General features: G+C 46.2%; 14 protein-coding genes and 2 long non-coding RNA genes across 25 annotated transcripts in view; 11 read left to right on the forward strand and 5 right to left on the reverse strand.

The window, feature by feature from the left end:
* Positions 1-3,380: 3,380 nt before the first annotated feature.
* Positions 3,381-12,566, reverse strand: LOC112875191 (endonuclease MutS2). Of its 6 annotated transcripts, none has more exons than XR_003225134.1 (20): positions 12,235-12,564; positions 11,993-12,124; positions 11,386-11,553; positions 11,200-11,283; positions 10,671-10,721; positions 10,300-10,356; positions 10,141-10,223; positions 9,834-9,957; positions 9,694-9,753; positions 8,652-8,894; positions 8,395-8,475; positions 8,177-8,324; positions 7,794-7,921; positions 7,587-7,634; positions 6,680-6,810; positions 5,709-5,791; positions 5,099-5,202; positions 4,702-4,772; positions 4,058-4,349; positions 3,381-3,956 (listed from the first exon to the last, which is right to left on the reverse strand). XR_003225134.1 is itself a non-coding variant. In XM_025938942.1 (20 exons), exons 1-20 carry the CDS (start codon positions 12,463-12,465, stop codon positions 3,778-3,780), a joined length of 2,508 nt encoding a protein of 835 aa, XP_025794727.1. In that variant the 5' UTR covers positions 12,466-12,556; the 3' UTR covers positions 3,381-3,777. The 6 variants fall into 6 exon arrangements, 4 of the variants coding, with proteins under 4 accessions (XP_025794727.1, XP_025794728.1, XP_025794730.1 ...); XR_003225133.1 differs by having other exon boundaries at positions 4,052-4,349; XM_025938942.1 differs by having other exon boundaries at positions 4,052-4,353; positions 12,235-12,556.
* Positions 12,567-12,765: 199 nt separating this feature from the next.
* Positions 12,766-13,990, forward strand: LOC112872789. Its single transcript, XM_025935836.1, has one exon. It carries the CDS (start codon positions 12,827-12,829, stop codon positions 13,988-13,990), a length of 1,164 nt encoding a protein of 387 aa, XP_025791621.1. The 5' UTR covers positions 12,766-12,826.
* A 1,492-nt stretch (positions 13,991-15,482) lies between these two features.
* On the forward strand, positions 15,483-29,136 carry LOC112875194 (protein Rf1, mitochondrial-like). Of its 5 annotated transcripts, none has more exons than XM_025938947.1 (2): positions 15,483-18,086; positions 28,684-29,136. In XM_025938947.1, the coding sequence occupies exon 1, from the start codon at positions 15,690-15,692 to the stop codon at positions 18,036-18,038; it is 2,349 nt and encodes a 782-aa protein (XP_025794732.1). In that variant the 5' UTR covers positions 15,483-15,689; the 3' UTR covers positions 18,039-18,086; positions 28,684-29,136. The 5 variants fall into 5 exon arrangements, with proteins under 5 accessions (XP_025794732.1, XP_025794736.1, XP_025794733.1 ...); XM_025938951.1 differs by having other exon boundaries at positions 15,483-17,973; XM_025938948.1 differs by lacking the exon at positions 28,684-29,136 and adding an exon at positions 19,254-19,506.
* Positions 29,137-29,559: 423 nt separating this feature from the next.
* Positions 29,560-30,083, forward strand: LOC112875199. The gene has a single exon (XM_025938959.1). It carries the CDS (start codon positions 29,562-29,564, stop codon positions 29,952-29,954), a length of 393 nt encoding a protein of 130 aa, XP_025794744.1. The 5' UTR covers positions 29,560-29,561; the 3' UTR covers positions 29,955-30,083.
* A 1,473-nt stretch (positions 30,084-31,556) lies between these two features.
* Positions 31,557-33,333, forward strand: LOC112875548 (21 kDa protein-like). Its single transcript, XM_025939430.1, has one exon. The coding sequence runs from the start codon at positions 32,433-32,435 to the stop codon at positions 33,081-33,083; it is 651 nt and encodes a 216-aa protein (XP_025795215.1). The 5' UTR covers positions 31,557-32,432; the 3' UTR covers positions 33,084-33,333.
* A 790-nt stretch (positions 33,334-34,123) lies between these two features.
* Positions 34,124-40,277, reverse strand: LOC112875549. Its single transcript, XM_025939431.1, has 7 exons — positions 40,137-40,277; positions 39,904-40,061; positions 39,757-39,812; positions 39,541-39,664; positions 35,934-36,040; positions 34,518-34,584; positions 34,124-34,433 (listed from the first exon to the last, which is right to left on the reverse strand). Exons 2-7 carry the CDS (start codon positions 39,980-39,982, stop codon positions 34,354-34,356), a joined length of 513 nt encoding a protein of 170 aa, XP_025795216.1. The 5' UTR covers positions 39,983-40,061; positions 40,137-40,277; the 3' UTR covers positions 34,124-34,353.
* LOC112875546 (tubulin-folding cofactor D) lies at positions 40,131-50,185 on the forward strand. The gene is made up of 17 exons (XM_025939428.1): positions 40,131-40,801; positions 41,621-42,168; positions 42,392-42,494; positions 42,722-42,898; positions 43,990-44,169; positions 45,316-45,432; positions 45,573-45,677; positions 45,843-46,013; positions 46,134-46,349; positions 46,752-46,950; positions 47,067-47,272; positions 47,504-47,728; positions 47,835-48,386; positions 48,768-49,037; positions 49,355-49,399; positions 49,482-49,664; positions 49,747-50,185. Exons 1-17 carry the CDS (start codon positions 40,535-40,537, stop codon positions 50,035-50,037), a joined length of 3,855 nt encoding a protein of 1,284 aa, XP_025795213.1. The 5' UTR covers positions 40,131-40,534; the 3' UTR covers positions 50,038-50,185.
* A 130-nt stretch (positions 50,186-50,315) lies between these two features.
* On the reverse strand, positions 50,316-55,389 carry LOC112875547 (methionine aminopeptidase 1A). The gene is made up of 17 exons (XM_025939429.1): positions 55,227-55,389; positions 55,052-55,125; positions 54,704-54,754; positions 54,120-54,266; positions 53,466-53,541; positions 53,257-53,304; positions 53,135-53,179; positions 52,945-53,044; positions 52,759-52,810; positions 52,630-52,671; positions 51,931-51,992; positions 51,749-51,847; positions 51,503-51,576; positions 51,347-51,416; positions 51,145-51,210; positions 50,958-51,046; positions 50,316-50,658 (listed from the first exon to the last, which is right to left on the reverse strand). The coding sequence occupies exons 2-17, from the start codon at positions 55,114-55,116 to the stop codon at positions 50,581-50,583; spliced, it is 1,164 nt and encodes a 387-aa protein (XP_025795214.1). The 5' UTR covers positions 55,117-55,125; positions 55,227-55,389; the 3' UTR covers positions 50,316-50,580.
* A 16,495-nt stretch (positions 55,390-71,884) lies between these two features.
* LOC112876945 (protein YABBY 3-like) lies at positions 71,885-75,911 on the forward strand. Its single transcript, XM_025941129.1, has 7 exons — positions 71,885-72,280; positions 72,392-72,667; positions 72,764-72,935; positions 73,538-73,586; positions 74,038-74,113; positions 74,361-74,438; positions 75,683-75,911. Exons 1-7 carry the CDS (start codon positions 72,098-72,100, stop codon positions 75,782-75,784), a joined length of 936 nt encoding a protein of 311 aa, XP_025796914.1. The 5' UTR covers positions 71,885-72,097; the 3' UTR covers positions 75,785-75,911.
* Positions 75,912-79,909: 3,998 nt separating this feature from the next.
* LOC112872828 (protein GRAVITROPIC IN THE LIGHT 1) lies at positions 79,910-81,998 on the reverse strand. Its single transcript, XM_025935866.1, has one exon. It carries the CDS (start codon positions 81,717-81,719, stop codon positions 80,310-80,312), a length of 1,410 nt encoding a protein of 469 aa, XP_025791651.1. The 5' UTR covers positions 81,720-81,998; the 3' UTR covers positions 79,910-80,309.
* Positions 81,999-84,978: 2,980 nt separating this feature from the next.
* Positions 84,979-89,622, reverse strand: LOC112876510 (monocopper oxidase-like protein SKU5). The gene is made up of 7 exons (XM_025940638.1): positions 89,276-89,622; positions 89,043-89,152; positions 88,680-88,950; positions 88,432-88,570; positions 86,013-86,751; positions 85,606-85,887; positions 84,979-85,493 (listed from the first exon to the last, which is right to left on the reverse strand). The coding sequence occupies exons 1-7, from the start codon at positions 89,402-89,404 to the stop codon at positions 85,373-85,375; spliced, it is 1,791 nt and encodes a 596-aa protein (XP_025796423.1). The 5' UTR covers positions 89,405-89,622; the 3' UTR covers positions 84,979-85,372.
* Positions 89,623-98,109: 8,487 nt separating this feature from the next.
* Positions 98,110-105,214, forward strand: LOC112877410 (chaperone protein dnaJ 13). The gene is made up of 14 exons (XM_025941709.1): positions 98,110-98,182; positions 98,245-98,418; positions 99,393-99,679; positions 100,355-100,552; positions 100,638-100,752; positions 101,414-101,500; positions 102,361-102,449; positions 102,533-102,617; positions 103,002-103,055; positions 103,278-103,358; positions 103,493-103,570; positions 103,902-104,141; positions 104,448-104,555; positions 104,710-105,214. Exons 2-14 carry the CDS (start codon positions 98,275-98,277, stop codon positions 104,764-104,766), a joined length of 1,623 nt encoding a protein of 540 aa, XP_025797494.1. The 5' UTR covers positions 98,110-98,182; positions 98,245-98,274; the 3' UTR covers positions 104,767-105,214.
* Positions 105,215-106,606: 1,392 nt separating this feature from the next.
* Positions 106,607-107,170, forward strand: LOC112873606. Its single transcript, XM_025936617.1, has one exon. The coding sequence runs from the start codon at positions 106,607-106,609 to the stop codon at positions 106,940-106,942; it is 336 nt and encodes a 111-aa protein (XP_025792402.1). The 3' UTR covers positions 106,943-107,170.
* Positions 107,171-119,442: 12,272 nt separating this feature from the next.
* On the forward strand, positions 119,443-120,140 carry LOC112873621. Its single transcript, XR_003224787.1, has 3 exons — positions 119,443-119,643; positions 119,744-119,934; positions 120,062-120,140. It is a non-coding gene; the product is annotated as an uncharacterized LOC112873621 (long non-coding RNA).
* A 1,149-nt stretch (positions 120,141-121,289) lies between these two features.
* Positions 121,290-122,410, forward strand: LOC112872597. The gene is made up of 4 exons (XR_003224705.1): positions 121,290-121,470; positions 121,557-121,597; positions 121,699-121,801; positions 122,183-122,410. It is a non-coding gene; the product is annotated as an uncharacterized LOC112872597 (long non-coding RNA).
* A 14,259-nt stretch (positions 122,411-136,669) lies between these two features.
* The window catches only part of LOC112872790, a 2,909-nt gene continuing 61 nt past the window's right edge, over positions 136,670-139,517 (forward strand). The window contains exons 1-3 of the mRNA XM_025935838.1: positions 136,670-137,669; positions 137,783-138,163; positions 139,434-139,517. The exon at positions 139,434-139,517 is cut by the window's right edge and continues 61 nt beyond it. Of these exons, the coding sequence (XP_025791623.1) occupies positions 136,948-137,669; positions 137,783-138,163; positions 139,434-139,517 (1,187 nt within the window). The 5' untranslated portion in view covers positions 136,670-136,947. The remainder of the gene's footprint in view (positions 137,670-137,782; positions 138,164-139,433) is intronic.

Below are 139,517 nucleotides of genomic sequence, written 5' to 3' on the forward strand. Positions count from 1 at the left end.
ACTAATTTGCACTAGAGATGTTGGAATTTTTTTTACAAATAGTCAAAGTTAGACTAGTTTGATCTAGGATAGAACCAAATTGAACAAAAATTTGCAATGGAGGGAGTGTAGCTCAATGGTGCACAATCTGTTTTTTCACAAATGGATTAATTTTTAATTAGTCTGTAGCAACTAGAGCACAAACTATCTGTATTTCGCTTTAACTTTGTTTATTTGAATTTGAAAGGCCTCGAAATATGCAAGTTCACCCTATCCGCATACGCAACATTTATGCAACATATAATGCCCAAAAGGATTAGAAGCTAAAGGCATACATCCTCCACCCACAAATGGAAGCATTTTAGAATTTTTTAGGATAGGTTAATGAGAGAGAAATGGCTACGGGTCCTCTTAATCAATCACAAATATTTTAGAGATGCATTTCACATCTGACTTTTTTAGCTAACCAATCATCAAGATTAAATTAATGATGAGTGTGGATTATGCTAGAAATGCTGCCATTATTCATGGATAAATTTTAAATATTAGAAATGCTTATATTTATAGATGAATGGAGTACATAATTTTTATGTATATAAGTTAAATAAAAATATTCTCGAAGTGGTGGATTTCCTTTTTGTAATGCATTATCTATCAAGATACACTAGGCTTTTAGATACTGATAAAAGTAGAAATGATAGTGTCAACCCAATCATCAGCCATATTTATTGCTAGCTGTGCTCTTTGTTTAGTTGATTTATCTTTAAATTTTAAATGTTCCTTGATTATATATGAATTTGATCACTAGAGTTCATAACTTTATGTTAGAATATCATAATAAAATATAGTGTTTATGGACTAATTTGTAATAAAAAATAATACAATTTTCACTAAAAAATCTATGTAGTTTCAGTTATAATATTTGAAAGATAGAAGTGGTCAAACTTTAGAAATAATATAGGGAGGACACATGTAATATTTAATTGTGTGTATAGAGGGAGGAAGGAGTGGAGTGGATTGTATCATACATGTTCTTCTCATATAATTTGTTTTTTCCTTTCGCATAAACTGGCATCGATGAGATGAACTAGTTAATTGCTCTACTAAATACTCAATCCGTTAGGTCATTTTGACAAATATAGATATATAAATTTTGCTATATATCTGGATACAATTGTATATCTAGGTGCATAGATGTATCTAGATTTTTCAAAACGATTTACAATTTGGAACAGAGGGCGTATTTGCTAAGACCACACAAAAGCTCACTCTATCATATCTCAATCAGACAAAAGGGACGGTTACTAAATCCAAAAGTCAGCTGACTCAGCTTTTTCCTAGTGCTGCATATACAGATATACTACGCCCTCGATGCTCACCCGTCTTCACGGATCAAAAGGACGCGGCCGTATGTCTTCCAATCGAGAGTTAGCTCACCTAACGGCTCCACTTGAGCAGCACCGTTGGCCAAGTTCTAGAAGATCTAAAAAATCCCCAGCCTGGCCCACAAAAAGAAAAGGGGGAAGGTTGCTGAAGAACGCGTCATTATCCAGAGTCACTGTTTGATCCAATCCAATACTCCTATGCGCGGTGGTGCGCTGTAGAGCCCAAGCCGAGCCGAGCCGGATACCAAGCCGGTCTAAGCCACGAAACGAGACCCAGCAGCTTGACCCAGCCACGAATGGGGGCCGTACGCGTGTGCACGGGCCTTGCGACCGGCCACGTGACGGATTCAACCGGCAGCAAGTAACGTTAATTATTCCCCGCGAATTCCGTGGATAATACCTTTTTTCAAAAAAAAAATCCGTGGATAATAAACATCATCGTCATCCCGTCCTGTGCCCTGTGAAAGAGGTGTGGGGCCGTCGAGGTGTGGGGCCGTCGCCGTTGGGTGAAGGGGCGGCCCCACCTGCCATAGAGAGGGCAGGAGGTACCAAGGCACGCGGATGGGTTAGGTTAGGTAGAGTAGCAGCTCAACCTCGAAATTCCCAGCCGCCGCAGCGAAAGCGACAAGTGGGGAAACGGCGTGGGCCCGGTGGGGCCCAAATGCAGAGAGCACGTGCTGCACATCGGATGCGGAACCGCGAGAGAATCGCTTATCAGTCAGTCCCAAGTCCACGCTGCATCTCCGTCGTTCATGTGCCTTGTCGCCATCCCTGATCACGCGGCAAAGGCGCATAGCCATCCGACAGGAATCTAGCCGCTCCTGTAAGACCTCGTGACCGACTAATTTTAAGTTCCGGTCAAATCTGATATTTGGAGGTTAATTAGAAGGATTAAATATAAGATAACTATAAAACTAATTGTATAAATATATACTAATTTATAAGATGAATCTATTAAGCCTAATTAATCAATCATTAGCACATGTTTATTGCAGCATAACATTGCCAAATCATAGATTAATTAGATTTAATGAATTTATCTCGCACATTAATCTTCATTTATGCAATTAGTTTTGTAATTAATCTATATTTAATACTTCTAATTAGTATTAAACATCCGATGTGATGGCACTAAAAATTAGTTCGAGGGATCCAAACAGCCCCTTAGTACTACCTTACCACAGATTTTTTTCTTTCTTACCACAAAATAAGAGGGGAGAACACTGCATGCTCATGAAAAAAAATGATTTTGTAACTTAGACAATATTGTCTATAGCAAAAAAATAATATTTTGAGCATATTTTGGAGAAATTCTCATACCTTATTACATGCATATTTTCACATATGTATGTAATGGAATTTTTTTTAAGAAGTTGACCACACACGTACCACGACATCATCTATTCATGAAAGAAGTGATACTAAAACCATTCTGCATTTGAGGGCCCAGGCATGGTTGGTACAGAGCTATAATTTGGGCAACTTGATTACGAGATCAACAGTTCAAATCAAGGGCCATATCAGAAGCAAGATGGTTAAACCCATTGCTAGTAAGTCCTAATCTCTTACCGGTGAGTGTCTATGCGTACATGTCAGTAACTGAGTATCTGTGCATATTATATATTTCGCAAGTACCAAGCCCTTACCTTTTTAAATCTAGTGTCCTCAAGCACGACACCATCAGCATGTGTTGTGGGTGAATCAGGTTCAAAACTCGAAAGTGTTGAAATAACGCCGACAACAGCGGCCACCCGCTACTGACCACGTTACTCGTTGAGAATGCACATGGCTTGCGACACGACCGCAGCGAAAACATGTTATCCAGCTTACCTTGGGATTCTTTGAGATTATCCACGAGCTCAGAAGAGAAACTAAAGAGGCAGTGCTGAGGTCCGTGATCGGATAGAGAAGTTGCTTCGAAGGATCGTCCAAGCAAACCATCCTTCCTTTGGACAATGAGCACAGATGCATTGTGCTGGAAGTTCTTGCAACAAATGAGTGGACTGGACAGAGCAATTTCTACAAATGATTGAACATAACTACATAAGGCACAAGTTCACGTGCTGATCAGAAAGGCCATCTCTACAATGGGGCCGATTCAGCAATTTCCATGCCCCACAAACCATTTGAGACTTGAGTGCCGTGTGAAGCATTGTAATGACCCTACAATTATAACTTAATGATAAAATATTGCATACACATCTGATAATCATAACTCAGAAGCTGTTCGGCAGCTGTGTTGATGTTTCTTTGACAACTGCTAGTTTGCCAAGAATTAGAACTACATGCAGATAGTGGTCAACATTTTCACTTGAAAGGTTGTAGCAAATGAAATGTTACGAATTGAATTGAGAAAGCATATGCACACTTATGACTTATCTAAATCTCGCTAGCACAGGACAGTGTAGCTGTGCTATCTTGATACTTTTCGCTTCTGAACCTTAACATCTTGCAGCTTTAGTTTGAGCTTCATCATACCGGCTTGAACATGCACTTCATTTTTGGAAGAATCTATTTTGACTACAGTAGCTTGGTTCTTGAGCTTAGGAACATAAACTGAATCTCCAACTTCCGGAATTCCATCTTCTTCATCTAAGGATAAAAAGTAAGGAAAAGTTGCCAGTTTAACTTGTCTTCAGAATGCGAAGGTTAATACTAATACAAAAGCAAAGGAGTTTCCATATAACCTTTACCGTCGGCTGCTGTGGCCAAGTTGGTATCAGTTTTCTGTGCCTTTCCCATGGCAGTAGTACTTGTTGGCATGGGATCCTTCACACTCTCAGATTTGGCGTCCACAGCCTTCTCTTCTTCTTTCACTCTTTCAGCTATTGCGGATTCCTGGAACTGCTGAAACTTCTTACGAATGATAGAACGGGCCATAACTGCGTACTCTGAAATTACTCTCGCCTTCCGTTTTCTCTGAGCAGAAGTGTGATCTACAATGTTCCTTTGTGCCAGTTCCAAGTTATTATGAAGCTCCTTGGACTGCCTGAGATAACATCAATAATGGGCAGAAGATATCATTTGACTTAAGAAGTTCCACCTTTGAAGAAGACACAACACTACATAAGACAAGCAGTTTACACTTCACACAATAAGACATGAGAAAAGATATGGAATAAAAGTTCAGTCAGAAGGCATAAATATAATGTCAAAGCAGGGATTGAACAATACATGCCTCAAAATCAGCTCTACTTGTTTTCATCAAAAGAAGGTGTAGGTTGAGCGAAACATTACAGAAAGAAAAAGGCAAAGGATGTGTGTCATGGAAAGAGAAGAAAGCATACTCAACGTAGAACTGCCAAATACACAAATCTATGTATAGATAAGTTCTCACATAAGAAGGTGTTGTGCCTTCTGAAGATCTTGTTGATAATCTTGTTTGAATCTTTCCATGTCCATTATCAACTGCAAAAGATGAACTTATAGTACTCAACCATTTTTGGATAATAATTCAATTACATGCAAGTTATGAGCGCTAAGATCAATAAAGCTTCCTTTATAAAAAATGCAAGTTCTGAGTTCAGAAAAGAACCCAAGAAAACATACACAGGAACCCCAAAACATGAGAAAAATGCAGCAATGACGATTCATGGGAAAGCATTATTGGGCCTCCCATTCTTTCAGTTAGCAACTCATAATGAACAAAACCGAATTGTTAATGCAAATACAACTCTACAAGAGGACAAAAAAAAATCATACAACGAATAGAGGATGACCCAGTCTTAACTTACAGCATTTATCTCTGCACCAGCTGTTCCAAGTAAACGCCTAGAGCTTTCCACTATATCCGAGGGCAAACCCAGCCTTTCAGCAATATTTATCGCATTTGAGCGGCCTACATGTGTAACAAGGCATGAGCACAAAAGAAGAATAATGAACTAAGAGCAGGTGCTACGTATTAGTGCAGACAACAGTCAAAAACATTATTTACCCCTGTATAAAACATAAAGCCATTCAGCTAGTGTCAAAATGCATATGTGGTGTCCCATTAGTTCATTAGTAAAGAACTGAAGAATGAAGGTAAGATTGTCAAACTAATATAACATCATGAGCACAGTGCTTTTTCATAAGGCTTAAACTTTTTCCATGCTAGAACAAATAAGAAACACAGGATTAAACAATGCAGATCTCCTTGGTCTTGTAAAAAAGCGCATAACACGAGCTTTGGAATTCCAGCGTCGGTGATATGATTGGCTAGAGGAGTCACACTGTTTGAAAAAGGGGGGTTTCCATGCAGACACTCAACTTAAAGACGAAAGCCTTCTAAGGATCTACTAAGGGCAGTGGCCCAAGCAAATATGAATATAATGACTGGAAAGGGAAAGGAAAACATAAGGCAACCTGGTATTCCCCATAGTATCTTGAATGTGGGCTTTAGATTCTCTTCATCAAATTCCACGCATGCATTCTCAAATGAGTTATTGCTGAAAGTATTTACAACAATGAGTCATGTTTTCCAAAACATCAATATTGTTCAATGTTCAGTATTTGCTAGGCAACAACTAGTTTGCATTTACTATTATGTTTAAGAATCATTTAAGTGAAATATTCCATAAAATTATGCGAAAAGATTTCTGTCGTTACTCATTATGTAAGTTGGGGAGAAGTAAGAAACTATGAAGTGGTATCGGCAATTCAGCATCAAGGGATACATAAGCAATCTATATCGCCTCACAAACAATAACTTGCACTAAAATTGTTGGTTTTCACAGCAATGTTCTTTTAGTTATGAAAGTCATATTTGGAAATAGGAATGACAAGACAGCTGACAAAATAAATGTCAGCTTTTAAAGCAAGACAGGAATAGGTATAGGTCAACAACAGCTTAGCAGTAAAAAATGTGATCCTTAGCCAGTATCATTCAACCTGCATCCAAGTCTTGTTTTGTAACCATTTTCATTTTCGCACTTGCACCAGCCAGATGTAGTTCAGACATTGTTAGCAGCATTGCATTATAGATAATGCTATAAATGGTGCAAATTTTGGTGGATGAATTGTTCTGTGGGCGAATGATTTCTCAAAGAAACAGTGAAAGAAGAAACCATTTATAGGTCAAATATATGATTTTTCAAAAATAGTCTTAGTTGGCGTTGAAAGCATAAAGAACTCACAATCTATACCCTGAACCATCATTTCATTTGGTGCATAATATATAAGTATTCCCAATCCTGAGAAATTAATTCAATCCACACACACACCCAAAAAAACAAAACTCCAGGAACAAGAGATCAACTTAATTCAAGTATAAGGTCATTGTTAGAATTTTATTCTACTGTAATACAAGAGAATTTCGAGCTTGGAATGGTGGAAACCTGTATTTCAGTGTTTTAAGTTCTCCATGATGAGTTGTTGCTAGTGTCAGAAAGGAGCCAACTTCAGCAAAAGATTCCAAAAGAGACATTCCCAAAGCTGCTCCTTCGAGTGGGTTTGTCCCAGCACCTACCTAGTACATGTCGCCACAAATTTAGAAGACTTAAAGTTCAGAAGGTGCTTGAATTATGAAACAGTCCTTCGTCAGCAAGGACATTCTAGTCATGACTTCAGCACAAGGTATCATTGAACAGCAATGCATTTTGAGAGTCTTAGAATACAAACAATTACCACATCTAACTAATGTTTCAAAAAGCACTAGGCACTAGTGCCTCAGGCGCTCCTAAGCCATTGCACTTTTTCTGCTCAGCAAGAGTCATGCCTTGTTAATTAGATGAAATATGTTATCTTGAAACAAAGAATTTGGCATTATCATGCATCCATGTGTTCCACGACCATAATTCATCTTTCTTCATCTCTAATTTTTTCCAACTCTCGTATATAGATCAAGTTATAAACCATCCAATGCAGAGAAACTTTTTTTTTTGAGGAAGTCCGGAGGAGAGACCCCTACCTAGATTTTATTGATCATGCAGAATGCTGTACAAGTGCATATGGTTATGACATGATCATAACGTAAACACCAATGCATTTTGGGAATCTTACAACATAAACAATCTCTATTGAAAATTTGCAAGGGTATTTGTCCAGAATTCAGAAACATGCATTCTTTAATCTGAACTTTCTGCAGCATGAATAATATGGGGGATATGACTGTTAGAGAAAAGAGACAAGAATCACACACAAAGCATAATGAAAAACATAATCAGCAACGAACCATGCCTACGAACATAGCCAAGGAATCAAGATGCATCTAATATTTATCAAGATAGTGGATAAACTGCTTACCTCATCCAGAAGGACCAAAGACTCTGAAGTTGACTCTGCGCGAATGGCCTAATAAAGAAGAAGGCTTGAATTTCATATTGACAACTATAGATTCAGACAGGTAGAAATGAACCTTAACCTTTTTGTGTAAAGATGCATACATTCAGTAACACAATCATTTCAGAGGGTTAGGACTTAGAAATTAGAAAATGTAATACTAAAACATACACCAATCTGCTTCAGATGCCCAGAAAATGTAGAGAGTGACTGGGTCAAAGATTGCTCATCTCCAATGTCAGCATAAACAGCGTTGAACCATGGGATTTTTACTGGTTCAGAAGCTAGAATGTACAGACCTGCAACAAAATGGACAATATCATGCAAGATATTCCAGCGTGTACTCACTGAGAAGTGAGAACACTTAAAATGTAGGTGGAAAATACTTAATATCTTTGGTTTCCTTTTCAAGAAAATGTGTAGTTGGTGAACTACATCAATCATTCCAAAATAACATAACATTAAAATATTCCGCAATTACAAAATATACAGAATCCTATTTAAGTAGATAACGTTCATAATCATAACAGTGAAACAATATGCATGTTGTTTACCTATCTTAGCCATCAATGATGCCAGGCCAACCGTCTTTAAGCTGATTGTTTTACCCCCTGTATTTGGGCCAGTTATGACCAAGACCGTAGTTTCTTCAGCAATCATAAAATCTACTGGTACTGGCTGGTCTTTCTCCAGCTGGGAAACCTGCAAATGGGCGCATAAATTATCCAATGAAACTGATAGCAATCATCATTCATATAAAACAGAAACTAACCCTAAGTTTCATAGAATCGAGGTCTGATGGCAGTTGATCTTCTGCAATATCTTGCCCATATATCCTCCTCCTCCGAATCTCCTACAACATGGAAGTAAAATGATAATCACATAACTATAAATTGACAAACAGCAAATGAAACGGTTTATATACTCAAAGCCTATTCAGGAAAGTAAACAAATGTATCATCACCTTCAACCAATATTCTTTTTTTAAGGAAAGAATAAGTGAAATAACTTGGAGCAAGATAAACTCACCGCTGCGGCACTAGCAACATCCCTTTTGGCACGATCGAGATTTTCCTGGTATTTCTGGAGAAGTAGTGGATGGTATGCATTTGGCATGTACAGTTTCCATGCCTTCTTAGTGGGGTGAGCTGAGGAAGTTTCCTTGGCAGACCCACCTGTAGCACTAGTAACAGTTTCGTTCTCAAAGTTCGGCAAGTACAGGTCAGGAAATGTGCCATCATATGCTATACTGTATTTTGCACGAGCTGTGACCTGAAAAGCAAACAGTGAACATGTTCAGTCAAGTCGAAGAAACTGAGGAACTGAGGAAAACATGTGCCAGAAATGCCATTCCACAGTTTCCAAGCTAATAGTAACATCATTGCATGTAGTGAAAAATCCATGAATTTTGACATTTCTAGTTTTCATTGTGGTATTTTCAAGAAAAGTATAGTAAACTTGGCCCTGAAGATCCAGGTCTAAGTAGATCAGATTTTTAGACTCTTATCATTTGACAGCGTGTAATGTCAACTCTATCGTTTTGGTGAACTGTGAACCACAAGACAGCAGATAATGGTACACAACTTTCTGCCAGACATCTTATCAAGAAATCGAGTACATACTGAAAATGTATGGTACCATGTATTTTCACTTAAATTCCAGCATGGATCAGTCTACATCGTGCTTCCTGGCTGTGAATTATTGGATTGGTAAGTTTGATGAGGATATTTTCACGATAGGAAGTAAGAAATATAGTCATTAGTTGAGAATTAAGAATCAAGAAAAACTTTTCGTTGGGTGCCTGTAAACCAATGCACAACTAATGGTGCACCAACCAGAACCAAAACAAATCAGTAATGTCCCATGGTATAAATGGGTTGATGCTATCTCAATAATACACAATTAACGTAGTGAAACAAGTAAAGAACTGCAGAAAATTATAACCTGTAAGCATTTAATAACTGCAATTTAAGCAAATAAACTTTTATGTTCATAGATATGTTGTCCATAGTTCCTAGACGAGTTTTCATACACCAGAAAATGAAGTAAAGATCCGTAGAAAAAACTGCACCTTATCGAGTTTAATTGTTTCCAGCAGAAAACTTTGAATGCTATCAAGCTCAAGAAGTATCTGCAAATAAAAGATAGAAAGCAGACTGCAGACATAAGATAATAGCACATCACAAAATCAAATTGGCCATCTTCTACAACCTTATCTGTAAGTTTTGATAAGACATCCAGTTCAGCTTTAGCCACTAGAGCTCTTGATTCCTGCAACTCATCGTTCAACGGAACAGCAGCAATTGGTTCCATCATACTTCCAGCATCTGAGCCGCTACAGCACATATGGATCTTTATCAAAATATAACCTTGAATTACCAAATCAAATTACAGTTATAGAGATGTTTCTTTTACACACTGGTCATAAATTGTTAAATAAATTGTTGAAGAAACAGAAAATGGTTCAAGGAAATAGTCATTACTCTAGAACATACAAATGTAAAAATGTTTGACTCACCTGGAGAGCAGTAACCCGTCAAAAGTCAAAGACTTATCCCCGGTTGTTCTAATACAACATCTTCCATTTACAATGCATACTTCCTAGAGAAAATTAAAAGTTTTTAGTTCATTGAATATGATGTTTTCTTAGCAATAAGTGAGTTTAATGAAACAATACCGACAAGGAAGCTTCATTATCAGCATTGCGCATCAACTTGTCCATAAGCTGATATAACTGCAAAAGTTAACAAGATGCAACTTTTAAAAATTAATCGACGTCAACAGCTTAGCTTGTAAAATGTGCCTTTTAAATGCAACTAAGGCAGAAATATGGACACTAAGCTAGGATGCGTTATTTAGTCCAGTAGTATACAAAATAAATCAAGCTTTTAGTTGGTGGTGAAGAAAAATAGCTTTTAGGCAATTCAGTCAGGGAAAAAATAGGTGAGGAAAGATAGCTTATACTTCATGGCACATAGCTGGCACCTGGCAAATGAGTATGGCATTGCCGAAATAATAAAAACGAAAAGGATGTCCAGAACCACCTACCCTGCTCTCTAGGAGCTGCACTCGCTCTCTATGCCGCCTTAGTTCAGGGCTCTGGAAAAGAAATAATTTCTTCGAGTTAGGAAAGCATAGTCCAGAGGAGATCAATCAAGGCCTTAAAATGGGACGTAAAAAGTAACAGTTAAGATAATTTATAAGGAATTAAAAGAAAAGAAAAGTACAAAAGACAATCTATATAAGTTACGATGAACAAAAATACTTAGCAGACACTAGACCAACTACTGGTAATAATGAACTAAATAAAGTCACTTCAGTTCAAACATCTGTATAGTTATACTGTATCTTTTATACAGTGATGAAGGGTGAGTAAGCATGTATGAATGGCCTCTGGATTAATGATAGGATGCCACATCACTTGATCACAAAGAATTTCAAACATGGATGGCTGTCATTTTCATGTTTACCCCTCTGTTGATTTAATCATTCATGAGTTTGTGAATGAAATGCTTATTGAACTAGTATAGCATTACTAGAAGGAAACAGAAGTAAAAATAGGATGCAAGAACCAAACCGCGGTATCTTTTACAGAACCATCATCGTCAACGATATCTTGTATGGATTTCACAAGTGACTTGTTAATGACAGCATCTAAAATCTGCAGTTCAGAACAAGAGTATTCAGCATACTGCACTGCCATAAATGGTTGAATAATAGTTTATGGATAGATGCAAGATAGCAAAAGCAGAGATGTGCTTACTGTTTCTGTAAGAGTTGTTAATAGACTATGCGAGCCTTCATCCAGCTTCATGGCAGCTTTAATATTTACTTGCAAGGATTCAACAAACAGCATGAGGCTAGCAACTGCCACTGCTTCCAGGCCTTTTATCACGGCACCTCCAGAGACACAATGTATTGCTGACTCTATCTTCATTTCAACAGAAAAAAACAAGATTAAATAGTGTACTCACACACTTACATAACTGGGCTTTTGTCACTTACATAACTGGGCTTTTGTGCCAAAGAATGTAAAGAAAAATGAAGTGCGAAGAACAGTGGTACTGAAATCCCATCATCAGCAATTAAGATCAAGACCACAAACAGATTCAGAAACCTGTGCATATATTATCCATGCATCGTTTGGTACTAAAATTTTACTTCATGTAGGCACATCACGGTTACATTACTATGCTTTTTTTTTCTAAAAGTTAAACATGAAGTGCATTATCTAATATAGTCATAAGACAGCAGGGAATGAACTTATGTTTGAACACATTAGGCTAAGCTTCACACAATTTGCAGAATTAACGAATTCCGTGAGAATAAATTGTCAAACCGCAGTTATTTCAATCATCCTGAGTCCTCACCGCAACGGTATCCAGCCCAGAGAAATCCATCGCCCCACCGGCGTTGTCAAGCAGCCACACGGCCGCCTCCGTCTCCTGGAGCAGCCTCTGGCTCTGCTCATAGCTCACGTCCTCCACCTCCCACAGTTGTTTCTGCACCCACAAAGCAAACCACACCACACCTGGCGTCAGAGCCAATCCCTCCGGCAGTACGCCGGCAACGAGACACGACATCCTAGTACTAGGGGATCGGAGCGCGATACCTTGGTGGCGTCGCGGCCGTGGCCGGTGCCGGCGAAGGAGGCGACGGCGTCGCAGACCTTGCCCCACTCGAGGAGGCGGAGGCTGCGGGCGGACGGCGAGAGCGATGAGGCAGCGCCGGCGGCGAGGGCGCGGAGGCGGAGGCGGGTGAGGGGGCGCGGGCGTAGCCGGACGGCGGGGGCGGGCGTGGGGAGGAGAGGTGAGGTGAGGCCGGTGATGGAGAGGCGAAGCATCAGGAGGACGAGGGCAGGAGGCTGCCGGTGATGAACTGCTGGTGAATGGTGTGATCTGGGGGAGGGAGGCGAAGCGGGAGGAGGAAGTTGCCCGCCGTTTTTGGATAGGGCCGGGCGGATGAACAAGGCGTTTCCGCCTTCGGAGTAGTAGTCACGAATTCGCGATCAAAGCCCGCGAATCGAATGATAATGGGCCAAATTGAGCCGTGATACGAATATGGCCCAAACTGGATCTGGCTGGCACTACTTAACGGGCCCCACCTGGCATCGGCCCTCCAGTCGTCCCCTCTCAATCTCTTTCCGTCTTTCCCTTCTCCCAACTGCCGTGGCGACGCCGAGCGGCGAGAGCATCAGAGCAACCATGGCCACGCCTCCACCGCGGCGACACCGAGCGGCGAGAGCAACCATGGCCACGCCTCCGCCGCCGGAAATCCTCCACTGCCGCTCGCTGCTGGATCTGGCCGCCGACCTCATTCCTGAGATCCTCCTCCGCCTCCCGCCGCACGACCCCGGGCAACTCGTCCGCTGCACGACCGTCTGCAAGCCCTGGCGCCGCCTCCTCACCGACCCCGCCTTCCTCCGCCGCTACCGCGAGTTCCACGGCCCGCCTCCGATGCTGGGCTTCCTGTTCTACCTCGAGCTCCCCCGCGATCGATTTGTCGCGCGGTTCGTCCGCACCACCCCCTTCCGCCCTCGCGCCCTCGACCACCGCGGCTGCTACGTCCGCGACGCCCGCCACGGCCGCGTCCTATTCTCCAACGTCACCAACGAGGAGACTAAACATGATCTCCTCGTGTGGAACCCCATCACGGGTGAGCGGTGGGGGCTGCCCCTGCCGGTGATATCGGGCATGGAGTGGAACGTCACGGTGCTCTGCGCCGCGGCCGCGCGCGAGGGGGGCGGCGAGTGCGACCACCTCGACTGCCACAGAGGGCCTTCCCTCGTGGCATTCGTAGGAAGCGACGAAGATGGGACCACGTGCGCCTACGTCTATTCGTCGGAGGCCGCCACCTGGAGCGACGCGGCCTACGCCGAGCACAACAATGACCTCGCCATCATGGACATGGAGCCCTGCACGCTCGTTGGGAACAGGACCTACTGCCTCGCGGCAGAGAGCAAGACCATCGTGGAGTACGACTTGGGTCGCCGGAAACTAGCGTTCATCGACCGGCCATTATCGTACCAGGGTCGCGCTGTCCTCATGCCGGCAATGGGTGGTGGTCTGGGGTTCGCCGGCGTGCGGGGGTCCTGCCTCTACCTGTGGTCGAGAGAGACCGGTCCTGACAGGACCGCGACATGGACGCAGAGCAGGGTCTTGGAACTCAGCACACTGCCCGGCCGTGCCCCCTTGAACGAACCAGCTACGGTTGGCTTCGCGGAGGGCCTCGGCGTCATCTTCGTCCGGACAGATGCTGGCGTCTTTGCGATTAACCTCAAGTCAGGTCGAGTCAAGAAGATGTCCAACCGAGAGGGCATCTACCATGTCATTCCTTACACGAGCTTCCATACTCCAGGTAATTTCTAGTAGCTCTGTACAGCTTTCTTGCTTAGTTGTCATTTTCAGCAGTTCGTCGCATAAAAATGTGTATGGCTGGATGCTCAAGGGAAGCGAGATTATGAAATTAGAGGGATAATGCTGTCTAATATACTCGAGAATGTTAATTCTTGAAAGTGGCTAGATACAGTAGCTTGTTATTGCATTTTTTTCCCAATAACTTCTCTATGTCCGAGACGAAGCACACGGCTAAAGAACCCAGGGATATCAACTTTTGAAATGTCATGTGCCATATGTCTGAATCTTGAGCTATGGCATGATTACAAGGTTTATCAATTGTATTTGTATCTTTTCAGATCATACTACGGGCTGATCACCAGCGCCATGAGAAATGTTATTTTCATGCCCTGGCCTGGCAACCTGGAACTGAGAGACGAGTCTGTCCTTTTTTCCTGATAACTGATCATCTGTGGTTTAGCTTCAGTACGCAGCTTCAGGAATGACGTTTTGTGGGCACACAGACACAGCTTGTATCTGCATCTGTCAATTTGTCATGTACATGTGACATGTTGACATGTCTGCTCTTGTTTTGAGTAAATGTTCGTTTGTTGCTTGGCAATGCAATCTGGAATTGAGAGAGGAATCTGTTGTTCTTTTTCCTGAAATGAACCTCAGTGGCTTGGCTTTCCTGAAAATGCATGAGTATCTTGCTGGGTCATGTCCTGTACCTTTGGACTTGTTTTCTGATGCTGAATCTTGCAGTCTTCTTTTTGGTTCATCTGCTGGAACATAGTACACAACATGTCAACATGCACGCAAATGTCGTTGGAAATGCTCTTTGCCATTGGTTAGGAAAACCAGCAAAATGATTCATACATTCTGGAGCAATGGAGCATGCACGTTGCTGGAACATACGTGCTTCTGGAATAAGAACAGTTTGTTTCACATCGCCACTGAAATAAGGACAGGGCATTACCGCTGAATGAAAACAAATTCACATACACGAAGGATATGATCGGACAGGGATCCTCTGCAGTGCCGTCCTTTGCAGTTGAGTCACCAACATCTGAGCCCGGCCCCACACGTCCGTGACTTGATTGGAGGGGCATCTACTGCAGACGTCGAGCTCAACCGAGCAATGCCTTGGCAAGCGAGCTTTCTTATTTGGTTTCTAGGCGTAACTGCATGCAAGGCCACTTTCTCTACAGGAACCACCAGCTTGCCGTCGAGGGAGAGCTATTTCAGCTCGTCTAGCTGGGCAAGAATTTTCTTGCTGCTGCAGGCGAGCTTGCCTCCAGAAGCTAGGTTCTTTTGGCGTTACCAAATGCCCGCACTTGCTATGCAAGGCTAGGATATAGTAGATTTTGCTCGCTCAGAAGACCGTTGTTTAACTGGCCACCGCCGTTTTGGCCCATCCAAATTCGGATCGCGGGGATGGATGGTACTAGTGGGCCGTCAAACGCCGTGGTCCTATGGCCCAGCTGATTACTAGACACCTTTTTTAGAGATGAAGCAAGCGGCGGCGGCGCGACTGCTGCGGCTGTGTCGTCTCTCCCATAGTCCCATGAGGCCATGACCCATCTGGCCATCTGGGCGTGGACAGGGAGACACCGGCCGCCGGTCGCTGGAGGTGAAGAAGAAGAGGCGCAGTTCATAACACACCACCCACCACTTCGATCTTCGACCCAGTGAATCTAGATATGCGTTCCTATTCGGCTATTCCAAAGCCATGAAGCAGTCTCTTATTGCCTCCCTGGAGCGCACCATCTGCTGCCGCGCGCGGTCGAGGAGCCTGGGCCCGGGCGACGCGCTCCGCCTGTTCGACAAACTTCTTCGTCAACCGCCGCCCAGGCCCGGCTCAGCCACCGCCTTCAATCACCTCCTCGCCGCCGTCGCCCGCGGCAGCAACGATGGCGCAGCGCGCGCCGTCTACCTCTTCGGCCGCATGGCCGGAGCGGGCGCTGCTGTGCCCGACGCGTGCACCTACAGCAACCTCATCGCCAGCTGCTGCCACGCGGGCCGGGTGGACCTCGCGTTCTCCCCGCTCGCCACCGCTCTCAAGGCGGGCCTGAGGTTGGCGGCCAACTCCTTCACCCCGCTCCTCAGGGGGCTATGCCGCGAGCGGCGGGTGGCGGAGGCTGTGGACGTAGCGCGCCGCATGATGCCCGAGTTGGGATGCGCGCCCGACGCCTTCTCCCACTCCGCCGTCCTCAAGGTGCTGTGCGACGACGGGCGGAGCTTAGAGGCGCTCCAGCTGCTCCGCACGTTGGCGAGGAACAGAGATGAAATCGGCGTGGTGGCATACACCATTGTCATCGGCGGTCTCTTCAAGGAAGATAAGGTGGAAGAAGCCGTCAAGCTGTTCGATGAAATGCGTAACCAGGGGGTTTCACCGAATGTGATGACGTACTTCTCGGTCATCGACAAACTGTGCAAGGTCGGATCAGTTGACAAGGCCAAGGGGGTCCTTCAATGGATGGTCGCTGAAGGTGTTGCCCCAAATTGTATTGTGTATACTAGCCTGATCAATGGGTACGCCATATCAGGACAGTGGAAAGGGGCAGTTATGATGTTCGAAGAGATGATTGGCAAGGGTATTAAACCGCATGTCATCACTTACAATTTATTAATCAGGGCTCTGTGCAAGCACAGAAAATGCAGTGAAGCTAGGAAAGTTTTTGATTATTTAATCAAGAGTGGTGAAAAGACTGATGTTACCACCTATGGCATTCTGCTTCATGGGTATGCCTTTCATGGATCTCTTGCTGATGTGCAAAACATATTGGAGATGATGTTAAGGAATGGTATTGCGCCTAATGAATACGTGTTTGCCAGTTTGCTATTTGCATATGCTGTTCATGGAAGTGCTGACGAAGCAATGCTTGTGCTTACTGATATGCGGAAGCAAGGATTTAGCCTTAATGTGGTTCACTATGGAACAATAATAAATGTTCTGTGCAAAGCAGGCAGGATGGAGGATGCTATGTCCCAATTCAATCAGATGATTCATGAAGGAGTGCATCCTAACTGTATGGCCTATGCTTTCTTGGTTCAGGGTTTTTGCACATGTGGCAATTGGAAGAAAGCAAAGGAATTAGTTTTTGACATGATACAAAGAGGTGTTCATCCTGAAGCCAAACGTTTTACTTTAGTCATACGGAATCTATGCAGTGAGGGAAGGCTTGAAGAATCCCAAAAACTCTTCAACCTATTTGTAAGTGTAGGTGGGAAACCTGACATTGTTATGTATGGTACACTCATAGATGGGTATTGCTTATCTAGGAAAATGGAAGAGGCGATGGCATTGTTTGATGCTTTTATCTCTAGTGGCTTTAAACCCAATTCTGTCATCTATGGTGCTCTAATTAATGGTTATTTTAAAATTGGGAGGATAGATGATGCATTAACTCTGTTCAGAGAAATGTTGAGCAAGGAAATTAAGCCAAATGTTATCTCATATGGCATTATACTGGATGGGCTGTTTAAAGCTGGTAGAACTACTGCTGCATTGGAGCAATATCACAAGATGATTGATAGTGGAGTGAAGTTGGATTCCATTATCTATAATACAATTCTAGGAGGACTTTGTAAGAATAATTTTGCTGGTCAAGCACTCGTCATATTTCAAGAACTACTTTCTATGAATTTTCATCTTGAGATTCTTACTTACTATATTATGATTGATGGCTTGCTTCGTGCTGGTAAGAGGAAAGAAGCCAAGGATGTTTTTGCTGCAATATCAACTAATGGTTTGGAACCTGATGCTGGCATATACAGATTAATGATAACAGCTCTTATAGAGGATGGGTTATTAGAAGAGGCTGATGAGCTGTTCTTATCAATGGAGAACAATGGTCATGCTGCTGACTCACGTATGCTAAATGATATTGTTAGAATATCATTGGAAAAAGGGGAGGTGCTCAAGGCTGGAACTTACCTCTTGAAGATTGACGAGAAGAATTTCTCCCTTCATTCTTCCACCACTCAAGCTCTGGTATCTCTTTTCTCAGATGGTAAGCATGAGGAGCAGAAAAAGTTGCTTCCTAAAAAATATCACTATTTAGCGAAGACTGAATGACTGGAACATTTTATCTGCAACTGAATCCTACTTGGACACCCCTGACAGGTACTTCATTAAGAGTTTAAGACTTCTTTTTTCCTCATAGAGTAAAATACACTCGGTGTCCCTAAACTTCTCCTGGATTTACACTTGAATCCATAAACTCTCAAAGTGACTACCTGGGTCCTTCGACTTCTCAAGTGGTTTATTCTAAGTTCACTGGATTCTAACTTGGAGTGAGCCATTTCAATAGTTGAATGATCCAGATGCTCACTTTGAAAATTCATAGACCCATGCGATAATCCAGGAAAAGTTTAAAGATCCCGAGTGCACTTTATTCTTCCTCATATGTGAACCATGAATGTGATGATGGTGGGTAATTAGAGGATGGAGGATGGCGTAATTGCGCGAGGTTGATGGAAGTGTCCCTGGACCTCTGTCCTCTAGGCTGCGGCTTGGGAGCCAGTGATGGGGAAACGCAACCAGGAGGCAGGGATAAGGGAGAACTCTAATTCATTTCTTGCTCTTTCAGATTACATGACCATATATATAGGCCCATGCACATTTGCCCTTTACCCAAGCTTATCTCTAACTAATCTCCTAGTAAATCGAAGCACTAAGCAACCAAACTCCCAATAACTTCTCCCTCGACCAAAAGATCTAAACAACCGTGAACCGGCACCTGATGACGCCAACTACTGTGCAGCATCTGGCAACGCCAGCTTGTCGCGCCTGGCATACTGAAGACCCTACATGACAATGAATGTCTTTATTGCTTTGTATGTACGGTCTCATCTTTTACTGTGCATTTTTCCCCATCCCTCTTGTGATGTTGCAATGAGAGTCAGAGCTAGGGCAAAACCACTGTCTCACCGATGTTCCAAATGGAATCGGTTGGATAGAAGACCTGAAGATGCATAGACCAAGAAATTTCACTCTAATGAATAATGATTGATCTAGATTTTTTCAGAGGCTCAGAGCCTCTCCTCAGTTACCTGAACACAGTTGAATGCTTTAACGTTTGGTGATTTTGCTTTACTGTAAGAGGTTTGGTAGCTGTAACCTGTAGCCCTGTAGGCCCTGGATTTGTAATCCATCAGTCATCACCTTAGTATTAGTATAATGGCTCTGCCAATTTTTCCTAAAGTCTGCTTCCTGTTTATGAATCATCCTGTGCATTGCCACCATGTGGAATGTCTGCAAAGAACATAATCGCAGAATTTTCCTACACAGATCCCTTTCTGGGGCAGGGGTGGCCTCAAGAACGAAAGATGACATTGAGCTAAGGAGAGAATTTGCTACTCCATAGATCTATCTCTCTTTCAGATGTTCCCTGTTCCCCTGGGGTTTCTCTTATATGTTCCATGTCCTGCCTCTTTTTCAGTAAAAATAAATCTTTTTTTGTCATTTGACCTTTTCTTTTTGACGTATTACCTGTATTGGCGCTGTCTCATTTCCTGTCAAAAAGATTAAGATACGTCACTAATTTTTGCGCTTTTGAAAGTACGCCTAGAGGGGGGGTGAATAGGCGATCGTTGCTTAAAATCTGCACACAAGAATTCAGTCCGAGGCTGCCTGGCGGACCGTCCGCTGGGACTGTCCGCTGGGCACTTCCAATGTCCGCTGGGACGTCTCGGGTAAGAAATGTAACCGTTCAAAAACTAAAACTTGTATACAAAATCTACTTGAATAGAAATGCTCTAAAACAAGTTAGGAACACTAAATGCGGAAGCAATCTAGCACAAGATAAGTATACAAATAGATCGGGCAAGAATACTACACGAAGGTACAAAGAACAAGTATAACAAATGTGCAAGAGATGAAGTGATGAAATTAAACACAAGAGACACAAGATTTTTCACCCGAGGTTCGAATCCACTCAAGGATTCTACGTCCCCGTTGAGAAGTCCACAAAGGACCGGGTTCCTCTCAACCCTTTCCTCTCTCAAGCAACCACAAAGGTCAAACTTGAGCTTTTCACTAGCAACAAGGGTAATACAAACTTCTCAATCCAACCACACCACGAGTTGGTTGTTCTTGAGCACCTCTAACCGTCTAGGAGCCAAGCTCCAAGAGTAATAGATGTGGAAAGTGTTGGAGAATGCCAAGAGATGCCCAAGAGAGGTGAATCTCTTGGGGAAAGCTTGAATCTTGCTTGGATCTTGCTCAAATCAAACCCTAGACCAAAGATTTGGAGTGGGGAAGCTAGGGTTTCACTTTGGGAAGCTTTGGAGTGCTTAGAATGTGCTTGAGGCTCAGTTTATGCGGTTGGACTCAGAGATTTTTCCGTTGGGGTCGAAGGGGTATATATAGAGCCTCTCTAAAAACTAGCCGTTAGGCTGTTTTTAGTGTCCTGGCGGACTGTCCGCCAGGCCTGGCGGACTGTCCGCCAGGAACACTCGGGTTTGCAACTTTCTGTTCAAGGCATGGGTTCCGGATTTGGTTTATTTATGTTCTTCCACACACTTTCCACATCCCCCTTGATAGTACGGTATACCTAAACTCAAGAAAACATAAAATAAATAAATTTCTCCACTTGCAACTCTTTTCTTGATCCGGTACCGTTCTCCAATTTTGAATAATCGTCAAGATTCACTCCTTTTCTTTTCTCCTTTTTGGTTTCTTTGACCCCTGCTCATTATACTCAATTGAAACATTAGATACTCATTTAGGTTGTTATTAATCACCAAAATAGGTCATTAGGCCTAGATGCACTTTCAATCTCCCCCTTTTTGGTGATTGATGACAACCCAAATGAACTAATAAAAACAATGAATTCAATAGAGCTTGAGGAAATATATATGTGATGAGCTCCCCCTCAATCCATGCATCCACATGATATTCATGAACTCCATTTCATAATGAGCATAACAAATAAGGTTATAGCACCATGATGAGATATAACCAAGATTAGATGAACAAGGATGAGCAATAAGTTCACAATCATAGCATAGCATCATCCATAAATAAGTTATTACAAACAAACTTAGTTCAAATACGAGATAAACAATAAACACATAGTCTCACATACATCCAAATATGCAAATAAGTTTTTGACGGCACTCAAGCTCACCGTGACTCTAAGAACACATGCTAGGATACAATCTTTTCTCCCCCTTTGGCATCAAGCACCAAAAAAAGAAAAGACAAATGGAAGCTAGGAGCAGCAATCACTCATCATCCACATCATTACCTATGTCATAATGTTCCCACTCAGCACCTTACCCCGGATAAGAGACAAAGGGCCCACAAGAGAATCACGAGAGATACAAGAAATCGGTCAGCTCAGTTGACTGGACCCGAAGCCTCCTGGCGGACTGTCCGCCAGGAGCCCTCAGCCAGCAACATTCCTATCTCATGTAACATATCCAATTATTCAAATAACTTAGAGAGTATATTGGATGTATATGATGTAGGACATTTGGGATATAATACATGGTTTTTCAAGAGAACATCATATAAAAATGACCACGTTAACCAATTTGATCCAAACGATCAAGAGAATCCAATATTTTCACAAACAAGGCATACAATGTTTTGAAAGTCATTTTGTTGTTAGAAGGTTTGCCATTAGACAAGCAGGTGTGCAACACTTCATTCCAAATTTCTTGAATCAATGATGTTTAGCTCATTCCTTAATGCACAAAATCTTTTCTCATCTAAGGGTTTGGTGAAGATGTCGGCAACTTGGTCGTTTGTTCTCACATGAGAGATCTCTATGTCTCCTTTAAGATTGTGATCTCTCAAGAAATGATGCCGGATATCTATGTGTTTGGTTCTAGAATGCTCACAAGGATTTTCGGCTATTTTAATGGCACTCTCATTGTCACATAGGAGTGGAATACGATTCAAGGTGTAACCGTAATCCTTTAGAGTTTGTCGCATCCACAAAAGTTGAGCACAACAATGTGCGGCTGCAACATACTCCGCTTCGGCCGTGGAAAGAGCAACGGAATTTTGTTTCTTAGATGCCCATGATACAAGGGATTTACCCAAAAATTGGCAAGTCCCGGATGTGCTTTTCCTATCAATTTTGCATCCGGCATAATCCGCATCGGAATAGCCAACTAGTTTGAAATTTGAACCTTTTGGATACCAAAGACCTAGATGAGATGTATGAACTAAATATCTCATGATTCTTTTAACAGCTCTCAAATGGCATTCCTTAGGATTTGATTGAAATCTTGCACATAAACAAACGCTAAGCATAATATCGGGCCTAGATGCACAAAGGTAAAGTAGTGAGCCAATCATGGATCGATATACCTTTTGATCCACGGATTTACCTCCAATATCAAGATCAAGATGTCCATTTGTGCCCATGGGGGTCTTGATTGGCTTTGCATTTTCCATGTTGAACTTCTTGAGTATGTCATGAGTATACTTGGTTTGGCATAGGAATGTCCCTTCCTTGAGTTGCTTGACTTGAAATCCTAGGAAGAAGTTCAACTCTCCCATCATAGACATCTCAAATCGTTTGACCATTGTTTGACTAAACTCATCACAACAACCTTTGTTAGTAGAACCAAATATAATGTCATCAACATATATTTGGCAAATAAATAAATCATTACCAACTTTTCTAGTGAATAAGGTAGAGTCGGCTTTACCAATTTTAAAACCATTTTCAATGAGAAAATCCCTAAGGCATTCATACCATGCTCTAGGAGCTTGCTTAAGCCCATAGAGCGCCTTATGGAGTTTGTAAACATGGTTAGGATACGCTTCTTCCTCAAACCCCGGTGGTTGCTCTACATATACCTCTTCCTTGATTGGGCCATTCAAGAATGCACTTTTGACATCCATTTGATAGAGCTTAAAATTATGGTGAGTAGCATAGGCAACAAGAATACGAATTGACTCAAGCCTAGCTACGGGAGCAAAAGTTTGATCAAAATCCAAACCTTCAACTTGTGAGTAACCTTTTGCCACAAGTCGTGCTTTATTTCTTGTCACCACACCATTTTCATCTTGTTTGTTGCGGAACACCCATTTGGTTCCAACAACATTTTGCTTAGGTCGCTCCACCAATGACCACACTTCATTTCTTTTGAAGTTGTTGAGTTCCTCTTGCATGGCCATTACCCAATCCGCATCTTGTAGAGCATCTTCCACCTTAAGAGGTTCAAGAAAAGAAACAAAGGAGTAATGTTCACAAAAAGTAGCAACACGAGAACGAGTAGTTACTCCCTTTGCAATGTCACCAAGGATGTTGTCCACGGGGTGATCCCGTTGAACACTTTGGTGCACCCTTGGATGGGGCACTTGATTTCTTGACTCCTCTTGTTCGTCATCCTTTTCTTCTTCATCTTGATCAACACCTCCCCCTTGATCATTGCCATCTTCTTGATGATCGCTATCTTGAGTTGGAGGAGATATCTTGTTTGAAGATTGTTGACCTTGGTCATTGCTTGATTCTTGAGGACGTACATCTCCAATTGACATGTTTCTTAAGGCTGCACTTGGAGCTTCTTCATCATCTAATTCATCAAGATCAACTTGCTCTCCTTGAGAGCCATTAGTCTCATCAAACACCACATCACATGAGATTTCAACACATCCGGAAATTTTGTTGAATACTCGATATGCACGTGAGTTTGAATCATAACCAAGTAAAAAACCTTCCATAGCTTTAGGAGCAAACTTAGAACTCTTAGCTTTCTTATTGAGAATATAACATTTGCTCCCAAAAACTCTAAAGTATGAAACATTAGGTTTGTTACCGGTGAGAAGTTCATATGGAGTTTTCTTTAGTAGACGATGAAGATATAGTCGGTTGATAGCGTGACAAGCGGTGTTGACCGCTTCCGCCCAAAAACGGTCCGAAGTCTTGTACTCATCAAGCATTGTCCTTGCCATTTCGATGAGTGTGCGATTCTTCCTCTCCGCCACCCCATTTTGTTGAGGAGCATAGGGAGCGGAGAACTCATGCTTGATTCCTTCTTCATCCAAGTAGTCATCTACTTGAGTGTTCTTGAACTCACTCCCGTTGTCGCTTCTAATCTTCTTGATTCTTAAGTTGAACTCATTTTGAGCTCTTCTCAAGAACTTCTTGAGAACTCCTTGTGTTTCACTCTTATCATGCAAAAAGAATACCCAAGTGAAACGTGTATAATCATCAACAATGACTAAACCATATTTGTTACCGCCGATGCTTATGTAGGCAATAGGACCAAACAAGTCCATGTGAAGTAGTTCCAATGGTCTACACGTTGTCATGATGTTCTTAGCGTGATGGCTTGATCCAACTTGCTTTCCCGCTTGACATGCTCCACAAGGCCTATCTTTCTCAAACACAACGTTGGTTAGTCCAATGACATGATCACCTTTTAGGAGCTTGTGAAGATTTTTCATACCAACATGGGCTAGGCGGCGGTGCCACAACCAACCCATGTTGGACTTTGTGATTAAGCATGTATCAAGTTGAGCTTTATCTTTAGTGAAGTCTACTACATAAAGCTTTCCCTTTAATACACCCTTAAACGCAATTGAACCGTCACTTCTCCTAGAGACAATCACACCTTCATCATTAAAAATACAATTATAGCCCATGTTGCAAAGTTGTGATACGGATAATAAGTTGTAGTCTAGGGTTTCAACAAGAAAAACTTTTGAAATGAAGTGCTCGGAAGATATAGCAATGTTACCGAAACCCAATACTCTTCCTTGGCTATTGTCACCAAAAGAGATTAAGTCGGTTGGGTCGTCGTTCTCTTCGTAAGTTGAAAACATGCTTCTTTCTCCGGTCATGTGGTTTGTGCATCCACTATCAATGATCCACTTCGATCCACCGGAGGCATAGCCCTGCAAAACAGATTTAGACTTTGTTCTTAGGTACCCAAACTTGCTTGGGTCCTCTTACATTAGTCACAAGTGATTTGGGCACCCACACACAAGTCTTTGGACTCTTGTGGTGTGGCCCAACATATTTAGCAAACACTCTTCCAAACTTGTTTCTCATAATCACATAAGATGCATTAAAGTCATAGAAATGATTAGTAGGAAGCTTTGATGCATTTGAAGAAGTGGGGCGGAAGACTGAAAATTTGCCACCCGAGGGTTCCTGGCGGACCGTCCGCTGGGTCCTGGCGGACTGTCCGCCAGGCCTGGCGGACTGTCCGCCAGGCACTCTCGGGTGCCCAGTTCCGGGAGCCATTCTCCCACTTGCTTCTTCCTTTACAAATTTAGGGAATTCATGCCCGTTGATCTTGACTCTTGCATTGTGCTTTTCCCCACGTTGAAAACCAATACCATCCTTGATGTTGGGACGTCTTGAGTTCAAGTATGCGCCTCTTGCATACTTGAGTTTTTCTTGCTCAAGATCTTTCTTCTTTTGTAGTGCCTCACCTTCCAAGGATGTGATCTTAACTTTCAAGCTTTCAATCAACTTTACATTAGTAGCACAAGCATCAACATCAATATCCTTGCATCTAATGCATGATTGTGCTATGGAGAGACTAATTAATGGGTCATGTTGAGGTGTTGAGGCATTGGACAAGAGAGTGTCAAATTGCAATTCAAGGCTTTTGTTTAAGCAAATAAGTTCATCTTGAAGTGCAACATTTGCACTCTTGAGACTAGTGTTAGTCTCCTTGCTTTCCACAAGTTCCTTGTCCAAGGCCTTACATTTTTCTTCTTGCTTAGTTATGATCTCCTTGCGTTCAAGGTTTCTTTTCTTTTCAATAATGAGCAATTTCTCTTGTTTCTCAAGGATATCATTCTTCTCATTTAGCTCTTCTATGAGTTCGTTAAACTTAGCAATAGCATTTTTATCTAGATTCTTGAACATAGTAATCATATCAATATCATTATCATTTTCATTAGAGCTACTAGATGTACTTTCATCATCACTAGTAGTATATTTAGGAGAAGAGCATGGGATGGCTTTTACCTTTCTTTTACCTCCCCTTGCCATAAGACAAGTGTGAGTGATGTTTTTCCCATCCTTGAGGTTGGGGAAGAGAGAAGTCTTGTTAAAGGCAAGTGTGGCCGCTTCTTCTTCATCCGAGTTGGAGCTCTCATCATCGGAGTCCCACTCCTTGCCAAGATGTGCTTCACCACTTTGTTTCTTCTTGAAGAACTTCTTGTCCTTGGTGAAGTACTTCTTCTCCTTGTTGTCCTTCCTCTTCTCTTCCTTGTCCTCTTCCTTTTCATATGGGCAATTTGCAATGAAGTGCCCACTCTTGCCACAATTATAGCAATTTCTTTTTGTCCTTCTTTTGGAGCTCTCATGCCCCTTGTTGCCCTTGTAGTTGTGGTTTCTCATCAATTTGCTGAAATTCTTCATGAGAAGAGCCATGTCATCATCATCAAGACTTGAACTATCGCTATCATTATCACTTGATGAGGATTCTTGCACTACTTTCTTGCTCTTTTCCTTCTTGTTTGCCTTGAGGGCAATGTCTTGTCCTCTTGAGGTTGAGGTTCCCTTGGACAAGCTCTTGACATATTTGGCCTCGCTTTCCATCATCTCATGGTTGATGATCTTGCCAAGAACTTCTTCCGGTGTCATTCTTTTGTAGTTAGGGCTTTCCCTTATCATGGTACATAAGGTTATGTTCCTCACCGAAAAGGCCCTAATCATCCTCTTGACCACTTCATGGTCGGTCCACTTCTTACTTCCAAGGTTTCTCACTTGATTGATCATCTTCTTGAGCCTTGTGTACATCTCTTGGGGTGTTTCATCATCCAAGATGGCAAACCTCCCAAGTTCTCCTTCAAGCATCTCAATTCTTGCTTTCCGAATGGTCTTGGTGCCTTCATGTGCCACTTTGAGAGTATCCCATATTTCTTTTGCACTTTGTAACCCATCCACTTTATCAAATTCCTCTCTACTCAAGGATGAGAGGAGGATGGTTGCGGCTTGAGCATTGCGGTGGAATAATTGTTGCATGGTTGGTCCAAAACTTTCATCATCGCTATCCGGCTGCTCAATGCCTACACAAACAATCTCCCAAAGACTAGGGTGAAGAGAAAACAAGTGCCATCTCATGTTAGTCCTCCATTGGGAGTAGTTAGTTCCATCAAAGTGTGGGGGTTTTCCAAGAGAAACGGAAAGAAAATTGTTGTTGGAACTCATGTTATCATAATTGAAAGGAGTGCGAGAGTAGTTAGAAGTAACCGATTTCTTCTTCTTCCTTCTCTTGATGTAGATGGACCCTTCATCACTACTTGATGTTGAGGATGAGGATGACTCAATCACTATCCTCTTGCTCTTGCTTTTGCTCTTACTCTTTTTCTTGTGATCTCCACTCTTCTTGGAGCAATCGGATACATCAAACTTGGCGTTGTCATCTTCCTTGTGCATCTCACCTTCTTTGCCCTTTTTCTTCTCAAGACTCTTGTGTGAATCTTCTCCGGCCATGATCTCCTCGAGTTGTTAGACTCAAATTTGAGGAACCACGCTCTGATACCACTTGAAAGTACGCCTAGAGGGGGGGTGAATAGGCGATCGTTGCTTAAAATCTGCACACAAGAATTCAGTCCGAGGCTGCCTGGCGGACCGTCCGCTGGGACTGTCCGCTGGGCACTTCCAATGTCCGCTGGGACGTCTCGGGTAAGAAATGTAACCGTTCAAAAACTAAAACTTGTATACAAAATCTACTTGAATAGAAATGCTCTAAAACAAGTTAGGAACACTAAATGCGGAAGCAATCTAGCACAAGATAAGTATACAAATAGATCGGGCAAGAATACTACACGAAGGTACAAAGAACAAGTATAACAAATGTGCAAGAGATGAAGTGATGAAATTAAACACAAGAGACACAAGATTTTTCACCCGAGGTTCGAATCCACTCAAGGATTCTACGTCCCCGTTGAGAAGTCCACAAAGGACCGGGTTCCTCTCAACCCTTTCCTCTCTCAAGCAACCACAAAGGTCAAACTTGAGCTTTTCACTAGCAACAAGGGTAATACAAACTTCTCAATCCAACCACACCACGAGTTGGTTGTTCTTGAGCACCTCTAACCGTCTAGGAGCCAAGCTCCAAGAGTAATAGATGTGGAAAGTGTTGGAGAATGCCAAGAGATGCCCAAGAGAGGTGAATCTCTTGGGGAAAGCTTGAATCTTGCTTGGATCTTGCTCAAATCAAACCCTAGACCAAAGATTTGGAGTGGGGAAGCTAGGGTTTCACTTTGGGAAGCTTTGGAGTGCTTAGAATGTGCTTGAGGCTCAGTTTATGCGGTTGGACTCAGAGATTTTTCCGTTGGGGTCGAAGGGGTATATATAGAGCCTCTCTAAAAACTAGCCGTTAGGCTGTTTTTAGTGTCCTGGCGGACTGTCCGCCAGGCCTGGCGGACTGTCCGCCAGGAACACTCGGGTTTGCAACTTTCTGTTCAAGGCATGGGTTCCGGATTTGATTTATTTATGTTCTTCCACACACTTTCCACATCCCCCTTGATAGTACGGTATACCTAAACTCAAGAAAACATAAAATAAATAAATTTCTCCACTTGCAACTCTTTTCTTGATCCGGTACCGTTCTCCAATTTTGAATAATCGTCAAGATTCACTCCTTTTCTTTTCTCCTTTTTGGTTTCTTTGACCCCTGCTCATTATACTCAATTGAAACATTAGATACTCATTTAGGTTGTTATTAATCACCAAAATAGGTCATTAGGCCTAGATGCACTTTCAGCTTTTGATATATGACGAAATCAGGGATCCACAGGAAGGGTGGACTGTGGACAAGGTGTCTGACTAATTGCTAATGTGATGATCTCACCTGAACCCAGGGGCCGTACCGATTCCTTTTTGTACTGATCAGCAATGCAGATGCTTAGGGTGGGCATGTCTTCTCTGGCCCACCAGACAAGGTGAGTAGGGGTTCCGATTGAGCTCTTGGACAAGAGGAGAGCCCTGGTCGGGAGCTTTGGCAGAGCCCTGATTCCTCCGCCGAGTTCTAGAGTTGCTTGTTCTGAGGAAAACTGAGCATGGGATGATAAATTATGCTCCATTGCCTGAAATCTAATATTTGCGGGAGGTGCTCCTGTCTTGTGTCTGTTGCTGTCTACTGATCACGCTCTGGCAAATATACGTCTTGTGAGCAGCATCAATCATTTCGGTAAGATTTCGTGTTCGGCGACCAGAAAACGAGCTGCTGTAGTTTAGAAATTCAGACGGTTGATGTATACTGTTAATGGCTGATGCTGTATCTGTTCAGGTCAGTCATGTACATGCTAGTGCAGAGCGCCAGGGTCCTTTAGCCCCTTCACGCAAGAGATTCTCTTCTGCTTCCCTCACGACCTCACGTTTAGATGTCGCAAATGTACCTCATCAGCTGCTGAAATACCATGTCTCAGTTAACACCTCAGACATCTAAGAAGGGATTTTTCTTCACGTAACGTTTCTCATTCAGTGTATGTTAGTTACAGGATCTATTGCAGCTTTGAATCAACGTAAAACTCTCTGCATTAACGTTTACAGGTTACCCAAAAAAAAATCCTATAAGTACCATCTGCCTCACCTCAATCCAACACAGCAAGAGAAGGTTGGGAAGAGTCGCAAACGCCACTATGCTTGCCTCACGAGCCCGTGTGATGCTCCCCCTCCTGTTGGCTCTCCTCCTCTCGACGGCGTCAGCCGCTCCGGCATTACTCGTTCCGGCCGTCGGCGGTGACAGCGGGCCTGCGGACTCACCAGCGGAGGCGCCGACGGCCGTGGCAGCGGCACTGGAGCGGGCAGAAGACGAGGTCGCTGACGGAATCGCGGCGCCGCCGGATAGTCTGACGTTCAGGCCTCGCCAGCACCCCTCCGCGCTCAGCCCGGAGCAGAGGCGGGGCCTGGAGCACGAGGCTCGCTGCGGCCCGCGCGTCCCCGTGCGGCGGGGCGCCTTCCCTTGGCCCGGGTGGAATCCTCGCTGCCGTGGCGGCGGCGGCGGCGCCGCCGCGCCGGCCGGGCACCGCCTGCAGCCTGTGGACGACGAGCCGTAGCGGCGGCCGCGCACCACTCTGACGCCGACATGCTGCACCCTCACCTATACGTACGTACCAGGACAAGATCGGAGGAGGAATAATAAGCGCTTCAAAACTCTTTTGCGATTTGGCGGTTGTGTCATCAAAAACCAATCAGTAAATTTTTGTTTTTTAGGAAAGTTGATTAATGTTCTTGAAGTATTGCACCACCAAACAAATACGTATTTGGATTGCAAAGGATAATAACAAGAAGGAAAGAAAAGCGGTCCCTGCGGGTCTGCACCTGGCACGTTCCGTTGGCAGTTCAGTGCGCTCGCAAGTTATGGATAATACTGTGACAGCCGTGATCGTCTCTGCTTGGTTGCCATTTTGCTAAAGCAGCCGCCTTAGCAGGGGTACCCCACGACGAGGCGTATGATTGGTTGATGGATTGATGAGTCAACACCAGTCATACCTATGCTCTGCATTTCCGCATGAGACCAATCATGTCGAAGCTGGGATTTGTAAAATAGATTAAAATATTTTATATTTTAAATTTAAAATAGAAATATAATAACTTAACAAAAGATTCATAATTTATTTATAACTCTAGCTTCAAAAATTTCTAAAACTGGGTACGAGTAGCTCTATAAATTTTACGAATTTTCTGAAGTTGAAGCCATGCTAAATATGCCATCGGCTCCGGTTCTGCTTGGGAAAATGGAGGATTATTGTATTGAGCAGCCGATCGCCGATGCTAATCCAGTTAGCGCTCTTCTTCCGGGGAAAGCATGTGCGTGGCTACATCTCTCCTCGCGGCGATGGAGTAGTACCCGATTCCCCATGTCGGCCGGGAGCAGCGAGTGAGTGCAATTCAGTTTCCCCGTCATCAGTGGCGCACGCAAAACACAACGGACGAAACCATCGGTCACAGTCTCAGGATACATCGACTGGTCGACGGCTGTTCATACCAGTGCAGGGACGCCAAGCCAAACGCCACAGTAATTTGGCCCGCGCCTAGCTCCGGTCCAGCCGGCGGCGATGGCGACCTAGAAGATGAGGCGGGAGCGCCATTGATCAGGTCCCACGATGTACGCCCTGGAAGTGATCTCATCGTTAGCAGCCGCCATGCGCGCCATCCCCGTAGCAGCCCGCCCGCCGACGAAACAGCAAATAAAATCTCCCAACACGCCGGCCTTCGCGTGAAATATGATGCCGACGACCTCTCGTGAGCCCGGCGCTCGGAACCGCCAACCACCCGTGCGGTGTTGCGACCTCGCGCACGGCCATACCTACAGGCTGCCGCTGGCCGCGTCCTAATCCTCCAGCCCTGCCCTACCCTACAAATCACCCGCGTCCTCATCACGCGCTCAGATCAGAGACAATACGAAACACGGTGGCGGCCGAGGCGGCGCGCGCCTGCGTGAGCGCGCTCGGGGACGCCGTGGGCATGCACGCTGCGGCGGCCGGGAGGGCACCAGCAGGCCGCGAGCGGCAGGGGCGACGGGAGGTTCCAGGTGGACGTCGTGCTGCGGACGTGGGCTAACGGACGACGGCACGTGCATGGAGGGGTTCGAAGGGGAGGCCGCGGGTGGTGGGGGCGGCGCCAGGGGAGCTCCCCAAGACCCCAACCCAACAGGCAACGGCAAGTTGCAGGAACAGCTATTATATATCCTCGCCTATAATTGTGATGTTGATCTAATATCACATCACTGGGCGCAAATATCTTAGCAGTATCTGAAAAATGTCCGCTTGAAAATAGAAACGACTGTGCCGTATGCCTCTCAACTTCAGCTCTGCATGTGCTCACCGAAGAGGAAGAGGCGAAGAGCCGAAGAAGAGAGAAAGCATCTGCTCGGCTGCTCCCCTGTCCTCCATGTCGGCTGGGAGCGGTTTGCAGCTCAGCTTCGCCGTCCCCGGGGTCGCGCAACGGACGAAACAGCCGGTCCGACCGTCACAGTGATTTGTCCGTCCGACGCGAGCCTAACTGAAAGGCTGAAATTCTGAAAAGGAACCTCGCCTCGCGACGTCCCCGCCAGCTTTGGCGCGTCGCCGGCGCGCCGCCGTCGTGGGATCTGAAATCTGATCGACCTCGTGTTCCCGTAGCAGCCAACCCAGCCGTATTCCCGGGCACCCCCCCGCGTCGCTGTCTCTCACTGGCTAGGCACGCCCAGGCCCCACGCGGCCGCGCAAAAATCTCCGCGCGCAACACGTTGGCTGATGCGTGCGTGTGTGCACGCAGCAAGCGGCGTCGGCAAATCAGCTTGCCTGGCTCCTGCCTCGTGCTCCGTGCGCGCTCCACACAAGAAGGCTGGAGCACGGCCGGCGTCGTGTATTCGTCCAGCCAGCCATACGTATAGCCAGCCGTATGGGCCGCGCGAGACCTTATCCTCTTGCCCCTATAAAATCCGCGCCCGCTCCAAATCCCGCCATCGTCCACGCAAACTCTGAAACCCGTACGTGCGCCACACGATAACTCAATCAAGAGGTAGCGATCGAGAAACACGCAGCTCGGACATGGCGCTGCGACGACGCGTCGTCGTGTCGATGCTGCCGCTTCTTCTCCTGGCGCTCTCGATGAGCTGGTGTTGCGGCGGCGGCGCCGCGGCGCGGCCGGCGCCTTCCTCCGACGCCGTGCCGGGCTTCGTGAGGTCGTGGTGCGCGGGGACGGAGTACCCGGCGCTGTGCGACGCGACGCTGGCGCCGTACGCGGCGGCGGTCGGGTCCAGCCCGGCGCGCCTGTCGTGGGCGGCGCTGACGGTGACGCTGGGCGGAGCGCGGGCGGCGGCGGCCGCGGTGAAGGCGATGGCGGCCGCGGGCCGCCTGGCGCCCGCGGGCGCCGAAGCCGCGCGGGACTGCGTGAGCATGCTCGGGGACGCCGAGGACCTGCTGCGGCAGGCGGCGGAGGCCATGGCGCGGCTCGGCGGGCAGAGTAACAAAGGCGGGCGCGCCGCGACCAGCCGGGACGTGCGGTTCCAGGTGGACAGCGTGCAGGCGTGGGCGAGCGCGGCGCTGACGGACGACGGCATGTGCGTGGAGGGGTTCAGGGCGGAGGCCGCGGGCGGCGGCGGCGTGAGGGAGGCCGTGCGCGGGCACGTCGCCCGCGTCGCGCACCTCACGGCCAACGCGCTCGGCATCGTCAACGCCATGGCCAAGCAGATGCCGTAGGGTGGTGTTGCTGCTGCTGCGGCCCTCTTGTATAGGCATGTGTGCGCCTCGTGCATACGTACGTATAGTATACGTCTCCCTGTGCTGTTTGGCGTCTGTAGTAGATCATGATCGCATCTGATTCTGATCTGTTGGTGGGTGGACAAATCACGGACTGCTTGTCGTGTACTGCACCCGTGACCGGACAGTGCTACAAGTTTTGTGTCTCGTCCATGGATTTTTTATGGCATAGTACAGTTCGTTTTGATGAGCTAAAATCGCTAAACTTTATCACATATTAGATATATGCTAAAAATTTTTAGTCTTAGCTAAAGTTTAGCTCACCTATTAGCACTTCTATTTGAATGAGCTAGTGCAAGTTTAAATTTAGCACTTCCATCCATTCATTAGCATTTAGATTCAAACGGACCCAACATATGTGCATGCGTTGTTATTCAGTTCTATAAGTAAGAGATCTGTATCTGCCACTCAGAGCAAGAAGAATATACTCTGCTGTCATGTGGGTTTGCTTCGGTAGATTGGTTATGGGAGACAAACAGTGGCTGTCCATTTCTACTGCTCGGATCAACTACAGCTACGAGCACCGCACAATAATACCGGTGACCAGGACAGCTAGTACAAACCATCTTGGTTGAGTGCAAGCAAGAACTCCTTTGGGTAGTCTTCCATCGCACGAGGCACGGCTCTAAACCATTGTCTTGATACCGTTGCAGCTGCACACACCGGAGCCTTTTCAGTGCCCAAGCCGCCGAGCCCTGGTCGGTAACAGCAGAGTGAAAGGTGTGCAGAACGAATCCGGAGGCTTCTTCCCTGCAAACGCAACGTTCCAATCAACTGCAAATCCACAAGGCCATGAAAACGCAGCAAAACAAACGGACAGGAGCAGTTAGAGGTCACAATCAAGAGTTTCGTACAGCAGTCGTGATAGCCGAAGATATCGAACGTACATCGCCATCCTTTCGTATGCAGGACTAGATTGATGGTTTGCACCCTGAAGGTGATGCTTGCTGACATGATAACAGATTACCAACACATCATGCTGAGATGTTCAACAGAAATGTTTCATTAGCCTTTTTTGCTTGCAAAATGCAACAATCACTATGAATTTTCCACATCCAGCGAAAGGGAAGGATGAAACAAGCAACTCTGATTGCTGAGAAGGCTGTACACCAGCTGCCTCGTTACAAGTCTATAGAACTTGATAGATATTCAACTCGAAGTTTTGTATCATTTCTAATGGTCAAGCACATAGCTACAATGTCATTAACACTCATGAAGCTCTCTTGGGAGGAGACATGTTCTGCAGAAGTCTGGTAGTTGTAGCTATAACCACCATTTGCAGCAGGATACCTGACAAAGTGGAGGGTAGACCATACAAGTTAGCAACAAATTCTTTGACTGTAACTTAAAAGAGATTCAGGAGCTGGAACTTACCAAGAGCAACTCGAACGGCATCAAACATTTCATAGCTTGTGATGGCTTCTGTGTTTTGCTTCATAATCTAGGCAAAAAATCAAATGCAAATATATGACGATATTCATAATCCCAAAAGATAGTTGCAATCATTACTTCGTTGCACAAAGGCATGGAAAAGGAATTGCAATGTGCAAAAGTGATGCCTCACTCAATTCCACCAGTTGCAGGAGGTGGAAGCGAAAGAAAACAAAATTGTGGCCACAAATTGACTAACACCAAAGATTACCTCGAGTTTATCTGACACTAGAATACTTGCATGAACATGATAGCTAATTTCAGGATGGAATGTGCAGACCTGAGCTGTTGCTGGTGGAATTATTGAGTTTAAGACATGTGTATCATGTTATACCTGTCAACTATGTCAGCCATGTGGGCATGCCACTGAAAGAGACAACCATCTTTCACATTGATCCAGATAATACCATCTATCCTTTTTTTTATTAAAGAAAAAAAATAGAGGGACCTATCGACAGATATTTTTCTTCTGCCAAACAGGCTTATGTCTTTTCACCTCACTATCAAACTTCTCGAATCTAATGTCGTTATGAGCTTTACATGCAGTGACTCTGATGCTCTATCATTACTCAATGTGGCGAATCCAGCTTCCTCGTAGCTGGATCATCCCAAAGACTTGGCCCTCTATTTGTCAGTCTTCTGGCTGGCGACATAAGTTTCTGTAATATGGAGTCACTACAGATAGACTCAGTGGCAGAGATATTTTTGCCCTTTTTTGGTGCTGATTTGATACCTGAATCAAAGTTTTTGCTGGGGACTGGATATACCAACAATATGAAGCTACCAATTAATGCACGTTCAGTTTATTCAGCAGTAAGCCAGTAACTAGAAGCCAGGTCTAAATTTGGGTGGATAATTATTGCATCTAACTTAAAACAAGCCAAGACCATGTAGCATTGAAGTATCGAACACTGCCCATGCAGGGCCAAGGTTAACTCCTTTCAGTCTCATTCTTGTAAATGTACTCCCCAGGGGGGACTTCAACTAGTGGTTATCTACCTATAAAGGTTCTACAAATGGGTAAGATTTGCAAGATTTCTACTATACCTTTGGTTAGTTCACAATTGCACTAACCAATGCCCATCTGACTCTCGAGCATGATTCTGGGAAGCCGTTACATTAACAGGACTAAACTGAGAACAACAAGACTATATTATTACTGCTTAAGTAAAACCTCTACAACTGAATTTTAATGAAATAACAGTCTAATGGGGCAGGCTGCTTCATCAAAAGTTGAAGAAGGTTGAGCTCATGCTTTACTTGGATAGCATCAAGAGGCAGAAAAATAATAAACTCACAAGATATACATACTCACACGCATCTCGCAAAAATCTAAATTCTGAATTTTAGAGCCCAAACCTTCGAGAACAATTCTGAGCGGATGATGCACGTCACAGAGAATGCAACTGCAATTGATGACAAGCTTGTGTAAAGCCGAAGCAGCACTGCCATAGTCCGCTTTCGTCCTGTGAAGTACCAAATAGCAACATCAGCTAAATATAATCAATAATCTGACAAAGGGTAATTGATTGGAAAAAAAGGAATGAAGGTGTTAATTTCTTTAGCTGTCCAAATGACAAAGGTGTTTAGAGAAAATATCATAAATTTATTTTTGTGGAGATTGATGCAATTTACTGGTTCTTTTGGAAGGCAGTGAGGTGGAGCTTTAATGCCTACCAGCTGATCCTAAATTCCTAATACAATGGCTAAGAGTACAAGTGGATATAGAACCCTGGGCAGAGTTTCTTGATATGGATGCTAAGCAGATTTTTTTTTTCTCGAACGCGCAGGAGAACTGCGCATCAATATATTAAGAAGAATAAAAAGGGGGTAAAGAGCCCCCAAAACAAAACTGTTACAGGATTGAAGGGTCTGTAACACACCCTAAGATTACACTCTAAGCTGTCTTTCTAGTGAAAAAGGTAGGACCAGACCACAGGACCCAAGACCCAACAAGAACTAGGAGGTGGGAGCCAGGGCAAGGAGATAAGTCACTCCTCGAGCCCCTGCTACTGACCACTGCTGTGCTTCTTCCTTAAAAGCCGAGATGACCCTGGTTAAGTTAGGGATCCCTCCATCAAAAACACAATAATTACGATGTTTCCAAATTAACCATGCTCCCAGGATAATGATTGAGTTGAATCCCTTTTTTACTTGACCAGAAAACCTGCTGTCTGCTTCATCCCACCAGTCCACAAAAACCAGATCATCCATTTGAGGAGCAACAGCTTGCAGCCCAAAGAGTTGCAGAATGCTATACCAAATTTGCCGGGTGAAAACACGAGACCAGTAGGTGGTCTAATGTTTCACCTACCTGATCACAGAGTGGACACTTTGGTGGGTGATTAAGCCCTCTATGTGCTAGTCTGTCAGCTGTCCAACATCTATTGTGAGCTACTCCACATGAAGAATTTGCACTTCCCTGGGGCCCAGCTCTTCCAAATCTTTTCCCAAGGATTGAAATGTGCGGCTCCAATAAACAAGGCCTCATAAGCTGATTTAGTGGAGTGCAGGCCAGAAGCTGAGAACTTCCAAATATGTGTATCTTCCACCTCAGGTTGCAGTTCCACATTTGAAAGAAGCTCCCAAAGGTGAAGGTATTCGATCAGAATGGGCAAACTCAAGGCACCTCTTATATCTGAGATCCATCTTCCATCAGCGATAGCATCATGAACTGATCTTTTTCTTGCTCTGGCTGCTATAGAACTAAACAAATGTGGCAGGGCCTGTTCCAAGCTCTGACCAAGCACCCATCTATCCGTCCAAAAACGAGTATTTTTTCCATTACCTACTACTGTCTCAACAGCCATAGCAAAGAAGGCTTGGACTTGAGATTGAGCTTGGACGGGGAAGAAAGCCCAAGCTTTGTTTGGTTCTGTTTTCTGCAGACACAACCACCTGAGCTTCAAAGCCCACCCCAAATTTTGGAGATTAGAGATACCGAGGCCACCCAAATTCAGTGGTCTGGCGACCTTTGGCCAAGCCAGCAAGCAATGTCCCCCTCTAACATCTTTTCTTCCCTTCCACAGAAAACACTTTCTTATCTTATAAATTGCCTTTAATGCCCAAGGGGTAGATCAAGTGCCATGAAGATGTAGATCAGCATTGAGGTTAGAACAAACTGAACCAAGACCATTCTCCCAGCTTTAGTAAGCAGGTCGGCCTTCCAGCTTGGGAGTCTGTCTGCAATTTTCTCAATGATGGGCTGAACCTGTTCTTTGGTAAGCTTATGGGGAGAGAGGAACCCCTAGGTACTTACAAGGGAAGTCAGAGAGCTGGCATGGCAAAATTTCCTGCAGGACTGCTCTGTCATCCTCATTACATCTTATGGGAAGAACACTGCTTTTCTGTAAGTTTGTTGTAAGGCCAGATGCATTTCCAAATAGCTGCAGAATGTCTAGAGTGATTTCAACGTCACTAGCTGATGGTCGCAAGAATAACACCACATCATCTGCATATAAGGAGATCCTATGCTGCAAGGCTCTTCTGGCAAGTGGCTGCAACAGTTGTCCATCTGCAGCTTTCTTCACCAAGTGGCATAACGCATCCATGACCAAAATGAAAAGCATCGGTGACAAAGGATCACCTTGCCTGAGACCACGCTGATGCTGTATCCGCTCCCCCGGAGAGCCATTCAGTAGCACTTGAGTGGAGGAAGTGGCAAGTAAACCACTTAAAATATCACACCAAACTGATCCAAAACCCAACCGTTTCAGAACTTCCAGGAGAAAAGGCCATGATACCGAATCAAATGCCTTATTGATGTCCAGCTTTAATAGGATACGGGCTTGTTTTTGTTGGTGTAGGAATTTTGTAGTATGTTGGACCAACATGAAGTTGTCCAGGATGAAGCGACCTTTGATGAAAGCGCTCTGATTAGGAGAGACCAACTGATCTAAAGTAGCAGCAAGCCTGTTAGCTAGGATTTTTGTTATGAGTTTGGCAAAAGAGTGCACCAAGCTGATGGGCCTGTAATCCTTGATGTTTGAAGCATCCTCTTTCTTTGGCAGGAGGGTGAAGAAGGCTGAATTGAGTAACTCAAAATTAGCAAACTTTCTGCTCCAAACAGCCGAAATTGCAGCCATTATATCCAATTTTATGGTCTGCCAGCACACCTTATAGAATTTGCCTATGAAGCCGTCAGGACCAGGGGCTTTGTCTGAAGGTAGGGAGTTGATTGTTTTCCAGACTTCTTCTTCCGAGAAAGGTGCATCCAAATCACTGAGAGCAATGTTTGGCATGTCTAGTTCTGACAAGTTAACTGTCACTTCCCTGTCAATGCTCTTTCCCAGCAGATTACTGTAGAAATCAAAAATATTCTGCTCTTTCGCTTCATGCTTAGTAAGAACTACCCCATCATCAGTTGTGAGTTTAGTAATAAAGTTTTTCCTTTTCCGGTGGCGAGCATGAGCATGAAACAAGGCTGTATTGGCATCGCCCTCACTGAGCCAACTGATGCGAGATCTGCTTCTTGCAAAATTGGTGATCCTTAGGTGCACCTCCAACCCTCTTTAGTTCAAATATTTGTGCTACTTCTCTAAAATGGAGGTCCTATTTTAGAAAATTAGCACAAATATTTGAACTAAAAAGGGTTGGAGGTGCACCTAAGGGTCACTAATTTGCACCCCTAGAATATAGTAAACAAGCTTGCTGGTTCTGGCAAAAATACATCTGAAATTCCTAGATAGTTGATCCAAATTCTCCCTATGTTGCTAATCAGAAACCACCTAAACAAGATGCGCATCAATGAACCATAGACAACTAATGTAACATTTCCTATGTCACTGCCCCTTCAGTGCCAATGTGCCATGGATCCTTTTATTGAACTTGAGACTTGTAAAGTTGTAAGGCACTAGTGCAATTTTCTTCACTCGAGGCTGAGAGATAGGTCGATCCAATTCTTTTTTGGTAGAAAATATAAGGACGTATGGAATCAGAGCAATTGAAGTTAACACGGAAATATCACCTAATTCCCCCACCACTAGAGCCAGCAGTCCCGCGGCCGCGGACAGCACGGCGAACTTGTTCACCTCCTTCCCCTTGGACAAGGATAGCAGTAGCAAGGCGCCCCCAGCTACCTGGTGCAGTGCCTGCAGGAAGCAAACCACGCGCACACGTCAGATCACCGCCAACGACGGCAAGAGATGGAGGAGTGAGTCCAGTAGCCGAGCTGTGCAGTCACCTGCACGAGGATGAGGCGCGCAAGGCGGGATCTGCCCTCGGCAACCCTCTGGTACCCTGCAAAATCGCGAGATCGCAGAGGTTAGGAGAGAGGTACCCACGAGGCGTTGGACGGGAGGGTTTGGGGATTTGGGCGGTGGATGCTTACGGGATTCGACGACCATGCGGTAGGAGAAGTCGGAGCCGTCCGTGCCCGAAGGCCGGCCGGAGGCGCCGTGCCGCTGCATCGCCGGCACTGACGGTGACGAGGATGCTTCGTCGTGGGGAGAGACGAGTTCGCAGAAGGCGCCCAGCTACCCTGTCGGCCTGTCGTATTCGCGTCAGCACTTGCGAACAAAAAGACGCCTCCTGACTGCAAATACGGAAACTGAGATTACATACGGATTGCACTCGGGAGGAGTCGAGCTGCCGGTCCTCGACGTGGTCGGTGAGCTTGTCGAGCGCCTTGCTCTGCTGCTGCAGGTCCTTTGAGTCGGGCGCCGCCGTGGTGGCGGCGCAGGAGTCCCTCCCGCGGCTCGCGGCGGTCGGAGAGGAGGGGGAGGGCGGCGGACAGAGAGGAGGGGGTGGGCGAGGGGCTGCGCGAGGGGCGGGTCTCGGGCCTGCGCGAGGGGAGGCGGAACCGTCGAGAGGCGTGGGCTCGGGGTGCCAGGCGGATCGGGAAAGAGGGGGTGGGATGCGAATCGGACGGTGGGACGCGGATCGGACGGCGCAGTAGAGTAGCGCAACCTCGCACACCACCACGGCGCCACCAGTCAGGCAACCACCCCCGAGCTCCGGCGATGGAGGAAGCCGCCGCCGCCGCCGCCGCCGCCGCTCCGGAGCCTAATGCTGCCACACCAACCCCACCGGAACCCGCGGGGGATGCTCCCAGCGGCGATGCCTCGGCTGATCCTGCCGCCGTCGCGGACGACGAGCACGACTCCAAGGAGGTCGTGCTGCGCAGGTACTTCCTCCAAGAGTGGGAGCTCGTCTCCGCCATCCTCCGCCGCATCGTCGCAGCCGGCGGCGTCGCCGAGCCCGCCGACGTCCATAGGATCCGCTCTATCGTAAGCACTCTGCTCTTCCTGTCTCCAAATGCTCTCTGTCGCTGAACCTTACACAGATCTATGAGAGAAGAGCGTGCAGCTCTGGAAGCAACATTAGCTTTTGTTTGGTTAATTGTTGGTTAGTGGAGGTTATAATTTTCTACAGTGCTTCAGCGTCTGCAGCTAGATGCACACAAGCAAAATTCGAAGAGATGATGTGAATTTCAAGTAGCCTTTCCCACAAACCCCCTGTTTTAATTATTTGCTAAGCACTAGTTGAGTAGTCTAGGAGGCAATTTAAACTGTTTGGTTGAGGTTAATCTGCGAATGCCCTTGCTATTGCTAATATAGAGGATAGTGAGCGCAAAAGCTGAAGAGTAAGCTGAGCTGGGATACAAATGATTCACACGAATCAATCCTAAGTCCTAGAATGTTTATGAATTATATTCTGCTTTTCCTGGTGAAAAATATGGATATGGGAGGGAGTTACGACTTATGATCTATTACCACCATTATAGGTAAAGGTAAGAGTCAATGTCCACATAACGTGGAAACTTTAAGCATTAGGAAAACTATAACAACTGCTATATTTGGATAACATGGTCTTCGGAGCACAATTTTGGCCACTACTTTCTACTGTAATATTGTATTTGTAAAACCTAGAAAGTTGTACTATTGTACTAGTATGAAAGCACTTTTCAGAAAAGATCTGAACATATCTTCTTCATATATCCAATCTTGATATTCGTAGAGCATCAATCTTTGAACTGACTTTTTGCCAAAACTACCATGCTTAAGAGCTCAGTATGATAAAATTTTATCTTTCCTGTTGAGCAATAGATGGACAAATATCAAGAAGAGGGTCAACTACTGGAGCCATACCTGGAGAACATTGTCTCGCCACTTATGTCGTTGGTTCGGTCAAAGACAATGGAACTTGGTGCTGGCACCAATGAGCTCCTTGACATTATCAAGCCTCTGTGTATCATCATCTACACCCTGGTCACAGTGTGTGGGTACAAGAGTGTCATCAAATTCTTCCCTCACCAGGTTTCTGATCTAGAGCTTGGGGTTGCTCTCCTTGAGAAGTGTCATACAATGAGTTCGGCAACTGCTCTTAGGCAAGAGAGCACAGGAGAAATGGAGACTAAATGTGTTGTTCTATTGTGGCTTTATATACTGGTCCTGATCCCATTTGACATTTCCACTGTGGATACAAGCATTGCTACTACGGATAGCATGGATGGGACTGAGGTTGTTCCGCTTGTGACAAGGATATTGAACATATGTAAGGATTATCTCTCCAGTTCTGGTCCAATGAGAAGGATTTCAGGATTATTGCTTGCAAGACTCTTGACTCGTCCTGACATGGCAAAGGCTTTCAGCAGGTGATTTTTGTACAACTCACATGTATTTATGTTTTAAGTTGTTGTAGTGACTTGTATCTTCAAAAGTATCCTACCACTGGAGGGTTCACTAAAATGAAGATTTAATTTTGTGAGATTATCAAACATCAGTAACAACTTCTACCCGCTTGACCATTTCATTGTAGTTTTATCCAGCATTATATTGGGCAATGTTTTGAGTTGTCGTACTTCTCTTTATTTTCAGTTTTATGGAATGGGCACACGAGATGTTGTTGTCTGTCACAGATGACTTTGTGGATCAATTTAGATCCATTGGTATAGTGGAAGCTTTAGCGTCAATATTTAAGGTTTGTATGTACCTTATTTTTACTTCTTATTCAGTATTCTACACATGTGGTGGATATGTCTTTGCCTTCATAGCTTTTCTATTTTATTTGTCTCTTAATAGGAGCTCTTTTACACACATGATTCTTTTTTGTGGTTGTCAACAGGGGATGAATGTGCGCATTTGCTTTCATAAATTACATATTGTCCATTTACATTGATGTCTTCCTTTTGGTTCCTTTTGTTGCAGATTGGTAACCGTAGAGCGTTGGATGATACTGTTTCTGGTGCTTGGAATGATTGTTCAGTTGTGATGAAGACTAATGTCTCAGCCAGGAGTCCACTTCTTAGAAAATTTCTGGTGAAACTGGCCCAGCGAATTGCTCTCATTAGCTTGCCTCCACGTTCGCCGTCATGGCGGTATAAGGTTTTAAATATCTTATTACTGTTATAAAACCGCAGCATTTCCCAATCACGATTGTTTTTCGACTTCTTTTGTCTAAAAAAGATGCCAACAATATGGTGTTTAAGAATTATGTTCTTTTTAAGGTGACACATGCAGAGCATCTAGATTGTTTCACTCATGCATGTGTCCTTTGTAAAGTTACTAGGACATATAGTATGACGTAGAAGTGGTTTATCGCTGGAGTACCTGATACTTGTGTTTCACACATAGTTCACTTAGAATTTAATAGGACATCTGATTGGCATGTGCTTCCAATCTGATTATATTGCATGCACCATGCAAAACTCCAAATCATATCCAAATTCTGGAAAATTGTTCACTAAATTGAGATATGTGAACCACTCATATAGTAGCAGTTGGTGAAGAGCTTCTCTACTATGCTGAAGCTCCAATGCCTGATCAATTAAGGAAACATTCATAGCTTGATCACAAAACTGTTCATAGGGATATGCTAACTGTGAACGGCAAACTTCTCATGAAACAGTGGCTTGATTAAACACTTTCACTAGAAAGCACTATTTCTTTCTTGGGATTGATAAATGGGGGGTTGTTTCTGAGTTGAAATATGTCAGAAATTAGTTTCGGGTGAATATTTATGCATATACTTTTCTTAGCATCGAAATGCTTGAACTTATTAATATTTTGGATGTATTTCTAGAAGGAAGTTCATGTGTATGCTGGATTTACATTTGCGGATACAGTGCTCTAAGTAGTTGAATCTTGCAAGAATCTAAACATGTATGAAGAAACTGTCTTGGAACATTGGCATAGACATGTAAGGTATCAGCTAGGTGGCAATAAACTGAAACAAAAGCACACTATGTACTTAGGTATGTCACCTGCTTTGCTAGATTTTCCGTGCCAGTTTCCCAGATGTCTAATAAAGAGCGAAGTAATCAAGAATTTATGTCATGTTTTGCATCTTTGTTTTATGGAAGCAGTACTGGGAAATGTTTTCATATTTTGAGCTGTTCTTCAATCTAGTTTTCTATGTTTCGGAGATTGTAATGTGATATCTCTACCACAGTGCTCACTGTTTTAACCTCATGCAGTCAATTAACAGTTCGCTGGGTGCAAACCTTTCAAGTTCTACTACTGGAGAAGCGTATTCAAGTGGATCAAGCGAACAAGCTAATATTGATCAGACAGACATGTGTTTGTTAGAAGATATGGATGTACCAGAAATTGTTGAAGAGATTATCGACTTGCTGTTGACTGGTTTGAGGGATTCGGTATGTTCTTGACCTGATATTATGCTGCAAACTTTTAATTTGTTCTCTAGAACGTGGTAGTAATATTTACCGAATTATATGATGTCTTCTACGTACATGGCAGTCCCATTGTTTGTGCTCGAATAATTATAACAAGAATAGTAATTATCTCTTCTTGCTTGCTGGTGAATATCTTTTACCCCCACCCCCCCCCCTCCATATCTTAACAAAGACATAGCATTGTATTGTTCTGTATGTTGGAGGGAAAAAGCCACACAGGCTTTTTTTAATATATAGTTATTTGTAGAATATAATTGAACTTTAACCTCCATTAACCAAAACTTGGTTTAATTGCTTAGAAGAGAGTTGATATTTTTTTTTTCCTGTGGAGATTCATGTATGCCAATCCCCTCGGATAACAAATGCGGTCAAGTTTGACCGACAACAGTTTCCAAAGTGTTTAGTTTCGAAAATAAAAAGCATATGAGTATATTTGTGTCCACGTACTTTCATAATATGTTTTTTCTAGAATACACAGGAGAGCTGTGTATCTTTTGTATTAAAAGAGAAGGAACGAACCAAGTACAGACGTACTTCCTTTAGGGGAAACCCAAACTATCACTCAAACTTACATAACAGAAAAAAAGAAAAGACGACCAGCTGTCAGATTTCTTTCATAATCTTATACTTATAAGATATTATAACTATATTCTAATAAGCAAAAATATTGGTCAAAGTCGAAACTCGAATAGCATAAAAAGATGATGGTGTTAAGTATGTATGACTGGATGTAGTTTTGTGAACTGGATTACTTCAAACCACCAACACAACTGCCTGCTCTAAGGACTTCTTCTGCAGCAATGGTGGTACCTAAAATGAATAAGGCAATTGTGTATATGAGGAACTGTGTATACAGTTGGAGTCGTGATTCACTGCTTCATGTACTTTCGGAGAACAGTAGGGAGGTTGCTCCACGTACTTGTTATTACGATTCTTTGCATGTTAAAATGCCAAAGTCTTATTGGGATATGAAATGCAATTAGTAGCATTGTCATCGCAGATGAAGTTGTACTGAGGGATTGCTTTCGTAAATTATTCATCTTTTTCACTTAGCATCAAACACTGCTGTTCTTGAACTAAAGCTAAATGTTTTTTATTTTCTGTCAGGACACAATTGTAAGGTGGTCTTCTGCCAAAGGTATTGGTAGGATAACTGCACGTTTAACACCTACATTGTCAGAAGAAGTTATATCATCAATCTTGCAACTTTTTTCTCCTGGGGAGGTCTGTGTATAACTTATGAACTTCGCAACATCCTTTGATTGTTCATAGAAATATATCAGTTTATCTTGAGGTTAGCAAACTGCTAGTTTTCTCAGCACCATATTACTCAAGTAATAACTTATGCCTTTTGGATTCTGAAGGGTGATGGTTCCTGGCATGGAGGTTGTTTGGCCTTGGCTGAACTTGCTCGGAGGGGGTTATTGCTGCCTTCTAGCTTTCCTGATGTTATTCCTGTTATAATAAAGGTGCATAAGTAACATGATAAGTAGAATAGTAATGAATGATGCCCTTTCCTTCCTTTATTTCATTTTGTACATTGTAAGACAATTACGTATTTATACCTATGTTTAGTGCTGGTTCAGTAAGATAAGTTCACTGTCTCAATTGATTTTGATGATATGCCTTTGCAGGCTTTACACTACGATGTACGAAGAGGTCCACATAGCATTGGTTCACATGTAAGAGATGCAGCAGCATTTGTTTGTTGGGCATTTGGCCGAGCTTATACCAATTATGATATGAAGGCTGTCCTGGAACAACTTGCTCCTCACCTTCTAACAGTTGCTTGTTATGATCGAGAGGCAAGCTTATTTCTGATTTAGTTCTACATTTGTTGCTTCCAGATGTTTTTACCTCTGATCCCATAGTATTTTGACTAGATGATCTTATCTTACCAATCCTTATTGTCGATGTGATGGTAGGTTAATTGTAGAAGAGCTGCTTCTGCTGCCTTTCAAGAGAATGTTGGAAGACAGGGAACTTTTCCACATGGCATTGATATTGTGAATACAACAGACTACTTCGCACTGGCCTCTCGATCAAATTCTTATCTGAATGTTGCTGTTTCTGTTGCTCAGTACAAGGAGTATCTTTATCCCTTTGCAGATGAGCTACTTTGCAATAAAATAACTCACTGGGTACTGTAGTTCTCTGCAAGTATTTATGGTTTGAGTTAGATTTCTTTGTTGTTGCCAGTTTCCACACTTTTTTGCCTGTGCTGCAATTGCTATTAGTTTCTCGACTTCTGCATTCCTTACCTGTAACTGTTAGCTGATTTGGGAAATTGAAGTGATTCCCCTCCCCCCCAACCCAAGTACCAATTCTGTACTGCCTTTCATCAGGCTCTTTTTTCACATACTTAGAAGTTTTTCCCCCTCTTCTTTCACTTTTACTGTGTATTGCTTCAATATGCAAATTCTGTTTTCTGTGGAGTGCTGCTTTCATGACACTTAATCTCTTGCTTCTTTTCATAAATTTTATGAAGATGAGCTTGCTATATTTCAATACATCGTTTAGGCTGATTTTTCTTTCTTTTCTAGGAGAAAAGCTTGAGAGAGTTGGCTGCTCAGGCCCTTTCTTTGCTTGTACAATATGATATGGATTACTTCGGTGGACATGCGCTTGAAAAGTTAGTTCCGTGCACTCTATCATCGGACTTGTGTACTCGCCATGGAGCCACTTTAGCTGTTGGTGAGGTTGCTTTAAGGTTGTACCAACTTGGTTTTACCTTTTCTACAGGTAAGTTATGTAATTGTCATGTATATTATATCTTGCACTTTTGTGATACTTATCATTTGAATATTGTAATATGCTTACCTGAAAAGTGACCTTGCATCCGTATCTTTATTTTTAAGACATGCAGAAAGCTTTGTCGGGTATTGTTCCCGCAATAGAAAAGGCACGCCTTTATCGAGGCAAAGGAGGAGAGATTATGCGCTCCGCTGTTTCCCGATTCATTTCATGTATTTCTATAGCTGGAATATCTTTGAACGAGAAGATAAAGAAAAGTTTATTAGAAACACTTAATGAGAATTTGAGGCATCCCAATTCTCAAATACAGGTGAATTTTCCATTTCCTCAATGTATATTCACAGAAAGAGTGCCCCGCAACCCAACCTCCAAAAAAACACCACCACTAAATAAATAAATAAATAAAGAGTGCTATCATCTTACTAGTTGGTCGTGTGATTTGATACATAACCAATCCCTTTTTTATTTGTACACCTTTACCATGACACTAACCATCTACTCTTGTAGACTGAATGTTTCTTTTTTCACTATTTTTGTCCAGTGTGCTGCTGTTGATGCATTAAAACATTTTATTCCAACATATCTGGTATCCTCTGGTGAAAAGATTGCCAATGATATCATTTCAAAATATTTGGCACTTCTAGACGACCCAAATGTGGCTGCAAGACGGGGAGCCGCACTGGCCCTTGGAATATTACCATACAAATTCTTGTTATTGAAATGGATGCCTGTCATGAATAAGCTCTGTAGCTCATGCACAATTGAGGTAATGGAATTATCTTTGATATTTCAATATTAAAAAGAGAAGGAATAATCTATTGCTGTTGTTCTTTAACACCGGAACTAAAACTCCCGTGGGATCTGGTTTGTAGGATAAGCCTGATGATCCTGATGCTGAAGCACGTGTGAACTCTGTTAGGGGGCTAATTTCAGTTTGTGAAACACTAACATCATCTTTTGATCAGAGCTCAAATAGTGGAGATTCTGTATATGCATATATAAAAGATTATGTCATGCGAGCTTTATTTACAGCACTTGATGATTATGCTGTGGACAACAGAGGAGATGTGGGTTCTTGGGTACGTGAAGCAGCAATGGATGCACTGGAACGGTGTACGTTCATCCTCTGCAGGAGAGATATTGCTGCTTTGAGAACAGCACCAGCTTCTGGCCATGAGTCTGAACTGAGTGTAATGGAAGTAAATTCAAGTAGTAGCACACACCAGCTATTTGATTCTGGAGTTGCACAGGATCTGGTTGCAGGTATTGCAAAACAAGCAGTTGAGAAAATAGATAAGATGAGAGAAATAGCTATCAAGACCCTGCAGCGAATTCTGTACCATCAGGAACACCTCATCCCATTTATACCTCACAGGGAACTGCTGGAAGAGATTATTCCCAACAGCACAGATTTAGAGTGGACGGTAAGTGTTAGTGAACTGGGAAAAAATCACACCTAGTTTTGGCACTTGTTTATTGTGACTTACGAGAATTACCTGTCCTGCCTTTGAATTTGATCTTTTTAATGTCGGTATCTAACCATATTAGTTTTGTTGCCAATTGCCATAGAAATTAGTCATGTTGGAAAGAATTCGTGTGTGTGTGTGGGGGGGGGGGGGGGGGTAGATCTACAATAATGGAAGTTTACCCATAATTCCATCTATTTTCTTTAATAATTGATGTTTTCAATGAATATATAGTTGCTTAATAACTTGAGCACTGATTTAACTGTCACCAATTTGTTCATAATTTGAGCTGTGGTGATATTTTTGTTTATTTAACTGATAGAAATTTTGCCTTATTAGGTTCCTACTGTATCATATCCACGATTGGTGAAGCTTCTCCAAGTCAGCTGCTATAGCAAGTCTGTGCTCTCAGGGCTTGTCATTTCTACAGGTGGATTGCAGGAGTCTTTGAAAAAAGCTTCAACATCAGCTTTAGTAGGGTATCTCGAGGATTCAGATATCAATACAAATTGTGAAGGGAAAAGTAGAGAGTATCAATTGAGTTGTGACCTTCTATGGGTACTACAGCATTACCAGAAGTGTGATCGTGTGATTACTCCCACATTGAAGGTACAGAGGTTTATTCACATCGTCTGATGACATCATATTATGCGCCTAGATCTTTCATATGTTGCATGTAAATTCTATACTTATTATTGTTTGCATAGGGCTTTGAATAGCTTTTCATTTTTGCTGTTGTTTATCTAAAAAGATGTGTTCTCGATCCAAACTCATGTCTACTCGTTGTAACGACATCACAACTGGTGCTGCTGATTTAGTTCTGGTTTCATGATTTAAATAGTAAAAGTTCACATGATTGTGCATTCTTGTTTCCCACATGTGATGTTATACATTTTTTTCTGCTAACAAGGACCTTGTATTTGCAGACTATTGAGGCTCTATTCAGTAAAAAGGTTTTCTTGACCAGGGAGGTGAGTTTACTCAGCAATGCACTAAATAGTTACAGAATGGTGAGAGGCTGACTTTGTTATATCTTCTGCTTTTTCAACACAGGGATATAGTGAGTTCTACAGTGGACTTGTAGATTCGGTGGGCTCCGAACTGAAGGGGTCAAAAGATTTCACAAAGTTATGTGCGGGCCTCTCAATCCTTGGATACATTTCTTCACAACTGGATGGAACTTGCACCAAGGCATTCTCTCAACTTCTCACATTCCTATGCCACAGATACCCCAAGGTAACATCTACCATTTCTTGCCTGAGAAGTGCAGAACTCCATCCAATTATCAGTTGAGCTCAAATGCCCTGCAATCTAACAGATCCGGAAGGCTGCAGCCGACCAGGTGTATCTTGTGCTGCTTCAAAATGATGATCTTATTCCATCAGAAAATATGGATAAAGCCCAGGAATTACTCGCAGATACGTGCTGGGAAGGAAATGTGGAGGAAGCAAGGCGCAAGAGGTCACAGATCAACGAGATGGCTGGTTTCAGGGTTGCCACTTCACTTAAATCTGAAAATCAAGAAACTGGACCTACCGATGTGCGTAACACTGTTTCCACCGATGAAAACAAATCTTATTCATCGTTGGTTGATTTCAGTGGATACTAGGATGCAGGAACCAGTAGCAGTACTATTTTGGTTTTATACGTCACAAGCATGTACTGTTTCCAAATTTTGGTTTGTGCTGTTTACAAAATTTTGCTTCCGAGTGGAAGGGCCTGATTATGAAGAGGTTGGACGTAATATTCAGCTACGACATGCGATTGTATGGCCAGGGTTCTTCCAGAGCAATTGGCAGCCAAGGGGCAACTCAATTATCAGTCAAATTAACATACTTAAATAAATTGATAGAAATATGTTTTGAACCTATCATGAGCGCACTGGGATGGCATAAACATGTTGTAACACGCCTCAGGTAATTTTAAGCCTCATATTCATATAACTCTGAACAGATCCATTCAACAATCCACACTCCCGGAAACAACTCGGAAGGACATAAGTTTCAGCGACTGTTTAACAGTTGCATATATGCATTAATTTGGAAAAATTGAAATTTCTCGGCAGCCACGGACTGATGAGACAACAAAATTAATGCAGTCCCAATGTATCAGGATCACTTGCTTGTTGCTGCTTATAGCCAGAGTATCAGTATCACGGCTTCAACCATGGAAATACGTCCGGTGATGAGGGTAACCGTGCCGTCAACACTTCACATCCTGTCTCTGTCACCTGGAGAACAGCAAACAACCAAGATTCACATATACCATTACGCAGCAGCACCGAGACCCAACAGAGCTCTCGTAAAACAAAGCGTACAGAAAACTAGCGGAGTAACAATCAAACAGCAGCAAGTTGAACAGGCAAGAACTCCCAGTGCAAATTATCAGTCACTGAAGGATTAAACAGCACACATGAGGCATTGGTTCTTTCTAGTATAATGAAATTATATGCATAATAAACAGATTCCAATTAAACAATTGGTATTCCTCTAAGGAACAAGCCAAAAACTCAAAAGGTATTGAACTCACCAAAAGTGTATGTTCAAATTGAGCACTCCGTTTACCATCTGCAGTCACTGCGGTCCAATCATCAGGCCACAGACGGTCATTCCAAACTCCTACACAATATGAAAATATTTACTATAATAATGAACACTGAGGTATTTTTTAAAAACATCATGAGCCTTTGGAATTTGCCAGAGCTATGTACACTTACCTGCATTGATCATTGGCTCGATTGTAAATGTCTGCCCAGCTTTCATGATACCAACAGCCTTGTTTCCTATATTAAATAACAAAAGCACACCTTGAGTTGAATATAATTGTGTACCCTTTCAGGCATAGCTTGTACGGTACTATCACAATTACTGCACTAATATAAGAATAAATGAAAATAAGACTAGCTGCAAGAAATGTACTTGAATAATGAGGGATGTTTGGAGCACAGTGGAATAATTCTCCTATGCCATGGCCACAATATGATTTCACCTGAAAGAAAGGTAATCACAAGAGGATAGGTGCAAACATACAATGGAGATAGCAATGAATGTGTTTGATGCCGATGTGATACTAACCACAGATAAACCTGACATTGAAGCATGTCTATTTATGATTTCTCCAACTTCTCGAAACCTAACTCCAGGTTTAACTGCGCATAAATTTGTTTTAAGTTCAAGTATCATAACTCCATTACAGGTAAGAAATGAGGGTCTTAGAAAATGTATAGGGAACTGCAAACCAAAAGCAATTCCTTTTGTTTTCTTTTTAAAGTCTAGGCATATATAAGGAATAAATCAAGTCGAAATTGTAAATAATGTCACCTATAGCAATAGCTTTCTCCAAGCACTCGTAGGTACAACGGACAAGCTGTTTGGAAGCTTCATCAACATTGCCAACAAAATATGTTTCGTTCAAATCACCTGCAGTTGACATAGATGCTAATTAAAAATAAACATAACATAAATAAACAGTTAAGCATCATATAAAACAAAAGAGACTTCACCGTGAACGCCTTTATAGTATACAGTTACATCAACATTTACAATGTCACCATCCTCAAGTTTCCTGTAAGAAAAAACAGATAGAATTATAGAAACCAACGGCAATCATACACAAACTTGGACAATAGGTACTGACAGTAAAACTATTTTAGTTTGCTCAACATGAAAATAGGAAGTTAGAATCTGGCATTTGTACATCTAAAATCCACTTGAAACCTAACATACCAAGAACCCACTTAGTAGGACAAACTAAAAGCATGCATTTATTAGATGCTAAAGTTATTGACGTTTTGCCCTGGACTTTAGTTGCAAATTTTGAAGGGCCTATGCAACTTCTTAGCCAAGCTACTCACAGCAAAACGGTTAGAGCGATGAACTCCAGAGGTCGTTGAAACCTCCCATCTGGCCTGTGTTTGAAGCAAGGCACCTACTTCAAGACAGCTCGGGGGTCCATCATCCCCCGCAGTTGTTTTTTCTATACAAAATCTTAGAACATACTATTTGTGAATCCTATCTAGTCCAGGTGTGCAGCTAGATTATACCTGTTGTCCTAAATTCTCCAATCAAGTAAATATACAAAGATAAATAATCTCAATAAATATAAGTCAAAAGTAGTAAAGCAACAACCACTCCAAGAAAGGCATGAAAGGTCAGTATCGCTATGTAAATGGAAGTCTAGCGTAGGGTGTATTCAATAAGACCTGGCATCAGGAATTCCATGGCAAATGACTTCATTGACAGACCTGTAAACAAGAGACAACAACATGAGCAATACCAATGTATAGTCTCCTAGTCATGATGCTAATACTTATTAAACAAAGACAACCTACGTGCAACATGACTTTGGGAAGAAATGGTAATTCAATGGAGATGGGTATCCACCTGAGGATCAAGATGGAAGTTATGATCAATAAGAGAACAAATAGGCACGATTAAGATTGTATGAAGGTAATTTCATCATTCAACATCTGATGTTCAATTGTGGCATTTAAATTCTGAAAGGATGTTAATCTGACCTCTAGCAATTGTCTCCTCATGGACGACTCTATCAATTTCATCTGTTGTAATTCCTGGTTTTATTATACGTGCAGCTGCATCTAAAACCTCTCTTGCAATCTAACAATGACAGTATTGAACAAAGCAGAAATGGTTAGGGAAGTGACATTATAATATGTTAACACACGTTTATATCTTCTGGGAACTTACTCGACATGTTTCTCTCATCCTTTCTATTTGCTCAGGGGTCTTAATCTAAAGAGACAGCAGTAATCATCAAATATTTATCTGTGGAGCATATGTGATATTCACAAATCTCTGAAGAACTTTACCTCTACTCTTTTCTGCAAATCACTGTCTGGTTCAATCTTGGGAATTCCCTGCAAAAGTATTACAAAGTGAGGGCCATATTACAAGGTACACAGGTAAAAAATAATGATCCTTTTTTTCCTGTTTAGAAAGATCTATCAGTTCAAATTGGTAATAAGGACACCGGAAGTAGAGAGTTGAGGAAAAGGCAATTAAATTAACAAGGACTTACATCAAGTGCCCAATCAGGCTTCTCAATTTCATCTGGAACCACACGCATTTTTGATATTGGATATGGTCTCAATGGACTGCAAGACATTATCATTCAATAAAATGTGAGAAAGAAAGGTATCATCAAACTAGTCATTCAGTCTCCTAGTAGAGAATAACGATACGCTGAGGTTGCAAAAAGATTCGGTTTGTCAATGTTCTATTTTGTGGATTAGGATGTGTGGCAGTTTTCTTGTCTGATTGCCTGATTGGAACTTTGGAAGGAATGGTAGTAACCTTAAATGGGGCGATGTATTTACCGAACTAAATAGGAAGCACGTCACGTGTTTTTTTTTAACATCATGAATGCAACCAAGTTTTTGCTGAAATCTACTGTAACTCTCACTTTTGCAGTTATGTCTAAAGAACTTGCTGCGTGCATATATCCGAAAGTTCAAATTCTTCTAATTGTAGCCAGAAGATACCAACATTTAATTAATAAGATAGGAATAGGAATCCATACAGTTGCAAATCAATAGATTTGGAATATTTTAATTGAGTAGATCGGCAATTTTTAAAAACCTGCCAGGCAACTCGGGGGGTAAATGGATGCTCAGTATAATAAATACAACAGAGCCAACAAAGAAAATGCAAATATATGGAAATAATATTTTACCCTGTCCATTCAAAACGAGGAAGCTGCAACGAACGTGCCCGCCCTTTTTTCAAACAATACTTCCAACCTTCTGGAGACTGCTGAGCATTTGGCTTTGGGTGGACAGATTTGTGAGAGCTCCATGCTGCCTTAAAACAATCTTGTGTGCTGAAAATGATTTGTGGACACAAAAGAATTCAATGCTTCCTCTAGTTCAAACAGCTGAAGCCCTATTACTACATAGGGGGCATGATTCTACCCTGTGTAGTATCCTGGCACTTCCAAAGGATACTTTAATATCAAAACACATATTTTCTTAAAAGAACAAGGATCTAAAATTCATTACCATTACTGACAAGTTTACCTAAAGAAAACATTTTATTGAACTAAATGCATTCTGATAGGTGATGAAGTTTCTATATAATGCCATAACTTACCAACACTTGCCCATCTAACAGGTGTTTATTTTTGCAAGTTAACTTACAAATAGTAGTGAATTCAAAGGCTCCAGGATAAACTTTAACTCATTATTCAAGCATCCTATAAGCTAGCGGTATGATGATGCGGCAAGCAAAATAGACAGAGAAAGAGAGGTTGGCGCTGACCAGAAAGCCGCGCCCTCGCGCGGCAGCTTCAGTTCCGCACACTTGGGGCATCTGAAAAACAGCAAAGGATAAGCAAGAACTTACAAATTAAAAATACTTTATCTCGCGCTTATTTCAATGGTAGGAACCGTGATGTTGCTTTTCAGATCGCATACTACCACACCGACCGTTCAAAGCACCGTTCAAAGCACTTACTGTAAATGAAAGCTAGTGACACCCTTTACATAACTTGCTAAATAGCTTCACGACAAAGTTGCACCGAGCAAAGTATCACGAATACTCGGCAGCAGACAACAAACCGGCGGATACAGGAAGTATTATGTGCAACAAGGGAGAAAAAAACCGTACTGCAGGAGGGCAGGCTTGCCGCAGCGAGCGCAGCAGAGCGACGACTCCGGGGCCCCCTTCTCCATCCCAGCTGCCTGCGCCACCCACAACGATTGGATCAGACGGATCGGTAGAGGGCAGAACCCCGAGCGGGGAGAGCGCGAGAGCAGAAGACAGGCGCCGACGCCCCACTAACCTGCGGCGGCGGAAGCTAGGGTTCAGGCGGCGCGTGCGGCGGACGCGGGGAGGGAAGGGGAGGCGGATGAATCAGCCTAGCGGGGAGAGGACGGACCGGGCCACCGGGGAAGGGGGTTTTTAGGGGCGTGACGGCGGAGCACCGGTCTCTCTCTGGTCGCACCGGTCGTGTGCGCGCGTGGATGCCGAGCCGGCCGAACGGGGGTTTAGGTGGGCGGGGCCGTGCGCGACAGACGTGGGCCGGCCCTTCTCTCCCTTTAGCCTTTTAGCCTTTGTTGGGTAAACCCATGTTCATACTCTTTATTGGAAATAAACCAATTCCCTTATAATATATATGGATTGAAGGGGAAAATAAACTAAATTTCTATCTCAATATCTCACAGTATCTGTCTTTTAAATTTAGAGAATGGGTTGGTAGGTTTATTGGTTTAGCTAAAAACCCTTAAAATACTAAATGTGAACTGCTCTTTTCTTTCGAGGTCCTAATTTTTTAACAACTATTTGAAATAGCACTTTATTAATATTCATTTTTTTCTTCTGATATGATAGATCTATTTGCTGTCATCTCATTAGATAATGGAAAATATTATCTCATTCTCCTCACATGGGTGTTTATCTTAAGTTTCTTCTCCTGTTCTCCATATTTTATTTGTTGCAGGAATTAGGAGAAATCTTGAACCATCTAGTTGTAATATGTTTAGTTAGTAATAATATTTTTGTCTATTAAATATACATACTCATCATTATCTAGTTATAATATTTTTAGTTAGTAACAATATTTTTCACTTTGTATCGCACCTCTATATATACATATATATTTAATTGAACCATCTGTTTAAGCTATGTGAACACGTAAAAATTGGTATTTTATATCTCCCCTACATGACACACACTATGGGTAGCATTTTTATATAAGCAATAACATAAATAATATATTAATAATAATAGATATAGTAATTTAAAATATTATATTGGTGCATTTTAAAATTTTGTTATAATTATATAAATCAGATTCAGATTTACGAGTTACTTTAACTTTTAATAATAACATAATTATATAATTTATATACAAACTTAGGTTATTTGATATTATTTTTATAATAGCATATGTGAGTGATTTGCATGAAGATTAGGGGATTAATTTAGACTATTTTTTTATAATGGCAGAGATGGGTAATTTATATATATATAGGGGTTACTTTAGCCTATTTTCATAATAATAGAGGTGAATAATTTATTAGAAAAGATAACATATCCAATGGCTATTATGATTAGAGTTGTTGGATTGATTGCCGGATGTTTCTATTTTTTATGAAAATTTTTAGAATTTTTCTTTTTTTTAGAGTGTCCATCTAGAATCCTAAGTGGCTTCACATGGAGATTTCAAAAGGAGTCTCCAATTAGTAACAGTAAAATTTATGCTAACAATGATTTATCTGTTAAACTTTCACATCATTTTTCAGCTGTCCAGTGGATTTCAGGTGTCCTATTGAAGGTAGATGTCAACTATTGTTTTGCGTCTTGTGTTCCTTAGTTCCAATGTAAAAGCTGTTTATTTCAGACCTGTTTGTTTCCTTGCTACCTGTTTGTTGTAACAACTCGAATCATACAAATTTCTATACCCGGAACCAGTGGATTAACAATGTGAACTCGTTTGATGAAACTTGACCTGGTGCCTATTTATTTTGGTCATTTCTACTTGCTGCAAAGGCGTTATTTGTGTCATTATGTGGCCCAAAAGATGCACAACAAGATTGAGATGCTATTCAGTCCCGACCTGTCTCCGGGGGAAGCAGCTGCCCTAATTTTCTTTTGAAACAAGTAGTCTATGTTCTTCTGAAGGGGCCCATAATACTTTCCAGAAGGGCCGGCCCATACTTTCCGTAAGAAGCCTGGAGCCCGGAAGAGATTACCTGACTGTTCAGTGTTTAGAGCAACGGATCTCTATCCTTGTGCTGTAACAAAGATGAGTTGGGTGCATCCAAATAAGGTAATAACGCAAGTTTAAAGTAAAGAATAATAAATTTTAATGAGATGCAGGGCTAGCAATGAACCGCTACCAGGTGTAATTTAAACAGCAGGCGCTAGTTATACCCGTTACTCACTCCGATCCAAATTATTATTCATTTTGCATAGTAAAAATTATACAGCTAGAAAAAATAAAAGATCAATAATTTATGATGGGATGGAGTACATTTTAGTACGTATCTACATCCTCTCACGGCATTTCTTTAACTCCTGGAAATTCTAGCCCGATCCGTACTAGACGCCGGACGTACATGCTGGTGCCATGCCACCAGCTGACGAGCATGGCATGGGGCTTACATACGCGCTGTTGCTTGCATTGTATTTGCTCCTGTGTCTGCACTCGGCGCATCCCCGTGCCATACTCCCCTCGATGAGCTCCTGACACCGAGCACGCAGGTCGGCAGCAGGATCGTTAAGAACTCATTAAAGCAAACCATTTTTACTAGTGCGTCATGTTCATGGAGCACACAGCCTTTTGGCTTCTGTTAAGCACGACCCCCACGAAAGCATTAGTCGTCTAACTACGCCCCCACTGACATGTAAGCCCCAACGTCGTCGAGCCACACGTCAGTGGACGAGTCATCTACGGTTACTACAGAGGGAAGACTATTCCTCGGCCGGTGCCAGACTCTACGGTGAAGTCCCGACAGGCCTCGCGTACGCACTGCGCGCACGCCGTGCGCGGCACCTAAACGCGCGGGTGCGTACGAGCGCATCGGCGCCGGCGCGTGCTCCGCGCCTGCGCGCGGCGTGAATGCCTCGACGCCAGCCAGTGCCCTGCCTGCCGCCTGCCGCCGCGCGCGGCCCTCCTCTCCTCGGTCGCTTCAACGGATTTAATGGGGTGGGGGGAGAGGGAGAGGGGCCGGGGGGACGCCGGACGCGAGCGCAGGCGCAGAGAAAGAAAGAAGGGCGCAGGCGCAGGCGCAGGAGCAGGGGCGGGCGGCGCAGCGATAAAATAGGAAAGGGAGGGGGAGGAGGGGGCGGGTTCCATGTGGGCTCTTGTTAGATTCGGGCTCCCCAACCGGGGCTCTCCGCTGCCGCCGCCAGCCAGCCCCAGCCTTTCTCGGTGCGAGCAAAGCCAGTAAATGCCCGCGCGCCCCGGCCTGCGTGACCGTGGCCGCCCCGCCAGCCACCCGCGGCGGGATCGCGTGCAGGTGCAGGTCACCCTCCTGTGCTCTCTCTCTCTCACTCGCTCGCTCAATGTACAACCTGCTGGCCGCGGTCGCCCTCGTCCTCCCGCGCGCGTCCTGCTGGCCGCGGTCTCGATCGCTCGACGGGTTGCCTGTTGAGACGCCGTGAACTCGCAAGAAAACGGGGTAAAACCATCGTAATCCCGCGTGTAGGTGACAGGCTGACTGGGAGCGGGCCGGGGTCGGGGTCGGTCTCTGTAGCTGCCAACTGAAGCAGTGAACCGTGCCCACTCTTGAATCTTAACGCTCAAGGAAGAGATCGATGTCCTGACGCTACACACGCTCGTGTTTCTGAAATCTCTGATGCTTCCATGCCAACAGCTTTGCTAGCTGTTAACCTCTTGGATCCAGTAGTTGTGGTGGAGCACACGACCTTGTGATAATGGATCGTGATCCGGTTGAAGATTTGCTGTGGGATGACGTGATTTGAAAGGGGGAATTAGCAGCATCGGGCAATCATCAGTTGGGATCTGTCCGTACCGGGACTCGGCCGGCCACATCGGCAGGTGTCCCATCATCACCTGCCAAACAAGAAGACAGAGAGAGAGAGAGAGAGAGAGAGAGAGAGAGAGGTCGATGGCATACGTGATCGTCACTGCGACTGTGACACCTTGATTTCTTTTCAGAAAAAAAGAAAAAAAATTAAAGCCCTTTAACTTGCAGCCCTCGGAACTGGGATATTGGTCCCCACCGTAGGGGATCGTGAACATGACCGTCGCTTTGCCTAAACAGCGGTTGATTGGGACTGACTCTGGCAGAAGACGACGGTAACTAGAGCATACTCCGTTGCAGACTATATCCATTACCCCCTCTAAAAATGAGCCATCTTCCAGGATGCTCCATCCATTTCGAATCGTAGATCGTTTTAGAAAATCTAGATATATATAAATAAGTTTTATCATATATTTAGATGTATAGCAAAACCTATATACCTAGATTTACCAAAACGACCTACAATTTGGAACGGATGGAACAACTCTCTGTTTGAGTTTGAATTAAATTTATTTCTAGCATATTTGCAATGCAGGATGCTAATTTAGACTCATTCCAAACACATTCTCTGCATGATTTTATTCAATTTAGACTCAAATATTGTTGCACTCACAGCATTATTTCGCTGCCTATAGCTTGTGTTAACTTCTATGTCATCATCTGGTGCATACATATTTTTGAACTAAAGCTGATGCATATATATAGTGCCATATGTCGAGGACATGATGCTCAGTCTCCATGCATGCTAAACAATATAATTGGCAATGGAGTATTCTACACTGGTAGATGCATCGATGCTACTTATGGGCTTGCAAAAGCTAGACCCTAGAAGAGAGATATAGGAGAGCACTGTTTTGGTTTCCACACAAAATAAAAGGCATCCCCTCCCGGCCGGATACTCACCATGCATGGGGGCCATGCGCCAAGGTGTGCAGTGGGCATGGACAATGGCAAGAAGGCCGAGATGGAGAAGCAGGCAGGCAGGCAGGCTAGGGGGGACAGGGCCACGGACCAGGCCTGGCGTCGAGCAATCCTAACCCCACCGTGACCTAATTGGAGGAAGAATGAGAGAGGTCAGGGGTGACGACAAGGAATCTGCTAAGTTGGGGGGTGCCCACAACTTGGACTGGCTATAGGGAACGAAATTACCAAATACTCCTGCAGCATGGCGAGAAATGCTCGCTCTCCAGTTTGCAAGGGTCGTCTTATTCATGAGTAATATAGGAAAGGTCAATGCAAGCTAGGTGCGTCACAAAGTCGATGGTCTTTACGAGTTTCTCTTGCCTGAGTATTATCCCTTCATCTCAGTTTGTAGGCTATTTTGGCAAATCTAAGATACAAAGTTTCGTAGACATTACATGTATCTATATGCGTAGTAAAAGCTATGTATGTAAAAAGCTGAAATGATCTATAATTTGGAACAGGAGTACCATGAATTTATCTTCTTTACTTCAATAACAATACTACTCATGTTAAGTAGGGTGTTCATATACTGCTGAGTTTGTATGTTGATTTGTTAGTGATCCCAGCGAGAAGATGAAAGATGTTATTGCAAGCAATGAGGATATGATGCTCATTGCCCAGCCTAAAAATCAGACTGGCTAATCTTCATCCCAGGGTTCTGCCGTGAGATGGAAATAAAAATAATAGGTGAACACACCATTTCATAGCTAATAACAAGCTAGCTAGCAATTTTTACTGACACTTACTGTACTTTTCCCCGCCCTCTGGCCTCTTAAACATGCGGGACATTCTTGTGTAAATTTGAGCAGAATTTCCTGCACGGTGATTTCCAAGATAAGGTTGGATATGCGTGACTGCATGAACAGCGCAATGGGGAGAGAGGGATCAGAGATGGTACTAGCATGGAGAGGGGTGGGCAGAGAGAAGATGGTGGATCTCTGCCACGGCCCTGCAGCTGCATGCTGCCCTTCTGTTACTCCTGACTGCATGGTAAGGTCAAATCACCAAAAGTGAATGGCGCCTTTGTTTTTCATTTCTGCATGCCCTTGTCTCTCTCCTCCTCCCTCCCTCTCTCTCTACACTTGCATTTAGTAATAATAATCTTCCTGAGGGCCCACTGCATTATTTTTGGACACATACACTTCATTCAGTACTCTGTAAGCACAGATGAACAGAGCACGCAGCTAGATAGCTGCTCGTACTCTCTCCTCTCTCTTTCTTTCTTTATCCCTCTAGCTTGAACTCCCCGCCTCGCCGGGGCCGGGAGACCAAGCGGGTGATCGTGCATGCACAGGTATAAAAGATGGCGCAACGGATAGAAAGCTGCGGATAGTAAACCAAATGAATACGGATACGGGTTTAAATGTGTATCCACGGGTGTAGATGCGGGCACAACTTTAAACCAACAGATATTTGCTCACGGTATAAAAAATGATATCCTTACCCGCAAACCCGCTAGACCCACCGACATGTGGGTCTAAATCCCAGATATGTAAACTTAAGTTAGGGTTTCAATCCCATCTCACCCGTATTCTCCTCCCAAATCCGGCCGCCACACCTTCCATCCTCATGTGCCACCCACGACAGCCTGACCGCCCATCCACCCCCTTTCTCCGTTCCTTCTCTTTCGTGTGCACCACCACCGGCCTCCTATCCACCGATTGCTGCTGGTCTCCTGTCCACCAGCTGCAGCCCTCTTCCATCAGAGCGCCCCGGCGGCCCCAGCCCAGGCACCCCGTGCGCCGTGCCCGGAGACCGCGGCCAGGCTCCCTCCCGCGCCTGCTTTCGCCGCAGGCGTGCGGCTCCCAAGCCCGCCGCTGGCCTGCGCCCCCACGCTTGGTCTGCCGCCCTCTAGCCCGCCGACTGCCTGCCGCCGCTCGATCCGCCGGCAGCTGTCGCATTAAGCCCGCCATTGGCCTTCTGCCGCCAGATCCACCGGCCGCCTGTCGCCTTGAGCTCGCGGCCCCACAAATCCTCCGCCGCCGAGACTCCCACGACCATCGAGACGCCCAAGACCGTGTGGACTCCTGCTCGCCGATGCTGAGAGCTCTAGATGCTACCAATATGCTCATCTGGCAGGCACACGGGCATGCCCACGGGCACGTGGTACCCGCGGATATGGTTATGATTTTCTACCCACGCTGGGTAGCGGGTGCGGATGCGGATATGAATTTTAGCTCGTGGGTGTGGGTATATGAAGTGTATATCCGCACGGATATTATCCGTTGCCATCTTTACATAGGTAGCAGTAGCACCTACCTTGCTACTGGGCGAGAGCTTATCCTCCGTCTGCCATGTGCTATCTAGGGTTTTCCCTACATATTCTTTTATATATTTTGTGTTCTATAATCTTAAGCTAGCATCACCTGTACGGCCGTTTACCCTGTTTACACGCCGTGTAGACGCTACACTGTGGCTAGCCATGTTTATTTAATCATAGTTTGACCTATTTAAATGGTTGTTCAATCTGAATAAATAGCTAAATGAGACGACCGACTATTTTAGCCTTTACTTTTTAGGCTAACAGTGGCTAGCTTTCGTCCCGCCCGCGATAGATAGATCATGCAATGTACTTATAGCGTAGTCTTTGGTTACATTCAATACACCGGTATATGATATAGTACAACAGAATAAATCATCATAAATTGATTATATTTCTGTTTGTAGTCAATACCTCGATGGTTTGAGCTCAGAAATACTATACTTCATATGTTTGTATTTGGGCCTGCTAAACAGATCCACCAGCTAATCCAAGCTCATTTTAGCTGGGTGAACCCAAACTATATAATTTTAGCAAACCGTATCCAAACCCTCTGGGGCACCCTACAGCGTTCATTATGTGCGACTTTGCACACATGCAGTCGTCCATTCAACGGATCACAGAGAGAACCCATTCACCATCGATCATCATCGTCATGATTCCTCCTCGCTACGAAAATTCCCTCGGCTGGTCAGGTGGACCGATGAACTCGATGGGAAAAGAATGAAAGCTCGCCGTGGCCGGGCGGCGACACTGCATGCATGCCATCGATCCATCTCCATGCCTAAAAAAAGCACCCTTTCCGCTCGATCGATCCGCTTTACTATTCCAGCACAGGAGTTTCTGTTGGAGGACGACGACGCATGGCCATGGCAGCTGCGTGTGCATGCGCGTACACGCGCGCGCCAACTCGTTCTCGAGTGCGGCCTGGCCGGGCGTGGCCTTGGTGCGTTGCGGCGTGCCGCGCCATGCATGCAGGTAGCTAGCAAAGGGGGGGAGGGGGCGCGCGCGCGCATGCATGCATCCTGTCCCCTCGTCCATATGCAGGTGCAGGCATGTACGTACGTACGCAGCGGGGGAGACACGGCGCCCATACTACTACCGCCCCAGCAGCAGGGCTACGGCGCGGCCGGCCACCCCCTGCAGTTTCTCTCTCTCTCTCTCTCTCTCTCTCTCTCTCTCTCTCTCTCTCTCTCTCTCTCTCTCTCAAGATACTTTCTGTGCACCGTGCCTTTGAGCTGCTAGCTTTGAATTGGAGCTCTCCAAAGTGAGTGAAGGCAAGGTCCTTTTCATGGGTCCATGGAGAGGAACCTGGTCCAGCGCGCGACGCAAAAACTCACACATGCCCTGGCGCGTTTCGACGTTACGCATGCCCCACCTAGGACATACTTGAGCGTGCTCGAAACTTTTTTTTATCCATAGTTTAACTACGTGATCCACCAGATTTCCCAAAGGTGAAAATAAATCAGCAACGACGAATCCCCAAACCAACACTATTAAACAAAAAAGGCATCGGCTGCCTTGTAAATAAATCTGGCTCGTTACCTTTACTAGACTAAAAAAATCATTCTCCATTTGAGAAAATTCTACAGAAGACAGATAATAATGTCAGACATTCACAAAAAAATCTTGGTAATCTTGTACTTTTTCTTGATAAATAAGTCAAGTGTTTTCCTAGCAGTAATTGTTTCTCAAGCATGCTTAATTTCATCACATATGTTTAATTTCACCAAAAAAATAATATTGTCATGCAAATTTAAGGTTTTTTCCACGATTACATAAAACAATGTGTAATGTAAGTCCTATGACATCTTAATCGAGCACACATGTACAGGACACTAAAATCCATGCATGATCCAATAATTCACCCAAGTGGCTGGGCGGGACTCAGTGGACAACACTGTGTTCTAGACCTAACCTCAAAGGGGTCTTCATAAGGTCTCATCAGAGTTTAGAGACTAGCTGGTCCTTGAAGAAAGAAAAGGATTTAGAGTGGTCAGACTAGTGACGTGGCTATGCTCATGTGCGCTCGATTTTGATGTACTAGCTATTTTGAGAGCGAAGGGGAGATCTAATTGCAAAAATTTTGCTCCTACGAAGGGGACGGGCATTGATGCTGGTGGATCTGTAGATTTTTTTCCCCCATTCCCTTTAGCAGCAACATGCGGTGGACTGGTGGGCATCACGCAACATCTGGTGACCGGTGGCCGGCCTTACTTCCTCCGTGCGCGCCGGGCGGGGGGGACGAAAACGACCATGCCGTCAGATAGTCATTATCGTCATCATCCCGCCGATCGAGATCGACCGGCGTGGGTCCCGGCACTCGATCAAGAGCGAGCTTGGCCGGCCGGCTCCCATGGCATGGCGCCCGTCTCACCACCTACCTGGTCGACCGGTTGCCGGCTGCTTTGGGCAACCTCACCTCGAAACAGCCCTACTAGCAGCAGCAGCAGCTGACCGGCCACTGCCCTGCAGCTTCGCCTTGCCTTGCCTGCCAGTTCTTGCTCTCATCAGGTCCATACGTACACACAGAGACGCGCGCACATGGCCACGGAAAAGGTGTAGCTAGCTCACCTCTCCATGCACGTACACAGCGTCATGGATCCGGCCGTCGCCGTCGCCATCGCCGCGCCGCTCGTACGAGCAGAGGCATCATCTCCTTTTCAGACCAGCGCAAAGGGGCGGGGAGCGCGCCGGCGGCGAGCGGCGCCGGCCTCTCAGTTACAGTGACGCAGCAGGCGCCGGCCGGCCAACTAACGCTTCTGATTCTGATCGCCGCTCGAGCTCGCTCGCGCGCCGCGGCCGGGAGATCCCGATCGCACGGACGCCGCGCGTCGCAGCCCGCCGGCCGGCCGCAGCTCTCCTTTGCCCGCCGCGCGCGTGGCTGTGTGAATGGTCAGGCATCACCGGGGAGGTACTGCCTGCGCGCGTAGCGCTACAGTGCGGCTACGCCGTAGGGGGTATCCCGTGGGTGGAGACGAATATGAGATGGGGTCCTCGAGGGGTACGGCGTAAAGACGACAGCAACGGCCCCGATGGTGAGCCTACCGATCCGTCTAGATTTCGGTTAAAATTAATGGGGGCAAGTACATGGAATGCACTTGTCTGATTGCAACGACCATGCGTGTGTGAATTATGAAACGGGCGATGAAGAATATGTGGTGTGGTGATTTTTTCAGATTTATGGAGCTCTTTCGAGTCAGATAAATTAAATATTTTGGGCTTCCAATTGATTAAGTGAATCAAGGGAGATGCCATCGGATCCGCTTTCATCTCTTCCGCATACCTCCCTATCTTTGGTGATGGGACGTGATTAGATCTGCTTCTACCATCCCTTCTTATTTAACTTAGTTATTGATGAGCTCCCTTACCTTTTCACGCGCCACCGTCGGTGCAATATAACTTTGTCTATGGACATGATGTCTTCTCGTTATCTTACCTTGTTGCGCCGCTTTCACGCCAACTCCTCTGTAGGACCTCCTCCATGCGGTCCCTTCTTCTAAGCCCTCAAATCCATTTAACCTCACCGAAACCCCACACAAAGTAAACCCTTGGGCACTAAGCTTGATGCATTCCTACCAATTCGGTCCAACCGTCAAACTGAAATCGACACCAATTTCAGTAAAAAGTGCTTATTGTGTTCTAGTGCATGGTGTCAGTTAGAGCCACTAGTTTTCTACCTAGACACATTTTGAACCAACAACATTCTGCCACACAAAATATGCAAATGGCTATGAATTTGATTGGTTTTTTCTGGACTAATCTTTTGATAGCACAATTAGTTTTTTTTAATCTCCATTGAAGTTAGATCGTAGAACAATATAATGCTCTCGGAACATTCAACTAGTGGTTGATCAATTTCAGCTCTAGAACACAATGGATTATGGATTTGGAGAACGAGGGCACTGATTAGAGCACACATCTCATAGACAATCTAGTGGCAGCAAATTCGGCCAATATTTTCTTTTGTGGCCTTAGAATCGCTAGTTGTCAGCTCTAGGACCTTACTTTCTTTATGAAATTCTTGTTCCTTTTCTTTGCTTCAGTAATGTGATTGTTCTCGCCAGTGGCGGAGGAGCTAATGTGGCAAGGTATGGCAGTTGCCATACCTACGCACAGAATCGGTACCAAAATTTTTAGGCCGCCCGCCCGCCCCTGCGCCTGCTCCCGCCGCCCGCTGCTCCTGCTCTGCTCCCCCCCCTCACGCCGCCGCTCGCCCGCCCTTGCCCTGCTCCCCCAGCGCCGCCGCCCTGCTCCTCCCGAGCGCCGCCGCCCGCCAGCCCCTGCCCTGCTCCCCCCCCCCCCCGCGCCGCCGCCCACCCGCCCCTGCCCTGCTCCCCCTCCCCCCCCCCCCCCCGCGCCGCCGCCGCCGCCCCCTCTCTCCCCCGGTCCCCCCACCCCCTCCGGCCTCCGCGCCGCCACCGCTGCCCCCTGCGCGCTGCTGCGTGCTGCCCCTGCTCCCCCCGCGGCCCGCGCGCCGCCCCAGCCCCCAGCCCCTGCTCCCCCCGCACGCCCCCCTGCCCCTGCTCGTTTGGGTCTTTGGGATTGGGAATAACAGGGCTGTTGGCCTGTTGCAGTGTTGCTTGTGTTGCAATTTTGCAAAGCTTCAAGCCTTCAAGAACTTAAATTGCTATTGAGTGTTGATATATCTGCAGATCTGCTTTAGCAGAACTACAGAAGAATTGGCCACCAAGCACTCCAATAAGAGATGGCTGGTAATGGAAAGGGAAAAGGAAATATATCTCAAAAAGGTATTCTTATGATTCGCAAAAATTGATTGATTTATTTCACTTTTACATTGACTGATAATTGATTTTATTTTTACAGGTTTAAAAAGCTATTTTGGCACTGGTTCCAGTGGTTCAAGTAGACAACCAAGTACTCGTGGTAGTGGAATTGCTCAACAAGAGGTTGAAGATGGGCAAGATCATTTTGCGCTTGTAACAACCGGTGTAGAAGATGAATTTGCTCAAGCAACAACTGGTGTAGAAGATCAAGTTGCTCAAGCAGAGCTTCAAGAAGGTATAACCGAGTTCAACCCGGACTATATCATATCGGATCCAGGACTTCGTATTTCAATTGATTGTTTTACCCCTAATATTAGAGATGAAGTTATAAGGGCTTTTATAGCTAAAGGTCCTTTTCAACCAATGGATCATAAGTTTCCTACCTCGAATGATAGTAGGAGTTTTCAAAGAAATGGTTTAAGCAATACAATTGGTTGGAATATAGTGTGGAGAAGAATAAAGCTTATTGCTTCTATTGCTATCTTTTTAGACATGATCGAATAGAAGAGAAATTTGGTCATGATGCTTTTACAAAAGTCGGGTTCTCGCAATGGAAGAATGGTTATTTAGCACTTCCAAAATATGTTGGTGGGCCTAGTAGCATTCATAACTTTGCAGCAACATCATATCATGATTTTGATAACCAAAGATCAAGTGTAAGAAATAGGGTGTCAACTCATATGAAAGATGCATTGGTCAAATATGAAACCTGAGTGGAAGCTTCCTTGAGTATTGTTGCTTATCTTGCATTGCAAAGTGAGCCGTTTCGGGGGCATGATGAAACTTCTACTTCATTGAATAAGGGCAACTTTTTGGAAATGCTTGATTGGTGCAAGGAAAGGAATGAGGAAGTGAAACGTGCTTTTGATGAGTTGTGTCCAAAAAATGCAAAAATTACTTCCGGCACGATTCAAAAAGACCTTGCAAACTCTTGTGCACAAGCAATCACAAAGGAAATAAAGGAAGAAATGGGGGGTTGTCTATTCTCTATTTTTATTGATGAATCACGTGATATATCTATCAAAGAGCAAATGGCCATAGTTGTTAGATTTGTGAACAAAAAAAGGGAAAGTCATAGAAAGATTTTTGGGTATCAAGCATGTCAAGGTTACAACATCGGAATCATTGAAGAAAGCATTACTTGAAGTGTTAAATGATCATAGTTTAGTTGTTGCAAATATACGAGGGCAAGGGTATGATGGTGCTTCCAATATGAGAGGAGAATTTAATGGTCTTCAGAAATTGATTAGAGATGAGAACCCTTTTGCTTTCTATATCCATTGTTTTGCTCATCAACTGCAATTAGTAGTTGTTACTGTCTCAAAATGCGCCTCATCTATTGAAGATTTCTTTGAGTATGTGACACTAATTGTGAGCAGCACTTCCACTTCATGTAAAAGGAAGGATTTATTGCTTGATAGACATCGATTGAATCTCTTGTCTAAATTAGAGAGTGGAGAAATATCATCTGGGAGAGGTAAACAACAAGAAACATCATTGGCAAGACCTGGAGATACAAGATGGGGATCTCATTATAAGACTTTACTTCGTATTGAGTCAATATGGGATTCAGTAATAGAAGTGCTAGAAATTGTGAATCAAGATGAGCGCAATCCATCTAGGGCAGGAGGATTGGTACAAATAATGGAGTCTTTTAGCTTTGTATTTATCATGAAGATGATGTTGCAAATCCTTCGTATTACAAATAAGCTCTCGCTCATCTTGCAAAGGAAGGATCAAAATGTTGTTCAAGCTATGTCTTTGATTATTGATGTCACGACACGTTTGAATAATTTGAGAAGTGAAGGTTGGAAACCATTGTTTGAAGAAACAAAAGCCTTCTGCCTTGCAAAATATATCCCAATACCAAATATGAGTGATCAAGTACCACGATTTGGTCGATCAAGAAAATGTGGGAGAAACAATATCACTCAAGATCATTATTTTCGTGTTGATATCTTCTATACTGCAATTGATGCTCTTACCACGGAGTTTGATCACCGCTTTAATGAGCAGTCCTCAGAATTGCTTGTTGGATTTTCTTGTCTTGACCCTAGAGATTCATTCTCTAATTTTGATGTTGAGAAACTTGCTCGTATTGCGGATATCTATTATGATGACTTCTCTTTTGATGACCGCAAGACCATAAAAGATCAACTTCAAACTTTCATCATTCATGTGCGGAGACTTGAAGAATTCAAAGTTTGTTATGATCTTGCAAGTCTTTCAAAAACAATGGTTAGACTTGAGAGACACATTATTTTTCCATTGGTTTATCGTCTCATTGAGTTGGCATTGATATTACCGGTGGCGACAGCAACAGTTGAAAGGGCATTCTCAGCTATGAAGATTATTAAAACTGAATTGCGCAACAAGATGACCGATGGGTGGTTAAATGATTTGATGATGTGTTACATCAAAAGAGAAATATTCAAAGGTCTTGATCTTCAACAAATTAAAAGGGCATTTCAAAAAAAGAAAGACAGGAAAATGCAATTTCCTAGATCTCCTAGACGCGTTTAGAGGTACGTGTATTGTTTATTTTACTATTTTTGTACTCTTTGAATAAATATATAAAATTATTAACTCATTGTCTTTATGTTGACAGGTTTTAATTGCTATTGTAATAATCGACATTTTTAAGGTACTTATTGTCATTTTATTGAACACTTGTTTTGTCGTCAATTTTTTTTGCTTTCGTCTTCGCCATACCATGATTTTGTTGCATCCTCGCCACTGGTTCTCGCTAAATGCTCGGCAACAGGGGTGACAAAAGGTGGCAAGTCCCCCTTATGCTTGATGCGCAACATTAGCTAGTGTACCCTTAATTAGCTGACCATATAAATCAATGAGAAATTAACTCTCATCCACTCTAATGAATGATTTGCTAATCACACCCCCGCCCCCCTCAAATGATGTTTCTCTGGCTTCACCCTGCTCTGCAGTTCCCCCCCATGAATTGAACAACAAATAGATGGTAATTTAGATGTGTTTAAGTAATTTTGACATACAATTTGAAACAACAATATTTTTGGTAGTTTCACAATATCTCTAAACATATACTATCGCTATATTTTGCTATTTTCTCTAAAACAAACATTTGGTCATTATTTTTTCATAACTAGATATATGAAATGTATCAAGAGTCCAATTCTTTATTTGTGTTGGAAAAATGGCACCAGTGGTCAAAGGCGACAACATCATAAATACCACCATAGCTTACACAAGGAAAAGAAGGTAGGACTACACTATATAGTATAGTGTTTTCATAAATATGTTTTCCAATGCCTTTTATTGTTCATGAAAGATACATGCTCTTCCTTTTGGAGGCCAGTGGTGAGTACCGGCCATAGAAGCACTATTCTTTGGTGGGGTACACATGAATTCGTAGGGAACTGTAAGCCTGCAGGGTCGTCCTAGCTAGTAGCTTCCATAGGATGTACTAGCACATGTTTTCTTACCATACAGGTAACAGTTAATCTTCTCTTATATCCTTTTTATTTACCATACACGCACAATTCGTTCTCTTATGATCATTTTGGTTTTCTGCCGTTGAGTCAATTGCTCTTTCTTCATTCTTCTTCTCCATTCCTTCCCCATATTATCATGCATGCTTAACTTCCCCGGCCGCTTCTTAGTTCTTTCTCCAGCATTTACTGCAGGACAAATTCTCAAAAATGGATACACAAACAACCTCTCTTTGCAAAAATCCACCAGCAGCCCGTCGTCCTTGTCTGTAATGATATTGACAGATGGACCATGGGAATGTTTCACCAGGTCGGACCTAGAGATTATTAGAACCGTCTACTGTATATTCTAGGGCTGACAATATTCAGGTGGTAAGATTGATAATCATCCTGACTTAGACTTGTCCACACGCGTCCACACAGATTTCGACCACGTACATTGTTGTGTACGACCTATGTAAAATCGTGAACGCCTACCAACGTGTGGGTTGACATTGTGCATAGCTAGCCTTCCATCACCAACTGGTTTCAAGTTTTAACCAAGCACATACGGAAAAGTACTTAACGGGTCGGCCGGACCAGCTCTGGGACTATCTACAAGATCCTCACATTTTTTTTAAAAACAAAATACGAGCACTACTCAATCTTATAAGAAGAGAAGCATGAAGAACAATTCTCGATATGCCTGACATTCTACTATCTCCGTCGTCCTTACACTACTGGTTTTTTGTTCAACTTTAATCAACAATATTTACTTACTCAATTAGTTAAGTAAAGTGAAATAAGTGACACTACATTCTTCATCAAGTATACTTTATATTTGCCTTGTAGATTAATCTATTTGCATAATAATTAAAAAATGAAAAGTCAAACGATATTTAAGAGCGGGAAGTATATACATTTTAATCCATACAATCTCTCACTCACAGTAAACACATAGCAGTATACTAGTAAATGAAAATAACTCCTCTTTGTCTTTGCCATCTTCCTCTAGAGTCTGGTTCTCAACTTCTCATGGCATGTACGGCGTGGCAAGAAGTGAGAGAAAAAAGCCCCACAACCCCCGTCGTCTAGCTCGCTGCGTAGCCACAACTGCGGCTGCCACTGTCCCTCCCTCATTGTTGACCAGGAATTCCCAAAACACCCCCACCCTCGCACACTCTCTCCTCTGCCTATATCCCCCCGGGGCCCCTCTCCTCACCAACCAAGCGAAGGCACGCTCTCCCTCTCTCTCATCCCGTCTTCTCCCTGGCCTCCTCTCTTCTTCTCTCTCTCTATTAGTTCCATCCCAAATCGCAGCAGCAGCAGCAACAGATCCAATATATACTAGGTTCCATTGCATCACACATCAGTCACCCAAACCATCAAATCACACAGGCGAGGAGGAGAGAGAGAGAGAGGGAGGGGGAGAGCAGGAAGCAGATGAGAGAGAGATGCTGCTACTAAAGCAGCAGCCCATCTATCCATCAATCAGGTAGCTCGCCAGCAATCGCGTGCCGCCTTTCCACTCACGTACACCACCACCGCCACCTCTCAGCTCGGTTCGGTTCATTCGTTGCCGCGTCAAATCGGGGCAAGAAGCCAGTCCTGTTGCTTCGCGTGCTCAGTTGCTTGCACCACGTACCTGAAGGAAGGAGGCAGCGATCGATTGGTCGGCCGGTCGGTGGTTGTCGTCGGCGCCCGGCATGTCGTCCTCGTCGTCGTCGTCCTCCGCCGCCTCCGCCGCCGCCGTGTTCCCGCCGTCCCCGCCGCCGCTGCTGGTGGAGAACCTCCCGCCGCTGCACCAGCTCACGCCGGTGGCCGCGGCGCCGCCGGCCTCGGAGCAGCTCTGCTACGTGCACTGCCACTTCTGCGATACCGTCCTCGTCGTCCGTGATCGAACACCTGCTCTCGATCTCTCTCCATATGCACATGCAGCTCTCCAGCATGTTATCTGAATCTCAAAGATTTTTACAAGCCTGAGGCGTGCGTGGGTGCAGGTGAGCGTGCCGACGAGCAGCCTGTTCAAGACGGTGACGGTGCGGTGCGGCCACTGCAGCAGCCTGCTCACCGTCAACATGAGGGGCCTCCTCTTCCCGGGCACGCCGACGACGAACGCCTCCGCCGCTGCCGCACCAGCTGACGTCACGAGCACCACCACCACCATCACCACGCCGCCGCAGCCGCCGCCGCCCGCCTCCTCGGTCAACAACGGCCAGTTCCACTTTCCCCACTCTGTCAACCTCGCGCCCAACCCTCCCCACCAATCCCTCCTGGTACGTCCCAGATCGCGCGCGTGCTTCAAACTAAGCCGGAGCTAGTTCCGCTCTCGTGCATATCGCATGCCTAATCTTCCGCCCGCGTGCATGCAGGACGAGATATCGAGCGCGAACCCGAGCCTGCAGCTGCTGGAGCAGCACGGCCTCGGCGGCCTGATCCCCGGCGGCAGGAACGCGGCCGCGCCGCCCCAGCCGCAGCCGGCCGCGGCGGGGAATAAAGGGGCCAAGGAGCCGTCGCCGCGCGCTAACCCCGTCGTTAACAGACGTAAGCCCGCACCTAAAAACTTCCATGCACGTCGGCAAGTTTCCCTTCGTTTTTTCTTTTCGCCATTATTGATTCTCCAAGCTTTCCTCGGTTTCTTGAGAGAGATCGGTCGATCATACGATCAGCTTGGCTGCGACGAAGTTGAGTTCGTTGAAACCGTCGTCGAACTCATCTTCTAGCTCCGTGCCCGGCCCTGTGGCTGACCAGATCAGTGAGCGCACGTACCGGATGCGGATGGCTGGCTAGTGGATGGCCGCCGCGCCTAGCTAGCTAGCTAGGTGTCGTTGTACATGTCGCATCAATAAGTGCGAGACGCCCAGTCGCCCACACCGCCGGGCCGCTCTTTCAACTGTCCAAGAGGGGGGGCGAGCCATGCCATGCCATCTTTTGTTTCCTTCTCGAGCTCTTTTCACTGTGAGGACACCGGCGAGCAGTGGGCGTGCCGGCGTGCCGCCACGGCGTGCTACACTGCTCGCTCTACCTGCGCTCGCGCAGAGCAGTGCGCGCGCCGAGAGATCCAGCGCGCATGCTGTGCGTGCTCCATGCGGCATGACTGTGTGGCTATACTAACAGGTTTGTTTACCTCGTGTCTGTTTGTGCAGCTCCGGAGAAGAGGCAGCGCGTGCCGTCGGCGTACAACCGCTTCATCAAGTGAGTGCCAGTAACTCTACCACATTTTTCATGCGCGCTGTGCGTCGCAGCAAGTCACGAGCGGCGGTGGCTCTTTCGGTCACGGCAATGCCGGCCGCCTCGGTGGCAGCAGCCGGCCGGGGGCCGGGCCGGGGTGCAGAGGCAAGAGCTTTTGCAGACGCAGAGAGAGACCTGCTGCTGCTTGTTTTCGCGCTGTCTCTATCTCTCTCTACAGCCCACCCTCCACGCAACAGAGAGAGAGAGAGAGAGAGAGAGAGAGAGAGAGAGAGAGAAGCAGTACTCGTTAATGAGACACGGCAAATGATGCATCGGTGATTGCAAATAATGCGAGCGTCGTGTCGCCGAGCTATACCTGCTGACTGCCTGCTGATCATATGTATGCATCGATCTGACGTCTCCCTTTCCTCTTTTCTTTTTCTGGCGCCTCTCCCTCGGGGGATTGCGATTGCAGGGACGAAATCCAACGCATCAAGGCTGGCAATCCCGACATCTCGCACAGGGAGGCCTTCAGCGCGGCGGCCAAGAACGTCAGTGCGGTTTCCTCCTCCTCCTCCTCTACCGCCTCGCCTAGATCCTTCTCCTCCTTCCTCAATTTCTGCTCTGATCCAGTAACCTTTCTAGCTAGGGTTTTGCTCGATCGTGCGCTTGGTCGTTACTGTGCGAGCAAGCGTGCATTCCTCGGATTTCCCGATCTTTCAAAATCGCATGATGCGGCTCAACGCATCCCCCTTTCTGAATCCTTGTTCGGCGTGGTGGTTCTGTTTGTTGCTGCAGTGGGCGCACTTTCCGCACATCCACTTTGGACTCATGCCGGATCACCAGGGGCTCAAGAAGACCAGCCTGCTACCTCAGGTGATAAATCGATCGAACCTTGTCAATGCATACTGTTATGTCAAGAAAGATGTATCTGCAACTGTGGGTAATATCATTTCCCATTTTTTTCAAGATTCAAATTAAAGTGAAAACAAATGTTTTTTTTATATATCAGTGAATTTTTTATCACAAAATGGAGACGGGGGTTGATATCTCAGATGCTCTGGTAAAAGGATAAGAAGGATTATATATAGTAGCATGTATTTATTTTCATGGTTTTTGGATGCAGCGTTGAAAATTACTCTTAGAAATTTTTGTTACCAAAAGAAATATCTAGTGATAACATTTTTATTTTCAATGAGAAAAGTAGAAATATAGTTTTGTCTAGCTAATCTGCATTATTATTATTTTATATTAAACATAATACAAAACTTCCCGTGTTGCACATTCTAGGACATGAAATAAAAAATGGGCTTTGTAGAGTTTTCAAACTATCCATCGGTATATATTACTAGCAGCACAAATCGTCCCCTGATTTTTTTTCCCTTAGATTAATAGAGCTTAAAAACTGGGATATGATATGGGTGAAACAACTGGTTCAAACTGGGTGGTCACAAGCCAATTTGTAATGAAACCACAGCCTTTGGTGTCCATTTTTTGGCAATGAATCTACAAATCTAGCATTGTTAGTATAAAGTTATAGACCACTTCTCTCCTAGATTCAAACTTGGCTCATTTTTTCATTCTTAGCTGTCTTTATTTTCTGTTTGGTATTTGGTTGAGTCACTTTTTATCTCAAAATTGAGACACGCACGCAAGATACACGTTTTCGTATATACATAGGCTGGTCGGGTTTTATAATAATTTTACATACCCCTCCATCCACAAATACTTGACATTTTGGATTTGACCTAGTCAAACTTTAGAAACTTTGGCTATCAATGAATTTTGAAATATTTAGTTAAGAAACATGAAATGAGTACGCTTGTATATACTTGCAAAAAAAAACTACCATAATCCCACAAATTGTTGGATTTCTTAAATGCATTTCGATATAAAAATAGTGGTTAAAGATATATTAGAGAACGCTGCCATGTTCAAAATCAAAGGTACAACTTTTTTTAAGCATGTGAAGGAGCATTTAGCTTGAAGGATTATCTATATAAATGGTGTGAACTAGGAGTACAGGGAGAGTAGGCATGCATTTCCTCTTGTTGAAAACGAATCAGGGTGAATCATTTGAACTAACTAATTTTTGTTTGTGCTTTTGGCTTTACCTGCAGGATCATCACCAGAGAAAGGACGCGCTTCTAAAGGATGGGCTCTACGCGGCGGCAGCCGCCGCCGCCGCGGCAGCGGCCAACATGGGGGTTGCTCCATACTAGTTACCCAAGCTTAGCTGCTAGCAAGTGCTGCTGTTTACCTAGCTGAGACTCGATCTCCACTCTCCTTTTAACTTCTGGCTCCTATGAACAACCAAGCTATATATCTATCTAGGGCTTACTCGATCGATCTCCCTCTTGTTAATCTGCGCTCTCACTGTTGGGATCAAGCACTACCTGCAACGCAGGGGTTGATCGGTCGAGCTGATCATCGCGTGCGTGTTCAATTATCCTGCTCCAGTCTCTGTTTTGCCGTTGATTGTGTGATGGATGAACACCTTTTTTGCCTTTTTTCTTCCTTTTATTTTCTTTTCTTCCCCTTCTGTTTAGCTGCTAGCCTGCTACTGCATGCGGCTGCTTACACTGTGCTAGCACCAGAGGCCGGGCCGGGCTACCAGTCGTTACCTTTATCCTGCGCTCTGAGTCTGATCTTTACTGTGTCTTTTTCCCTCCTCTTCTTTTTTTAGTAGTATCAATTTATCCTTTGTTTTTGTTCTTGGCCCCCTGTCGAGTAAAGGGAGGCCAGGGCAGCCACGGGCTCGCCCTGTCTGGAATCCTCCTGCCGCCCAGAGACCGCCGGTCTTTGGCTCCTTGCATTGCTCCCTGGCTCGCCTAGTGCTGTTGCTGTAGGCACGCTGCCGCTGTGATTCAAACGCGCCCAGCCCATGGCCAGGCCCGCCTCCGTCCTGTGCGAGCACGCATATGCAGTGGCGCCTCCAGTCGGTAGCAGTGGTCAGTGGATGGTAGTGTGCGGCATCGGTCGCCGCCGCTACCTCTTGCTCCTTTGCGATCGAGCTAGCTCGGTGTTTCTTGCACTGTCGTCTTCGAATTCGTCTGCCTTTGCGCCCCTCCGGACCAACAGCAGGCCCGCGCGCGGCACACTCCTCCACGCACGGCGTACGTACTGGTCCCCGGTCATGTCTAATTTGGTTGCAATCGCCGCCGTGCCGGTTGTAAAGCTAGGGCCGCGCGCGGGCAGTCTCCGCTTCCGCTGACGCCGCCGCTGGCAATGAACGAAGCAAAGCAAAGGCGGCCGGCGCCGGCGGGTTGGGTGGTGCCCACGCTGGCGCCTGGCGGGACTAGTGCATGGGCGGCGACGCGGCGTACGGGTGGACCGGCGGCCGGGCGAGCCTGCGAGCGATTGGGCCGTTAAAGTTGGCGCTCAAAGCGGCGGCAGCAGGCCGGCGCGCGGGGGGAATAGGTACGTAGCTCGGGGGAGAGCTTTCAACAGCGCGTTTCCGGTGGCTGCGTTGTGCGTGCCGCTTCTGGGGGGCCGCGCCGGCGCCGGCGCACGCCCCGCCGTTCCGGGGCACGAGGGCCACTGTTTGGTTTGACGAGGGGAATTTGCCAGCAGGGGAAAGCGCCGGGGGCAAGGGCATGGCGGGCGGTATCTGGACTACTACTATGTTTGTGCAGTGTGGCCGCCGGCCGGCCGGCGGGAATTCGTGACCGGTCGACATGACGGATCGACCTGACATAGAAAGCCGGCTGCAGAACAGTCCAAAGTCCAAGCAGACCACCTTTTCGGTCACGGGCACACGCATGCGAAGCCTAGCTCGATGTGCAGCAGCAACGTGTTGCCGTTACATGTGGGGCTTTGGAATCGAACAGGCGCACGCGGCAGGCTGGCAGGCCGAGCGCGTCGACGTCTCGATGCGGCGCAACGTGACCGCCCGGCCGGGCGGGCATGGGCATGCAGCAGACTCGCCTCTGGCCTCCGGTTTTGCACCGGCCGCAACGCGCACATGGCACGTGCCGCGTGGAGTGGTGCCAGACTGCTGCTGCTGCGCGGAACGGCAACACGGCCGCGGCGCGCCACGCAGGCACGCACACCGCACGGCACGGCCACACCCCACGCAGCACGCAGCGCGGCCAGGGGCAAGCCGTGCCACTCGCCGCGCGAGGCTCCGGCGTTTGTGCCGCAGAGGCGCGCGCCGCGGGTGCCGCGTGGTACCCGTGTCCCTCGCTCATCTCATCTGCGGCACACACGCGCCGATGGCCCAGAAAACCCCGATGTCTATCTTGAGGCGTGACGAATCGGCCACGCGCGCCACACACGCACGGGGCCGCCGCCAGTGTTGTTTTTTGTGTTGTTGGGTGGGTGGGCCTGGCGCCTGCACGCACTTTGCCCGCAGATCCAAGTTAAGCCCGCAGGCTGAGCTGGGCCTAGATGGAAAGGATGTTATGGCCCGACCATCCCCGATCCGGCCCGACATGGGCGCCCATCCAAACGAGCTGGATCAGGATGCCGAAGAGAGCAACAGATCGTCCGCAATCATCCTAGATCTAGTCCGTGACATCGCTCGGAGCGGACCCGGGTCCGTTCCACCACAGCACGCGCGCGACACGCAAGTACTCCTGCAGGCTAGTACTGGCCGTGTCCAACGGCCGACGATGTCGCCGGCTTCCGCTGAGATGCCAGAGAGAGAAATGATAAAAATCACCTCGCCAGCGATAGTTTCAGTGCTAGCTCATGGCACACTACCTGAGTAGCCTCCGATCACCGAAAGCGACGTGCCTGGATCCCCAGAACTCACCGGCCCTCGACTCTTGATGAGTGTCCCTGCATCTCGTAGCGTCGAAACTGAACAGTCCTAGCTGAAAAGCCTGAAACCCTGCGTCGCCCTCGCCTCACGCAGTTGTTCTTGTTCTCAAGCAGCAGCGAAATCCACCGCACCACACATGACACACCAGTGTTTCCCTCTCCGTCTCTACACGGATTCCGACGCTCATGCCGTTAAGAAAAGTTCACCCAACGGCAGCATGATGGCTGATGGAGATAGGAGCCTGCTGGTGCCGTGCCGCGGCGCGGCCTCCGCGACTCTGGCAGCGGCAGCCGGCACCCGCAGGCGGCCACCGAAATATGCTCGCCTTCGGCGGCAAGATCGCACGGGAGTAAAGCCAACTCAAGGAATAACGGGCACGCGCTGCCGCTGCGCGCGCCGCGCTGTGAGCCGCGGGGCGAGCACGACAGGAATCAAAGCGTCCGGCAAACCAATTCTTGTGGCGTGGTCAGGTCAAAACCCAAAAAGGGTTGGCGCACGGGGGACAGGGCATCAGAGCCGAGCCTCCAGCCCCGCCCGGCAGCGGCGGCAGGCAGTCTGCTGGACTAAAGCGGAAGCAACGAACATACCACTGTACCAGCCCCCACACCGTGTACCTGTGCCCGTGCTTCATACCCAGACCATTCTACAGAGCCAGCTACGCATCTCAATCATGGCTCACAAGACAGGCCCTCACTCCCAGGTAGAATAGAAATTCGACACGAGACATTTCAGGAGGATGTGTTTGGTTTCGAAGGGTTAAATTTTAGCTCTATCACATTAAAAAGAATTTTATTATTTAGAAGCATCAAATAAAATCTAATTTTTTCCACATCCCCGCAAGAATCTGGATTTTTTGCCTCGCTCCAGGCACAGACTCTTCTGAACTGCCAAACTGAAGAGAGAGAGTTGCCACCGTTCAGCAAGCGACCATGCTGTCGCGAGAGCAGAGCAGATGTGTTCTTGCGGTTATCAAGCGAAGAACACGGCAAGTTGCTGCTAATGTACTGGGCAGGTGACAAGGTGCAGCAAGTTTGGCTGGTCATGAGGGGTCATGGTGATGGACTGATGGTAGCCCGGACAGCTGTGAGGGAGTCAAGGATGGGTGCCACCGGGAATCAATGCCGAGTAGCTGCACGAGTACGAAACCTTTTCAATGGAAAAGAGAAAGGCGGGTGGGGAAAATTAGATCCGGGGGCGTTGATGATCGTACGGCGCGATTGAACTGGCTTCCAGGGAGAACGGACGGGAGATAGATACGGTAAAAGGGAGGCTGAAATGAAACCTACGGGATCCAATCCAATCCTTTCCTTGCGGGTTGGAGGAGAGCGCGTTTCACCTGAATGAAACCTGAATCCCTTCTCATGTTCGAGAAGGCGTTTAACATGTCTTGGAGGTAGAAGATGTGTGTGCCACCTGACTGGCTTCTCGATCCAAAATGATTTCGCAGGCATTTAGCATGTCATGGACAGAAGAACAAATTGATGCCGTGGCAGTTGCATATAGGAGCAGACGAGCAGCAATGTTGAATGACAAACAGGCTTATGCTACATTTCTGAATCGACCAAGCAACTGGGAAACAATCTGGAAACACAGGCAAGATAGCATCCAGTGAGACAAGTCATTGTCTGGTTTACTGAATATGCAAGATATTGGCGAGCACATACTCATAAATATACATTTACAGATGAAATCGAATTACACACAAATAAGTTACCGAAGATTAGATAATAACTCTTCGACCCTGTTAGAACACATAGCTCTCTGAACCTGACGACCTTTGTACAACACTTCAACACCGCCCTCCTTTCAGCCGAACAAAAAACTAAAAGTAAAGATATATAGCTTTCTTTATACTCATCATTGAGCAGCGGCTTTGATCCTTGAAGGTTATTCCGATACACTGTTCTTCATCGCCTTTACACAGCCTCCTTTTGTTTCCAAATGTACAGTTTGTTTTTTTGACTATATAGTTTCACTTCACCTCAAATAGAATCTATAACGTCGTCTTCCCTCTTCCCATGATCTAGATACACCCTACATTGGATCACTGTCCCTCCAAGCCTGAAGCCCGGCACAACTGTGAACCCAACCTTCGGCCGCCCTGGCTTCCCAAGCTCCCTGCTCCCTGAAAAGCCCTTCGACCGGACAATGTTCTCCATGTACACCGTCGAGAACTCTGTGCCCTGGCTGACCTGGAATATGCCGACTGCCGGGTCATATGCCCAAGCTAACCTGTGGAGCGTCCATATTGAGCTTGCCATTGCAACAAACAGCTCGTAGAGTGGGCCGGCCACACTCATCACCGGCAATGCCCCGCAGTCTGAATTCCCAAACAGTGAGGACTCAATGCCAGGATGGATCAGCTGTTTGTACTTGCGGTCGCAAAATTGGGCAAACTCACAATCCGGGCTTGAATTCATGAGCTCCATGGGGTCTGCATCTGAGTGCTCGATGAATTGCTGCAACGACTCGTTCCTACGAATTGCCAGCTCGATTCCTTCAAGCTCTGCGGGGTCAGCTGTGGCCCCAAATTCGTAGGAGTCAAATCCATCGAACATGGAAAGGCAGACGCGGGAGAGCAGCGCGTAGCGGCAGTGGCCGGCCTTGGAGTAGGAGACGCCGGGGTAGGCAGCCGCCGCAGCCGCGGCCAGGTCCCACCCAGCGCACCGGAGGACCTCGGCGAGCGCGCGGGCGAATCGGTGGGCGACGCGAAGCGCGTCGCGGAGGACGGAGTCGAAGACGCCCGCGGATAGCATGGCGCCGACGGCGTCGCCGCCCGGCGGCGGCGCGAGCGCGCGGTCGAGGCGTGCCGAGAGCCGCGCATTGGCGTCGTCGAGCGCCTCGAGGTCCAGCCGCAGCGCGGCAGCCGCGGCGTCCTTGGCGTCGAGCGCGGCCTGGAGGCGGTTGACCACGGCGTCGAAGGACCGCAGCAGCGCCTGGTTCTCGCGCACCTGGGCCTCGAGGTGCCCCGTGAGGGTCCCATCCCCGTCCGGCCCGGGTGAGTCCCCCGGCGCGCCCCTCGCGATCCGCTTGAGCTCCGACAGCCGCCGGAGGTGCGACACCGCGGCGGCGTCCGCGGCCGCCGCCGCCTCCGGCAGGAACGGCGCGTGGGCCGCCTGCAGGTGCAGGTACGCCGCCTGGAACGATGAGGCCGTCGCGAGCGCCGCCTCCACGGCGGCCTCCTGCCCGGACCCCGCCCGGACGCCCCCGTCCGCGCTAGGGTTAGGGTTCAGCTGGTCGGGCTTCAGCACGACAACCCGCTGCCCCGCCAGGACCCCATCCGCCCCCGGCGCCGGGGAGCGCGCGAACCGGTCGGCGTCCTCGTCCTCCTCGTCCTCGGCGAAGAACTCGATGGTCTTGGTCTTGAACGCGAGCGCGAACTTGTGGAGCATGGCTGCGCCCGCCGCCGCGCCCCTCGGCCCGCTCCCTCTGTCTCCGCCGCCGGGCGGGGCGGGGGATCGGCGACGCGAATTGCGGGAGCGCGGAGGTGGTGGGGAGGAGGAGGCGGGTGGTGGGTGATGCGGGGCGGTGGGGCGGCGCGGGGTTGGGGCGGTGGAGGGTGGAAGTGAGCGAGGAGTGGGGGATCTGGGAAGGAGAGCTGGAGGCACGGGAGCAAAAGAAGCAAGGCTGTCTCCGTCGGGAGAAGGGGGGTGGAATGGAAGGGGTGGAATTTCTGCGTGGAGGCGGGGTAGGTGCTCGGGGGGAAAGATGCTTGTACGCTCGTGGAGGTCTCTGTTTTGCCATGGGAGAGAGGTGTGGGGCGGTGGGACCGGCCCCGTGGATAAAAACACTAGCAGAAAACATTTCAGTTCCAGAGCTTGAAGTTTGGAATGTTTGCGAAATTGGCAGCTCTCCTGCAATTTTTATTTTAGAAAATGAAAAGAAAGAGGATACGAAGGTTTGATTCATGCCCAATATATGAGTGCTTCAAATCTCGGTGAAATCTAACTGCAATCCCCACTAAATCTCTGCATTCCGAACCTCGAAGAAAGAGTTTGATGACTATGCTGACGTGTTCAATTACGCAAACTTCAGGTTCAGATGGAACCTCCTTGAAACCTTGGCAGGAGGTTGAACTCGTCGTATGAATCCTCGCTAAAACTTGGCCCCGTTGAGGCGTTGACTAACCGGCCTGGCTGTACTGGCTCTTTCTCAAAAAGCTGAGTTGCCGCATCGGAATGAGCTGGTAGATCGAAGGCCAGGCCGCCAGAAGCACTGAAGCAGCGACCACGCGGTGGCCAGGGCAGCAGCGCACCAAACTGCCTCCCCGGCCCCGCGCGTCATGCTCTACCGGTTCAACGCTTGGAGGCTACCGCGGCAGCTCGGGCGCTCTCTGTTCGTCCGCTTGCCTGGTGTGAAGTGGATGGCTTTGTTCCGTTGCGCTCGCGAGGATTCAACTGTCACGGGCACGCGCGTGTTCTTACGTGGCGGCCTGGGTTGTTAGTCGATGAAAGCGACTCACACCACACAGATGGTTGCAGCTGCAGGCCACAGTTATGGAGCTCTTTCTGCGAGCTTGGATCTAGCTTCCTTCTTTGCTACGGGCCACGGCAGCAATCAGTAGGGGGAAATGGCACACACGCACCTGCTTCTCTTACACAAGAACTGCATCGCTGTTCTCCTGCTACCCGTGATCTTGGTAACTGCGTGCAGAAACGATGAGGATTTGCAAGTGGAATGGAAGAAGATGACACTAGCACAGGTGCCACATCCCCTTCACCAGCAATGGAGTGGAGAAGATTCTTCCGTCTAATTGTCCCGGCCTGCAAACCGAGAGCGCACAGGTGATTCCCCCCAAAACACTAATGATTCCCGAAGATTTGTTAGTGCAAGATGACAGCAGCGCAGGTGCCGCATCCTTCTCACGGCAGCACTGCGTGCCGTGAGGATTCTTTTGTCTTCTCTGCAAATGGTGGGCAGGCAGGGCATTCCGCTCCCCTCTCTCTCTAGAAGCCCATCCAGCTGCTAGCTCCGGATCTCCAACCGTACTGCCTCACTGAGTAAACGGGACACTGATAGAGCACCAGTGGCGAGTGGTTTGCGGTTGGCATCATCGCTCCGCCCCTGTGAATTCAATCATTGTTAGGTAGGGGTAGTAGATCAGATATGCACTGCCTGGTGCTTGCTCTCCCTTTTCTTTGTGCGGCGTGTGTGCTTATGACTTTTTGGTACTTGGTGGGGTTACTTTAGCAAGTTAATCTGGCGCGACGGCCATAATTAAAGGTGCGAGGACGAGCCGTTGCAGAGCTGCGGAGCTTGGGAGACTCTGGATAGAAAACCTAACCCTTTGACCTGGGGATATCTTGTTTAAGGCAGGGCCTGCAGACTGCAGATCAGAAGAGTGTTTTCTATTCTATGGTGATGGAGATAGAGTGGAGACAAGTAGAAAAGTTCCATCAGCTCAACGGTGGCTGAGGGCCTGGGGTGCTGGGTGTCCTAAAAAGAATTGGGATGTTTCAGTGCATCGTGTAGAGATACCGAGAAACAAACTAGTGGATCTGTTTGGAATACCGTAGCTTCAGATCGTCGAAGCTCCAACTAAACTTCCACACGGAACGGGCATTGGTGTATGGGCAGGAACCTGAATCTTGCAGCAAAACAACGCGGATGGAACGCACCATCGGTGTGGAAGGGGCAAAGCTTCGCGGCATCGGATCACCCAACGTGCGTTTTGCTTGTTCTTTTTTTGTTGGGTCCATGAAACTTGCGGGTTTAAACTGCAGTACACGGTACTCGTTTCGTATTTAAGCGCATTCAAATTTCTTGTCGACTAAATAACAGCGAATGCAATTGCTTGTTACAGTCGTGTGAATGGCCGAGTGCCCGAGCGGTCAGGAATTGCCGTACCACCACCCACTGTATGACACCATGACTGCAGCGACTCCTGAATCTGCCTCACGCCCGGTCAGCAGTCAGGAATTTCACGGATTACCACCAGGAGAGGAGAGACAGCCCGAACAGGGAAACGACAGGCAACGACAGGCGCGGGCCGTCGCTGCGTTGCGCGGGTACGGCGGTGGGCTACTCCTGGCCCAGCCGCCTGCCGGCGACCGCGAGCCCAGACGAGCGGTGGTACCGCGAAAATCGGGTCCGTCTGGCCGGTCAAATTTGCTGCGTCGGCAGTCTGCAGGCATCGCCTGTGCAGATCGTTGCAGGCCTGCAGCAGCCATCACCAGGGATTCAGGGGATAAAAAAAGCGACCGAGCCGGCGGCACAGTCAGATTGCAGAAAGCAGCACGGTAAATACAGTAGGGTAACAAAAGGAAAGGGAAAATCTGCCTGCTTGGACCCCCAAATTCAGATACAGGGCAGCAGTGCACCGATCCTATTCGTAATTTGTTGGCAGCGTCAAAGACGCCGGACGAAACGACTGCTGTCAAAATTGTGGGGTTTGCTGCTTTGCTTGCTGTGGCCCGGACACAGTCGTCAAAAGTGTGCTTGTTGCAAGACCAATGATGCTGCCGTTTCTACAGTGGTTATCTGAACCTGTCTGTATTCCTATTGCCCTGTTCATTGTCACTGAACAGAGACGGATGCCGGTTTTCAGATGAAAAAAAGAAACGAAAAGATAAGCTAGAGGTAGACACACAATTTAATTAGGGGGTATTTGGCAGAGCTCCTCAAGAGGGGCTCCTCAGAAATTGTAGCTTCTCCAAAATAACTTCAGCTTCTCTATTTTCTACATAAAATGGCTCCTCGTGTAAAACCCTTGGCAGGGCTCCTCCGGAGGAGCCCCACCCGAAGCTAGGAAGAAACACTACCAAATAGAGCCTTACCAGTATATACTAGCACCAGATTTTTATTCTGGTCAACAGACAAACGAATGAACAAATCAGAGCGAAACAATCCGACCCTTCCTACAGCAGACCCCAAAGCTACACACAGCTGAATCACGGGCAATCAATCGGGCCCAGCCCAGCACTGGCACGCACCCGAGCAAATTCTCATTTCGACAGAGAAAATAATGGCACAGCCTACAGTGCACATCTGATCCTAAACAAACCGACAATAATAAACGGAGCCCCCTCGCCGCACAAGTAACGCGCTACGGCGCGAGCACGACGGATCCGGCCAGGAGCAGCGCCGCCGACACCAGCCGGCGCGTCGCGGACGGCGAGCGCGGCGCCGCGGCAGACACCCCCATCCTGTGATGCGGAGTTTGCTCCCTGAAACAGATTCGGAACGGAGGAACACAAGCAGAGCGCTTCAGCAAACACAAAGCAGGGTGTGGGGGGAGTTGGGTTGAATTAAGAAGCTGGTGATCCGCGGGGCCCATACTTCTGGTACTTGTGGAGCTGGCCGCAGAAGAGGGCGTTGCTGGGGATGGCCATCTCCGTCTTGTTGCCGGCGTCCTCCGGGTTGACGACCCTGATGTAGACCTCCTGCCCCAGGTACCACGAGTCCAGGTTCTCGGACCGGACGTTCCAGACGCCGACGTTGTCCAGGGACACCAGCACCGCCGCCCACGCGCCCGGGTACACCTGGATCGTGCTCCGCGCCACGCCGTCGCCCTTGTTGTACGTGCCCCGGCTGTCCTCCGTCCACTCGCCGTAGTCCATCCTGCACGCGCCGACGACGACGAGCACGAACACGGACCGGGGCTTTAGTATCTCTACCACCCAAGATCGGCAAGAACACATACCGATCTGGTAAAATGTTTGTTGATCGATCGGTTTGTTGGTTACCCGACGACGAAGAAGGCGTATCCGTCCATGTGGTAGCTCTGCATCCTGGTGTCGTTGTTCTGGAAGATGAGCTCCATGAACCCGCGGTAGGTGCCGTTGATGACGGACCGCGCGATCCGTGGCGCGCCGCCCCGCGGCGGCGGCCGCTCCGGGAAGTCGAGCGTGTACACGCCCTCCACTCCGTACGCGTCCGCCAGCCGCAGCGGCGTCTCCGGTGGCGCGAAGGAGAGCCCGTTCAGCGCCGCGCGCCGCCGCCCGCCGATCCACACCGGCGCCGCGCCCCGCAGCAGGTACGCCTGCGTCACGTTGATGGATGAGTACCGGAACGAGCCCTGCGGGTTGGGCCGCGCCGCGCCGGCGCTCAGGTTCCAGCGGACGGACCGCGCCTGGTTCATGGAGAAGCTGCGGTCGTTCTGGTCCTGGGGCGGGTCCGGGAGCGCGCCGGCGGCGGGGCCCCGGGAGTTGGTGTAGCGGAGCACGGCGACGCCGGTGACGCGGCGCCAGAGGGACTCGTTCACCTGCCGGGCGCTGGCCACGACGTAGTAGTCGGAGCTGGCGTTCTGGTCCGTGGTGACGAGGAAGGAGTAGGACTGGCCGACGTGGACGTCCAGGTTGGTGTAGTTCTGCTGCGTGGTGTAGGAGCCCTCCGTCTCCACCAGCAGCATGTTGTGGCCCTGGATCCGGAAGTTGAGGCTCGTCGACGTGCCCACGTTGTGCACCCGGATGCGATACGTCCTGCCTGCGCCATCAACCGGCCATTGTAAGTGGTGGTAGCATTACTGAATTGTGCTTATCAGGCAGCTCGACATGATCTCGGTCGACAACTCGACTTGTGAAAATGGTTGGCAATTTGTAGTGGCAATGGCAACACGAGCATTGCTGCTCTTGAGGAACAGGTTCAGTCCAGAGGTGGTGATGTTTCAGATGCGAATTTGTGCAGAAGCAAACACAGGAAAGCGCCTTGCTCTCAGTACAAGAGTCTGTAAGCTGTGAGAGGTATCCTGACACAGAGAGTAAACTCTACCGACACATTCAGGAACATAAGAGAAATGAAGAGATGTCAGTATACAGTCACTTCGGCTCTCCTTCTTCAGTGTGCTGTGTCCCTTTCAGTTTCCCATTGTCAGCTACTTTATCAACTGGAAGCTATTGCATGGCAACAGAACTAATACTGACTGGCATTGATACATGAATGAATCAATTTTGTGTGCAGTAAGTTGACCGGTGCAATAGTTGAAGAAATTTTTTTTTTTTGGGTTGGGGGGGGGGGGGTACATTGTGGCAGCATGACTGCACTCTGCAATCTAACGAGCTCTTACTTCCAAGTTCCAACCAAGCATACATTTCTGTCACCGGATGATTAAGACTGCAGTAAGGCTATGTTTGGATCCAAGGGCAAATGGCAAAAGGGCAAATAGTAAAATTTTTGCTCATGTCACATCAGATGTTTGGACGCTAATTAGAAGTATTAAATATAGTTTAATTAAAAAACTAATTACATAGATGAGGACTAAATGACGAGACGAATCTATTAAGCCTAATTAATCCATAATTAGCAAAATTACGGTAGCATTTGCCCTTTTGCACTTTGGGGTGTTTGGATCCAAAAGTGCAAAAAAAAGTGCAAAAGAGCAAAAATTTTGCTCTTTCTCTTTCTCTTTCCGTTGGATCCAAACAGGCCCTAAGATGGCGTGGGCTGTGCCGTGATGATATGATTGAAGTGTATAGTGATCAGTTCAGAACTAACAGGACAGAGACTAGCAAAATCAGAGTACTGCACCACCAGAGGACTGAAGTCACCAAGAAAACTCCGAATTTAACATGTCTTAAGGTGTGTTCGTTTGTTAGGGTCTAAAGTTTAGAGGTGTCACATCAAAGAGAATCTTATCATTTAGAAGTATTAAATAAAGTCTAATTATAAAACTAATTGCAGAACTCTAGGGCTAATTCGCGAGACGAATCTAATGAGGTATATTAGTCCATGATTAGCGGATGGTTACTGTAGCATCACTGTGGCAAATTATGGATTAATTAGGCTCATTAAATTTATCTCGCGAATTAGCACTCATCTGTGCAAAAAGTTTTATAAACAGATTTTATTTAATACTTCTAAATAGTAAGATTCTCCTTGATATGACGGGTCTAGAGGGGAGGAAACGAACACACCCTAAACATTCTACAGACTAAAGGTGAATGACCACCCCTTATTTTACCGGGAAAGTTAGTACTATGAAACAGGGTGCCAAGATTCTTGTCCTAAGGGAAAAAGAATGGTCGCTCTGCACGTACAAAAGCGATGCAATGCAACCTGCTCCAGTGCTCCTCCACTTGGCTTGCCAGCCCGTCAGTCTTACGGATTGATGCAGAGCTTGTAGTACTAAGCACAGTGCTAACACGAGGGGCCTGATCGATCAATTACCCGGATGCACATTGAAGGTCTCGTACTCGATGCCGGCCGGCACAAGGCTGTCGTTGTACCGGTACGGACCCTTGCCGTTTATCAGCACGCCGTCCGGCATCCCCAGGTCCTTCCCTTTGTCCAGCATCTTCCTCAGATCCTGCAATACAGAGTGAGGCAGCTCACTTCCAAAACATCTGAGACTTCAAACGAAAACGATGGCATTGAGCTAGTCATTGCTGGTTCATTGTCACCGTAGGAGCGACTACCGTGTGGTTCTTGTTGTACCAGTCGCCGATGAGGATGGTGATGTCGCCGTCGGGGCGGCCGAAGGGCACGGCGATGACGTCGCGATTGTTGACGACGATGCCGCCGTAGCCGCCGCCGGCGCGCTGCAGGCCGGTGGAAGGGAAGTAGAAGAAGCTGCCGATCTGGTCCTTGACCTGGAACTCGTACGTCCAGTTCCAGCCGGACGGGATGGGGCAATTGGTGCCCAGCACCCCGTCCTGCCAGCAGTTCTTCCGGTGCTGGATCCCGTTCCTGCGTTACGAAATCGCACATGGTATGACGCTCGCTCGCGCGCGTCGAGCGTGGCATTCGAAGCCAAGAGTGTGCGTGCGCTCACCACTCACCAGGTTATGAGAAGCGGCTCGTCGAGGTCGTTGAGCACGTTGACGACGACATTCCAGTTGGTGGTGATGTTCACGACGGGGCCCGGGAACTTGCCGTTGATGCCTATCACCTACCGGCAGCCGGCTCGTCAGCACCAAATTAACATGCTCCGATGACCTGTAAGAATGTGAAAGGGAAGTCTTGGAAGGCCGGCGCAGCGCGGGTGGGCACCGTACCGGCCGAGAACGCTTGCCTGCTGCTTGACGCCGAGCGGCGCCGCGGTGACGTAGGAGACGTCCCAGTCGAAGAAGGCGTAGGGGTCGGTGGCCAGCGCCGGCCGCAGCGCCAGCAGGGCCGCCGCCAGCGCGAGAACCCGCCGCATCGCTAAGCTCTCTCGCCCTGGGAATGGCCGAATGGGAGACGAGAGCGCGAGGAGGACGGGGGGAGAAGAAAGTGGCGGGGAAAGCAAGGCGAGATGCCAAGCGGATTCACTTGCAGCTGCGGCAATGGTGCGCGGCGGCGAGTCAGTCCGTGGCCTGGTGGTGGGGGCAAAGCAATCGATGGGTCACAGGGTGGCACGCAGAGCAGGATTGGGATCGCCGATCGGGACCGGCCTGGCCTGGCGTCGCGTCGGACGGCGCGGCCGCGGGTTTTGTATGGGTTTGCGCGGGCGCGCGGGGCGGCCCGAGGGGAGATTTGTAGACTTGTAGTGGTAGCGAGGCTTTTGCCTGGCCGGTCGTCACGCATGGGGGATCACCCGTTGAGATTTGCTGGCGGTTTTGGCGGCGTGATTCCGTTACCATTTCCGTATGGATAAGATGGGCAGGCCACTGGGGCAGCGTACCCTTTTTGCCGGCTACTTGCATGCAAGTTGAGAGGTAAAACATACGGAGCGCGTTGCATCGGAATGCAACCGCAACGTGCAGTCTGACACGGGCAACATCAACATGGGTGCGAGTGCAGATCAATACGCGCAGCATACTCGCAGCAGTGGTAGAAAACACGCAGGCTAGAATGTGCACGTCGCAGTACGCCCATCCATCCTTAAATCGCAACTGCAACTATTAAAACATCGCCGGCCGGCCGGCCGGGTGGAGAGGACTACGGTCGAGGCGAGCGTGCCCATGCTGCTCGGCTGCACTCGGCACATGCGCCGAACTGGCCGCGCGCGTCGCGCCCGCCGGCGCCCGAGGCGCCAGCGAACGGCCGGCCATCAGGCGATCGAGAGAGCCGGCGCGCCGGCCGGTTCGGTCTCGGTCCACTCCGCGCATGGCCATGGAGGAGCGCCCGCGCCGCGCGCGCATGGCCTTGGCCCTGGGGGATGGGGGATGGGGGCCGCGGCCATTGGTTCCGGTCGGTGCGCGCCTGCATGCGCGGCGCAACCGCGCGCGACACTGCACGTGCATGGGCCCCGTGGCCGGGCCCAGAACTATTACCCCGACCGAGCCGCGCGGGGGACGGACACGGACGGTGGATTCTGTTTTTACTACCGCATCAGCCAGCAGCGCGTACGATCCGTAATTCAGAAGCCGACGTGTCCCTAGCCGGCTCCCGCCCGTGCCTCTTCCTCGCCGGCGAGCCAGCTCCGTCGACCGTCGTCCGGGAGGCGGACACCGATGGGATGATGATGACGGACGCGGAGGCGCGGAGCTCCGGCGAGCGGCGGCCCCAGGCCGGGGCAGAAGCTACATGCGCGTGCGCGAGCGCCTGTCCGCTCGGTGATTTGTTCCCCGACACTCCGGTTTGGTAATTCATTCATTGGCGGACCCCACAGGCCGGTCGGTATTTCATTTCTGGACGGACCCACCGATCAGTGATCTGTTTCGTTATCTCACAAGATTCTTTTGGCCCTGCCCACGACAGATAGGCAGTGTGATTCGTTGGTTGCTAGGGCTAGTCTAGCTAGCCAGGCTTATGATCCAAGACAGGCTAGTCCAAAGGTGTGTTCGTTTCCTAGAGTCTAAAGTTTAGACTCGTCACATTAAAGAGAATCTTGTCATTTAGAAGTATTAAATAAAGTCTAATTATAAAACTAATTGCAGAACCACAGGGCTAATTCGCGAGACGAATCTAATGAGGTATATTAGTCCATGATTAGCGGATGATTACTGTAGCATCACTGTGGCAAATTATGGATTAATTAGGCTCATTAAATTTGTCTCGCGAATTAGCACCCATCTGTGCAAAAAGTTTTATAATTAGACTTTATTTAATACTTCTAAATGATAAGATTCTTTTTGATGTGACGGGTCTAAACTTTAGACGCTAGGAAACAACACACCCTAAGTCTGGCTTCAGCTATAAGATATATTGTTCAGCTATACAATATATTGTTATTTGGTTCATTGCTATGGATAGCTCGTACTAGCTAGTTCATGTGACGGATCCAGGACATCCCAGCGGGCCTACTTCCCGCTGGAATTCTGAATAGTCTAAGACTACGAGTGGATCAAACGGGCGTACTTCTGGACCGTGACTTTCTCCAGGCTGTCTAGGCCCACGGTCGGGAGTACGGTCGGTTGGAGCCTCGGCTTGCGTCCCGGACCGACGGACGACCAAGGTCTAGGTCCATACTATGATTCTGACCTAAGACGCCAATCAAACCCCACCACACACGTGTCACTTTCCTCGACTGAAAAGATCGGAGGCCGGCCGGACCTCGCGCACTTACCGTCCCCGAGGGCAGATGCTGAGGATAAGGACGGATGATCTAGAGTAAACTACCGTATAGGACCAACCACTCCCCCACGGGGATTACAGTCCCTCTTACTGCCGCTGCAGGAGGATACTATTTCACTTGCCTGTCCCCGCGAAAGGACGGGATGCAAAGTCATCATGATGCGGCGGACACACCTCCATCACGACGGAGTGACGGGGCGCAGCGCTAGGCACGGAGCGTGACTTCTGTACCGTACTTATCATCGCACACTGGCCCCCCGACCGACGGAGCGTGACGCACAGGGACAAGATAAGACGGCCATCCCACGATGCAGGACTTGGACGATGGTCATCAGAAGGCCCCGACTGACAGAGTTGGTGGCCCCGATTGACAGAGCTGCCGATCCCGACCTGCGAAACAAGGAACACTCTCTCTTTCTACCTCACTCTTTCTTCCTTAGGTTCCTCTATAATTGAGACCCCCTGAAAGGACCTCAAGATGCCTAGAGGGTGGGGGTGAATAGGCTAATCTAAAACTTAAAAACACTTTGAACACTGTCAGTAACACAGATGTCCGGATACTCCGGATATATGTCTGGATACTCCGGACTTTGTGTCCGGAATTTCCGGAGATAATGTCCGGACTATTCGGGTATGAAACAATCTATACAAAAATAAAGATACTGATGCGGTAATTTAGAAAAAAGCTTTTGTTTTGCTTCTTTGCTGATGCTTGATTAACTACATGTTTATACTGTATTCTGCAACAGTAGAGAAGAGAGAAAAAACGTAATGTCAAACTACACGCCAGCAAGTGCCAGGAAGAGAAGTTAAGCAATTGGAAACAGAGAATAAGTGAAAGACAAAAGCAGCCGGCTTAGGATTTGCAGTGAATAAAGCAAGGCAAGCAGTGCGAGATGATGATAAAATAGCGGCGCATCCTTCTTTTGAAAGTGACCAAACGGGACTTTGAAGCATAGTATCAGATGCCTTATTTTTTTAGTTAGGATCTCCTTCTCATTCCAAAGTATGGTTGGTGTATACTCGGCCTTGCTTTGTTTTAACCGCCCTTCCTTTAAGTTAAAATATTAGAAACTCTTCATAGAATTAGATTGTTTATTTAGTATCGAATAGGATAAGAAGGGCTTCATTGCCCCCAGTATTCCCGCATGTAGCTTTGAAAAGGGCGAGGTGTTGTTCAGGGTTCCCTACCCCATTCAACATTTTGCATTTTGGCACAGTATAGTATACCCCTTCCTTGGGGTACGGTACTACAGCCTACCTAGCCTCTTCCTCCTCTATTCCATTTCTAGTGCAATATCAGAAGGTATCAAATCCAGCGTATCGAAAGCCCGGTCCGTAATCCCTTCGCCCCGTCTTTGCTTCCCCTCGTGCGCTTCCATATAAATTCCCATTTCATCTACCAGTTGAACTGATTCGATCACTGTCCCATAAGCAGTAGGGACCACGAGTGAGCTTATTTCATGATCGGCTAGTAGATCCTCATTTCTTCTTCTTTGCAAAGGTCTACTGGGTAGAATAGATCCAATTGATGGCGACACATAAGAACCCCTTAATTCACCTACCCCTTCTCACTTCTGGTTCATCTTCCACCCAGAAGGTAATGGGTTACTCCTACAGCACGTCCTTGTATAATGCTCAAGGCTCTAGGCTGAGTAGCAGGAGCAACTTTTCATTTGTTATGAGCCCAAACGATAGATTCAATAAGTTCTTGCCAATAACCACGGCCGCGGAATAAAAACATTAAACTGAAAGCCCAGACAAAATGAGCGCCTAAGAAAAAAAGACCATATGCAGATAATGAAGAACCGTAAGACTGAATTACTTGGGATGCCTGTGCCCACAAGAAATCTCGAAGCCAACCATTAATCGTAATGGAACTCTGTGCAAAGTTTCCCCCTGTGATATGAGTTACTATCCCTTGATCACTTATAGTACCCCAATCGAGTAAATTTAGAAGAGCTAGTGGTACCTTTGGAGTGTTTGTCACCAGTTGTCTTGCTCTAGAGATTTGTATAATAGTAGATCGACCTCAAACCCTAGAAAGTTAGTCTCACAAGCAAATAACCAATAAAATAAGTAAGGAGCATAAGAGAGATAAAATTTATTTTTCAAAGTTCATTCCCAAAGGAGCTACATCTCCGTTGAGGAAGGATTCAAGAGACGGTGCTCAAGAAATCCTATATTTCTCTCCCAAGAGCGAGACCAACACTCAAACCTAAGGTCAATTACTATATGTTCCTCCGAGAGGAATGACGATTATAAACTTCCTGTGGTGCTCACAACTTGATCGAGCACTCATGAGCGACGCCTAGCCATCTAGGAGCTTGAAGCTCCAAAAGTAACAAACTTGTATCCACCGGTTGAAGCTCCTAGAGTTTCAAACTTGAATCCACCGGCTAGACAAAAATGATATGCTCAAGAGATGGAATGGAGACTTATTAGCATAAATCTTTGCTCTTGCAACAATCTCACTTGAATCCCCAAAAAGAAATCAATCAAGAATGAAGAAAGGGAAAGTGAGAGAGCTCTTCTTTTGCTTGTGGACGTTTCTGGTTGAAATGAGCAAGAGAGAAGTCTGAGTGAGGGGGTATGGAGGTATTTATACTCTCTCTCATAGAAAACTTATTGTTGGCGAAACAATACCCGGATATTTTGGGTATATGTCCGGATATTCCGGATACTTAGGTCCGGAGACTCCGGACTCAAAACAATTTACAGATGGGGAACAGTTACATGGAGACTCCGGGTATATGTACGGATATTTCAGACATCTTTGTTTGGAAATTCCGGACCAGGATCCGGACACTCCGGGTTTAACGGGGAATTTTACAAGAAGACTGTTTATAGTGGTAGGTTTGATTCTTATAGTTTTTGTAGGTTCTCTTGAGCATAACTACTACGTCAACACTTGTAGATCAATGTCCCTCTTGATAGTACGACGTTCCTATACTCAATTTCATAATAAAATCTACTCTTCAAGTAAATTTGAAACACCGCTTTTCATTTCCTTTTCGAGGGATCATGCTTCCTAATACGTTTTGCTTATTCAACCTTAGCATCTTCACAAATGCTTGATAACACAATTAAATATACATGTGCTTTGTCATCTACCACCAAAATCCACTAAGGGGCCTAGATATCTTTCACCCCCGGACTATAAAAGGGAGAGTCATCCGTCTAGGAAAAAGATGGCTCAGAACACAACATAAGACATCCTATCTCTCGGTAGATCTCAACCTACCGGATTATCCACTCGCAAACTTGTAACTCCTCAAATGGGCTCAAGCTGAAAGGATCTTGGTGATGCAGCGAGGGGGTTGAATAGCCGTATCTTAAAAGTCTAAAAATTTATTCGCAGCAATTAAATCTATCAGAACTTCCGACACTGTGTAGGAAATTCCGATGGATCGAAACTTCCGACACGGGACCGTAGCTTCCAACAAAAGAAAAGTTCTTATACAAAATTCAAAAAATAAATTTGAAACCGCAGAATCTTGTTAAACGAGCACAACAACTTGAGTACATAGATCGGCACAAATTAAACTCTAGGTCAACAAGAAATAAATAAATTCAATAAACACAAGACACAAGAGATGTGTTCACCGAAGTTCACTCCTATTAAGAAAGCTACGTCTCCGTTTTGGAGCTCACAAAGGGCCAGATCTTCCAGTAACCCTTTACCTCACTCGATCAACCACAAAGAAGGATTGAGTCACTTGCTATGAAATCCACAAAGGAAGGGTAATACAAACTTTCCGGGGCACACACGAGAGAGGATGCTCTACCGGGCAACGTCGAACCATCTAGAAGCAAGTTTCAAAAGTAACAAATGCAAATCGATTGATGAAGAATGCTTCAAATGTTCTTGAGATGAATGTGGCTGCCTTCCCACTCAAAAGCTTTAGCCTCACACCTCAATTTTGTTCTCATCCTAATGCTAACTCGAATTAACTCAAGGGTTAGCTCTTGGAGGGATTGAGGAAGTATTTTGGAAGCTCAAGGAGATGTTTTTCTCATGTAGGTCAGCGGCAAATGAGGAGGGGGCTGAGGGGTATAAATACCCGAGCCCCAAAAAACTAGTGTGCTGGTTAAGTGATTGTCGGAACTTCCGATACAGGGTCAAAACTTCCGACCTCATTAAAATCAGTCGGTCGAGGATCCCTTGTCGGAACTATTAACCAACTTCCGATAGGATCATAACTTCCGACATACACTAAGATAGTGATAAAACTAGATGCACAAGTGTGTGATTTGTATCTTTCTAGGATAGTTAGTATCTCAATTAAGCACTTTGACATTTTCAATCTACCCATTCGCATCCTACGGTGTTTACTATACTCAAATTCAAAATAGAAAATAAATAAAGATCTTCTTTTAAGCTCCATCACCGTCTATCAAGTAAATTTGCATTTTTTTCACGTATATAATTTATTTCATTAAATTTTAACCTGTCCATAACTCGATAAACACATAAGCTCCTTAATTATGCATGTCATTAACACAAAAATCCACTTACGGAGCCGCCAAATGCACTTTCACAAGCAATACAGACGACTGGCCCTCGATTGGACATAGGGCACGATTGTCTGAACCAATATAAATTTTAAGTCATTATGTGCTAGACCATATGCGATCACGACGCGCAATATACATTTTGAGTAGATTTAGTTGTCGGCTATTCCTGGAAGCAACATCATACGACGCGCAATATACATTTTGAGTAGATTTAGTTGTCGGCTATTCCTGGAAGCAACATCATTATCATTTTAGTTGATTGGCTATCAGTGATACAATAACCTTGCCCACGGTGAAGGTGAAGTTACCCCGTCCGACGCCGCGCCCATCGCCTCTCCCTCGAAGCGGCCTCCATCCCGCTTGGGCCTGCCTGCCGCGGCTCGCCGGGGCCGGCGAGCTCCCAGTCCGTCGTCAGCTCGGACATGGCGGAGGCGATGGGGCTGCCTGGGAGTAGCAGCAGGCATAAGTGGTAGAATTGCTTGCTGGCTGTGGATGGCCGCGGCGGTGAAGACATGGTCCTCTGGACCTCAATCTACAAAGCCAAGATTTCAAGCTCAAATCGACATCCGTTGCGATTGAATCGAAGTCCCGCATGGTGGAATCGAGCTCCGTTGCAACAAATTGGGCCAGCCGCGATCATGGGTAGGAGTAGCGCGAGATACCAGTGGCCGCGTGCGGGGGAGCTCCGAGCCAGCAGCGTGGGCGAGCTCCGCCGGCGAGCTCCGCCGACGTGCAGGGAGCGCTGAGCCGGCCGTGTGGGCGAGCTCTGCTGGTCGCGTCGAGCCGCCGCGCGGGCGCTCCGCCAGCGTGCGGGGGAGCACTACGGCCACATCGAGCTGGCTGCATGGGCGAGCTCTGCTGGCCGCGCCGGCCGCGTGGGCAAGCTCCGCAGCGGGCGGGTGAGGGCCGCCGGCCGCGCGGGGCTGGCTGCGTCGAGATCGCCGCGCAGGCAAACTCTGCCGGCGTCCGGCCGCAGCGCGCGAGCGAGACACCGGCTTCGCGGCCTCCGCCGGCTACACCGAGCCTGCCGCGCGGGCGAGCTCCTCCGACGGTGGGGAGCACTTCCTCCATGGCGATTGAGTACCGGCGGTGAGAAGATTCGGGTGGCCAATCAGGGCCCACCAAAATTGGCCAGCCGGGGTACAATGCATGCTGCTTTACCGGAGACGCAGGTCGATCGCGTTTCCGGTAGTGCAGGCCGTACCGGGCCAAAAACACACTATGCAAATCTGGAGGGTCCTAACAAGCCTACCAAACAAACATGCCTGCACTATATAAGTTGCCCTGGTGCAGCCTACCGATCACAACCAGGGGGGCGTTTAGATTGAAAAGTTTTTATAACATTTGAAACTTTTTGATACTGTAGCACTTTCGTTTGTATTTGACAAATTTTATCTAATTATGGACTAACTAGGCTTAAAAGATTCGTCTCGTGATGTACAATTAAACTGTGCAATTAGTTATTTTTTTTACATACATTTACTGCTCAATGCATGTGTCCCAAAATTGATGTGATGGAGAGAGCGTAAAAATTTGAAATTTGGAAGCGATCTAAACGGGGCCCAGCCTACCAAACAAACGGCTGTGGCTCATGCCTACGGCCTATGCTCTAGTATATGTGTAGACAGAGAGAGTTGCCCAGATGGCTCATGCAGGCATGCATCGCGCTGCTGTGTGGCCCGCTGTATCGTTGGGCCACACTGGGCCGGTGGACCGGGTCAGTGGTGTTGCGTGCCAGCGGATCCAAGCAAGATCCTCAGCATACAGCCCAGGAATGCGTTTCTGCGAGCAACTGGCTGGCTGACGTAGTGAGGAAAACGGAAAGGAGAGCCAACACTACAACCCCAGGCTGCTTCTTGCTGCAGAAGTAGAAGCACCATTTCCTCAAAAAAAAAAAACAAAGCATCATTACCGACAGCGTAAGCAAAGCTCAACTCCGTCTGCAAGAGAACGGGGGAAAACAAATTCTGCATAAACCCTCGCGTCCGGAATAAAAAAAAAGTCCCCTCCACGGGCTGCCGAGGGAGCAGCAAGCCGCCACCGCCGCACGACGGGATGGCGTCGACGCCGGAGCCGGAGGACGGGAGGGAGCTCTACGCGCTGCTCCACCTCTCGCCAGACGCCTCCGACGAGGAAATCCGCAGGGCGTACCGCCAGTACGCGCAAATCTACCACCCCGACAAGTACCAGGACCCCCAGGTAGAGCCGCCGCCCTTTTTCCATGCGATTCGATTGGCTCGAACTGCTTAGCTTAGGGTTCCCGCTCCGTGCTCCGTTCGGAGCTGGGTTGTGGTGCGGCAGTCGGGTTTAGCTAGACCCAAGTGCTATGTTACTACTGGAATGCGGTTTGGTCAGTACACACTGTCATTGCTGTCATGCTATGCTTGTTTGAAGTTCTACCTTTTAAATGTTTGTGATGATAGTTAGAAACCAAAAATGATTTTCCTCTCTTCTGACACGAGATCAAGGGTAAGGGTTTGGCAATATGTGTGAGAATGCAATGTGGTTTTATTTGTTCATGTGTCTATTTGATTGTGTCTGAAGATATGCCTAGTAGCATCAGACTAGTGGTAGAAATAGACATATCAGTCTGGATAAGTGTGCACTTTGGCACTGGTTCTATGTTAGTTTTGTTCCCAAAATGTTGCAGGGCACATGAAACTCTGTATTTTGTGCCTATGTTAAGGTTTGCGACCAGTTGATGGTGCACTGGGGAATTGGAATATATTGCAAGTTGTGGGCCACTTATGTTTCTATTCCCTGAGGAGCCCATGGGTTTAATGGCTAGCACCATGGTTGGTGTCCTACTCCGCATGGGTTATTACATCTGTTCTTATTTAGGAATCAGGAATTTCTTATTTATTTAGAGAAGGAATTTGTTATTATGTGATCAAAATAAAACTTTCAGCTTTTCTCGGATACGATTCTATGAATATTATTACGATGAATCCTGCATTCCTGATTGACATACTGTGTAGGTAACTTGGCAGATGCCATCAGGTGTTTCTAGTGTACTCCTCACCTATATTTCAAGTAATAAAAAAAACATTATGCGGTTAGTTAGATTCTTGCACACATGAATATGTATTTTGTTGAACTAGTCATCTGCTGTTTGCATTAGTGCTTGCTGAACTGACTAGTATCCTTCTTCATTTTCATCTGTGATTGTCCAGATGAAGGAAGTAGCAACTGAAAATTTCCAACGAATACGCGATGCATATGAGATACTATCCGATGAGAACAAAAGACAGATTTATGACATCTATGGTATGGAAGGTTTAAATTCTGGCCTGGAACTTGGTCCCAAGCTAACTAAACCAGAGGAAATTAGAGAACAGTTGGAACGACTGCGGCGGCGCAAGGAGGAAGAAAAACTTCTCGTGCATGCTCGACCCAATGGCTCAATCATTGCTAATTTCTCGGTGCCACAATATTTAGATGGTGATGGCATCATGAAAGGGTACATTGTGTATTCTATTTTAGTATATATGCCTGTACTCTTTTGTCTAGTCACATTATTGGGAAGCTGCTAAGAATTACGATAATAATGTGCAACTATTCTCTTGTTTAATTCACAGTTGCATTATGGTAAAATTGCTTAGTAATTTATTACTTGTAAACCTCAAATGTTAATGTAATTTTGATGATGAAATCATCACGTGCTATTTTGCATCCTTCAGCATTTGTATTTGTGGACTATGTTTAGTCCGTATACATTTTTCGTACTGGCACATATAAGTTCTTTTCTTAACTGATTAGTAGCGTTAACTAATTTATGTGCATAACTACCACTTGCGCTTCTTTTGATAGCATTCCAGTTATGAATGCTTAACCGCTTATATCTAAGTTAGAGTTATATAAAACAGGGAAGCAAACCATTTATTAGGAGGTTGATCACTGGGTGCTGGGAACCAGCTATGGCTGACTGCAGCTTACCTTTCATGTTTTGTTTTTTTCATTTTTCTTTTGGTGCTCAACATTTTTCTAACTTCCAACAACATATGTTGTCACTTTAGCAATTTGTTTGTACTTTAGAACCTCTTGACATATCATGTCCTTCAATTACTTCTTTAGATATTATATGAATAATTGTAGACAGTACAGTTATTTAGTCATTTGTTTTGGACATGGATAGAATGGGAATGTCTAGTGAAGTTGAGTTGCCAGTGTCCAAGCAAAATACTGTCATTGTTGGCGGGAATTTGGTTGTCAATGGCTCAGCTGGAACTGGAGCAGCAAGTACTGTGCTGCGGCACCAGTTGTCTTCTGTTTCCCATATCGATTTTATGGCAACAGCTGGACTACGCTCTGTTATTGGCATGCAGACATTTCGGTGAGAATGTCATCCCATATCTTTTCATCCATTACTACTTTCTTGCATGCTGCAAATTGTAATTCATCAACATTGTGTACTTCAGTCAAATTTCACCACATTCTACAGCAACTTCTGGACTTGCTGTTTCTTTAAGAGATGGATCTATCAACCTGTCAAATGCTTGGACTCGCCAACTATCTGAAAATGCTGTTGGGAATGTATGACACCTTACACTCAAATGCTTTTCTCATGTGCACGATACATATCTATGTAAAAGTTACTTGCCACTCTTTAATATAATGATGGTCATATGTACATGGTAGTGATCCATGATTTCAGTAATATATGCTGAAACAATGACTTCAGTTCTGTTACTTATATACATTACTATGTGAAGCATCATGTTCAGTTTAAAAGGAATTTTTTTAGTTGAGATGTAAAGCTTCCAGCTAAAAAGGATTGCTGAAGCTAGGCAAGCTTTTAGTATGAATTCAGGCCTTATATTAAATTTGATTCATGTCTAGAACGGACATCAACTGTTAACTTTACAGTTACATAGTTAATGCATAAGTTTAGGCCTCATAGGTATGTCCAGAATAAGATCTTAATGCTGGATAAGTTACAGTATGACCTGCACATATTGCACGTTAGAATTTTTCAAGTGCTATAGACGTCCAAGATGTATCTTCCTTTATATCTTTTTTATTCTCTTGTAAGGGATTTCAGCAAGATGTTTGTTACCTGCTATCTTTTTTGTTACAGCTGCGATATTAGGACTAGGGTGATAGTTTATCTACTGCACATATATTTTTTTGTGCAGGTAAGCTGATGTCATTTCCCCCCTTGTGTCTATTGCTTTCTTTTTTCATCAAACTCCAGATACAGCTAGTCCTTGGTGATGAATCAAGTATTTCTGTTGGATGGCAAAAGAAGGATGAAAAAAGAACTGCAACAGGAGAAATAAAGGTAAATTTTAACGACAATTCAAACAATTTTGTAACTGTTGACAATTTTTTAGAAATGCATGGTTGACGCCAGATACATTTAGTTTAGTTGTGATCTTAGTGTTCTGTACATAAGTATATATGATCTTACTTTCTTTTGAATAGCCGCATCGATCTCTTTGGAACATTTGAAGAAGTGTACTTGCTGTAGTTATTTCAAAAGCTTCCCATTCTGTTCTGAAGCTAGCTGGTTGGTCAAAGTATCTATAGTCAGTATATGAGTAGGATTAAGGAGCGACTAGAAGTGTCCTTTGCCACCATATAGTTCATTTTTAGGATAACAGTATGGTGGGGCCCTACTTAGGGGTGGTAAAGGGCCCTAAATTTTAGCCTAGATAATCTAAGGGCCGGGCTCTAATCTTATTCAATTTTGAGCTAAATATACATAAGGGCCAAGTTGGATTGTGAAGAGAGCACTAGGGCCATGATCCGTTACCACCTCTACTGAAATGGTCATATCATTGGTATAGGGTAATGCATACAAAGTACTTACAAAACAAATGGTGCAAAGGTCTTCAAGACCAGGAACAAATAGTACTTAGAGAAAGAAGCATATGCAATTTTCTGTTTAACTTCAGCACTGCCTTGCATTTTATTTAGTGTGGAGCCTTGAAAACAAGAAACACATATTGTCTCGCTTGTATTTGGTGTGGGGCCTTCAGAACAAAAAACACATTTATTTCATGGTTGTAAATTCGTAATGCCTTCTGCCTTCAAGAGCTACCTGTTTTATTTTTTTTCACCTCTAATGTCAGGCCAACATCTGATGCTTTCCTTTTGAGGTTGTCGCAATTATTAATTACCTTTTCTTTCCTTCCTCAGTTTGGAACTAATTTCTTTGGCGCATCTGCTTATTACATCCATCGCTTCTCCTCCAAGTCTCATGCTCGCGTTGCTGGTAGAGTTGGAAGGTACCATTATTTCAGGCTATAGAACATGCAATTTTATATGAGTTTGTTACCTACTGTTATTTTTTTGAACTGTTCCCTTGCAGCACGGCCCTTGATTTTGAAATTGGAGGAGGGAGGCGGATATCAGAATTTAGTACTGTAAGGATGATGTATAACATTGGAATTCAGGTGATTGCTTTTTTTCTATGGTCCCTTGTCCTATGTGTTATCAGTTTGTCACTTTGCTTCTCGAACTTGTGCTATACTGTTGGTGCAGACTGCATTAATGATATTTGCTAAGAGACGTTACCATATCTATCCAGTTTAGATAGACAGTGTTCCATAAGAGATCTTACCATACTGTTTTGAGGAGCAACCATGATGTAGTTTTTTCTTTGATGGCCTCTGTTGTCTCTAAATTGATAATCTTAACTAGTTTTCTTCTCATGATATTATGTAGAAAACTTTTATCGATTAACGTATTTCATCAGAACTGATCTTTCCTTGTAGTTTGACAGCTTGCCATGTTCTTTTATCTATTTTGTGCTCTGAATTCCTTCATATCTGGTGTAGGGTGTCTCTTGGAGATTTGAGTTACATCGTGCTGGTCAAAAGTTAATTATCCCAGTAAGTGGAGCTGTTCCACCTTGGAGTCTCTCCTGGCTTTCATGTGTTTTGTTTATCTGATAGTATATAACTATGTCACAAAGATTGAAGCAACGCAACACGATTTTATTTGCTTTCAGTATTGAACTATTGAGGCCTATGATACATCTGGAGGTTTTGTTACCATGTTTTCCTAATGTCATTCTCTGTTCAATTTTCACTGACTTCTGCTTGATTCTGCAGGTCTTGCTTTCGACTGATTCAAACGCATTATTTGTTACCAGTGCATTTGCTATTCCTTCAACACTATATTTTCTGCTTCAGGTTCTGTTCCTGACTCAGTTCTATTCTTGATGTCTTGCAGTTCTATATATGAGTAGTCCTGCTATCTTACCTTTTCCACCTTAATCGCATCTGTTAGCTAAAGCCTAGTTGTGGCCTCTTATTTTTTTTAACAGACATATGTTGTAAAGCCTTACTACCTTAAGCGAGAAAAGCAGAAGACACTTGAAAAGATGGAAGGCTTATCTACACAGGTAACCTGAGGTTATTGTGTGTATTCACATTCTTGCGAATCTTAAAAGGAGGATGCACATAAAGGGATGAGGGATTCATTGTACTTTCCTGTTTGCACTTTAATGTATTTTTTTTGTTTCGGAACAATCACCGAAGTTTGGTTGTCGCATGCTATTTTAACTGGTATGCATATTTTACACATATAGGCAGCGTGCCTTTCACCTTTCTAACCAAATCGTGGTTTCTCTCACCTTGTATATATGTTTTCAATAATTCACTAACTGCATTGCTTTTCCATTCTTGAGTGTTAAAGAATGGACAAGTAACTGAAGATGTCTTTTTCCTGTGTAGCTAACTGAAGCCAGAAAGGCAGCTAAAAAAGCTCAAAAATTGCTGGAACCTGTCTCCAACCGTAAGAAGAATAGACAGCTAGAGAACAATGGGTTGGTTATTACCAAGGCTCTGTATGGTAATCGCAGAAAAATCAAAGAGAGCAGTGAATTGAATGAGATAAATGATGATGTCGCTTCACAAGTATTTGATGTGACCATCCCACTGAACTTCCTCGTTACCGAGGCTGGCCAGCTCAAGGTACATTCGAGTTACATTGCTGACAAGTGTTTTTATCTGAGAGTTGAACCTTTAACCTAGCAAATTCGGCAATATAGCATAATTGTTTTTTTGCATGGTATCTGTGCTATTATTTTACTGGTTACTGGTTCCATTGGATGACTAATATATTAGGGGCATTTGCAAATTTGCCATTGGTTTTGCGTCTTGCAAATAGGTTGAAACGTACTCCCTTTTACTAGCTTCTGTTTCACGTTTCTCCAAGGAATGCTAGCAAATATCTGTCTCGTTATCTGACACTGAATGTTCTTTGTCTGCCACCTGCAGCTTCACGAGGGGATAAAGAAGTCTGGAATAATGGGCTTCTACGATCCTTGTCCTGGAGATCCGAAGCTGTTACTTGTTGAGTACACATTTCATGGTCGGAAATACAAGGTAGATACCTCCATTACATACCATCTTGTCTCAACTTTTTTTTTAGATTAAGGAAAAAATCCAGCCTCAATCATTCACTTGTGCATAAATTCACGATCTTGTCTTAACTATTTTGTTGTGCATAAATTTTCTTGACTGTTTCGTTTGTTGACAGGTCATGGTGGATGACTATGAGGCGCTGTTGATACCACAAGATATCCATCAATTTTGAAACTGTTACTGATGTAAAGACGCACCAAAACAAATTTTGAGTCACAATAGGGCTCTTTCCTTTTTCTTGTTGACGATCCCTCTGTTTTTTTTGGGTAACATTCCGTTACGTGGCGTGTATGTTAGTCTATGCGAGGGCCATACACACCCACAGCAGCTAATAATTTCGGTGAATCAGAAGTTCAGTGCAGTCTTCTTAAGAATGATTTGGTTGGCGGAAGATTCCGTTCCGACCTTGGCCCTTGTCATCTGCACCTTTGACCGTCTCTTTGAACACAAGCATCTGCTGCCTGGTCTCACAAAAGAAAAAAGGAGGTGAAAAAACACATGCATATGCTTCTGCTTGACTGCGTGGGTGCGCGATGATGTGTTGCTCCCAGTGTCACTTCATATCAATATGGATTGTAATATGTACATGGCAAGAAAATGTGAAGATTTTGATTGATGCCTGTCGCTTGGATGGCCTGAACGCCTGATCAATGTTTTGGACCCGTGTGCCGCCTCTGTCAACCGACTTCCCCTGCACAGCACAGCACAGCCAGGGGGGTCGCTGTTTGATTCTCCGACCGGTGTCTGCATCTTCCCTTCTGGCCCGTTCATCATTTTTCTGGACACGATCACCAACCACATGACCGCCCTCGATCGAGTGCCCTGACGATGCAGATCGCCAGCCGCCCGCGCCGAACACGCACGCTGCCGGCTCAGTCGAGGCTCCACGCACCTGTGCTGCCGGAGCCGTGCTCCTGCTTGGCTTCCGCCCGCACGCCCTGCGACGCCCTTGCTCCGCTGCTCCCCTCCTGGCCCGAGGCCGGTGGAGCAGCCCTGCCGGGTGCCGGCGGGTTCTCGTGTAGCGGACAAGATGCTGCCGCACAAACTGCCGAGGCCGCGATGCAGCTTGCATGTGCCTCGCAGTCTAGTCTGTTCAATAGCAGCTTTATTAGTGAAGATGCCTTAATAGACCCTGTGACTGATGACTTGGGGTTGAAGTAATAGTACCAGTAGCAGCTCAACGATGCAGGCAACAAAAGCTGGTAACTTTTAATAGTAGATAGCTTTATTAGTTTATGCTACATAGTGTATTTAGTGGTAAAGTGGCATGGAAAGGTTGCCTTTTACCATCACCCTTTTTTTTGTTTGGTCAGTTTCACATCACATTGGATACGATCCCTGGAGATCCTATGGCAATGCACACTCGGGACGCCCACATTCGTACTGGTTACTCATAAGCTAGCACCAAACTTTGTAGCCACAAGGTCAAACACAAAGCCGTGAAAAGTTGCTGCTGGACGAGCAGAAAGGCTTTTTAAAATCGTATGATCCATACGGAGCAGTGTAGGTGCCGGACGCCTGGACCAAAAGCGTGTTCCATCCACCGAACAACCAAACATGCATGCTGCAGCTTCAACGTTTACAGCAGTGAGCCGTCAAAAGGATGCACAGCCCCCAGCGGACAGCATCCTGCATCCCACCCTCACCGGGACAGTCTCCCCCGATGCCGACCTCCTCCCGTTCAACCATCCAACCAATCCAACAACAAGCAGGAGCGGGGCAGCAGCGTCGCGGCAGAATCCCGTCAACAACCAGCTCACTGCGCACCACCCCCCTCAGATTCTCATGCGCCAGCCGGGCACGAGACCTTGGTCCCCCCATGCTAGCTCTTCGTCTTCCACGTCGCTCCCTCCGGTCTCCAGCCGCCCACTGGCCCCTGACGATATATATACACCCCACCGCACCTGCACTCTCACGCACCTCCCGCAACTCTGTTCTTGAAGGGTTGGCATACAAACCCATCACCCAGCTCTGGAGCAAGCCGCGAGAGAGTTTTGCAAGCTTTCTGTGCAATGGCGAGCCGCTGCAGCTTCGTGTCGCTGCCATGGCTCCTCCTCGTGGCGGTTCTTGGCGACGCGGTGGCCGCGGTGGCGGTGGCGGTGCCCAGGCCGCTGCTGGGCATCGCCGAGCCGCCGGGCTCGGTGGCCGGGCGCGCCAGCGCGTCGCGGCCCGGCGGAGGCGGAAGGCCCGACCGGTCGGTGGCGGGCGCGGACGTGATCCTCGTCGGGTTCGCCGCGGCGGTCGTGGTCGTCGTCTTCCTGTACATCAGGGTCACCAGGAAGAACAGCGGCAGCAGCGTCAGCGTGGGAGCCGGACAGAAGCAGGAAGGCGGCTTGGGAGGACTCTGAAGTCCTCAAATGTGTAGACGTAGCAATAGCGCTAGAAGTACACGATCTTTTTGTTTTCCTTTCAATTTTCTTTCCTGAGTTAAGACTTGAGGGAGGCTTGTAGAGAGGGTGAGATGAGATGAGAGGGTTGATAAAGTTTAGTAGCTGTTAAAGGTTTGTCAGCTCACTGATCTGTGGTGTGTACTGTACATGTCCGGTGAGCTGAGGTGGTGATACAACTCCGTGGAGTGTTGAACTCCAAATCTCAAAGGTAATCTGCTGAGTGCTAAGCCAATCACTCATTCGGCAGCAAGCGCATGTGTCACCTCTCAAAGTTTTTAGGCCATTGATCGATATGAGTCATATGACCAAGTGGGGGGTTGCACAATTTACCCACAGGTGGCGGTGGTGGAGGAGGGTCGGAGCCCAAGGACGTCACCGAGGGGCGGAGTGACGTGAGCCAAGGGGAGGTGTGGCCGGAGGACGAGCCGTCAAAGGGGAGCCTGGGCATTTTGCAATGGCGGGCGATATGGCCCGACCTCCAGCAGCGACGACAGCGAATGGGGTCTTGGCACGCAGCATTGTGGTGATCCAAGGCGAGGCAGCGGAAGCAGCGGCGGTGATTCAAGCGCAGGTGTGCACCGGGAGCAGCCGTCCACCAGGGGGCGCACGTGGCGCGAAGCAGTAAGGCTGACGTGATGGCTTGCCCCGTCGCCTGGCAACCGCGCCGCAGCTGCCCCGCTCCCTCAGGAGCAACGCAGACAGGTGACCGGGAAGCAACCGGCTGGCGCGGTCCATCGGGCAGCGTGCCACACGGGCTGACCGGCTCAGCGTCGATGTCCACCGGAAGGGGTATTGCAGGCACCGGGATAGCCGGTGAAGGGAAGGACGCCGAGGCCGCCGCAGCATCCACGAAGAAGCGCACCTTCACCGGCCCATGGTGGAGATCGCCGAGGGTGAGGATGAACTTGGCGATGGACCGCCGGGAGACGAAAACCCGGAACAGACAGGGGGCAACAAGGTCGGCGCAGGCAGGCCTGCCCAGCCAGTACCTAAGAGTGTTCCGCATCCATGCAAGGTTACAGGAAGGGAGGCGAGGGTACGGGGTAGCTCAAAGCTCAGTGAGCTCGATCAGGGGCGAGGTAGCAAGGAGGGGCTCAAAGACAGGTGAGTGGAAGTTCCGCAAGCAATAGTCACGGAAGGCTTCTCCTGGCGAGAGTGGGGCACCGGCGGCGGGGTTGGCGGCATGAGACCACTGGGGGGCGCGGGAGGAGGTGAAGCTAGAGGTGGCAGGGTCGGGCGTCCGATCGGCGGAGGAGAGGGGCTAGGAGGGTGTCGGCGGTGAAGGATGCGGCGAGTGTGGGGCGAGGGGCTAGGCGGGGTGGTGGCGACGATGGCCAGGGCGGCGGGATCGAGGTCACTCATTCTCTCGATGGAAGGGAAGCTAGCGGTTTCAGGACGGAAACTCTCGTCGGAGTAGCCGCTGTCTGGTCCCTCGGAGTAGCCTCTTGAGGAGGGTGAGATTCCTCCTCTGCTATTGAGGAAATGCTGCCGGCGGATGACGATGCGGAGGATGTAGGGGACGAGGCGAGGTCGATGCGAGGAGGACCTTCAGCGCTCGGACACGGTCGACGTCTTCATTGTTAGAGTTAATCTTGATCAGTTTAGTGTTTGTGAGTTAAGTGTGCGTTTTTTGTGTTAGTATGTTCAGCTGAGTCGTGCAGCCGTATGTGTGTTAGTGTGCACGTCCAGTATGCGTGTAGAACAGCAGGGTGTGCTGCGAGACTACGGATGTAGTGATCTGCTGCCGGCATGGCTTAGTGCATGTTGAGGAGGTGCGCTGGACCAGGTGTGCACGAGAGGAGCCCCAAGATCTTCGTGGAGTGGAGAGTGTTGTGCATGCAGGTGAGCGTTGGTGGTACTATTTTTCAGGGCCAAGAAGGTGCTTACTTGGTCAAGTAGGATTAGTGGTGATCACCTCGAAAGCCTGCATACAGAACGTGGTCATCAGATTTGTCCGGTTCGTGCGGCCAGAGACGTGAGGACGTGTGGCTAGTGCTAGGGTGCTGTGCGTGCGTGAGTGGGTGGTGTGCAGCACAGTGTGTGTGCTATTTAATCCTACAGTGTGTGCGCGAGTGATAAAAGTGAAGCAAGGTGCTAGTGCGTGTGTCGTAGTACTTCAGTATGGTGTCTAGAGTCTGTACGTGCTTGTGTGTTAATTCTCTTATGTCCATCGTCTTCTCGGTAGAGTCAGGTGAGCGAGTATTTAGTTAGATTGTGAGCTGGGCCAACATTCATGCCTCCGGTGCGCATGCAGCGTTTTGCGCACCTTGCTTACGGCCTCGTCGACCCCGCTGCCGTCGCCTGCGAGCCACATTTGCCATGCCTTGGGAACCCCCGGGTAACCCTCGCTCCCTCCTCTTATGGTGCTGCCCTCATCATGTTCGAAAGCAATGTTGCAAGGGAGCAGGCCATGTTGTTGGCACCCTTCCAAGGACGTGAGCACACTGTCCTCCTAGAACACCACACCGAGACGCCCAACCGGTTCCAGTTCGAGCATGAAGCCTTCATCGCCATCGCCATCGCCATCGCCATCCGCGACTACCCCATGGAGCACTGGAACCGCGAGCGCATCATCTTCACCGCCGGGCCCTACGTCAACACGCACCTCGTCGACCCTGTCTGCGTTCAGGGCGCTGACTTCTCCGCGGTGCTCATGACGGTTAAGGTGGAGGGGGCCGCTGACATCCCCTTCGAGGAGTACATCAAGAACCATGCCGGCCTCGGTGCGGTGGCCCAGATTGAGATCCTCCACGTCGAGCACTTTGAGGATTTCGACTCCGACTTGGATGGCCCGCCTCCCAGTCCGGGCGCCCAACCGCCGGCTGGCGTTGCGGCTCCCACTGCTGCTGTCTCTGGGGATGCCCCTGCTCCCCCAGATGCGGCAGTGCCTATGTGTGGGGAGCACCCTGCCATCCTGGCGGCACCTGGGCAGCCCGGCGTCCAGCATGCCCTCGGCACCGCCTACCTGGATGGCCCTGCTGTCCAGCGCGCATACATGTCGCTGGGCAACATGCTGCCGATCCCCGTCGGCCGCGACCGCGGACAGCTCTACTACCCTGAGGTACACGCCAAGCCTTTGATTTCCAAGCCAACCACTGTCTCCTTCAGCTTGTGCTGTGGGTTCTTCTTCGAGATCCGCACGATTGGAGAAGACGGGGGAGCAGGGGCTCTACAAGATCCCCATCCAGCCATACAGGGCCGACATTCGGGGGGACCAGGGAATGTTCATCGTCAACCTCTTTTCCGCCACTGTCGGGTTCCTCCACCAAATTGCTGCGGTGGGAGCCACGCGCAACATCACCTGCTCCATCGACATCCTCGCCGCCGGCCACGGCGCACCCCCGCCGGTGAACATCTCCGTCAAGGACGCCTACATGCTCTGCAACGGCCGACCCCACCCCGTCTTCACGCGTGGAGGTGACTCCCACGCTCCTGTGCCTTCTGCGCCAGCGGCTCTGGAGGCGCCTACGGTGCCGGTGCCGCCTGCTCCGGTGGCCGCCCTCGATGCCGACCTCGCTGTCCTGGTGCTGCCTGCCGCACCGGCGCCTGTGTCGCCTAAGATGCCGGACTTCGACGAGCTCGACCTCGACATTCCCCATGTCGGACCGGATCCGTTCGCCAGCACCTGGAGCAAGGCGTCCTTAGTGGCCAATGTGGCTATCCCGATGCCGCTGCTGCGTCTCGGCCTCGAGGAGGCACCACCGGCGGCAACAACCGCTACTCTGCTGCCAACTGCCTCCTCGCCACTGCAGGTCCCCGCTGAACACCCTGTCATGATCTCCCTTGCTGAACTGCACCCTCCTGTACTGCTTGCGCCGGGATCGCCACTGAAGCTTCCGTTGGCACCCATCCCGGAGGAGCCAGAGCTTGAGGTGGAGGATGCGGAGCCTGACCTCCTCTGCCACGAGGCTCCTGAAGAGGTCATGCCTCAGCTCCTGGACGATGGTAAACGCCGCAGCATCCGTCTCCGCGCCAACGAACTCCCCAACAGGGAGACGGTGGCTGCTGCTGCTGTTCGGATCAAGAAGCGGAAGCTTGACGCCGTCACCACCTCGAGCTCGAGCCGCAGCTCCTCCACCCTGACTGCGACAGCCGGCGATATCGACGACACTGCCTCGATGGTCACGTCTGCCACTCCGGCTACTCCTTCGGTTGCTGCACCGGAACCTATCGCTGCCCCTGCCTGGTGTGTCCAAGATCTCCAGCTGCTTGGACGTGCTTGTGGTGTCCCTGAAGATTGCCTCCAGAACCTAGGAGGCTGCCCTGCGCCCGTCGTCGACCCGCTATACTGATGCGGTCTCGATGCCCTGCTAACGAACTTGTCTCATTTTGCTGTGATTTGGGAGCCTACGCTGCTCTAGCTTTTGTAATGGCCTCGTGCTTAGGCCGTGGTTTGTACCTATTGTGGCTAAAACCCTCTAGGGAGATACTCTGCGTTGAGCGCTCCCCGGCTGCCGGAGCATGAAATCTTCATGTTTTATTGTTTGCTTGCTCTTTATCCCAGCCATCCATGCTGCGTTTCACTGGAATTGGTGGTTCTTTGGTTCTCTTATGGCTAGAGCAATCACCATCCTCCCTTGGAATGTTAGAGTGCCTGGAAACAAAGACAAGTGCAACAATGTCCGGCTCGCCATCCCCCAGCCCACTCCCACCATAATTTACCTCCAAGAATCCAAGCTGCAAACCGTTGATCGCTTCAAAGCCTGCTCCCTCCTTCCTGCCTCCCATGCTTCTTCCCTTTCCTACCTTGCCTCCACTGGCGCCTCCAGCGGAATCATCACCGCTTGGGACCGGAGCTGCCTCAGCCTGGTCTCCTCCAGCCACACCCCCACTCCCTTACCACCACCTTCCAATCCACTGCCACTGATCTTATGTTCTCTGTCACCAACTGCTACGGTCCCTGTCATCACGGTGATAAGTAGAGTTTCCTTGATGAACTGACTTCCCTGCAGTCATCTCTTTCAGGCGCTTGGACTCTACTGGGAGACTTTAATCTTGCTAGAAAACCTGAAGACCGATCCAATGGCAACTTCGACCTCCAGGAAGCTGACTGGTTCAATTGTGCTATTGATGCAATGGCTGTGCAAGAACTCCCCTTGCTTGATAGGAGGTTCACCTGGTCAGACCATCAAGAGGATCCCATTTTGGTACGTCTTGACCGGTTCTTTGTCAATATTGATTGGAGTCTCTGCTTGCCCAACTCCACCATCGCCTCACATTCTGCTGCCATCTCGGATCATTGCCAACTGATGCTTACGGCGGCCACAACAATCCCCAAACCTGCTGTTTTCCGTTTCAACAATCACTGGACTCGGGTTGCTGGATTTAAAGAGGTGGTCACTTCTGCCCGGCTCAGTGTTCATGAACAACACGACCCACACAACAATCTGGCTGCAGCTCTGGTTAAGAAGCTTAAGCGTTGCCGTCATGACCTTAAACTTTGGCACCAAGGGTTGAAGTCACCGATTGACATCCTTAAGATCTGCAACTTGGTCATTGATATGCTGGATAGGTTAGAGAAGGCAAGACCCTTATTCTTGGCTGAATTCAACCTCAGGAAATTGGTCAGGGCTGCTGCCCAAGAAAAAGGCACACAACTGGCCATCTACTGGCGACAGAGAGGAAAATTTCGTGCATGCAGGCTCGGGGATGAGAACACTAAGTTCCACCACATGTATGCTACTGTTCAGTCGCGTCGCAATCAGATTAGAACTCTCCAAGCTGCTGATGGAACAATGGTAACTGATCATGTGCCCAACGCTGCCATCTTGCATGCATTCTACTCTGAGTTGCGCGGGCAAGCTGACCATGCCTGAGCTGCACTCCATTCTGAGCTGCACTGCCCTCAATGCCACCGAGGCATCTGTTCTGATCGCCCCCTTTTCCATGGATGAGCTCAGGACAATCTTATTCTCCATGAAGACTGACACAGCTCCAGGACCTGATGGATTTACCCCACTATTTTTCAGAGCTAACCTGTTAAGAAGGATCTCCTCAGTTTCCTGAATGCCTTCCACAATGGCTCTGCTGACCTTGAGCGAGTTAACAAAGCTTATCTAGCCCTGCTGCCCAAGAAGACTACCTCACTCTTAGCAAAAGATTACAGGCCAATTTCGCTGCAGAACTGTATCACCAAGATTGCACCAAGGGAATGACCTTGAGACTGCAGCCTTTTATTCCTCAGCTTGTGCACTCTGACCAAACTGGTTTCATCAAAGGGCGTTGCATTGCTGAGAATTTTATCTATGCCACTGAAGTTGTGCAATGCTGTCATAAACGAAGTGTTCCTGCAATCATCCTCAAGCTGGATTTCAGAAAAGCTTTTGACTCGGTGGATTGGTATGATCTGGATGCTATTCTTCATGCTAAACGGTTCCCTGATTTGTGGCGGACCTGGATCACCTGCCTCAACAACTCCAGTCAGACTGCTGTTGTGTTAAATGGGGTTCCTGGCAGATGGATTCAATGCAGGAAGGGCCTGCGACAGGGAGACCCCTCTCCCCTTATTTATTTTGGTAGCAGATCTCTTACAACATATGATTCTTCTTGCTTCTGAGCAAGGCTTGCTACAGCATCTCATTGTGGACTCCACGCCCTGCCCAGTGCTGCAGTATGCTGATGATACCCTACCGGTGGTCAAAGCTGATTAAGGCCAGTTGACACACCTCAAGCTATTGCTCAATCGTTTCTCCTCCTTCACAGGGCTGCACATCAACTTTGATAGGAGCACTTTTGTTCCAATATAATTGGCATCACACCGACGCTTGCCTCTGAACTGGCTCAGATCTTTGGATGTCAGGTGTCATCCTTCCCTCAGACATACCTGGGGCTGCCACTCAATACTACTAAGCTCAGGCTTGCTAATCATCAGCCAATCATTGCCGCTGGATTCCTACATACCTGGATGGTGCGGTAAATACTAACCCCTAGCGGCCGAACGGCCCTTGCCAATGCTGTGCTAGGGGCCCGTGCTGTCTATGCCATGTGTTCCACCCTGCTGCATAAGGGAACCGTTGAAGCTATTGACGCCAAGCGGTGTGCCTTTATTTGGACGGGTGATGCTACCTGCACTGGAGGTCAGTGCAAGGCAGCCTGGGATCTGGTGTGTTGGGACAAACCTCAAGGAGGCGTCGGTCTCAAGCGTCTGGATCTTCAGAACAAGGGCCTCCTCTCCAAATTCTTGGACAAGCTGCTGCAAGAGCCTACTACCAATTGGCAAAGATGGTTCCACATCTGCTATGGTTCTGTGCTGGCCGAGATCTTGGAGACCACCACCATCTTGATTGACACCGCCATTTGGACTACCCTCCGTCAACTGCTACCTGAGTTCAGAAACTGCACCAAGATCCACCTAGGCAATGGTCAGTTCACAAGCTTCTGGTTTGATCATTGGATTGGCTCCCAACCTCTAGCTGAGTTGTTCCCTGCTATACTCTCCTTCTGCCAACAGCCAAATATCTCAGTACAACATGCCTTCCACGAGGGTCAATGGCTGATTCCACTGCACCCTCGGCTGAGTGCTGTAGCTTCCTCACAATGGGCGATGATTCAGCAAGCCCTTGCCGATGTCAACCTCCTTCACGACGTCCCGGACCGCCGAGGTATCGGACCGGACCTGTTGCCATTCTCTTCTAGGGCATTTTACAGGTGGCACATGGAGCGAAGGCCATTTGATGATTTCTCACCCTACATCTGGATCAATGCGACCATTCTGAGATGTAAGCATTTCCTCTGGCTTGTGCACCATCAACGCCTTCCCTCAGATGCCCTGCTACACCGCCGCAATATCATCGAGTCTGCTATCTGCCAGTATTGTGGGGCACATGAAGATCAAGATTATCTACTGCTGCGCTGCCCCTGGCCGCCTACTTGCTACACTCTATTGGTTGGGGTGTCGCTCGTTACTTGACCTCCTTCGGGGATCTCCGGGACCTGCCGCACTTCCCAGATGAAGCCTCTCCAAGAGCACGTTCAACCATCATCACTGCGGTGCTTTGGAACATTTGGAAAGCTCGCAACTCGGTGGTCTTTAATTCAACTTTTGTCACAGCTGCGAGCACTCGATCAGCTATTGTTCAAGATGTTCAGCTTTGGTCACTACGTGCGTGTTCGGCAGTGGACAAGATCTACCTCAACTCGTGGTGTAATACAATTGATGTAACATAGTTTATACAAAACTTTCTCTTTTTACTCCCTTGCTGTAAATCCTGTATGTACAACATCACATATCAATATAATTGTTCAGGCTGGCGTTTTGCTAGCCGTAGACCCCCTCAAAAATAATTTACCCACAAAAGTTTTGTGCACAGTTTGCTTCTGAAAGATATATTATGAGCAAGCTTGCGTTTAACTGCCTCGGCACCTTTACTATTACTAGTGATTGGCGCCCATGCGCGCGAGGGAAGTAAGGTTTGTGCTAGAAGTTGAATATATGAAATTTTGCAAAAATAGGAGAACAGGTTGGTGATTTTGGAAACAAAAGAGTGCATTAAAAACATGACTGTACATATATTACAAAGCATGGTGTTGTTGCATAGTAATATAAGCATACGATGGTATCTATACAACTTGATATTTTCATGCATTTGTATTAAAGAGCCCGCAATCTTTTCCAATATATTATACTTGAGCTGTAGGGGAAGTATGCATATAAAAACAGAATGATATACCAGAAAAGGAGGAAGGAGGGAAAAGCTTACAAAGTTCAAGCTGCTAAATACTTGCTCCTTATTTTTGCCACACACGAACATGGGTCACCCAAAAGAGCCAAAGTTACACTACATAGTGTCAGGCTCTCGGAGATGGAACAGAATTTACAAAAAAAAAATCTACGTGAGAACACCTGTATTAAATATATAAACCAATGTTTCAATATATATTGTAGACTTGCAGTAGGTTACAATAACAGTGGGCACAAACAGCAGGTATCTGAACGGGATCGTAAGCAAAGACCATATAAAAAAAAGGTAAACACCATATTAAAAAATGCAATGCGTCTACTTTTCCTAATTGTTCTCTCAGTAATCTAATTCTAAAACTATGCATTTACTAATTTGTGATCATGTTACAGTTTCCAATCTTATAGGCCTCTGCAATGTTGATTTTCTAGTTGAATTGCAGGGGCTATGTATGTACTCCATGGAATCAATATAAACGCAGAAGCACTATTGTGATATTTAAATTTAGCCAAATCATATATTCCTTTGAGCTTAGTTAAGTTGTATGGCAATTTCTCTTGAATTTATGCATATCCCTTTATTTTCTACCTACAAAACAAACCAAAGCATAGCCTAATCAACCGAGAAATCTAATTATTCTACATTTTGTACTGGAGTTTTGTTGCATTTATATACCTTTCTTTGCTTGCATCTTCTTGCTCCGTACAAATTCGGAAAGAAAATCAAAACTCCACCAATCTGATTGCGCTGCTGCTTGTTGCCTCCTACTGCCCCCTGAGACCTGTGCTGCTATCCGCTACAGCAATGTAATGTAGGTAGTGCAGATAGGCATGCAACAGTCCGCTCTTGCTGCAGGCCTGGCCATGTACCTCATTACTTCATTAGTTCTCTTGATCTCTAAATTAGCATTATTCACCTTCACATGCCATGTACGTAATTCAATTTCATCCATTTACAAGAGATAACAGTTAACAAATTAGCTGTGTAGAACTGCAGACTATAGAAGCTAACCTTGGTATCAATCTCATCCATCAGAGGGACATGTTTATCCAGTTCCTGCAGAAGTAAATAAACAGTGAGAGGTAACCCAATGCAACCAAAGAACTATGAAATTGTGGTCTTATGTTGGAAAACATGTATGTATCGCCAGAACAGGTGTTTACAGGAAGAAAAGGAAACGTGAAGAATCTTTGAACTTGATCCCTGGCCGAGCATTTCAGGCACCATTCTGGTCTGTGGCGCTGCTGTCGTGGGTGTTGCTGATGGTCTTGATCCTCTGGGATAGCGCGGCCATCCAGATCAGCCCGCACTACCTTCTCCTCTAGTGACAGCTCTTTCACCTGCATATTCATGCGTCCGGATTTGCATCAACAATCTGGTAAATTTCGCATCAAAATTAAGAGTTTGTTTATCCAGATTCTCCTCTAAATTTGATTCAACAACAACGACCTTCTTAAGGTGATTCAGATTTCAGCCTCTTCTTTTGCGTTTATAACAAGCAGATAACCATCATCACCTAGGAAATTTTGTCTCTATCAACCATAACCTTCTAATATATGATACTGCAACCAACTTTTTTTTTTCCTCTGGATGTTTCCGCTAATAATTTTCTGGTCCTCCGGGCATTTTCCTACAGATATGACTCTGCATGCATGTTCGCAAGAACAGCAGAGTTTACAGAACTCTCAGGATCCATACCGAAAGATTCTTGGCTGCAGTTTCTCCAAGAGGCACATTTCCATGTATTTTACAAGCTCCAAGCATTGCGCCATATATTGATGAGCTGGGTTCAGTGTTCATCTTCTGAACAAGCTTTCTTGCATATTCCAATTGACCTCCACGAGCAAGAAAATCAATAGTAGAGCTATAATACGACAAGAACAGCTACCTGGATCCTAACAGTATATGTGAAGCGGGAGACGACGTGCCTCTCGGCGAGCGCGGTGACCTCGCGCCTCAGGTGGCGCGCCATCGCGGTGACAAGGTCCTCCATCGCGCGGCGGCCGCGCACGGTCTTGACGACAAGCTGCGGCTGGCGGGGACGTTGATCGTGGCCGAAGGGTACTGCGAGGTGCCGCACATCCGCACGGGCGAAGGCGGCGCGGGCTACAGGAGCGAGAGCTCGGACTTGGCCACGGTCGTCGAGCTCCTCCTCCGGGAGCGACGACGCCCTGCTGAGCTTCTTGACAATACATCCCACACGGCCGCGCGGCGAACCGGTGTCGGAGTCGGACGCAGCCGAGGCCACCGGGACGCCGCCGCAGCTCGACAGGCTGACGACGGTCTCGATCTCACGCCAGCGATGGATGAGCGATGACGCCTAGGGCCCTGATGGCGGGAGCTCGGTGGGCGCGCCGGCGGAGGCAGCGGCGGACAAGGAGTCGTCGGAGGGGGCCGGGGACGACTCCCGGAACACGGCCGCGGGCGCGGCGCGTGGCGGACGCCAGCTCGGAGAGCTCGGCCTCCCTGGCGAGGCGGCGCTGGTCGGCCGAGGCAGGTGCAGCGGCCGCGGCAGCCCAGCGCTCGCGAATCTGGAGACGGCGCCTGGGCGTGGGCTCACTCGCGGAGTCTCCGGAAATGGAGGACGAAGCGCCGGCGGAGGCGTCCGGGAGGAGGAGGAGGAGGACACTGGTTACGGCAGCGGGATGAGGATGGTGAAGAAGCCTCTGGACAAGGTGGGGCGGGAGGGGACCCTCCATTGCGCGGACTCGTGGGGCATGGCGGCCACCGAGGAGCATATGGGCGTGACCGACAAGGCTGAGATGGGACAGGAGGAGAGGGGAGGCGAGCCGGGGGACGGCCAGACGACTAGTGACTGCTAGCGGACGGGACCTCTCGCGAGCGGCGGCAGCGGCGGTGCTCGCCTCTGCAGGCTGCGGGAGGATAGGGAGTGCATGGCGTGGCTCGACGGCGGCGCACGGCGGTTCCTATACCTCTGGTGCTAAGGTCGGAGATGACCGCCAAGGTCGAGGCGGGCGGATCGAGCAAGGAGGAGGTGGTGGTGCTGGGACGCGTCTGCGATCTACTCGTGAGCAGAGCAAGAGCACATGAAGGTCGAAAGGTAGGAGCCCTGCTAAGGAAATATGAGAGAACGAGAGACTTCATTTGACCAAGAAACTAACACGTGGACAGCACAAATTATAAAAAAATATCTCAACAGTAAAACTATCCCTAATCAATCAAAGCAACTGTAAATTTTCCATCTAACTGACACAAAAAAGTTTGCTGTCGTGGACACCGCGATTGGTCAGGGAGGACGCCGCGATTCATATATCTCTACAACAAAGCTCAAGCGGCGAAAAACTTTTCCTTTTGAGACGGCCATCCCAAAATCGTCGTCTCGCTAACAAAAACAGCGCGTCGTCCGATCTGGGCGTCGCACAACCTCCTTCCCGATCCTCCTCCCACCACGTTCCCGCGCGACGGTTCCATCGCGCGCCGCCCCAACGCCCTCCCCTCGCAGCCTCGACGCGCACCGCCCTCCTCTCGTCCGGCTCCAGCGCTGCGCGCTCGGCGCCCCCTCCCCCTCCTCCTCCGGCTCCAGCGCCGCGCGCTCGGCGCCCCCCTCCTCCGCCGCCGCGCCGCCGGGGCGCGAGCCGCGGGGCCGCGCTCGGCAGCCCGCCGCTGTCGGTGTCCGCCGTGGCGGCCGAGACGCACGGACCGAGGACACACTGTCGCCGTCGCCGTCCGGGCAGGAGCGGTTCGACTGGCTGGACCAGTGGTACCCTTTCGCCCCATGTGCAACCTCGACCCCGGCGCGCCGCACGGCAAGACGGTTCTTGGCCTCAGCGTCGTCGCCTGGTACGACCGCGGTGCCGGCGAGTGGCGCGTCTTCGACGACGCCTGCCCGCACCTCCTCGCGCCGCTCTCTGAGGGCCGCATCGACGACAAGGGCCGGCTCCAGGGCGTGTACACGGCTGGTGCATCAACGGCGCCGGTACCTGCAAGTTCATCCCCCAGGCCCCCGCCCTCGGCCCACTGGTACGCCGCACTCCGCCGATCACCACTTTTCCTCTCCATTGCCATCATCATTGGCTGCCGCAAAGTGAAATAAAAAACATTCTCTTGATTCTCGCGGTAGGTGCAGAAGAACAGCAAGGCCTGCGTGGCGTCGTACCCCTGCGTGGTGCAGAACAAAACATCCTGTGGTTCTACCCGAGGGCCGAGCCGGAGCACAAGGATGTGCTGCAGAGGAAGCCGCCGCCGATGATTCCCGAGATTGAAGACCCGGAGTTCATCACCGTCTGTGGCATCAGGGATCTTCCCTAATCGGTACAGTCTCAAACATTTTTCAGAGTCTTGCTATGCTTCTTCCATTGGTCGATCCAGCTGCATTGTGCTTTTGGGTATTCATGGTTAAATTATAAATAGCTTGTAGCACTTGTAAATTGCAATGCAGGTATGATGTTTTGGTAGAGCTGGTGACCATTTTTATCATTTCGGTGTGCTGGTGACGGTGATCAACAGAGGGAAGATGTAAGTTCTCGGTGCATTGTTATTATGGGAAGAAAACAAAGTAGCAGATTGATATAAGTACAGTGAATTTTGGGCAAAGTATGATCTACATTCTTTCAGGTGCCATCTCTACTATTCTGATTTGCTGTATGCTGCTCCAGGTGTCAGTGAGATAAGCTCTCGAGAGATAGAAAAGATCAACGTGGTCCAGGTGTACATCCCTTTGTTTGTTTCTCATGCTTACTTCTGATAGTTGTTATACAATCATATGTCTTGATCATGCTGTTCAAAGGGTGGTCTTGGCCAGTTGATTATCCCCTTTGCACCTGTGCTCTCAGCCAGGATTCTGCTGAAGGAGAACCATGCTACTGAATTTGACTACAAGCAGGTCAGATAGCTGATAAACATTTGTATTTTCTTGAACTGTTGATGCACCCATGGACAGTAATGCCAATTAGGATTTTGCTGAATTCAGGTTCATAAAAAGTTCTAGAAGTGATTTATTCTATGGGGGCAACACTGGAATGTCCCATGGTCTGCTTGCGATCATGAGGTGTGCACACTTTCTAGATCATCAAAAATAAAAAGGACTAAAAGACAGAAATTACAATCTGTCAAATGTTAAGTTTTTATAGGGAGGTTTTGTTTCAAACGAATCCATTTTGTCCATATGTTTATCATCTGGTGTTATTCTGATTATGTAGCAACACTACTGGGCAACAAGACATGCAAGTTACTAACGCTTCTTTTATGTAGAAGAACGTGAAATTTTGTGTTATATGCTTATGGCCTGGCCAATAATAATTCATTTTTTTTATGAAAAAGCTTGATATTATAGCCTGCCAATTCATTCAAATATTCTCTATGTGCTATCTATTGTTACTTTAACATTATTATGCTATACGATTATTTTAAAATTTAATTGTTACCTTCTACTATCAATTATTTTGACAGGCTACGATTTCCTCCTTCCTTTTTGCTGTATTGTTATTGGGACACCAAATTTTGTTCCAAGAATTCGGCTGTCTCATTCTCAGGAATCTTTCTCTATGGTGTTAGTGTGCCGGTCTGCCTTGACCTTACAAGGTTGTCTTTAGCTTGTTGATTCAAGCTGCTGTGACCTTACAAAAAATACATGCTGCTGAGCTTGCACTTGTTGATTCAAGCTTTTAGTAACTGTATCCCTCTTCCTCCAAACCTGGCTGGATGCGGAGGGGCTTCCTAGCTTCCATTTAAGTTTGCATAATATTTTTTGAAAAATGACTGTATTTTGGATTGCAGTGGCTTCCAACCTCAATAACCCGGAGAACTAGAAAGTTTTGCAACAAGACCTTTTTGTTCCCTAGATAGCATGTAAGTATTTATACCTTGGAGAACTAGAAATATGGAACCTTTTATTTCTTCTTTGGTAATGAAGATTTCATGTTTCGGACCTGCAGAGGTTAATCTCAGATAACCATGTGTGGTTGCTTCCATACATGTAAGCCCAATGTGCTTAATTTGCATTTTACCTCTGCTAGACCTAATATATATAATCTGAATTAAACTATAGTGATTTCTTACCCTTTGAGATTCTTGCAGACTTGGTGTACTGGACCATGAATATGACTTCCAAATAAGCATTCAGAAAGTTTTTTTGAAGTACAATCATGAGTACATGACAACCACCAGATCCTTTACATGGGTAAGGCAAAAGAATTCGCAAAATAATTTGATTGAGCTTGCTTTCCGTGCTAATAATTTCATACGCTAGACCATCTCTATGGATTTAATCTCATGGTACATTTATTTTTTATACATAAAGTACAAAGCTTTCTTGTGTGACGTTAGTTTGGTAGCACCTGATGAAAACAGTTATGCCATAAATCGCTTAATGCTATTGTTACATTCCGTATAGGAAGCCAGAAACTAAAAATGCTGAGCAATACACTGAGTGCTGCTATCTAAAATACTTGTTTTAAAAAAGTATTCATGTTTATGGAAAAAAATAAGAAAATAGAAGATACATGCTTTGTTTGTGTTGATGTTTGGACACTTATTTTGTATTTTCGTACACTTCTTGCAGAGCAATTGACAGACACTATTTAAGAAAGGAAAATGTTGAATGCTATCATGTATGAAGAATTGTTCACCGAAGAAATGGGTCAATTGTAGCATTGCAGGTTCAAGGTTGAGGTGAAGTAGGTGTAAACTAGCCTACCACAATTTGCCTGACTCCTTGTAAAAATTCATGAATTGATGATTTTGTGAACATGGCTTAGGCAATGTATTCAGGTTGTCATGATATTTGAAATTATGTTTTGAGGAGTGCAGTGTTTGCATTTCTTCTCTTTGTGAAACCATTGTTAGAGTGCCACTATTTTTTCTCCAAAGCTTGGAGGTACCAAAACGATCACTTAATTTCCATAAAACAAAACAAATGGTGCTTGGCATTCCATCGCCAGCTTGCATATTGCAAGGGGAAGTCGGTAATTGTCAAGTTTTATGTCACTAATTTGTATTTGATAAACTATCACAAAGTGTGAGGTGTACTTTGAGCAGCTACGGAATTCTCAGTTTTAGAAAAAGAAAAAGAGGGTAACTGTGAATGTTAAAGAACTTTAAAAATACCATGGTATTGAGAAACTATTGTTTAAGTAACTTCATTAATAGTTTGTGGTACACAAACACTTAAAGATATTTGATACCATATTATTTTTAGAGTCTCAAACACTCCAAAGTATTTGATGCTATAGTATCTACGAATATATGTATATTGTATTAAGGCGATATAGACTCCCGTAGCAACGCACGAGCATGGACCTAGTAGGATTAAAAATTTAGTTCTATTAATAGCGCACCCTTTTCGGTAGGGGCGTGGTGGTATCGAGTGAGTCAATCTGTTGAAGGTTAGCTCTAGATCTGACATGTTTCTCAATGTTAGGGGCGAGAGAATTTATATTGTATTAAATTGTTAATCCGCTAATAAGCATCCGAGTAAGGAATTCCGAATATGATGAAAAGAGTTACAGCAACCTGAACGCCAAAGGTTAGTAGGGAAAGTGAATGACATGGATAGATTTCTACCTATAACAGGTATATACATTTACAGTGTAGTGTTGCAATCTGGAATGTTTGAACTGTAACATTTAAACTCTTACACCTGCACGATGAGTCGAGGAACAATGGTCTTTATATTTCCCAAAGAGTGCAGGAAGTGTATGTTTTCCCTATAGACGTTCATGCAAAGCCGGAAAGATCAGTCAATAATCAAATATTGATCTGTCAAATCTGGTACAGTCATACAACACATGGGGACTTCAAATTTGCATAAGAAGTATGGAAAGGTAAGAAAAACCAATCATCACCAGACAACATAGTCACACAGTCACTCCATATTGTGACAAAGAAACTTAGGTATTCACCTTGACGTACTATTCTCATACTAAGGTGCAAGGGCTTCATATACACAGCACAGGTTCACCAATATCATTACACTGAACAGAGATTTGGCTAAGTATAAACCGACAAATAACTACGGTGACTTCGGCCTGGTCACGGGCACCAAATCCAGATCTGGATTAGCGACAATACCCATTGCAATACCAGCATCACCTTCAACAGAAACTGATGGGCTGGGCGCAACAGCAGCGGTGGTTGCCCTGGAGGCAGTCTTGTTTTTGGTCGCTATCCATTATTCCACAAGTACTGGTAATATGGGAACTAGGGCTTTGAGCATTGACTTTGCCCTATCGACCCGGTGTTCTGGACCTATGCATATAAAATTGGAATCATAATCCTAGAAATCTATGAGTGCTAGTGGATCTGAACTAAAAACACAATAAATGGAAGTTATTTGCATAACCCATACCAGCGCACAAGATATATATCACCAAACCAAGTACCGTGACAGGCAGTAATATCGCGCCAACCATCTGTGCAAACCTCTCTAGTTTATCTATCCATGATTCCTGGTGGTGCGGAACATGAACCTCAGGCATAACAACATCCTCAGCTTCCATGTCAACCTCTTGGGTCTGATGCCCTTGCCTGCGGTGATGGTGCAATCTCCTTGGTGGGGGAGGGGAGATCACGTTCTCTTCATCACTGTCTGCTACAGAAAATGCCAAGAATGAGTCATCCCCATACATCTTCAACATCGCCCCTTAACCAATACTGAAACTAGCAACCCGTAGTTCCACCTACTCAAAATCCAAACTAAAATATTCAACAGAAATCTATGTTCTGTAAATGAATGACTAAAATATCAAATTGTAGTGCCTACAAATCCAAACTAGACAATCATCAAATGAGGAGGATGAGGCTGCAGTTCAAGAAGTTGGTATTAATTTACAGCAACCCTCATTCTAGCTAAAACCGAACTATATATTAATTTGCTGTAAATCTAAACTATATATTGATGCATACTCCGAAAATATTAATTGTCAAGTTTTATGTCACTAATTTGTATTTGATAAACTATCACAAAGTGTGAGGTGTACTTTGAGCAGCTACGGAATTCTCAGTTTTAGAAAAAGGAAAAGAGGGTCACTGTGAATGTTCAAGAACTCTGAAAATACCATGGTAATTGTTTAAGAAACTTCATCAATAGTTTGTGGTACACAAACACTCCAAAATATTTGATACCATATTAGTTTTAGAAACCAAGATATTGTCTCAAACACTCCAAAGTATTTGATGCTATAGTATCTACGAATATATGTATATTGTATTAAGGCGATATAGACTGTTACACCCGTAGCAACGCACGGGCATGGACCTAGTAGGATTAAAAATTTAGTTCTATTAATAGCGCACCCTTTTTGGTAGGGGCGTGGTGGTATCGAGTGAGTCAATCTGTTGAAGGTTAGCTCTAGATCTGACATGTTTCTCATTGTTAGGGGCGAGAGAATTTATATTGTATTAAATTGTTAATCCGCTAATAAGCATCCGAGTAAGGAATTCCGAATATGATGAAAAGAGTTACAGCAACCTGAACGCCAAAGGTTAGTAGGGAAAGTGAATGACATGGATAGATTTCTACCTATAACAGGTATATACATTTACAGTGTAGTGTTGCAATCTGGAATGTTTGAACCGTAACATTTGAACTCTAAAAGCGACGTGCATACTTTTTATATTTCCCATCAATCTTACGCCTGCACGATGAGTCGAGGAACAATGGTCTTTATATTTCCCAAAGAGTGCAGGAAGTGTATGTTTTCCCTATAGACGTTCATGCAAAGCCGGAAAGATCAGTCAATAATCAAATATTGATCTGTCAAATCTGGTACAGTCATACAACACATGGGGACTTCAAATTTGCACAGATATAGTAAGAAGTATGGAAAGGTAAGCAAAACCAATCATCACCAGACAACATAGTCACACAGTCACTCCATATTGTGACAAAGAAACTTAGGTATTCACCTTGACGTACTATTCTCATACTAAGGTGCAAGGGCTTCATATACACAGCACAGGTTCACCAATATCATTACACTGAACAGAGATTTGGCTAAGTGTAAACCGACAAATAACTACGGTGACTTTGGCCTGGTCACGGGCACCAAATCCAGATCTGGATTAGCGATAATACCCATTGCAATACCAGCATCACCTTCAACAGAAACTGATGGGCTGGGCGCAACAGCAGCGGTGGTTGCCCTGAAGGCAGTCTTGTTTTTGGTCGCTATCCATTGTTCCACAAGTACTGGTAATATGGGAACTAGGGCTTTGAGCATTGACTTTGCCCTATCGACCCGGTGTTCTGGACCTATGCATATAAAATTGGAATCATAATCCTAGAAATCTATGAGTGCTAGTGGACCTGAACTAAAAACACAATAAATGGAAGTTATTTGCATAACCCATACCAGCGCACAAGATATATATCACCAAACCAACTACCATGACAGGCGGTAATATCGCGCCAACCATCTGTGCAAACCTCTCTAGTTTATCTATCCATGATTCCTGGTGGTGCGGAACATGAACCTCAGGCATAACAGCATCCTCAGCTTCCATGTCAACCTCTTGGGTCTGATGCCCTTGCCTGCGGTGATGGTGCAATCTCCTTGGTGGGGGAGGGGAGATCACGTTCTCTTCATCACTGTCTGCTACAGAAAATGCCAAGAATGAGTCATCCCCATACATCTTCAACATCTCCCCTTAACCAATACTGAAACTAGCAACCCGTAGTTCCACCTACTCAAAATCCAAACTAAAATATTCAACAGAAATCTATGTTCTGTAAATGAATGACTAAAATATCAAATTGTAGTGCCTACAAATCCAAACTAGACAATCATCAAATGAGGAGGATGAGGCTGCAGTTCAAGAAGTTGGTATTAATTTACAGCAACCCTCATTCTAGCTAAAACCGAACTATATATTAATTTGCTGTAAATCTAAACTATATATTGATGCATACTCTGGAAATATTAATTGTCAAGTTTTATGTCACTAATTTGTATTTGATAAACTATCACAAAGTGTGAGGTGTACTTTGAGCAGCTACGGAATTCTCAGTTTTAGAAAAAGGAAAAGAGGGTCACTGTGAATGTTCAAGAACTCTGAAAATACCATGGTAATTGCTTAAGAAACTTCATCAATAGTTTGCGGTACACAAACACTCCAAAATATTTGATACCATATTAGTTTTAGAAACCAAGATATTGTCTCAAACACTCCAAAGTATTTGATGCTATAGTATCTACGAATATATGTATATTGTATTAAGGCGATATAGACTGTTACACCCGTAGCAACGCACGGGCATGGGCCTAGTAGGATTAAAAATTTAGTTCTATTAATAGCGCACCCTTTTTGGTAGGGGTGTGGTGGTATCGAGTGAGTCAATCTGTTGAAGGTTAGCTCTAGATCTGACATGTTTCTCATTGTTAGGGGCGAGAGAATTTATATTGTATTAAATTGTTAATCCGCTAATAAGCATCCGAGTAAGGAATTCCGAATATGATGAAAAGAGTTACAGCAACCTGAACGCCAAAGGTTAGTAGGGAAAGTGAATGACATGGATAGATTTCTACCTATAACAGGTATATACATTTACAGTGTAGTGTTGCAATCCGGAATGTTTGAACTGTAACATTTGAACTCTAAAAGCGATGTGCATACTTTTTATATTTCCCATCAATCTTACACCTGCACGATGAGTCATGGTCTTTATATTTCCCAAAGAGTGCAGGAAGTGTTTGTTTTCCCTATAGACGTTCATGCAAAGCCGGAAAGATCAGTCAATAATCAAATATTGATCTGTCAAATCTGGTACAGTCATACAACACATGGGGACTTCAAATTTGCATAAGAAGTATGGAAAGGTAAGAAAAACCAATCATCACCAGACAACATAGTCACACAGTCACTCCATATTGTGACAAAGAAACTTAGGTATTCACCTTGACGTACTATTCTCATACTAAGGTGCAAGGGCTTCATATACACAGCACAGGTTCACCAATATCATTACACTGAACAGAGATTTGGCTAAGTATAAACCGACAAATAACTACGGTGACTTCGGCCTGGTCACGGGCACCAAATCCAGATCTGGATTAGCGACAATACCCATTGCAATACCAGCATCACCTTCAACAGAAACTGATGGGCTGGGCGCAACAGCAGCGGTGGTTGCCCTGGAGGCAGTCTTGTTTTTGGTCGCTATCCATTGTTCCACAAGTACTGGTAATATGGGAACTAGGGCTTTGAGCATTGACTTTGCCCTATCGACCCGGTGTTCTGGACCTATGCATATAAAATTGGAATCATAATCCTAGAAATCTATGAGTGCTAGTGGACCTGAACTAAAAACACAATAACTGGAAGTTATTTGCATAACCCATACCAGCGCACAAGATATATATCACCAAACCAAGTACCGTGACAGGCGGTAATATCGCGCCAACCATCTGTGCAAACCTCTCTAGTTTATCTATCCATGATTCCTGGTGGTGCGGAACATGAACCTCAGGCATAACAGCATCCTCAGCTTCCATGTCAACCTCTTGGGTCTGATGCCCTTGCCTGCGGTGATGGTGCAATCTCCTTGGTGGGGGAGGGGAGATCACGTTCTCTTCATCACTGTCTGCTACAGAAAATGCCAAGAATGAGTCATCCCCATACATCTTCAACATCTCCCCTTAACCAATACTGAAACTAGCAACCCGTAGTTCCACCTACTCAAAATCCAAACTAAAATATTCAACAGAAATCTATGTTCTGTAAATGAATGACTAAAATATCAAATTGTAGTGCCTACAAATCCAAACTAGACAATCATCAAATGAGGAGGATGAGGCTGCAGTTTAAGAAGTTGGTATTAATTTACAGCAACCCTCATTCTAGCTAAAACCAAACTATATATTAATTTGCTGTAAATCTAAACTATATATTGATGCATACTCCGAAAATATTAATTGTCAAGTTTTATGTCACTAATTTGTATTTGATAAACTATCACAAAGTGTGAGGTGTACTTTGAGCAGCTACGGAATTCTCAGTTTTAGAAAAAGGAAAAGAGGGTCACTGTGAATGTTCAAGAACTCTGAAAATACCATGGTAATTGCTTAAGAAACTTCATCAATAGTTTGCGGTACACAAACACTCCAAAATATTTGATACCATATTAGTTTTAGAAACCAAGATATTGTCTCAAACACTCCAAAGTATTTGATGCTATAGTATCTACGAATATATGTATATTGTATTAAGGCGATATAGACTGTTACACCCGTAGCAACGCACGGGCATGGGCCTAGTAGGATTAAAAATTTAGTTCTATTAATAGCGCACCCTTTTTGGTAGGGGCGTGGTGGTATCGAGTGAGTCAATCTGTTGAAGGTTAGCTCTAGATCTGACATGTTTCTCATTGTTAGGGGCGAGAGAATTTATATTGTATTAAATTGTTAATCCGCTAATAAGCATCCGAGTAAGGAATTCCGAATATGATGAAAAGAGTTACAGCAACCTGAACGCCAAAGGTTAGTAGGGAAAGTGAATGACATGGATAGATTTCTACCTATAACAGGTATATACATTTACAGTGTAGTGTTGCAATCTGGAATGTTTGAACTGTAACATTTGAACTCTAAAAGCGATGTGCATACTTTTTATATTTCCCATCAATCTTACACCAGCACGATGAGTCATGGTCTTTATATTTCCCAAAGAGTGCAGGAAGTGTATGTTTTCCCTATAGACGTTCATGCAAAGCCGGAAAGATCAGTCAATAATCAAATATTGATCTGTCAAATCTGGTACAGTCATACAACACATGGGGACTTTAAATTTGCACAGGTATAGTAAGAAGTATGGAAAGGTAAGCAAAACCAATCATCACCAGACAACATAGTCACACAGTCACTCCATATTGTGACAAAGAAACTTAGGTATTCACCTTGACGTACTATTCTCATACTAAGGTGCAAGGGCTTCATATACACAGCACAGGTTCACCAATATCATTACACTGAACAGAGATTTGGCTAAGTATAAACCGACAAATAACTACGGTGACTTCGGCCTGGTCACGGGCACCAAATCCAGATCTGGATTAGCGACAATACCCATTGCAATACCAGCATCACCTTCAACAGAAACTGATGGGCTGGGCGCAACAGCAGCGGTGGTTGCCCTGGAGGCAGTCTTGTTTTTGGTCGCTATCCATTGTTCCACAAGTACTGGTAATATGGGAACTAGGGCTTTGAGCATTGACTTTGCCCTATCGACCCGGTGTTCTGGACCTATGCATATAAAATTGGAATCATAATCCTAGAAATCTATGAGTGCTAGTGGACCTGAACTAAAAACACAATAACTGGAAGTTATTTGCATAACCCATACCAGCGCACAAGATATATATCACCAAACCAAGTACCGTGACAGGCGGTAATATCGCGCCAACCATCTGTGCAAACCTCTCTAGTTTATCTATCCATGATTCCTGGTGGTGCGGAACATGAACCTCAGGCATAACAGCATCCTCAGCTTCCATGTCAACCTCTTGGGTCTGATGCCCTTGCCTGCGGTGATGGTGCAATCTCCTTGGTGGGGGAGGGGAGATCACGTTCTCTTCATCACTGTCTGCTACAGAAAATGCCAAGAATGAGTCATCCCCATACATCTTCAACATCCCCCCTTAACCAATACTGAAACTAGCAACCCGTAGTTCCACCTACTCAAAATCCAAACTAAAATATTTAACAGAAATCTATGTTCTGTAAATGAATGACTAAAATATCAAATTGTAGTGCCTACAAATCCAAACTAGACAATCATCAAATGAGGAGGATGAGGCTGCAGTTCAAGAAGTTGGTATTAATTTACAGCAACCCTCATTCTAGCTAAAACCGAACTATATATTAATTTGCTGTAAATCTAAACTATATATTGATGCATACTCCGAAAATATTAATTGTCAAGTTTTATGTCACTAATTTGTATTTGATAAACTATCACAAAGTGTGAGGTGTACTTTGAGCAGCTACGGAATTCTCAGTTTTAGAAAAAGGAAAAGAGGGTCACTGTGAATGTTCAAGAACTCTGAAAATACCATGGTAATTGCTTAAGAAACTTCATCAATAGTTTGCGGTACACAAACACTCCAAAATATTTGATACCATATTAGTTTTAGAAACCAAGATATTGTCTCAAACACTCCAAAGTATTTGATGCTATAGTATCTACGAATATATGTATATTGTATTAAGGCGATATAGACTGTTACACCCGTAGCAACGCACGGGCATGGGCCTAGTAGGATTAAAAATTTAGTTCTATTAATAGCGCACCCTTTTTGGTAGGGGTGTGGTGGTATCGAGTGAGTCAATCTGTTGAAGGTTAGCTCTAGATCTGACATGTTTCTCATTGTTAGGGGCGAGAGAATTTATATTGTATTAAATTGTTAATCCGCTAATAAGCATCCGAGTAAGGAATTCCGAATATGATGAAAAGAGTTACAGCAACCTGAACGCCAAAGGTTAGTAGGGAAAGTGAATGACATGGATAGATTTCTACCTATAACAGGTATATACATTTACAGTGTAGTGTTGCAATCCGGAATGTTTGAACTGTAACATTTGAACTCTAAAAGCGATGTGCATACTTTTTATATTTCCCATCAATCTTACACCTGCACGATGAGTCATGGTCTTTATATTTCCCAAAGAGTGCAGGAAGTGTATGTTTTCCCTATAGACGTTCATGCAAAGCCGGAAAGATCAGTCAATAATCAAATATTGATCTGTCAAATCTGGTACAGTCATACAACACATGGGGACTTCAAATTTGCACAGGTATAGTAAGAAGTATGGAAAGGTAAGCAAAACCAATCATCACCAGACAACATAGTCACACAGTCACTCCATATTGTGACAAAGAAACTTAGGTATTCACCTTGACGTACTATTCTCATACTAAGGTGCAAGGGCTTCATATACACAGCACAGGTTCACCAATATCATTACACTGAACAGAGATTTGGCTAAGTATAAACTGACAAATAACTACGGTGACTTCGGCCTGGTCACGGGCACCAAATCCAGATCTGGATTAGCGACAATACCCATTGCAATACCAGCATCACCTTCAACAGAAACTGATGGGCTGGGCGCAACAGCAGCGGTGGTTGCCCTGGAGGCAGTCTTGTTTTTGGTCGCTATCCATTGTTCCACAAGTACTGGTAATATGGGAACTAGGGCTTTGAGCATTGACTTTGCCCTATCGACCCGGTGTTCTGGACCTATGCATATAAAATTGGAATCATAATCCTAGAAATCTATGAGTGCTAGTGGACCTGAACTAAAAACATAATAACTGGAAGTTATTTGCATAACCCATACCAACGCACAAGATATATATCACCAAACCAAGTACCGTGACAGGCGGTAATATCGCGCCAACCATCTATGCAAACCTCTCTAGTTTATCTATCCATGATTCCTGGTGGTGCGGAACATGAACCTCAGGCATAACAGCATCCTCAGCTTCCATGTCAACCTCTTGGGTCTGATGCCCTTGCCTGCGGTGATGGTGCAATCTCCTTGGTGGGGGAGGGGAGATCACGTTCTCTTCATCACTGTCTGCTACAGAAAATGCCAAGAATGAGTCATCCCCATACATCTTCAACATCCCCCCTTAACCAATACTGAAACTAGAAACCCGTAGTTCCACCTACTCAAAATCCAAACTAAAATATTCAACAGAAATCTATGTTCTGTAAATGAATGACTAAAATATCAAATTGTAGTGCCTACAAATCCAAACTAGACAATCATCAAATGAGGAGGATGAGGCTGCAGTTCAAGAAGTTGGTATTAATTTACAGCAACCCTCATTCTAGCTAAAACCGAACTATATATTAATTTGCTGTAAATCTAAACTATATATTGATGCATACTCCGAAAATATTAATTGTCAAGTTTTATGTCACTAATTTGTATTTGATAAACTATCACAAAGTGTGAGGTGTATTTTGAGCAGCTACGGAATTCTCAGTTTTAGAAAAAGGAAAAGAGGGTCACTGTGAATGTTCAAGAACTCTGAAAATACCATGGTAATTGCTTAAGAAACTTCATCAATAGTTTGCGGTACACAAACACTCCAAAATATTTGATACCATATTAGTTTTAGAAACCAAGATATTGTCTCAAACACTCCAAAGTATTTGATGCTATAGTATCTACGAATATATGTATATTGTATTAAGGCGATATAGACTGTTACACCCGTAGCAACGCACGGGCATGGGCCTAGTAGGATTAAAAATTTAGTTCTATTAATAGCGCACCCTTTTTGGTAGGGGCGTGGTGGTATCGAGTGAGTCAATCTGTTGAAGGTTAGCTCTAGATCTGACATGTTTCTCAATGTTAGGGGCGAGAGAATTTATATTGTATTAAATTGTTAATCCGCCAATAAGCATCCGAGTAAGGAATTCCGAATATGATGAAAAGAGTTACAGCAACCTGAACGCCAAAGGTTAGTAGGGAAAGTGAATGACATGGATAGATTTCTACCTATAACAGGTATATACATTTACAGTGTAGTGTTGCAATCTGGAATGTTTGAACTGTAACATTTGAACTCTAAAAGCGATGTGCATACTTTTTATATTTCCCATCAATCTTACACCTGCACGATGAGTCATGGTCTTTATATTTCCCAAAGAGTGCAGGAAGTGTATGTTTTCCCTATAGACGTTCATGCAAAGCCGGAAAGATCAGTCAATAATCAAATATTGATCTGTCAAATCTGGTACAGTCATACAACACATGGGGACTTCAAATTTGCACAGATATAGTAAGAAGTATGGAAAGGTAAGCAAAACCAATCATCACCAGACAACATAGTCACACAGTCACTCCATATTGTGACAAAGAAACTTAGGTATTCACCTTGACGTACTATTCTCATACTAAGGTTCAAGAGCTTCATATACACAGCACAGGTTCACCAATATCATTACACTGAACAGAGATTTGGCTAAGTATAAACCGACAAATAACTATGGTGACTTCGGCCTGGTCACGGGCACCAAATCCAGATCTGGATTAGCGACAATACCCATTGCAATACCAGCATCGCCTTCAACAGAAACTGATGGGCTGGGCGCAACAGCAGCGGTGGTTGCCCTGGAGGCAGTCTTGTTTTTGGTCGCTATCCATTGTTCCACAGGTACCGGTGAATGAAAGCAAGTTAATTTTTTAGAATACTCTTGACCATGCAAGAAAGAAGATATTTTGAAGTTGAAGATATTACTATGGATATAAATATTTATGGAAAGTTCTAGAGTCACTTGTCTTATATGGCAAGTGAAAAAATATCTAGGAATATTCTATAATATCTTTTGTTGTATGATAAAGTAGAAAATATCTAGAAAGGTTCTAGAGTAGTGGACACATATCATCACCATATGTGTCACCATGGTCTATATATATATATGAGAACCCTCTCTCCCTCCCCTAGAACCTGAGGCAACAACACATACAAGCGACAAGCATTAGAGAGAGTTGAGGTTGTAGTGCTAGGTGAGTGTGTGAATGAGTGAGCTTCATCTGAAGGTTGGCTCTACCACCCGGAAGCAAGTTTCATCTGTAGGTTGGCTCTGCCACCCGGGAGATAGAAGGTCGGCCCTGCAGCCAAAAAGGACCAAAAGATACTAAGTAATTAGAAATTATAAAGCTGTCCACTGCAGAGTGAGAGTGAGTGGGTGTTCCTAGGTATAGGTCCACCTTCAAGTGGGTGATTAGGGTCACCTCCATTTCCAACAACTGGTAATAGGGGAACTAGGGCTTTGAGCATTGACTTTGTCATATCGACCCGGTGTTCTAAACCTATGCATATAAAATTGGAATCATAATCCTCGAAATCTATGAGTGTTAGTGGACCTGAACTAAAAACACAATAAATGAAAGTTATTTGCATAACCCATACCAGCGCACAAGATATATATCACCAAACCAAGTACTGTGACCGGTGGTAATATCGCGCCAACCACCTGTGCAAACCTCTCTAGTTTATCTATCCATGATTCCCGGTGGTGCGGAACATGAACCTCAGGCATAACAGCATCCTCAGCTTCCATGTCAACCTCTTGGGTCTGATGCCCTTGCCTGCGGTGATTGTGCGATCTCCTTGGTGGGGGGAGGGGAGATCACGTTCTCTTCATCACTGTCTGCTACAGAAAATGCCAAGAATAAGTCATCCCCATACATGTTCACCATCTCCCCATAACCAATACTGAAACTAGCAACCCGTAGTTCCACCTACTCAAATCCAAACTAAAATATTCAATAGAAATCTATATTCCGTAAATGAATGACTAAAATATCAAATTGTAGTGCCTACAAATACAAACTAGACAATCATCAAATGAGGAGGATGAGGCTGCAGTTTAAGAAGATGGTATTAATTTACAGCAACCCTCATTCTAGCTAAAACCAAACTATATATTAATTTGTTGTAAATCTAAACTATATATTGATGCATACTCCGAAAATATTAATTTGCTGCATGTCAAAAAGATGATATTAATTTCCTGTAAATCTAAACTATATATTAATGTGTATTCCAAAAATAGAAAAAAAACTAGGTTAAAAATGACATAAGGGTGACATCTTCACATTTCATCTCAATGTACCACAATGCATGGAAAAGACATAAAACGTATACTACTTATACACATGTTTTCTTCATCAATAATACTCAACACAAAATCTATGCGCTGCAGTGAGTGCAGCAAGTAGATGCTTCAATTACTTGTAGATAATACAAATTGATATTTTAGTCATTCATTTGCTAGAACTCCGTTGAAAATTTTAGTTCCACCTACTCAAATCCAGTCTAAAATGTTCAACCTACTCAAATCCAAACAAAAATGTTCAACTTGTGGTTCAACAGAAAGAAAGAAGGATAGAATGAGGGGTGCTGTAAACTAATACCATCCTCCTCAGAATCATCATCCCTAGCTGATTGATCTGTCTGAACACTATCTTGGAGGGGTGGGCCAGGATCATCAAGGAGAAACGATTCTGCAAAAAGCAGAAAACATGAGATATTCCTCAACAGTGTAGGCATATAACATCCACTAATTTGTATTTTTTTTCATATATAATACTAAACATAAAATCTATGCAGTGCTGCGATAAATGCAACTAACAATTATTTTTAAACACTATAATTGGATATTTGTAAATCCATTTGTTACATTGTTCAAAAGAAAAGAAAAGGGCTAACATCTAACAGAAGTGCAATCTGCAAGTTCAGTCTTCTAGACTACTAGGAGAATAGGTGGCATTGTGGTATAAATTTGGGGTTTCCATATAAGTATATAACCATTTCAGACTAACACACTAGCCGAATTCAGACTAACACACGGGTCGGGTTGGAGCGGTGCGATTTGCGTCGGCGAACTGCGAGGCGCGCTCGGCTCGCTTGATTGCGTGAGCTGGGGACAGTTAGGGCACCGGCAGCAACAGGTACAGAGAGAGCAGCTCTCCGTAACTTTATTCACGTCAACTGTAGAGAGCCTTGTAGAATACCTATCCAATGGACTAGCTATAATAGGTTTTTCCAAAAATTTGTATGTCCCACATGACAGTTCCTTTTTTTTTTTGCCTGAGCACAAGGACACGCGCCGGCCGGCGGCAACCCGGCTCCGCCCCACGTCGCATCACCCGCGGCGGCCTGGTTCCACCTAGCCGCGTCAACCCACAGCGGCGGCGGCCGCATCGCTCCACCCTGCCGCGACGACCTCCTCCGCGCCAACCGCGTCGACCCGCGGCGGCGGCCCGGCCCAGCCCCGACCGTGTTGACCAGCCGCGGCGGCCCCGCTCCCCCGAGAGCCAGCCCGAGCTCGGGTGGTGAAGGAGCTCCGGTTGCCGCGCTCCTCCCTGCACCGGCTTCCCTCGCCGACCGCGCTCCGCGGCGCTCCTCCCCGCGCCGGCCGCGCTCGGCCATGCTCCGCCCATGCTGGCTGCGCGCTTTGGAGCCGAGCTGCACCCACGACCACGATAGGCCGTGAAGTCTCGGGATCGGAGACGGGTGGGTTGGTTCGCTTGTTGGATCCGGCTAACGTAGATAAAGTTTGCCCCCCAGTTCCTCTTCAGGCTCGGCTGCATGCTCACCTGAATCGATTCAGAGTCGGAATTGCCTCGCGAATCGATTCGGACCCGATATATGCAGCGCGCGTCCTTAAAACCCGCCCTTGTTGGAAGGAATCAAGAGCACACACCAGATTCGCGTCAAGTGCAGTGCAGGGCCCAAGGGCAAGGCTCCTGCTCAACTGGCGCGTGAACGAGCGAGCAGGAAGGAGGGAGATAGAATAGCCACAGCAGGATGGAACGGCAGGTGGACTTGGCGCGTCTACTCCCCGACGACGTGCTCGCGGAAGTCCTCCGCCGCGTCGCGCCGCGAAGCCTCGCCGTGTCCCGCTGCGTCTGCAGGGCGTGGCGCGCGCTCATCGACGACCGCGGCATGCTGCACGCGGACCTCCTCCCGCACTCTCTGGCTGGACTCTTCATCAGCTACATGAATCGGCTGTACGCCAAGTTCTTCGCCCGCCCATCCCTTGATTACGGCTACCGCATGCCCAGCGATACCATCATGGACCACTGCAACGGCCTCCTCCTGCTATACGACGACTGGCTGTACAACCCTGCCACGGACGAGGTTGCGAACTTGCCTGAACGCCCGACGACTCCACGCGCGGGGATGGAGTTTGTCTCTGAGCACGATGTTTGTTCATTCCTAGCGTTTGATCCTACTGTTTCATCACACTACGAGGTGTTCTTGATCCCTAGTGTTCCTTGGGAAGAAGATATAGTTAAGCGTGCAGCAGGTAGTGCCGTGTTGCATTCAGAATGGCCACCGTCACCATGCATCCTAAGTGTCTTCTCGTCGAGGACGGGGCTGTGGGAGGACAGATCATTTAGCCGACAAGGGGAGGCTGCAGGAACAGTCGCTGACATTCAACTGGACCAGAGATCCGAGCCATATAGGCATGCTGAATACTGGCGGGGCGCACTCTACATCCACTGCCAAACTGACTTTGTCATGAGGTAGGGCATGCTTTACTACTTCAGGAAATACCCTCTTAATAATTGGTATATACGTTTCTCTCTGTAAAATAATGATGTTTTTGCTTAACGCTATTTCTCAATTTAATTTGCAGAATATCATCATCAAATAGCACATACCGAGTAATCAAACCCCCAATAAGAGGTACTGAAGTACTGACTAGGTCTAAATATCCAGAGTTCTTTCTAGGAAAGTCTGAGAAGGGGATTTACTATGCATTACTTGATGATAACCACCGCCTAAGGGTCTGGATCCTTGACGAATCATGTGATCAAACTCAGTGGAAATTGAGACAAGACACTGATCTGGGGCCATTTCCAAGTCTAAGCGGTGACCATGGGCCTTGGGTTTTAGAAAATGTTAGCTCTGATTATGAACGTAAAGATGAAGACGTATATGAAGAGCAGATGGAAGAAGAATTTGAATGGAACTCCGATGATGACAATATTCCACCCACTAATGATATGGAAGAAAAGTGTGACGCAGTTATGAGAATCCTTGCTTTTCATCCCTACAAAGAGATTATCTTCTTGGATAGATCATCAAGAGTATTGGCGTATCATTTGAGTAGCTCTAAACTTGAAGCGTTGGGCAACTTGTTGCCTAACGGTTATGTTACAATGCATGCATATGTGTGTAGTTCTTTTCCATACACGCCCTGCCGGATGAGAGAATTGCTTCAAACTTTTAAGTAATAAATCCAAGATCATCATATATCAGGTTGAAGTTGTTTTATGAACAAAATGCATAGTCGTTTCTAAGTCCAAGTCTTCGTTTGTCCTGTATGAGAAATATAATCGATTACAGTTAATAATGAATATATGAAAAGTCAGCAATGTTTTTTTAATCGTGTTATCATTACCTTTACACAGCATATTATGCAATTGCACCTTTTTTTTGTTCAAAGTATCATCAAATGGTGCACGTATTTTCTCGCAGAAAAAAATGGTGCACGTATTGAAGACTGAGCAGCACTCAGTTGGCTAGCTACGGCGATATGCGGGCAGCCCACCCGGGCAGTGCCGGAGCATGAAAAACATAGCTGGGGCGACTTCTAGCGAGATTCAAAATCGCAAAAACACACGGTTTGGACACCAATTCACATGGCATGCGTGAGTACTTGTGCGGCTGCCACTTGAACCAGCTCTCAAACTTGTGGAATAATTTTTCGAAGTCTAGACAAAAGTTACTTATCAAGTTGCAAATTTTTCAATCAGATAATGACAGTAAAGAGGTTAAGAATCTACTTATTTAGGAGCACTCCACTCCATAAAATCTAACTCCACTCCAAAATCGCCCGAGTTAAACACTTCTAACTCCACCAACTCTGCTCCTTAAAAAAATATACTTGAAGAATTGTATGAAGCTCCTTTGAGAAAAGGATTTTTTTAAAACCACTTAAAAGCTGCAGATAATTACCCACTAATACCAATCCACGGTACCGGTTGGCGACGAAAAAGAGAAGTCCCCTAAAAAAAATTCCATGCAGACGGGCTGTAAACAACTGCCTGTGCAGCCCCGCTCCAGATCGAGACGCGTGGCAGACGCTGCAATCCGGCGCTCGCGAGCAGATCAGTCGCGGCGCCGCACCAAACTGTTGAACCGAGAGGGCTTGTTCTCTCGAGCCGGTTCGATGTCGATCAGATCGAGTTGCCCCCCTCCTCATGCGTTTGTCACGTTGTCATCGACGGCGATCGGCACCTCCAGCCGTCAGACTCAATCTACTTACTCCGTCACGGGTGTAGAAGATCATGCCACCGCCCGGTGTCCAAGAAAGGTAGGAAGAAGAAGGCGCCGTTGATGAGCGGCTCGGCCATCCTGCATGAAGA

Source organism: Panicum hallii, chromosome 9 (genome assembly GCF_002211085.1).
Source record: "Panicum hallii strain FIL2 chromosome 9, PHallii_v3.1, whole genome shotgun sequence".
Taxonomy (NCBI): domain Eukaryota; kingdom Viridiplantae; phylum Streptophyta; class Magnoliopsida; order Poales; family Poaceae; genus Panicum; species Panicum hallii.

Excerpts from the sequence above, each read along its gene's own strand:
- LOC112875191 (XM_025938942.1), bottom strand. The coding sequence starts at position 12,465 with ATGCTTCGCCTCTCCATCACCGGCCTCACCTCACCTCTCCTCCCCACG. Across the intron at positions 9,958-10,140 it reads GACGGGTTACTGCTCTCCAG|CGGCTCAGATGCTGGAAGTA; the intron begins GTGAGTCAAACA and ends TATGTGCTGTAG. Across the intron at positions 8,895-9,693 it reads AAACAATTAAACTCGATAAG|GTCACAGCTCGTGCAAAATA; the intron begins GTGCAGTTTTTT and ends TTTGCTTTTCAG.
- LOC112872789 (XM_025935836.1), top strand. The coding sequence starts at position 12,827 with ATGGCCACGCCTCCACCGCGGCGACACCGAGCGGCGAGAGCAACCATG.
- LOC112875194 (XM_025938947.1), top strand. The coding sequence starts at position 15,690 with ATGAAGCAGTCTCTTATTGCCTCCCTGGAGCGCACCATCTGCTGCCGC.
- LOC112875199 (XM_025938959.1), top strand. The coding sequence starts at position 29,562 with ATGCTCCCCCTCCTGTTGGCTCTCCTCCTCTCGACGGCGTCAGCCGCT.
- LOC112875548 (XM_025939430.1), top strand. The coding sequence starts at position 32,433 with ATGGCGCTGCGACGACGCGTCGTCGTGTCGATGCTGCCGCTTCTTCTC.
- LOC112875549 (XM_025939431.1), bottom strand. The coding sequence starts at position 39,982 with ATGCAGCGGCACGGCGCCTCCGGCCGGCCTTCGGGCACGGACGGCTCC. Across the intron at positions 34,585-35,933 it reads GCTCAGAATTGTTCTCGAAG|ATTATGAAGCAAAACACAGA; the intron begins GTTTGGGCTCTA and ends TTTTTTGCCTAG. Across the intron at positions 34,434-34,517 it reads TGCCGTTCGAGTTGCTCTTG|GTATCCTGCTGCAAATGGTG; the intron begins GTAAGTTCCAGC and ends CCACTTTGTCAG.
- LOC112875546 (XM_025939428.1), top strand. The coding sequence starts at position 40,535 with ATGGAGGAAGCCGCCGCCGCCGCCGCCGCCGCCGCTCCGGAGCCTAAT. Across the intron at positions 46,951-47,066 it reads TGGTTTTACCTTTTCTACAG|ACATGCAGAAAGCTTTGTCG; the intron begins GTAAGTTATGTA and ends TTTATTTTTAAG. Across the intron at positions 49,400-49,481 it reads AGGTTTTCTTGACCAGGGAG|GGATATAGTGAGTTCTACAG; the intron begins GTGAGTTTACTC and ends TTTTCAACACAG.
- LOC112875547 (XM_025939429.1), bottom strand. The coding sequence starts at position 55,116 with ATGGAGAAGGGGGCCCCGGAGTCGTCGCTCTGCTGCGCTCGCTGCGGC. Across the intron at positions 52,672-52,758 it reads TTCCCAAAGTCATGTTGCAC|GTCTGTCAATGAAGTCATTT; the intron begins GTAGGTTGTCTT and ends TCTTGTTTACAG. Across the intron at positions 51,993-52,629 it reads CATGGAATTCCTGATGCCAG|GAAACTTGAGGATGGTGACA; the intron begins GTCTTATTGAAT and ends TTTTTCTTACAG.
- LOC112876945 (XM_025941129.1), top strand. The coding sequence starts at position 72,098 with ATGTCGTCCTCGTCGTCGTCGTCCTCCGCCGCCTCCGCCGCCGCCGTG. Across the intron at positions 72,936-73,537 it reads TAACCCCGTCGTTAACAGAC|CTCCGGAGAAGAGGCAGCGC; the intron begins GTAAGCCCGCAC and ends CTGTTTGTGCAG. Across the intron at positions 74,439-75,682 it reads AGACCAGCCTGCTACCTCAG|GATCATCACCAGAGAAAGGA; the intron begins GTGATAAATCGA and ends CTTTACCTGCAG.
- LOC112872828 (XM_025935866.1), bottom strand. The coding sequence starts at position 81,719 with ATGCTCCACAAGTTCGCGCTCGCGTTCAAGACCAAGACCATCGAGTTC.
- LOC112876510 (XM_025940638.1), bottom strand. The coding sequence starts at position 89,404 with ATGCGGCGGGTTCTCGCGCTGGCGGCGGCCCTGCTGGCGCTGCGGCCG. Across the intron at positions 89,153-89,275 it reads CGCTCGGCGTCAAGCAGCAG|GTGATAGGCATCAACGGCAA; the intron begins GCAAGCGTTCTC and ends GGCTGCCGGTAG. Across the intron at positions 88,571-88,679 it reads GGTACAACAAGAACCACACG|GATCTGAGGAAGATGCTGGA; the intron begins GTAGTCGCTCCT and ends TCTGTATTGCAG.
- LOC112877410 (XM_025941709.1), top strand. The coding sequence starts at position 98,275 with ATGGCGTCGACGCCGGAGCCGGAGGACGGGAGGGAGCTCTACGCGCTG. Across the intron at positions 100,753-101,413 it reads CTGAAAATGCTGTTGGGAAT|ATACAGCTAGTCCTTGGTGA; the intron begins GTATGACACCTT and ends ATCAAACTCCAG. Across the intron at positions 104,142-104,447 it reads CCGAGGCTGGCCAGCTCAAG|CTTCACGAGGGGATAAAGAA; the intron begins GTACATTCGAGT and ends TGCCACCTGCAG.
- LOC112873606 (XM_025936617.1), top strand. The coding sequence starts at position 106,607 with ATGGCGAGCCGCTGCAGCTTCGTGTCGCTGCCATGGCTCCTCCTCGTG.